At 38.7% G+C, this 144,179-nt stretch overlaps 2 protein-coding genes across 4 annotated transcripts in view; one reads left to right on the forward strand and one right to left on the reverse strand.

The window, feature by feature from the left end:
• Positions 1-18,340: 18,340 nt before the first annotated feature.
• On the forward strand, positions 18,341-111,806 carry ABCD3 (ATP binding cassette subfamily D member 3). 2 transcript variants are annotated; one of them, XM_053591102.1, is made up of 24 exons: positions 18,341-18,624; positions 58,902-58,938; positions 64,541-64,639; positions 69,550-69,638; positions 78,654-78,723; positions 79,665-79,762; positions 80,126-80,249; positions 82,906-82,962; positions 84,840-84,982; positions 86,535-86,604; positions 89,697-89,766; positions 89,857-89,954; positions 90,057-90,148; positions 92,209-92,300; positions 92,374-92,446; positions 93,843-93,906; positions 99,366-99,443; positions 99,549-99,614; positions 99,716-99,805; positions 100,247-100,366; positions 104,501-104,605; positions 105,516-105,520; positions 107,950-108,010; positions 109,788-111,806. In XM_053591102.1, exons 1-24 carry the CDS (start codon positions 18,515-18,517, stop codon positions 109,863-109,865), a joined length of 1,989 nt encoding a protein of 662 aa, XP_053447077.1. In that variant the 5' UTR covers positions 18,341-18,514; the 3' UTR covers positions 109,866-111,806. The 2 variants fall into 2 exon arrangements, with proteins under 2 accessions (XP_053447077.1, XP_053447076.1); XM_053591101.1 differs by lacking the exon at positions 105,516-105,520 and having other exon boundaries at positions 107,950-108,006.
• Positions 111,807-133,080: 21,274 nt separating this feature from the next.
• Positions 133,081-144,179, reverse strand: part of F3 (coagulation factor III, tissue factor) — an 11,748-nt gene continuing 649 nt past the window's right edge. The window contains exons 2-6 of one of the 2 annotated variants that reach the window (XM_053592712.1): positions 143,372-143,483; positions 139,713-139,912; positions 136,843-137,021; positions 135,854-136,013; positions 133,081-134,092 (exon numbers count right to left, since the gene is read on the reverse strand). In XM_053592712.1, coding sequence (XP_053448687.1) covers positions 133,956-134,092; positions 135,854-136,013; positions 136,843-137,021; positions 139,713-139,912; positions 143,372-143,483 — 788 coding nt within the window. In that variant the 3' untranslated portion in view covers positions 133,081-133,955. The remainder of the gene's footprint in view (positions 134,093-135,853; positions 136,014-136,842; positions 137,022-139,712; positions 139,913-143,371; positions 143,484-144,179) is intronic. The other variant, XM_053592713.1, reaches the window with a different exon arrangement.

A 144,179-nucleotide genomic window follows, 5' to 3' on the forward strand; every position in this document is an offset into this window, starting at 1 on the left:
CAACCAAGTTCCCTGCAGACTATATAGTGACCGAGGGTAAGAGTGTAAATGAAGCTCTGGGGTAAAGTAGTGAGTAGCAGAGTTCTGCCATCCTTTCCAAGTAAAAGTAAGCCGCTTTTGCTTGTTCTTGCTGTTGGAGATTCAGACGAAATAAATTCACCAGATCAATTGCAGCACAGTAAGTGCCAAAGGCAGTCTGTTCTCTTTTAGAAAATACCACATCTGACATGTTGGATGTGATTTAACTACCACTTAGTTAAGTTCACCTTCATTACCACCATCCATATAGCTTTTGTAGGTGTCACGGTGATTGGTTAGCGATATAATGGATGTATCAATGCTCCTGCAGCAATGAAAGCCTTTAATTGGTGGTCTCTGAGAAGCCCTCCCCGCCACATGTATTATTACGTTGACATGTTAAGTCGGCTGGGGAGAAGGACAGTGTCAAGTTTTTTCCATGAAGACTCTTACTCCACAGGTTGGGAAAACAATGTGAGGGTTCCACCAGCTAGTCATTATCCATATCCCAACCACAAATTCAGACACCAGAGAGTCGCCAGACATCGCATCTAACCCATCCTCTAAATGCATTGTGAGACATACTTGAGCTCAATCTCCATCTATCACGTGGCTTTTCTATGCCCCTATTCTTACTGGAGGATAATAGAGGTATTTCAGGTCCCTTGTTTCTGTGTTAACACAGAGCTGTGTTTCCCACATTCCAAGTCTGAAGATTTCCTTTCGGCCAGTGCATACTTACTCTGATACTATGTAAACAGCCTTAGGACCTTTCTGGGAATGTTTACTATATTTACTGGTAGTAGCTTTGCGGTGTTCTTCAGAGGACTCATCTTCAATGGGCGGGTTCTAGGTCTGTGAAATGATTACTGTGGCGACTGGGTGAGGGAGTTTCTGTTCACAAGTGAAGATTGGTGAAGGTTCCTCTTCACATGCTCTTGATTTTTTCTTTCTATTATACAAGTAAATAACATTCTGGTTGACTCTCCCTCTGTCTCACCCACCCCTCAGGACACCCTTGTTTGTCAGGCACTGCAGCAGACTCCTCCAGGTCAAGGCACACTGAATCTCACTCCAGCCTTGCTGCTCACTACAGCAGCTGTGGCCCTTGTTCTCTAAGAACTAAGCCTGCCACTTGGCCTCTTCCCTTCCAGAATCCCATCAGCTCCTTGATACTAGGAATCTCAATTCCAGGGCAACATCATCTCCCGCCCAGCCCAGCCTATGAAAAACAGTTATGGCAGAACTTCCTAAATGAGCTGGTGCCCGTTGGCAGTGCATTGCTCATTGGTTTAGTGAAAGAAGTGTCCACTGTGTCCTCATAGGCAGCATTAACTCCCAGCTTCTCTGGTCAAACATAATAAATTCATCCTAATATTTTACCTCCTTGAATCTTTCTTTGGAGCCTTCCTTGGTACCATGCCAGGGCCATCCCAGCATCTCCACCTCATTTGCATGGGGCTCTCCTCACACACAAGCTTCAAAGGGCCATCTCAGCTACATGTTAGGCATGCCTCAGGCGTCCTAGCCTGGACGCTGAGCTCCCAGGCCAATGAACTACACCCCACGGGGCTTTGTGTCCCCTCCCCTCACCACCATCCTCACACAATGTCCTCAGGAGTCTCATGTATATGTTTTCCCCTGATTCAGGAAATACTCATATTAACCAGGTTCTGTGCTTTCTCTGTCATGTAAGTGACTTCCTCCCAGAACAGGAATTACTATTTCCTCCTTGAGGCTACAGTCAAATCTTACCATAGTCATCAGTTTGGCCGTGCAGTAGGAAAGGCAGGTCAGATCTTAAAGAAGATAATCATCATTTCCAGAGGCACCTGCTTCTGGTGTGATCTTTCAAGAGAATCGCTTGAGCCCAAGACTTTGAGGTTGCTGTGAGCTATGACACACTGGCACTCTGCTGAGGGTGACAAAGTGAGACAGAGTCTCTCATAAATAAATAAATAAATACATAAATAAATAAAATGTCTCTTGACAAAGGGAGGTTTTTTTCTCTTTCACAAAGGGCAAACGCTAGTTAACAGAAGGCTGATGCCAGCTACCACCATAGAAAAAGCTGTCTACTACATTTGCTGTAGATCTGTGGGGAGCAGGTTCTGCTCTAATGAGCTGAAATCAGCACGGACACCCTCTTCTCAAAGGTTTTGTACCATATGGGACGTTAACAGAATAAAGTAAATATGTACAATTAAGTTTATTAAGTGTTGCACTAAAAAGAGGATAGTAAATGGACATAACTGAGACACACCTGGGAACAGAATCAACACTCGTTGTTTCTTTTTTTTTTTTGAGACAGAGTCTCACTTTGTTGTCCTCAGTAGAGTGCCGTGGTGTCACAGCTCACAGCAACCTCCAGCTCTTGGGCTTAGGCGATTCTCCTGCCTCAGCCTCCTGAGTAGCTGTGACTACAGGTGCCCGCCACAACGCCCGACTGTTTTTTGTTGCAGTTTGTCCGGAACCGGGTTTGAACCCGCCACCCTCGGTATATGGGGCTAGTGCCCTGTCCACTGAGCCACAGGCGCCACCTGACACTCATGTCTTTTTTTTTTTTTTTTTTTGTGGATTTTGGCCAGGGCTGGGTTTGAACCTGCCACCTCAGACATATGGGACCGGCGCCCTACTCCTTTGAGCCACAGGCACCGCCCGACACTCGTGTCTTATTCAGACGTGGTGTAGCCTGGATAAGAGCAAAAACATTGTGTGTTTTGTTTTAGGTCAGTGTGATTTTGGCGTTATTACTCCTCCAGCACATCCCTAGTCTGTCTTGTCTGAAGTTTTACTTAATTTTTATTATGTTCTACCCATCTCACATTAAAATGATTGCTAGTTTTGTATGTATATGTGTGTGTGTGTTGTTTTGTTTTGTTTTGCTTTTTTGAGAGAGAGTCTTGCTTGTTGCTTGAACTAGAGTCCAGTAGTGTGATCATAGTTCACTGTGACCTCAAACTCCTGGGTTCAAGCAATCCTCCTGCCATAGCCTCACAGATAGCTGGAACTAGAGGCAGGGGTCATTACAACTAGCTAATTTTTCTTTTCTTTTCTTTTCTTTTTTCAAGAGATGGGGTCTCACTATGCTGCTTGAGCTGGTCTTACATACCTGGCCTTAAGCAATTCTCTTACTTCAGCCTCCCAAAGTGCTGGGATGAATTATAGGCATAAGCCATCCCACCCAGCCAATTACTGTTTACGAAGGTAACATGATTCTGACTTCTGACATCCATTTATCACCAGAGGTCATGTGATTGCACCTTCCCTCTAACCCTGTTCCATATACACATATATATCTTTCCCAAAGATGAGTGTTCATTGGAAGAGGATAATCCTCTCAGAAGATGACCATTTTTTAATCAGAGTGCTAAAAATAACTGTGTTCTTTCCTAAAATATTAAAACAAAGCAAATTTGGGATTTTATAGAGACATTTATTTTTTTTTTATTTTTTTGGCCGGGGCTGGGTTTGAACCCACCACCTCCGGCATATGGGACCAGCGTCCTACTCCTTGAGCCACAGGTGCCACCTGCAAATTTGGGATTTTATAAACAGATTTGTGCCCTTTTTTGAGGAAAGATTTTTTTCTAGAAAGGTCATTATAGAGTGTTGTAATAATTTCTTGACCAAAGAACTCAAAAGATAGAATGCTTTACCATAACTCCTGACACATAATAGATATTCAATATACACTTATTTCAGAAAGAGAAAGAGTAAAGTGAAAGGGAAAGAGAAGGAGGAGGAGAAGGTAGACCCACAGAGAGAGGAGGAGGAAATGAAAAGGCAGTTGAAAAAAGAAATATACGATATATATATGTACACACACAAGCAAATTCAGTTGAACAGATGTATACATATCTTAATCATCCAGGAGGCTCTTTATAGCATCTGTGTCTGAGACCTATCTCCAATACCACTGAGTCTATGAAGTCAAGAGGCCCAAGTGGTAGTACTTTTTGCCCTGCAGCCCAAACCTGATCCAGAGCCTTTTCTTGATCAGGACCCCTCAAAACTGGAGGTTTTCACTTGCTTAAAATGTCAGAGAAGTGTGCTCAAATATGGTATAGGTTGCCTCCAAAATCCAAAGAGGCCTTTTCTTTGTAATGGGAGATGCCAGGTACAACAACTTGCTTTTCACTTTTGGTGGGAGTATTTTAATATTCCTCAACCAATGAGCCCATAGAGACTTTGCTGGTGTGTCAGACCTCTGCATTTTCTCAGAATTTATCTTCTATCTTTAGCACACTTGTGTCTTACTAAGGCATTAAGGGTGCTTGCTTCGTCCTGCTTACCAGGTACAATTAGCATAATGCAAACAATAATATGAACCAGTGTGATAAAATGTGAGATACTAAAATCATTTATTTTTCTCTGGATTCTATGATGAGCATGGGAGTGCAGGCTGAGCCCTGAAGTAAGACAGTGATGGTACAGTATGCTCCCTGTCACACAAAGTTAAACTGCTTCTGGTTACTTTTGCTGGTAGAAAACTTGTGTTTTCTTTGCCAGTATCTACCTACCAGGTGCCAGACTGCACATTACACTATCATCTAATTAGGCTTGCAAAATCTCTTATTTATGTTCCAAGACCAGCTTTGCCTTTTGCCACTAGCAAGGTGGACAAGTTAAATGGGAAAGTTTGGCTGTTGGTGGGTTTGCATTCAGGAGGAGTTTGGTTCCTTCAGTGCAGGGGAATGGAAGGCTTCCTGTGTTCTCAGCTTCATCTCTTTCGTTCTTGTGTTCCTACTACATGCCTTAGGCTCCTACTTCTTCCTCTCAATGCCTTAACCTGCCACCAGAGACCTAACGATGCTGTGCATTTCATTGACACTGCCACTCTGCAACCTTTCCAGGCAGGCTCTGTGTTTAATTCTCAATTGCATTGGCCCTGTGCCAATAGCAGCTAAGGGACATCTTCAAACATGTGATAGAGTCTTCGTGATTTTCTACCAACTATCCTCAGTAGAGCACACAATGACTTAAATTCATCCTTTTGTCTATGTTCTCTTGGGTAATGAGACGTGGCCATCCCACGCCAAGCAGTCTCTGTCTTTAACCATGTTGCCATAGCCACTAAATGCCATGGCCATGTTCCAGTGCCTTGCAGTTTAGGGGGTTCAAGTGTCTTTTGTTACATGGATGAATTGTATTATGCCAAAGTCAGTGCTTTTAGTGTACTTGTCACAAAAATAGTATACATTGTACCTGATGGGTAATTTTTTATCCCTCACTCTCACCCCCTCCCTTTTTAGTTTCCAATGTCCATTGCACCATTTATGACCATGTGTACCCAATGGTTAGCTCCCCATTGGAATACTTCACTTACTACTTAGGATTATGGTCTTCATATCCATCCAACTTGTTACAAAAGACATTTCATTCCTTTTCACGGCTGATAGCACTCCATGGTGTGTGTGTGTGTGTGTGTGTGTCGTATTTTCTTTACCTAGTCATCAGTTGATGGGCACACAGATTGATTCCATATCTTTGCAATTGTGAATTGTGCTATGAGAAACATTTGAGCACAGGTGCATTTTTGATATAATGACTTCTTTCCTTTTTTCCACCCAACAGTGAGATTCCCAGATCAAATGGGAGGTCTAATTTTAATTCTTCAAAGAATCTCCTTATTGTTTTCGATACAGGTTGTACTAGTTTACATTCCCACCAACAGTGTATAAGTGTTCTTTTCACCAAATCCACACCATTTGATTTATTAATAATAGCCATTCTGACCGGTGTAAGGTGATTTCTCCTTGTGGTCTTAATTTTCATTTTCCTGATGATAAGTGATGTTGATCATTTTTTCAAGTGTTTGTCGGCCATTTGCATATCTTCTTTTGAAAAAAAAATCTGTTTGTGTCTTTTGTCTTTTTCTTTTTTTTTGAGACAAAGTTTCACTCTGTTGCCCAGGCTAGAGTGCTATGGCATCACAGCTCACAGCAACCTCAAACTCTAGTTCTCAAGTGATCCTCTTGCCTCAGTCTCCAGAGTAACTGGGACTACAGGTGCCCACTCCAACCCAGCTAGTTGTTCTATTTTTAGTAGAGACAGGGTCTCTCTCTTGCTCAGGCTGGTCTTGAACTCCTGAGCACAGGCAAACCAGCTGCCTCAGACTCCCACAGTGCTAGGATTACAGGGATGAGCCACTGTGCCCCAATTTTTGCCCACTTTTTGGTGGGGTTATTTGTTTTTTCTTGCTAAGTTCTTTGTAAATTCCGGATACTTTTAATCCTTCGTTAGCTACACCACGTATATAGTAGTTTGTATTTTCTCCCAATAGGAGAATAGTAGGTTGTCCATTTACTCTGTTGATTATTTCCCATTCCCTTTTTAATTGCTCTATGAATCAGGAGCCTAGTAGGATACAGATGAAACCTTCAAAAGGAGTGAGCAAAGAAAGTTTTATGAAAGTACTATCCACAGACCTAGGACAAGGTACAGGGAATCCCCATGAGAGATGGTGGAGAACCACAGGGCTGGCAACAGCTGGATGGAAAGGCAAGGGGAGGAGAATCACTGAAGCCGGGAGAGCTGTAGCGGCCTTTGGTATAGAAATGCATGGCTAATCAAGGAGGCAGCCTGGGCACACATCCATCAGCCTTTTTCTGTCCTCCTATATTTCAGTCTCTTGCCAATGCTTTCCGTTGGCCAAGCTCACCTGGACACCTGGTTAATACTGTTGATAAAGGTAGGATCCGGGGGCACAGAGCAGAGAGCAAAAAAAGATGGCAAATGGACCTGAAAGAGCAATTAAGATGAAGAAGCCTACTCAACTACCTTTTTCTCCCCATCTGCACCCACTAGTTTTCTTTTTTCCAGAAGAAAAACTCATTTCCCCCAAATGAAAATGAGTTTTTGGCATGTACACAAAACCCTATTGGCTGGTATTGCATTGTTGGGTATTAACAATTCAGTCACCTGAAACCTAAGACTTTAGCCACCACCAACGTTCTTCATGTAAGACTGCAGATATTGAAAAAGAAGAAAAGCCATCAGTCAGTATAAAACATTGTATTGTCTACCATGGACATCACCCACATAGTCTATTCCTCTGACTCTTCAGCATCTGGGTGACTCATAGGTGGTCTGCTCTGGCTATGAAGCAACTGAAGCTGCCAGTGGGAAGTTGTTATCAGGTAGAGATGAGGTCAAAAAGAATTATAGACCGGGGCAGCAGGGACAGAAGGACAACCCAGGAGCTTCTGAGGTTTGTCGTCTTTAATATCAAGATCCAATTTCAGTCTTGATCAGTACAGTCTATACAACTTTTAGAGGAAAGTAGGATCCAGCCCCAGGGAAGGGACCTAGTCAGAACTAGGTGAGGGGGTGGTTAGAACCCAAACTTGCTAGGCTGGGTGCTGATTCTATCTGGAAACAGAAGGTCAAGTAGCTCGTCTCCCAGAGAGGTGGCTAGATCGGGAGCAACCCCATGCTCATATGTGTTCCTGTTAATCAACAAATATTGAGCATTACTATGGGCCAAGTACTGTCCTGGAAACTGGAGATACAAAGTTAAGAAAAGAGAAAGAAAAGAAAAATATCCTTGTCTTTATGGAGCTTAGGGAGAAGTGAAGAAGGCAGAGTTCAGATAAATTAATTCAAATGGCTAATTATTACAATAAGATGTGCTATAGAGGAGAATTATGGGGGATACTGGCGTATACAACAGGGACCCTACTTACCTAGAGTGTCAAAGAAGATGTCCCCAGGAGAGAAACTTACGCAGGATCAGTAGCCAGCAAACCACTCCCTCCCCGGCCCTCTCCCACCGGACTTGCCTCTGCCAAGCACTGGGCCTGGGCAGGACATAGTCAGCCTGAAGCCTGGGGTCCACAGGAGACAGAAACTGCTTCTGAGGGGTATGTCTTTACCCATAGTGGCTCCACTTCCTCTGTAAGTCTGCAGTATCGCTCTATCTAGAAACCAATTCTAGCAGCCACCGAAAGTGGCGCTCAGGTTTTGGAGGCAAAGGCTAAACTCTCTCACGTTGCTTCTGCCTGTCTTTTCTTGGTCCTCTTGTCTGCTCAGCTTTTGATTCTTTTTCGTATTATAGTTAAGCACTCAAACTCCGAGGTCATATTAACTCTAGATTCTAATCCTGGCTTCTTCAATTACAAGCTGTGTGACCTTGGGCGAGTTCCTTAACTACTGTCTCTTAGCTTCAATTTCCTAATTATAAAAGGGGAATAGTAATAGCAATAGGATAAAATGAAGTACACGACTATGATACCCTTAATTATTATTCATTTTTCTGTCTTCTTGGACCTGACAGCAAAATCTCACTACTGAAATTTAACACCATTAACTGTAACACAGACTGTAGTTACTCTCAGCTGTCCCCATTCATGGCTGCTTCCCACACACACTTCACTCACCCGGTTCTCTGGGCGTCCCCTACAAGGATCACCCCCACTCAGTGCCCATGAGGGGTGCAGGCAACTCCTTCTCATCTCCTTTCCTCCATAACTGTTCCCAATGTGAACAGAGGGGTTTCGTGTACAGTTTTTTTTTAATTTATAGAACAATTTTATGTAAATTCTTCTTAATTTTAAAATCACATAAATGTAACGTTACACATTTCTGTCCATGAAAGAAAACTGAAACGGTATAAAGTTGCTTTGTACTAATGCTAATGTTTGTTTATAGTTTTGTGGGCCTGGATGGGGAATGAAATGGTTCTCTAACCTGGAAGTAGATGATCTCTTGAGGTTCATTTGGAGACTGAAAAAGCAAGTGAAATGACAAAATAATTAGTTCTGGCCTCACATGATTTGCAAACAATGTTCCAGGCTTTGTTGATAGGTCTGAGATGTTGTATGGCTGCTATTTCAAGAAAAAGAATACAGTCAGCTAGATCTCTTTATATTGGAACTTTTTTTAGGATTTGTTTATTTATGCTATTTATGCTATTTGATTTCAGGATTTATGCTATTTTCTTATTTGATTTCAGGACCCAAAAATAAAATTCCTAATTAAACATAAATATTTTTATTGTGACACTGAAGGCATTACATCATAATATTTTTCTAAACTTATTTTGAAACAGTGCTAGATTTATAAACAAGATGCGAAGTTAGCAGAGAATTCTTGTATACCTTGCACTCAGCTTCCCCTAATGTTACCACTGTACCCAAGTACAGCACATTTACCAAACCTAAGGAACAAACTTTTTTTCTCTACATTTTCTCATTCAGAGAGAAAGCTCTGTGTTTCATGGCCTTTGTTGGGGTTGGTGGAAGGCTTCATGACTACTAAGTTTCAGCTGAGACTGAGGTTGAGAAGACTAAAAACATCTTTCCAGAAGGGGAAAAGAGAGAGGTTCTTTAGCTGAACAGTGCAGGTGCTCAGCTGAATGCTAGATCCAAAGATCCCAGTCTTATCCAAAATCCCCACACTCCATTTGTGGCATAGAAGGAACCATGCAGGCTGGGACAAGGACACTTCAGTCACAGCTAATGTAAACAGATGACTAACAAAGGAAGGAATCTCCATTATGTCTTCAGGATGAATGAGACCCCAGAACTTTGACACAACCCTCGAAGAAGGAAGGCCTGAGAAGACTGGGTTTATTTGTTTCCTATGTATTAATAAAATTCATTTTAAAATGTAATAGGTTCAACAAATGATCTGAGACAACTGGATATCTACAATGCAAAAAAAGGATGCTGGGCATCTATCTTACACCATATGCAAAAATTAACCCAAAATAGATCAAAGGCCTAAATGAAAGGGGTAAAACTACCAAACTCTAAGAAGAACATCTAGGGAGTAAATCTTTATGACCTTGGATTTGCCAAGGGATTCTTGAGTATGACACCAAAAGCATAAGCAACAAAAGAAAAAATAGATAAATTGGACTCAATCGAAATTTAAAACGTTTACCTATTAAAGGACATTACTAAGAAAGTGAAAAGACAAACTGAAGAATGGGAGGAAATGTTTGAAAATTATATATCAGATAAAGGTTTAGTATCCAGAAGATATAAGAAACTCTTACAATTCAACAACAAATAACTCAGCTTTTAAAAGGGCAAAGGAATTGAATGGATCAAAGTCTACAAATGGCCAAAAAGCGCATGAAAGGATACTCAAAATCATTAATCGTTAGGATAATGCAAATCAAAAGCACAATGAGATACTGCGTTACACCCATTAGGATGGCTATAATAATAATATAGGAAGAACAACAAGTGTTGGCAAGGGTCTGGAGAAATCGGAACCCTTATGACTGACAGGATGTAAAATGGCTCAGCTGCTATGGAAAACAGTTTGGCAGTTACACAAAAAGTTAAAAAAAGTTTAAAAAAATGTTACAAGCTAAACACAGAACTACCATATGACCTCGCAATTCTACTCCTCGTTATATATCCAAAAGCATTGGAGACAAACATTCAAACAAATAACTTGTACGTTCACGTTCATTGAAGCATTAGTCACAACAGCCAAAAGGTGGGAACAACTCAAATGTACATCAGCTGATGAATAGATTTTAAAAAATGGTTTTTCCATAGGATGAAATATTATTTATCATACGAAAGAATGAAGTGTAATACTAATGACTGTTACAACATGGATGAACCTTGCAAACACTATGCTAAGTGAAAGAAGCCGCACACAGAAGGTCCCATATTGTGTGTTTTGATATATGAAAAATATTCAGATGAGGTAAATCCACAGAGACAGAAAGCTGATGGGTGCCAGAGGTTGGAGAGAGGGAGGGGTAAATGGGGAGTGACTGCTTCATGGGTATAGAGTTTTCTTCAGCAATGAATAGTTTTAGAACCACATGGAAGTGGTAGTCGTGTAACATTATAAATGTACTGACATTGCATTTAAAAACATTTTTTTTAAATAGCTACTTTTATATTACCTGAATGCCACCCAATTAAAAAAATTTTTAAATAGAATAGGTGATAGATTCACATTGTTGAAAATCTAAAAGGTACACATTTATTCAGTGAGAAATCTTCCTACCCCTCACACTCACTTCCTTTGTTACTCCCCCTGCAACCAATGTTATCAGCTTCATGACTGTGATCCCAAAGAGGTTTTATTCATCTGGAAGTACACTCCTTTTATGAATGGTGATACACTGCATATTCTCCTGTATTTTTTTTTTCTGCTTAATAGGATATTTGGAAATAATTTTGTATTAGTACATGAAGAATTGCTTCATTATTTTAATAGACTAAAATATTCCATTATATTTTTTATATAGTACTTCATTGATGGACGTTTAGATAAGTTCCCAATGCTTTACTTAATTGTTTACTTTTTTCTTTCCTTTCTTTCTTTGCCTCCCTCCTTCCTCCCTCCCTTCCTTCTGGGTTTTTTTTTTGCAGTTTTTGACCCGCGCTGGGTTTGAACCCGCCACCTCCAGCATATGGGGCCGGCGCCCTACTCCTTTGAGTCACAGGCACCCTTCTGTTTTGTTTTGAGACACCATCTCATTCTGTTGCCTGGGCTAGAATGCAGTGGCATTATCACAGCTCATTGCAACCTTAAACTCCTGGGCTCAAAGGATCATTCTGCTTCAGCCTCCTGAATAGCTGGGACTACAGATGTGCACCCCCAGGACAGGCTAATTTTTTTTCTATTTTTTTGTAGAGATGGAGTCTTATTTTTTCTCAGGCTGGTCTCAAGTCCTGGTCCCAAGCAATCCTCCAGCTTTGGCCTCCCAGAGTGCTACAGTTATAGTTGTGTGCCATCATGCCCAGTCCCAATTATTAATATGCTTTATGCACATGGCATTTCACTTACATGACAATACAGCTTCAGAATCAATTTCTTAAAGTGGAATGACTGGATCAGAGGGTGTGTGTCTGTGGGTGTGGGTGTGCATGAGCCTGCACATGTGTATACACATTTATAACTATTTTTGAGCTATTGCCCAATTATTCTGGAGTTTGTTTCCATTTACCTGCTTCTCAAAAATATTAAAAAAAATTACAGTGTGTTATCAAACTTTGGGATCTTTGCTAATCTGGCAGATAAAAATTGTTAGTATAGTTTTATTCTGTATCTCTTATTTGTGATGAAAATAATCTTTTCATATGTTTAAGAGTCATTTTAATTGTTTATTCTTTGAACTATATCACAGTCTTTGGCCATTTTCCTATTTAGCTTTTGGTCTTTTTCTTACTGATTTGAGGGTACTCAGAACAATTAACCAGTTATCTGTGGAAATTAAGTACAATTTTCCCCTATAGTTTCCTTCTACTTTATTTACAGTTTATTTTATCATGAAGAAATTACTTTTATTATTTTTTTTTCTTCTATGGCTAGAATGTTTTTAATACTTAGAAATGTCTTCCCTATGCCAAGATCATAAGATAATTACTTTATGAAGAATTCTTTTATGTTTTCTTCTAATATTTTATGGTTTCTTTTTTTTCCTTTCATCAGTTCTTTGAGCAATTTAAATTTTTTTTTGAATTCTGTTTTTAGTATGAAGCATGGATCCAATTTTTGTATTTTTCAGATTATGTAGGATTGAAAAAACAATAACACTTGGCTCTTTCCCTCTGCAAAGTTACTGCAATTTAAATAAACACTACAGGTGAGGTGAGGTGACTTGCACCTGTAATGCCAGCACTTTGTGAGGCGAGGAGATCGTGTCCTGCTACTAGAGGTCAAGATCAGCCTGGGCAATGCAGCAGGACTTCCTTTTACACTTTAACCAGGACTGGGAGGGAATATATCTGGTATATCTCCCTGCAAACTCTCTGCATCTTGATTCTGCGATCTGCAGGTCTCTAAGCACATATGTTATCTTTTTAATTGTTCATACTTTCTTCTAGCTCCTTTTCCTTCCTCTATCCTTCTAATGCAGGTGTTTCACGGGATTATATGCCACTTCTCACCTGCCTATTCTTCTTTTTTAAAATCTTATTCGTTTCTAAGAATTCTTTTACTTTGCATATTGAAACCCTTTAAATCTGCATATATTTCTTCTAAATCTCTGTTAAACTATCCATATTTGAAAGTTTATGTTAATTTGATTATTTGATTAATGTCCATTCCCCTTCTAGACTGCTCTGGGCAAGTACTGTTCTATTTTTCTTGCTACTGGCTTTGGTTCATGGCACATGGTGAGTTGTTAATATTTTCATGGGAATAAATGTTTAGCACGAATCTTTTTCCTAAATCCTGAATCTTAATTTTCTGATTACCTTTTGTGTATCCACTGGGCATTTCTCTTAGCATATCAAAATCAATTTATTTAGGTCAGCATATATTGACTGAGTACCTGCTATGTCCCAGTAATGTATCAGGGCCTAGGGATATACCTATTCTAAAGAAGTTAAAGGCTCAGTGTGTGGTATAAGTGTTTTTAATTGTGATATGAGTGCTTCATCAGTCTGGGGCAAAAATCCCATTTATTTATTTTTTCCAATTACTTGCCCAATTGAGCCTTTATTAGGAAATCCTTATTAGGAAAAATTGAGGTTGCCTCTCTTGCTTAATTTACTAAAAACTATTGGAGCAAATCAGCCCAAAGAAGTTAGACTTGTTTCCAGACAAAAGAAGGAACTGAAGCTTCCAAGTAGTCTTCTGACCAGAGTTTGTGTCTAGTAGCGAGTGTGGTCATTGCAAGTTGGCTCCCCTGCCATGATGTCCTGGATGCATGGTTGAAGGGGAGCTGAAAGCATGGACTCTCAAATTTTCCCTATGCTTGGATGTTGTTTTCAAAAAGCATGAGTAGTTCCCAGGCAACCGAATTGGGATGGCCTTCGAGACTCAGCAGGAACCAGCTCTTCCTATGGCTACCAGGCTCTGTTGTTGCAGTCAAGCTTCCCCATTCCTCCTGAAGAATTTGTTTTTAGGACCCTGAACTAGTGAGACAGGACTATTTCTGTCTATCAGAATGTCTCATAATGTTGAATCTCAAAAGGGAAGAGGTCGAGGTCTCAATCTCTTTCCTCCTAGGAAGGTCTCCTGTAGAAACTTCTCCAGTACCAGTTTGGGCTAATTAGGTCTACTTGGAGGACTGGTCTTGTCAGGATATGCTATTACTTACTCGCACTGGTGCAATTGGGTACCTATGCTCTTTCCATTTGCATCAGTAAAAGGGGCTTCTCAAATGACTCCTTTTTAAGCAAAGACGGTCTATTTCTGGTGACTTGCAGTATTTACCTTGCCAGAGAAATGACTGGCAGTTCCTACATAAACTATTGAACTACAATGGCTTATTGTGTTTGGGAAGAAATCTCAATACAAATTCTACATATCTTTTTCAAAAAAAAAAAAAAAAAAAGACTGGGCGGCGCCTGTGGCTCAAGCAGTAGGGTGCCGGTCCCATATGCTGGAGGTGGTGGGTTCAAACCCTGCCCCAGCCAAAAAAAAAAAAAAAAAAAAGACTGGAACTTTCTCCTTAAAAAAAATTTAAGATCTGCCTTCCTAGACATCCCATTACCTGTTCACAGGATTATACATGAAGCAGAAGCAGTACAAAGAAGAAAGTGATTGCCTTGGCAAGGTGATGTGGGGGTTAAGAGGATAGGTCAGAGAAGACTGTCCAGAGTAGGGGAACATACAAGCTTCATTTTAAAGGATGACTTGGAAGTGAGGATATTCAGGTAGGAAGGGATTAGTATTTCGGGTAACAATATCTACAGTATATTCAAGGGAAGGCCACAGAGGGAATAACAATGGGCATGTACTTCCTAGGACAAGGGGAGAATACCATCTGTTGGAGGGAAGGAAGCCAAGCCAGGAGAGGCAGCAGAGCTGACATCATAGCCAGCTTTGTGTGAGATGCTCAGAATCTCACAGTTCATCTTCGTGATGAGAAACTAGAAGGACTTTGCAAATGTGGATCTTAACTTCCCTGACCAGGACGCACAATTCTGTGCCTCTGACTTTCGGCGGATATTATCATTCTATTAGGTACTCAGCTAGGAAATATCAAAGTTAATTTAAAAGATTTTTTTCCTGTTAACAATCTCATCTATTTCCACCCTATTTGAATCAACCAAGGCCTTTTTTTTTTCCTATTTAATCTATGCTGTTCTGATTCAGTTGCTCATTACCTTTTATCTAGATTATTTCAAGTGTTCAAACTGGTCTCTCTGTTTGATGTTTCTTCTTTCAGTCCACCCCACACACTGCCACTAACATAATCTTCCTTAAATAAATGTTGACATCACTACCCTTCCCCCAAACCTGCAATACCTGCTTTTACATATAGAATAAAATCCCACCTGGTTACCTTGTCTTTTTGACCCTCCCCAAGGTGACTTCAATCAAATATTTCAAACCTTTTTCTCATATCACACCCCCCCTTGACCTCCAGCCACACCAGAGTTAATCATCTTCCTTGGCCTGCTTGTCTTTGCCTCTTTGCTGTTCTTATACTTTGTACTAAATCCCCCCTTTTCCATCTGTGTTTCGAGGATTGGCCCAGATCACACCAGCTGCCTATTAAATTACCCCCAAATTTAGAGGGTCAACATAATAAACATTTATTATCTACCTCCCACAGTTTCTGTGAGTCAGGATTTTAGGAGCATCTTGGCTGAGATATCTGGTTTAGGATTGCCCATGAGACTATAGTCATCTGAAGCTTGACTGGGTATACAGGAACTGCTTCTAAGGTGGTTCACTCACATGGCTGGCAAGCTGCTGCTGGCTCTGGAGGGAGCCTGAAATTTCCCTCTAGGGATGTTTGAGTGGCCATTGTCTTTGTGGCAATTGGCTGTCCTAAGAACAAGCAATCCAAGAGCTCAAGGCTGAAGCTACAATGGCTTTTATAATCTAGACTCAAAGTTACATACCATCACCTTTATCACACTCTTTGGTCACACAGGCCAGCTCTGATCTGAGGGAAATTACATAAGGCCATGCATAACAGGGAGCAATGATCACTAGGGACAAACCCGGAGGCTGGCTAGCAACATTTCTTCAAGAGGATTTCTGGATTCCCTAAGTCCTGACCTTCCAGTTCCCAACACCTCAAATTCTTTAAAAACCAGCAGTCATAGAGATCTCCCACTATAATCACATTTTCTTAGTTATTTAATATTATAAACTGTAAGCCTGGGAAATTGCTTTGGTTAACAATTTTCAAAGGAAATTTGTTCTTTAATATCCCAAAGTGTCAGAAACTTTGTTGCTCCAAAATGGTATCAGTGAGAACAGAATGTTCCTTTCTTGCCTGGAGAATTTGAATTATTTGAGTCACTTGACTTAAAGAAGCAGGCTCAATTTATGCTATAGGGGTTCAGATAAGTGGTTTTCAGACAGAATATTCCACATTAACCTTACATGTATGTTTTCAAGGAAATAGAATGTTGAGTCTGCTTTTCAACCCAGTTTTGATGTTACATACGGATCTGATTTGCTTTGAGCTTATCAAGCATTGCTTGATTTAGATTTTACCTACATTCCTCTTTCCCTAAATACTCAGATTCCTTATTTCTTCCTTTTTAAAGCATTTTAAAACATTTTTTGTAGAGACAGGGTCTCACTATGTTGCCCAGGCTGGTCTGGAACTCCTGGCCTCAAATGCTTCTTTCACCTTGGCCTCCCATAATGCTGGGATTATGGGTGTTGTACCACCACACCTGCCCTCCCCCCACCTTGGAGATATGCCCATAATTTGTCTGCTGTATGGTGTCCTTTGTTTCAGAAAATTAATAAACTTAACTTTGTTGGGGTACAGATTTGCTTCTGGTGATCTTTACAGATGGGCTTTGTCAACAGCTAAAATTATTTGCGCTTGAATAATTTCATTTTTTAGAATCTCCCATGCTTCTTGAATAAGGATATCTTTCAGACTGTATTGTAAGTGGGTTATCCCTATCTTTCCTCTGAATGTTTTGAAATGTGTTTCTTAAGTAGACTATACTTCTGTCTAACTTTGCTTGCACTTTCTTTACTGCTACAAACTCCAGGATGATACAGTCACTTTCTCCCAAGGTTCCTAACACTTTTACGTCACCCTCCAATTTATTAGTGAATTAGTAATTTTCCCTCTTGTTCTCCCGAGTGACTTCTTTGGTCCTTTAGAATTCAATTACAAAATCATTTACTTTTTCAAGCCTTAATGAAAAGCTCTAGATAAAACTATTTTCTTGTTTGTGCTCTCATAGTACTTATTGATATCTCCAGTATGATGCTTACATGTTTATAATTTTTTTTCATATTTTTCTTCTCTAAGAGCCTCTGGAGAATAGGGATTATGACCTATTCATCCTTGAATTCTCTGTGCTAGAGATCCCTAATTACCTAATATTACATAAGGTAATCAAAATGTCCACATGCCAAATGGAGAATTTAGAAGCTTCACTTTTGCATAATTTAGAATTAACTATTGAGCACTCCTACAGCACATTACTTCATAACCTGTATTAGGCAACCAGCAACTTACACCTAGGGCACCACTATTTTGTAGGCTACTTTAATACAAATGTGCATGATGTGAGATTTTATAAACTTTTTTTTTTCTGACACGCTTGCCTTTCTCCAGTTTCCTCAACTGAAAACAGCAATTCACTAAGTTACCCTATATATACTAGGCTAAACGCTAGGGATAACAATTCCTGCATCATAGCATCAGACAGAAGAATGCTGTAATCTCTAAAGCCGTTCTGAAACTGGGAGGAAGGCCAGCATTAATACAATGAAGGATTGTTACCTCTGAATGTCCCTTTGCAAAGAACAGCGTTTCTCCAACTTTTTCTTTGATGAGACCTACATAAAGAAATTAATTTTATGTAGCCAGCGGCGATACAACCATACAAAAAAACTGAAATAAACATAAACCACTCCTTTGCCACGTAATGTACTCTTGAGACTTTTCCATTGTGTTTCATTAAAATACTGGGTGGTGGTCCTGACCTGCCCAACTGACTTCACAATGCCCTAGAGATTATAACTCAGGGTTTGAAAATCACTGTCTTGGAAAAGGTATCTGATGTGCAGTCATTCTTCCCCCATCTCCCTACATCTCTTTGGGGTTCCCAACTGTGCCTGCGCGTCTTCCTGTCAGCGCTCTCCGGTGGGGCCGCTGCCCTTCTTCCAGGGCTCCTTTAAGAGGGTGGTAACGGCCCCATCACAGGGGAAGTGGAGAGGCAGGGCCCGCTCTTCCAGTTCTTGTGAAAGCCAGGGTGTGTGTGTGCCCAGGATGGGAGGGTAGGGGTGAGGCAGGGGTAGCAACAAAGCCTCGCACGGGTGAGGGGAGGCAGAAGGAGGCACCACTGGGCACAGCTGCGGCGTTTCCGGAGACCCTGCCGGGGTCTGCGCGTGCGCAGAGCGCGCCCCGGGACCGTTCCGCCCTCCCAAACGCCCGCGCGCGCTCCCGCCGAGCTAAAGTCGAAGGTGGGCTCAGCGCGCGGGCGGCGCGGCGGCGCGCGCCAGGGGGCGGTCCTGTGCGGCCGGCACCGCCCTCCCTCCGCGCGCTCCTCTCCTCCCAGTCTCCCCCGCGCTTCCTGCACTAAGACAGTCCCCGCCGCGTCTTCTTTGCCGGCTCGCTAGCCCTGGCCGAGCCATGGCGGCCTTCAGCAAGTACTTGACGGCGCGAAACTCCTCGCTGGCGGGGGCCGCGTTCCTGCTGCTTTGCCTGCTCCACAAGCGGCGCCGCGCTCTCGGCCTGCACGGGTAAGAAGGACCGCGGTCGCGCCGCCTACCCGGGCCCGAGCGGGCGCTCCCCGCGCGCTCTCCCTCCCCGCCGGCGCCCGGCCGACGGGTCCCTTTGCCCGGCCGAGTCAGGCGAGGGAGGGCCGACCGCGACTGCTGCCAGGCTTCAATGTCAGGGTGTCCGGCAGTCCCCGCGGCGCTGGCGTCCGGGTCCGGCGACCTCCTTTTTTCCCCGATAGTGCGAATCTTTCTCCTGCGCCCTGGAGCAAACCCGCGCCCCTGCCCGAGGCTATCTCCTCCAGTCGAAGGCGGGAGGGGGAAGCCTTGTGCCCCCACCCAACTTTTCCCCATGCCACCTCTTTTCGGTGTCAACTTTGTGGTGTGTTGTAGTTTTGCCATCTCATCCCTAGACCGGGAAGGATTTGTTCTGGGGACGTGGATGTGTGATTTGAGGACGGGGATTGGATTCGCCGGGCTGGATGCTGTTGTCTAAATCACTTGGTTGAGGTTTGTTTGGCTCGATTCCAGAGTAATTGCTGTTAAAAGTCGCGAGGGTGATTCCTATGAACTATCTTTCCTGGGTCCTTTTGGGACGATTGCCTTCTAAAGTGTGACCCCTTGTTAGTTGGTCGGCGAACGCCCTGGCATTTAATAGGGAAAGGTTGAATCGATTCTGTCGTACTTCGTTCTGTAGGTGAAAGGTTAAAGTGTGTTTCAGGTGAGGATCAAGATTCTTTGTAATTACACTCCACTACTTCCATTGGAAGAGAATTTTAATGTTTGGATTTAACTTTGGGAGGTTATGAGATAAGAGAAAGGAAGAGAAAGAATTAACAGTTGTGGAATTACAGGCATAACAATTTTTATGTGTTGGGCTACACTTGCCTTCTGCAAATGAATGAGAAAGGTTATTTCTTATGCATTTGCCAGTCATTAGACTTCTCATATTAAATCTCGGCGTAGTGCTTTCATGCATTTTATTTCAATCATCCCTCTGAGCAAGTACTGCCTCCTGGTTTTGGTTTGCCTAACGTGTCTAATTATTAGTAGAAATTGGGCGGAAACACTGAGAGGTGGACTGTTAGGTCATAGTCCCCTCTCCACGAGGTTCCTTCTAGCCTTCTCCTATCTTTATCTTACTAAAGTCAGAAGCGATGGTTTTTCTTTTCCTTCTTAAATCCACTCTGGCTTACTTTTATGATTAAAAAAAAAAAACAACTTTACATACCTGAGGAAGAATATATGTAAACGTAAAGCTTGGAGAGTTTTTCCAAGTAGAACACATCTGTATAATCAGCATCCAGGTCAAGAAATAGAATATTTTCAGCACTCCGGAAACAATCTTAATATCCCCTTCCAGACACAGTACAATAAATTTGCTAAACCGATTTATAAGATTGTAGATTATTAAGTAAGGGAAATTTTTTAACATAATCTAATGGGAATTAGCAGCAGTAGCAGTGAACTAGTATTACAAGATTTGTCTGATTAAATAATTTTAGCTGCCCATTTGCCATTATAAAATGCTTCAAAAATCTCTTTGAGAAACTTTGTGAACTTTGGGGCTTATTAAATTATTCAGCAGTTAATTTATTGAACAAAAGGTTGTTAGTGTTTTGCATTGCGATGAGTACAGAAAGTCACTATTTCACACATTAAATATTTCGTGGAAGGAGAATAGAGATAATCAGTAGGTAAGCATGAAGTTTACATTGTGAGATTAAACTATAAAGAATGATTTTGGGGGAGGGGGGGTTATAAATCGTTGTAGATGGTATACTTCCAGAATCTTAGGAATATCTTCTAGTCATTAACTGTGGTGTCAGAGTTTGAAGATTAGAAGATTCTAACTTTATAGCTTCCTGGCTTTGTGGATGTCTTTGGTAACAGGACTAATTTTAATAACCTGTTGCTTAATTAAGGAATTGGTGGCTGCTTGATCTTCTTTTGTCTATGTAGTAAACAGATTTGTCTTAGAATGTTATTGCCTACTCCCTTAAAACTGGATAGGTTAATAGAGCTAGTAAAACCATTTTAAAAATTACAGTGTATGGCTTGGAGCCCATAGCACAGTGGTTACCTCACCAGCCACGTACACTGACTGAGGCTGGCGGGTTTGAACCCGGTCTGGACCAGCTAAACAACAATGACAACTGCAACAAAAAATAGCCTGGTGTTGTGGTGGGCGCCTGTAGTCCTAGCTACTTGGGATGCTGAGGCAAGAGAATTACTTAAGCCCAAGAGTTTGAGGTTGCTGTGAGCTGTGACACCATGGCACTCTACCCAACTCTATCTAAAAAAAAAAAAAAAAGTTACAATGTAATGTTATCCCAAACATTAATTAAGAGAATGAGTAATTTAATGTTTTGGGTTATTTTTAATTTTTTTTAATGCAGTTCCCCCCCCTCAATTAAGCCTTGTGTTTATGTGTGTGTGTATGACCTTGTACTATGGAAAATTTAACACATTTACAAAGTAAATAAACTAATATAATGATCCCTGAACACTTTATCCTAGAAGTACCAACAACATCCTGCTATTCTTATTTCTCTGTATCTACCTGCTGCTCACTCCTTATTTTTGTAGGTTTTTGGGTAAAATTTGTATACACTGAAATGTACAAATCTTAATTATACATTTTTTAAACAAATGGATACACTTGTATAACACATCCCTATCACAGATTAAAACATTTTCACCTCGGGAAGTTCCCTTGTATTCAATTCAATAATTTTCCACCACTGCTGTGCTCAATTTTTTTTGCCTTAGTTTTGCTTAATCATACATTTTATTTTTTATTTTTTTTTATTATTTATGGGTAAAAATGGAAACTTTTTACTCATGGATAAGGAGGGCCATTTCTTCATTTCAAACTGTCTGAGTATCTTGTACTACCGTGCTATGTGGTAAGCACGTTTACACCCAAATGTGTATATGTATGTGTGTGTGTGTGTGTGTATATATATATATATAAAACACACATTAAAAAATATTAGACGTCCTTTCTCAGGGAGCATACATTCTTCTTAGGGAGAAGAAACTTAAACACAAAACAGTTAAAGATACAAGGTGAAGGCTTGGCGCCCGTAGCACAGTGGTAGTGGTTATGGCGCCATCCACATGCACCAAGTTTGGCGAGTTTGAATCCACCGGGCCAGCCAGCTAAATAACGATGATAACCTCAACAAAAAAAATAGCCAGATGTTGTGGTGGGTGCCTGTTGTCCCAGCCACAGGGACTGTACTTGGGAGGTTGAGGCAAGAGAATCGCTTAAGCCCAAGAGTTTGAGGTTGCTGTGAGCTGTGATGCTATGGCACTCTACGGAGTGCGACATAATGAGACTCTGTCTCAAAAAAAAAAAAAAAAAAGATATAAGGTAAAGACAGAATGAAGTGTATAGACAGGCATGCCTTAGAAGTTCTGAGAAAAGCAAGATTAAGGTGTTTGGGAAGAATTAGGGAAGGCTTTATGAAAGATGTGACCTAAGCTTAGAAAGGGAGTGACTAATTGGATAAAGCTGGACATTATAGCAGTCTTTATCAGATTTTTTGTTCGATTTATGGTAGGAAGAAACCTGTGGTACTCTTTCAGTCCATCTTCCACTGCCACCAGACCTCTTTTTAAGAAACCCAGATGTGATTCTAATATTCCTTCTTAAAATTTTTAGCTACTCTAAAATACAAACTTCTTGTGTTCGTGGTCTGGTCCTTGCCTTCTTTTCCTACTCATCCAACTATATGGAATAATGATGCAGCTGGTCTCAGTATGACCAGCTCTGCCCAGCTTCTGCAGTCTAATTGTAATCACTGTCATCCCCACTCTCTAATATTTACTTTCCTTCAAGACTCAGTCAACATTTTGTCTTAGGTGTTTTCTGTCCATAAAAGCAGGTGCCTTTTGCTTTTATAGTCTCAGCATTACTTTACTGTAGCAGTTCCACTCTGCATTATGCTAGTTTGTCTTCTTGGCTTCTGCCTACATCAGACTCCTAGTTTGGATTTGTCATGGACACTCAGTAAGTAGATAAATGATATACAATAGTTGGAGAACTTTTAAGGGTAATTGACAGGTAGTTGGAGATGTGGGAATAGTTCAAATACGAACAGAGGTATTATTTCATAAAAAAAGTAATGGTTGTGTGCTTGGGAGTATTATAAGTTGACCTAGGTAGTGGGAAATCAGTGGGCCAATTTTAGAAGGCAAGAAAAGGGACAAGTCTGTATTGCCACAGTATTTTATTATTTTAAAACAAACAGAACAAAGCAGTTTCTTTCCCTTCCCATCAGTGCTTTTTGAATGAAGTTCAGATTTCCATCCTGTATTCCAGAGCCTTGCTCAGTCTGTTCTCACTTTACCTGGCTAACCTTCTGTGCTGTTGACTGCCAGTGGGTACTTCTGTTTCAAATAGGCCAGTTTCTGCATTGTTCTTTGAACAGGCCACCCTCAATCCTGGCTTTGGAGCTTAATTCATATTATTTATTAGCCATACCTGGAGTATCTTTGTATCCTTTGTTCTCTAGCTCTTATCATCCTTAAAGGAAAGGATTACCTATTCCATGAAGTATTTTTAACTACTCTAGATGACCTAAATGATGATCACCCACCTTTTAACCTTCCAAAGCACACATTTAAGTATTACTTGTTTTACCTATTCATTTGACTGGGGGTGATTTAGCTGTGGGTACCAAAGTCCACTAGCTTATGGGGGGGATTCTTCGCCCGTTTTAAAGCTCCGATCTATAAATGTTGAGAACCCAGTCTCCTCCCCCAAATATTTCTGGGGAGTTTCAGCGGGCTTGTGTTTCTCTTAGTCACACTTTAGTTCACTTCTTTGCTTCTGCTCTATTTTAGATCCCACTTACATCTTGTCTGTTGAGCCTGTCTCTGATATCTGCCTTGATTTCTCTAAAGCATCTGTCACAAAGTAGGTATTTGTATTAAAGTGTTCATGAAAGTTTGGGAAGAGTGACAAGGAATATATCCTAGCATAAGCGAACAGTTTAAAATTTTTAGGAGTTCTTTGGTCATTCCCATGATTGGAAGTTTTTTGACTTTTTTCTCTGAGTCTCAACTCTATGACTAGGCCTTTTCTTTACCCATTGGGTGTCCTCTGATCTCTAACTTCCTACTCTCTGCACTCCCTTCCCACCAACGCCTCTATCACTGTTCTACAAACTTTAAATACAGATTTTCATCCTTAGATTTGCTTCTTCTTCATCAGGCTCTACAAGGGGCTAACTTCACTTTTCTAATTTTCACAGACCTACTGCATGTTCTGCAAAGTACAAGCATGAATCACATGAGGAGCTTGTAAAGGAAAATAAAAAATCTTGGGGCCCCAGAACTCTTTACGCCAAAGGGAAAGTTAAGTCTAGAGGCTGAGTCCTGCTACACCATCTTCCTAGTGAGTAGCTCTTACTTTACAACCTTGTGACAAAGCATTATTCTTTAGCCAGGCCCTCACAGAAAGCAAACCAACAGGCAAAAGTTCTTAGGCATCTGCAGATGACTGACTTCCAAAATCATAAGTAAACTCCTTGCTGCATGCCCTCATTTTAGGTTTGCATTCTAAGTCAGGCTCCTAAAACCAAAGTCTGCTTGGTTCCACATTGATCATGTCCATTACAAGTTTATTTTCCCAGGTACAGAGCAAAGATGAGATCAGTCATTCCTCTTATCTGCTGCCTTCCCCTGTTTAAGGAAATGTATAAACATGAAACTTCCTGAAAACCTCTTTGAAAGATGTTCCCCCTAGACGTACCTTAAAGCTCAGGCTTGAGATTCTTGCTTCAGTCACTCATTTGCATTATCAGACTAGAGCTGTATGAAACCCTTGAGATGGTTTGAGACTAGCCTGAGCAAGAGTGAGACCCTGCCTCTACAAAAAATGGAAAAAATAGCTGGGCATAGGACTGTAGTCCCACCTACTTGGGAGGCTGAGGCAGGAGGATTACTTGAATCCAGGAGATTAAGGTTGCAGTGAGCTGTGATGATGCCACTGTACTCTAGCCCAGATGACATTGTGGGATCCTGTATGATAAACAAAAACAAACAAAAAAGATAAAGATGCAAATACTGAGCTTAATATCAGATAAAATACACTTCAAAGTAGAAAGTAGTAGTGGAGAAACAGAAGAACATTCATAATGATAAAAGTTAAATCTATCAAAAGGACATAACAATCATAAGATGTTTATGTACCTAATAATTGAGTTTCAAAATCCAAAGAGCAAAACTTGACAGAATTAAAGGGACAGATAGACAATGCCACAATCATAACTGGAAGTTGTATCACCTCTCTCTTAACTACTGATGGAAAAACTGTACGAAAAATCAGGAAAGTCAAAGATCGTCTGAACATTATCAACCACCCTCACCTAATTGATATGTATAGAATATTACTCATAATCTGGAAAGTAAACATTTTGAAATGGTTAGGATGAAACCATGAGTGGATGTTATAAGGGCTGGCCCCATTTGAATTTTCAGAATAAAAAAGAGTTGCTTAAGCAATCATGGGTGAAAAAAAGCTTTAAAAGATTTGCCAGCAAAAGCAGCTGTCTGCTGAACCCAACTGAAACAGGTCAGCCCCAGAACTGGGAACTGTGGAGCTGTCAGTGTTCTGCTAGGTAACTGGGTGCCCGTTGTTTCATCACACTTCTTGGTTTGGGCACGTTAGCATCCTTGGGCAGGCATTCTATTTCAGGGCTGTTGCACTTGCTGTTTCCCCAAATATTCATGCTGCTTATTTCTCCCTCTTTTAGTCTTCTATCAGGCATCTTCATAGCGAGATCTTCTTTAATATACCATCATTTGTATACACGCTGTCCACCTTCCTGTTTTTACTTTTCTCCTTAGCTCTTGTTACTATAATATGTGCTATTTATTTTATGTATTCATCTTGTTTATTTCTTTGCTGCTGTCATGTAAGTTCTCTGAGCACAAGATTTTTGTCTGTTAACAACTTGGTCATAGGTACAGCTCCTGGCTAGGACTGTGGCTGGCATGTAGTAGGCACTGATACTTGTTGAAGGACTCTACCTCCGAGATGTTCATTTCTTAGGTCTGTGGTTACTGTTGTTTTAAATAACAAATTTTTTTGCTACAAATGTAAATGTTGTCTCTTTAAGTACATCATGAGCTTTCAGTAGCTGGACCATTTATAGCCCCATATGCATGGGTAAAGCACGTCTCAGAAACTTATAAAATGGTATCATTATCATTTTGTAGCCTGCTTTTGACAGTTAACAATAGGGTACACACAGTAAGGACAAATTAAAAGATTTAAAAATCATTCATGGGGCGGCACCTGTGGCTCAGTCGGTAAGGCACCGGCCCCATATACCGAGGGTGGCGGGTTCAAACCCGGCCTCGGCTGAACTGCAACCAAAAAATAGCTGGGCGTGGTGGCAGGCGCCTGTAGTCCCAGCTACTCGGGAGGCTGAGGCAAGAGAATCGCTTAAGCCCAGGAGTTGGAGGTTGCTGTGAGCTGTGTGATGCCACGGCACTCTACCGAGGGCCATAAAGTGAGACTCTGTCTCTACAAAAAAAAAAAAAAAAATCATTCATAACACTGTAACCATAATATACATCGTTCTATTTTTGTATATTCCCTTTTATTCCTTATTTATACACATATATTTTGCATAATTATAATGTACATATTTTGTTATTTTCATTTAAAGTTTCCTATTTTTCTCTATATTTGACCTTTGTAACTATTCTTTTACAGAAATATATACATACTCCTCTGTGTGGCCATATTGTAGTTTATTTTGCTTTTAAATGTTGAGCATCTAGATTGGCTCCAGAATTTTTGTAGGTAATTCTGCATATTTTGCAAGTGAACATTTTCATCTCTGATGAATAGCTTTCTTGGAATAAATTGCCAGAAATAGGATTAATGAATAGAAGTTTGTGAACTTCTCTAGTATTTGTGGCAATGGTGTGAACATTCTGAAAAAATTGACTTGTATTATTTAAGAATTATAATTATGGGGCGGTGCCTGTGGCTCAAGGAGTAGGGCGCTGGTCCCATATGCCGGAGGTGGCGGGTTCAAACCCAGCCCCGGCCAAAAAAAAAAAAAAAAAAAAAAAAGAATTATAATTATGCCAATTCGCAATGCTATGAATGACTGTTAATTGTATACTCATCATTAGGGAGTGTTTGTTTTTTTTTCTATTTACAGATGCAAAGTAATATTGCAAGATTATTTTAATTTGCATGTATTTTATAATTTGTAAGAATGAACATTTTTATATTTAGCAACTTATCTTTTATGGAGGCACTTTGAAGTAGTGTAAAAGCATGCATGCTCCTTGGAGTCAGATAGGGGTTAAAATTTTGTTACCCATTTGCTAGGTCTGTACCCTGCAATTTGCTCAACCTTTGTGAACCTTATTAGAACAGAGATAATAATATTTATTTAAGTCAGCAGTTAAGTGTGAGGGTTAAAGGAGAAAATGTTTTAACCCAACCCTCTCATTAGCTGTTCTTGTGCTTGCTAAAGGAAAACAAAAAGGACATCCAAACATCCCATTGTTCACTTTTCTAAAACTGTTGAGCCTTCCTAAAAATTTCTTCCAATGTGCCCCTGAAAATGTCTCTAACGAAGCCTTTTTCAATTGATAGAATCATTTACATTCAGAGTAGGACAGTGTTTAAGTTAGTTGTTTATTTTGGAGGTAGACTCTCACTATTTTTTGTTGTTGTCGTTATTGCAGTTGTCATTGTTGTTCAGCCGGCCCAGGCTGGGTTTGAACACGCCAGTCTTGGTGTATGTGGCCGGTGCCGTAACTACTGTGCTAAGTCAGTTTTATGTGACGTGGCATCAAGCTGTTGTAGTTTTTCAGTTTTTGCTTCCTAAAGGCGATCCTCTTCATTTCTCCACCTGAGGAGGCGGTCCTAAACAAATTCAGTATTCAAAGTGATTCTCACTGACACAGCATGGAACAGAACTGTGACTTGCCTCTAGATCCTAAGCTTTCATTAAAATTGCATTAAGTTACATTCATTTTTATGACAATTAAATATTCTTCGCTCATATTTGGCTTACGGAATAGTTTGCTCTTCCTCTGCCCTCCTCAATTTGTGTTAATTTTTTAAAAAACGTGAGTTTGGATCTTTACACTTATCTTTGTTTGAGCACGGTTGCTTCTTCCTGCTGAAACTTTTGATCTTTCACATTTAATTTTGTATTCTTTCCATCTATTTTCCCAATAAATAAGTGAAAAAATAATTGGATAGGACTAAGTTTAGAATAGTGTATTTACACCACTAATCTATTAGTCGATAGTTTTGGCTCTCATCTTTAACTTCCTGGTGTTTTTCCGTGCATTTCCTTCTAATAATTGACCTAACATTCTGACAGTATCTGTAACCTGAGCCATACTTGGTGAGTCAGAGTCCTCTTTGAGGGTGTTTCTACTGGAGTGGGTAGGGAGAAGGGTCTTTCTTTTCTGGTTATGGAGCTGTGAAGATGAAACTCTTGAGCTGTATGTGGGATTGGTTTCTTTTACATGGAAAAAGCAGAGAACTTCTGATTTTGTCTAGTATCAAATGCTTTGTAGCATAGTAAAAAAAAAAATTTACTAAATTTTTACGATGCCTTCAGAGAAGAGAGTAAGCTTAGTCTGACATAACTTTTTGGTGTCCTCATGCTTGCTCCTGTGATTCACCACTTCCTTCTAAATACTCACGCCCTCATCCGTGACCTGGTGCATATCATCACCTTTTAATCTGTGGTGCTAGAATATAAACTGAAATCATAAGGAAGAAAGATAGCATCTTCATACGTTTCTTTGGAATGATATATATTCCAAAAATACATGGTATTTCCCTGTTATTTCTTTTGGAAAGATTTTGATGGAATATTAGAGTTGCTTAAAATGGCACTTGTAGTATTTCTACATAAAATTAGGAACCAGGCCCTTGCTTAAGAAGATGGCTTTTGTCATAACATTCTTTTCATGAATAAGTCATTTTTGTTTTCAGGCATCTCGTCAAGAACATGGCCTTTCTGGGGTCGGGGGTAGGGTGGGGGTGGATATTGCCTTCCATAAGCTTAAAGGTAAAATTCTTTGGATAACTGATGGTTATATTCTTCAGTGTGAACTATTATACATACTGTATTAACATGGTTTGAAGCTTCCTAGGAGTGTGCTAAAAGTGTTTTTCAAAAACATGCATTTCTTACTCTTTTGCTGGATTAACACTCCTGAGCGAAGCTGTTAAATTAATAAAGTATAACATTGAAAACAAAGCTCATCAAAGCATAATGAGCTAGTTTGATATCTGTAAATGTAGCATTCTCACTGTTATAATAGTATTATAATAATAGACATAAAAGTGGATTATATGATTTACTGTGTGCTTAAATTATTTTGACTTTATATTTCATACTTGTTGGCATTTGAAATAAATGCTCTGTGTAGAATGAGGCAATTTCTCTAGTCAGTACTTTATGTGGCTATTTAAAAAAATGTTTATCCGTCTTCTTAAACTCATGAAGTAAGCAACGTGAAAACATGGTATCTCCTTAGAAGGATAAATGATTCTGTAAGTTTATCTTAATTTAGTGAGTGGATTAGATCTAAAGAGTTGTTTTAAAGTTAAATACTATTTTAAAGCTTCATGATTTTAAGAATTAAACACTTTTACATTATCAAAGTTAAGTATATACTATAGAAAATTTGAATAATAGAAAAAGGAAGGTAGAAGACACCTGTTATTTCTTATGACTATTATATTGATTCTAACATAGGCATTTTTTAGGAGTTCAAGAGGCTTATTAAAAATTTTTTTCAAAGGCTCTGGGTACACTGGCTTATGCCTGTAATCCTAGCAGTGGGAGGCCAAGGTGGGGAAGATTGTTTCAGGTCAGGAGTTCGAGACCAGCCTGAGAAAGTGTGAGACCCTGACTCTACCAAAATCGAAAAATTAGCTGAGTGTAGTAGTACCTGTAGTCCCAGCTACTCAACAGGCTGAGGCAGTAGGATCACTAAAACCCAGGGGTTTGAGGTTGCAGTGAGCTAGGTGGATGCCATTGCATTCTACCTAGAGTGATAGAGCAAGACTTTGTCTCAAACAAAAAAAATTTAAAAAGGGAGAATAAGATAGGCATTTTTCCCCCCCACATTTCAGCATCCTTTTTCACCTTTTAATTTCCTTGAATTAGGAAATAATTTACAACCGATGTATTTTGCTTTGATTAAAACAATATTAACATACTGTTACATATCTTTTTTACTGTGCATGCTTTTGTTTGTAAAAATAATACATATTACATGGTGGCTCATGCTTGTAATCCTAGCACTCTAGGAGGCTGAGGCAGGTGGGTTGCCTGAGCTCGCAGGTTCAAGAGCAGCCTGAGCCAGAGCAAGTACTCATCGCTAAATCTAGCTAGGTGTTCTGGTGGGCGCCTGTAGTCCCAGCTACTTAGAAGGCTGAGGCAGGAGAATGTTTGAGCCCAAGAGTTTGAGGTTATTAGGCCTAGGCTAAAATAGAAAAATACCAGCTAACTCCTGGCAAATTTCTGCAAGCCCCCAGCAAAATGGAGTAAGTCTGTTTCACTCCCAAGATAGATGGGAAAGTACTCACTAACTTCTTGCTTGACTAACTCCCCTGAGAAACTGGGAAGTACCAACTATCTCTGGACTGACCTCTAAGAAATACCAGGTGGGGAAAATATTAAAACAAAGAGATATGGCGTATGGCTAACAAGTCGCAAAATTCTGCTTCTGTACAATGCTTGCTTGCTACCTACCCAGATGCACCTGGACAGCCTGCGTGCCAGCCAGGATGCAGACCAAGGATTAAAAATCCGACCCCTTAAGCACTCGAGGCTACTCTCAGAAACCCAGTGCTGGGACACCGAGGCAGTCGCTGGCTGGCTCTTTAAAAGGACTCTGCCATAAATTTGGCTTGTTTGTCAGTGTGGTCTTTGTGGAACTCTTGGGCACAACAAGGTTGCTGTGATCTATGACGCCAGGGCACTCTCCCGAGGACAACAAAGTGAGACTCTGTCTCAAAAACAAAACAAAACATACATATACACTACATAACAGCTTGCATCAACTTCCCCTTTCTGGCTCTAAATTCAGCGTTATTGCCATTCTTCAGTGTATCTTGGAGGTTAAGAAAAAATTAAGGTAGAAACAGATTTTTTCCTCATTCTAGAATAAGGGGTAGAGGGAGTAGATTGGTGCTAATGAATGAACTAGTTAAGAAAGGAACCCAAAGATCATGCTGCTAAGTCAGATTTGAGAGCTTGTCGTGTATCAGATGCTGGGTTCTTGGATGTTCAGTGTAGAGATGATTAAGATGTCTTGTCTCAAGAGTTGCGGGTTGTGTTACAAGTCTGCATCTTAATTAATTCAGCCTTTAAGTACTAGCTGTGGAGGACACAGTGGTGAATAAGACAGGTCTTTTTTCTTGATTCTTAGAGTGTGAGAAGACAGAACTTATTTCATGCTAGTTTTGTAGTGGCTATTTGGGAAGGTTAAAAATTAAATTAGACATGATTTTTGCTTATAGACGAGTAGACCATTATAAGAGAGAATCCTATTATCTTAATACCAAGTTTCTAATTCCTTTTTTAAAAAAAACACTAGCAATATTTTATTTAAAATATTGTTTTCTGTTTATCTGTGTATACACTTATGTTGTATCAAGAAATTAGATTTAAGGCTTGGTGCCCATAGCTCAGTGGTTAGGGCGCCTGCCATATACACCAGGGCTGGCTGGTTCAAACCCGACTCGGGCCTGCTAAACAACGGTGACAGCTATAACAAAAAATAGCTGGGTGTTGTGGTGGGTGCCTGTAGTCCCAGCTACTTGGGAAGCTGAGGCAAGAGAATTGCTTACGCCCAAGAGTTTAAGGTTGCTGTGAGCTGTGACAGCACGGTACTCTACTGAGGGCGACACAGTGAGACTCTGTCTCAAAAAAAAAAAAAAGAAATTAGATTTAAGGCATTTTCAACTGTAGGGCTCATGTGTCTCCCGCCCCCCCCCCAATAATGCCCAAGATAATGTTCTTTATTAACAGGGTTTGGCGTGAGAAGCAAGTGTAGCATAGAATACGTGGGATGGTCTCATGTTTTATTTAAGTATCATGTAATTTCTTTTTTTTTGTAGAGACAGAGTCTCACTTTACCGCCTTCGGTAGAGTGCCATGATGTCACAGGACTCACAGCAACTTCCAGCTCTTGGGCTTCCGTGATTCTCCTGCCTCAGCCTCCCAAGCAGCTGGGGCTACAGGCGCCGGCCACAACTAACTTAACTGTTGATAAATGACTACATCTTTGTTTGTATTTTATCAATGGTACAACAAAATAGCCATTTTCTCTCCTCCCTCCACTGGCAAATGCATCAGTGTGGGAGGAAATATAACATTTATCTAGTACATTCTATTGAATGTTTGTTGTATGTTAGGAGGCAAGGCTTTGACATACTAAATAAAACAAATGTTGTTTCTAATCCCAGTCTTCTGGAACTATAAATACATAGAAAATTTGCATAACTGTTTATGATTACACCTGTGCTATAATAGGAATAGCTCTGAGCAGAGTTGGGAAAATTTAATTCTTCTGGTTGGGGTAGGAGGGATTCACCCAAAGTCATTAGGGCTTGACTTTAAGAGACAGATAGTGTTTTGCTTAGGAATAAAATGCACTGGGAAAACAGGTTGAGCAAAGGCAGAGAGTTAGTTAATGGATTATGATTTGAGAAGAAGGAAACGCAAGGACATGAAGCTGGAGATATCACAGCAAACTTTTATTACACTCAGCATATAGACATTGTTGGAAATACTTTACATTTAATCCTCATAACCATCTTTTGAGATAATTATTTTATCTTTGTTTTATAGGTAAGAAATTAGAAAGGTAAAAATGGCACCTGATAATGAGATTCCTTAAGTTCGAATTAGCCATGTGGAAGCTAAAAGACAGAATAACACTTTCTAATCAAAATTTTTCAATGAATTTAGGTTCAAAAGGACAGTTAAGAGGGCGGCACCTGTGGCTCAAGGAGTAGGGTGCTGGCCCCATATATGGGAGGTGGCGGGTTCAAACCCGGCCCTGGCCAAAAAAAAAAACAAAAAAAAGAAAACCAGAAAAAAAGCTGCAAAAGGACAGTCAAGAATCATTTAGGGGCTAAAAGAGTTTTATATTAAATGCAAAATGAAATTAGTTGTTAAAATTTTATTATATATCAAACTACAGTCATGCATTGGTTAATGGCAATGATACGTTCCGAGAAAATGCATTGTTGGATGATTTCATCATCGTGGGGATGTCATAGAGTTACTTAACACAGACCAAGTTGGCATGGCCTGCTGCACACCCACACTGTGTGGTAGAGTCAGTTGCTCCTAGGCTACAAATCTTCACATGTACAGCATATTACTGTACTAAAGACTGAAGGCAGTTGTAACATAATAGTAAGCCTTTGTGTATCTAAACATATCTGGATACAGAAAAAGTATAATAGAAATATATTGTAAAAGATGAAAAATGCTACAACTGTATGGGGCACTTACCATGAATGGAGCTTACAGAACTGGAAGTTGCTCTGAGTGAGGCAGTAAGTGGGTGATGAGTGAATGTGAAGGCGTAGGACATTGCTATACACTACTGTGGACTTTGTAAATACTGTACACTTAGGTTACATCACAATTATCAATTTTTTGCATTTCAGGTTAGGGCCTTTGGCTCAAAGGAGTAGGGCACCAGCCCCATAGGCCAGAGGTGGCGGGTACAAGCCCAGCCCCAGCCAAAAACTGCAAAAAAAAAAAAAAATTTTTTTGCATTTCAATAATATCAGTATCTTCCTTCTCCACAATAATGTACGTGGAGCTGCCATCATCTGTGATAGCAATGCCTTCTTCTGGAATACCTCCTGAGGTCACCTGCCTGTATCTGTTTTACAGTTGGCTTTTCTAAATAAGTAGGAGTACGCTCTAAAATAACATTTTCAAAATATAGTATAGTAAATACATAAACTAGTAACATATTTATTAACCATTATCAAGCATTTGTACTATGTGAGTTATTACACACAATTGTTTTGTAAGGCTGGCAGTGCAGTAGGTCCATTTACATTGGCATCATGTTTGAGTATGCATTGTACTACAGCGCTATGTGAGCTGGGAAGTCAGTAGGTGATAGGAATTTTTCATCCCCATCATAATCATGCAGGACAACTGTCAGATGTACAATCCATTATTGACTAGAATATTATTACATAGCACATGACTATATTATAATCATGGTGAAATACTCTTAAGAGTTTTCTAAAACCCCTTTCATTGTAGATTATGCCACAGAGACAGCACAAATATAACTTAATGACTTCTTTTTATGAAACAAAACACCTTTGTAAGCACTGCCCATGTCCAGAGATAGATCTTTGCCAGCTACTGCAGAAGTCTTCCACATGCCTTTTCCCAATCACAGCCCCTTTTCTCTCACCTAAAAGTAACTGCTGTCCTGACTTCTGTAGTAATTGCATTTTTGCATTTCCTTAGAATTTTATCACTCAAATGTGCGTTCCCTGAACACTGTATTCTGACTGTTCAGTTGACCTTTCCTTCCTCTGTATCTCTCCCTTTCCTTGAGCCTCCCTGTTCCCTAGGAAGCAAATACTGAAATTCAGCCAATTAATAATCCTACAATGTCCTCTAAGGCTCAAATGAAAGGGAAAGTTGTATATCTCTCACTTTATATCAAAAGCTAGAGATGATTAAACTGAGTAGGGAAGGTATGTGGAAAGCAAAGATAGTCCAAAAGCCTGTGCTGGTTAGTCAAGTTGAGAATGAAAAGGAAAAGTTCTTAAAGGAAATTGAAAGTGCTACTCTAGTAAACACTCAGATGATAAAAGTGCACAACAGCTTTATTGCTGACACGGAGAAAGTTTTAGTGCTTTGGGTAATTCCCTTAAGCTAACGTCTACTCCAGAGCAAGGACCTAACACTTAATTCTGTAACGTTTGAGAAAAGTGAGAACAAAAGTTTGAAGGTAGCAGAGATTGGTTTATGAGGTGTAAGGAAAGAAGCTGTCTCTATAACATAAAAGTGCAGGGTGAAGCAGGCAGTTATTGGGAAGATGTAGCTAAGGTAATTGACAAAGATGGCTAAACTAAACAACAGATTTTCAGTGTAGACACAACAGCTTTCTATTGGAAGAAGGTGCCATCCAGGACTTTCATAGTTAGGGGGAGGAAGTCAATCCCTTGCTTCAGAGGTTCAAGACATAAGCAGATTCTTTGGTTAGGGGCTAATGTTGCTGATGACTTCAAAGTTTCATTTACCATCCAGAATATCCTAGGACTCTTAAGAATTATGCTAATAGATAATTAGCATAATTATCTTCTGCTGTAGAAATATAATAACAAAGTCTAGCTAACAACACATCTGTTTACAGCATGGCATATTGAATATTTTAAACCCACTGTTGAGACCTACTGCTCAGAAAAAAAATTCCTTTTAATATACAGTAGAATCTCCATAGTTGACCACCTCCTTAAGTTGACCTAATTTTCATAGACTGGCATGCACCACATGTACGTATCTGTACAGAAGGCCTAGTTCCTTATGTTGACCACCTATGTCCATATGTTGACCAGTTTGTTACAGTCCTTGGGTGACTGGGGTGGGTCAACTTACGGAAATTCTTCTGTATTACTGCTCATTGACCATGTACCCAGTTACCCTGGTGCTGTGATGGAGACATAAAAATTAATATTGTTTTCATGCCTGCTATCACAACATCCATTCTGAAGCACATGTATCAAGGAGTAATTGAAACTTTCAAGTCCTTTCCTTTAAAAAATATAATTTTTAAGGCTGTAGCTGCCATAAATGGTGATTCCTCATAGATCTGGGCAAAGTAAATTGAAAACCTTCTGGAAAAGATTCAGTTCTCTAGACACTGTTAAGAACATTTGCGATTCATAGAAGGTCAGAATATCAACATGAAGAGGACTTATAACCCTCTTGGATAGCTCTGAGGAGTTCAAGACTTTAATGGATGAAGTACCTGCAGATGTGTTGGAAATACAAAGAGTGGATCCTGAAGATGTGACTGAATTGCTGCAGTTTCTAATCTCATGATAAAACTAGAATGGATAGGCTGGGTGCGGTGGCTCACACCTGTAATCCTAGGACTCTGGGAGGCAGAGGTGGGTGGATTGTTTCTAAAGATAGCCAAGGATTGTGGTGGGTACCTGTAGTCCCAGCTACTTGGTAGGCTGAGGCAAGAGGATCAGTTGAACCAAGGAGTTTGAGGTTGCTGTGAGCTATGACACTATGGCAACAAAGTGAGACTCTGTCTCAAAAACAAAAGAAAACAAAAAACTAGAATGGATGAGGAGTTGATACTTATGAATGAGGAAAGAAAGTGGTTTCTTAGATGGAATCTGTTCCTGGTGAAGGTGGTGTAACCATTGTTAAATGATAACAGATTTGTTAGAGAATATTACGTAAACTTAGTTGATAAAGCCATAGCAGTTTGAGAGAAGTGACTCCAACTTGAAAATTCTGCTGAGGTTAAAATGCTATGGAACAGCATTGCATGCTATAGGGAAAATCTTTCATAAAAGGAATAGTCAATTGTTGGAGCAAACTTCACTGTTGTATTATTTAATAAATTGGGAGTACAACAGAGTGAGACACTGTCTCAAAAAAAAAAAAAAAAAGAAATTGCCACAGCCACTTCAGCCTTTAGCAGCCATTACTCTGAGCAATCAGTAGCCATCAATGTTGAGGTAAGACCCTGCATTACCATTTTTATTAGCAATAAAGTATTTTTTTAATTAAGGCTTATATTGGCCTTTTTAGACATCTTGGTGTTGCATATTTAATAGACTATAGGATAGTGTAAACAGTTTTATATACACTGGAGAACCAAAGTATTATGCCTTGCTTTATTGCAGTGGTCTGGGCCTGAGTACACTGGGTCTGTGAGGTGTGCTGTGTTAATGTACTCTTAGCGTCAGTCTGACAGGTGAGTATTTAACGCTTATGATCTCTCCTTACATCAGTGGCTCTAAGTTTTTCTTCTTGTCCAAAGCTTGTACTCTATCTAGTAAATTCTTTAGGAAGGATTCAAGGACAAAATTTCCTGTTGCAAAAAATTAGTCTATGGCCTTTATACTTGAAATTATAGCAAGATAGAAAATCTGTTTACATTTTTTCTTCTTGAATATTTTAAATACTTTTACTCTATTGTTTTCTAACATTAACTGCTGCTGACAAAGTCTGGTGATAATCTCATTGCTTTTCCCTTTTAAATGATGTGGGTTTTTTGAGTACTTAAAGGATTTTTTTCACATTAAAAAATTTTCAATAATTAATTATTAATCTGTATTTATTTTAATAATAAAATACATCATATTTGTTTCTGTGTTGATTTTCTGGGTACTAGTATTCTCTCTCTGTGGTTGAAACATGAAGTTTTTATTTTTGTAGAACAAAGGTGGCCAAATATTGGAATTTTTATATGGTTCACTCTGATGGTTTTGAATTTTTTTTGAGAGACCTTCTTTCAATTTTAGTTTTTAGTATTTGTCCTGTTTCCATATTTTGGGAGAAACATTAATAAATAAGTTGAGCTTTATCATTTTTCTCAAATTTTTCTTTTGTTTGAATATATAAAATTATATATAATTTGTATATTTATTTTCAGGTTTATATTTTGTGTTTACTTGCTCTTATATTCCTTATAGTTTTGCATTCAATTTTGAAATGATTTTTCTTTTTAAATTTGGAATTCTTTTATCACTACATTTGTTAAGTTTAAAAATTCTACTTTATAAATTGTTTGTTAGGCTAGCATTGTTTTGCTCTTCCTCCTCCCCCTCTTCCCTCCCTCCCCTCCTCCTCTCTGCCTCCTCCTTTCTCCTCCCTCTGCCTTCCTTCCTTCTTACCTTCTCTTCCCTCTCTTCCTTTTCCTTTTCTTTTTGCTCTTCTTTCTTTTCTCATCTCCTTCCTCTTTCCTTCCTCTTCCTCTTCCTCTCTTTTTCCTTTTCCCTTCCTTCTTCCTGCCCCCTCCTCCTTTCCTCCTCTTTGCTCCTCTTCCTCCCTCCATTTCCCCCCTGCTCTTCCATCTCCTCCTCCTCTTTCTCCTGATGGGGGTCTTGCTGTGTTGCCCAGGCTGGGGTGCAGTGGCATTCACAGCAGTGATCAAAGTGCACTGTGACTCTGAACTCTCAGCCTCAAGCCATCCTCTTGCTTCAGTCTCCTGAGTGTCTGCGGCTGTCAACACATGCCACTGCCCCTAGCTAGCATTGCTCCTTAATTTTTTGTACTTATTTTGAAATCATAGGTTATAATTTTTTTTTTGTATCTTGTAGGAATGTCTTTTTGGCCTGCTTTCATTGTCTGTGGGGATGTTATTTATTTCTCTCTGTAAAGACAGCCACAAAAGCTAGGAGGGATGTCATATTTATTCGTGTATTTTTTCTTACAATTTTGTAAAAGATTTATCTTTGATCCTATTTCATTGCTTGTTTTTCTTTTTTATGTGAAATTAATTTTTTCAGCTTTTTTTTGAGATGGGGTCTCGTTCTACTGCCTGGGCTAGAGTGGGTGTTATCCTCAGTTCACGTCGACTTCAAACTTTTGGCCTCAAGGAATCCTTCTGCTTCAGCCTCCTGATAGGTGGGAGTACAAGTGCGCGCCATCATGCACCATCATGTGGATGGTTCCCCAGGATGTCAGTCTCCTGGTCTCAAGCAGCCTCCCAAAGTGCTAGGATTGTAGGTGTGAGCCAGCATGCCTGGCTTTTTCAGCTTTTATAAAGGAGGCTTGATTTAGGATAACTTTTGTAATTTATCCTCTTAAATACCCCCTTTTGTTGTTTTCATGTAGTGTTTAAAAATATGATATTTTACTATCTTAGCTCTCCGGTTGTTTCTTTCCTTCACTGTGAGCCTGTGCTGCTTATGTTGGATTTTCTTCCTTGTAGTTTCTCCTCAAAGTAAAGCTTTGTTTTGGAAGAGAGCTTTAGTTGGTTTATTTTGGGTATTTAGGGGTTCAGGCTGTTCTATTTCCATTAGACCTTACCTTGAACTCCTCGCACCTACATGCTGTTTATTTGACTGTGCTAAACATCTTCCATTTTCAGCTGCTGTTCTCGAATTGGCCCTTAAACTTCCCAATGAGTTCTTTTAGTGATTTTGGAATTTCTCCCAGGTACATGAGATACCCTATTAATTTCTTTCTGCTTTGTTGCACAGATGATGCTGCCATTCAGGTCTTGTAGCTATTGGTAGGCTGTTATCACCAGCTACATATTTTGGGGTTGGTATAAATACTTTGTTGTTAATTTTTCTAGTTTGTTGTATATGTTGTCCTTGAGTTTGTGGTTTTGTAATCCTTGTTGTTTAATCTGTGTTGTTTTTGGCGGGCTGGGGGATGGATTCAAGGAGATTCAGAATTATTCCTTTTGTCTCATATAACTGGCATAAAGATAGACTTTTAAATTAATGTTGGTAGGATACTTGGATAGCCAATAGAAATATGATAAAATGAGATCTGTACCTCATACCATATTTAAGAATAAATCCATTAAGGGATGGATTTCCCTGGATCTAGGGAGAACCTATGTGAACATGACTCAAAAATCACACTGCAATGGCTCAGCACCCGCAGCTCGGTGGTAAGGGCACAGGCCACATACACTCAGGCAGGTGGGTTTGAACCCATCTGCTAAACACTGACAACGACAACAAAAAAAATAGCCGGGCATTGTGACAGGCACCTGTAGTCCCAGCTACTTGGGAGGTTGAGGCAAGAGAATTGAATAAGCCTAAGAGTTTGAGGTTGCTATGAGCTGTGATGCCATGGCACTCTACCAAGGGCAACATAGTGAGACTCTGTCTCAAAAAAAAAAAAGAATCCCACTGCAATAAAAGAAAATATTGATGAATTTGATAATATAAAATTAAAAAGCTTGTTTATGTAAAAAACTCATCATAATGTTAAAAGAAAAATGACAAACTTGGAGAATATGTTTGTAATGTATGTTTATCACATAGGGCTCACATGTATAAGTGATCATTAAACGCGTATGTTAACCTTACTAAAATATGAGAAATGCAAATTGAATCTATACTAAGACACTCTTTTGCATATTATATTGGCAAAAATTTTAAAATGTACCAGTATACTTTATTGGTGAAGCTGCGGAGAAGCTGGCATTCTCTTACACTGCTGTAGAGTCAAAGCCTTTTTTTTTTTTTTTGAGACAGAGTCTCACTCTGCTGACTACGGTGTAGTGCTGTTGCATTTGCCCAGCTGACAGCAATCTCAAACTCCTGGGCTAAAGCAATCCTCCTGCCTCAGCCTCTCAAAAAGCTAGGACTACTAATTTTAGTAGAGATGGAGTCTCTCTTGCTCAGATTGGTTTTGAACTCCTGAGCTCAAGAGCTCCTCCTACCTTGGCCTCCCAGAGTTCTAGGATTACAGGTGTGAGCTGTTACACTTGACCAAGTTATAACTTTGTTGAGAGAAATGTGACTATAGTTAAGCAAAACTACGTATGTTTTCACCTGTTGACTCAGCCTTCCCTCTGTGGATACAGCACCAGTAGTCTGCAAATATATATGTGTAAGGTTATTCATTAGAGCATTGCTTGTTATTGCAAACTATTAGAACAACCTAAATGTTCACACATAGAAAGGTGATTAAATAAGCTATGGTACTTACATATAATGTAAAGCTGTTAAAAAGAATGAGGTGCTTTCTATGGACTTCTAGCAAGTGATTTCTAGGGAACAGCAGAACCTTGTAAGTTGACCACCAAAAGGGCTGTAACAAACTGGTCAACATATGGAGGTAGTCAACATAAGGAACTAGGCCTACGTACATGTGGTGCATGTTCAGTCTATGAAAATTAGGTCAACTTGAGGAGGTACTCAATGTAGGTAGGTGGCCAACTATGGAAGTTTTACTGTATTATTAAGTGAAAAAGCAAAATGCAGAAAACTATAGTATGCTACCTTTTTTGTAAGAAAAAAGGGAAAATCAAATATATACGTATTTGCTCATTTTGTACAAAAAGAAACATAGGATGGATAAAATTAGAAAATGATGAAGTTGGTTACCTAAAGGGCATGAGTGAGTATAGGGTGGAAAGGAAGAGGGCGGGGGAACAGGGCAAGAAGATATTATTGGGATACTTTGAGAAATTTGAATAAAGTTCCATTGGTTGAAGTATTATATCAATGTTAATTTCCTTTTTTTTTTTTTGATAATTGTACTGTAGTTATGTAAGAGAAAGTTCTTGTTTTTAGAAAATGAACGCAAGTATTTAGGGGTAGCTTAAGCTCAGATGGTTCAGAAAAAACTGTGTGTGTTTGTGTGTGGAGAGAGAGTGAAAAGAATAGTAAAGCAAATACGGTAAAATGCAGTTGGATATCTTGTTGAAACGTGTATGAGAATCCTGTGTACTATTTAGCAGTTTTCCACTAAGTTTGCAGTCATATAAAATTTAAGTTTCTTTTTTTAAAAACTACACAATTTCTGTAAGCCATTTGCTCAGAATCCCCTTTGTAAGGTGTTTCCTGTGGGTTATCTGCCTCTATTCTAAGGCACTTGGATATTTTGGTAAACATTATTTTGTATATATTGTGGAAGATTCCTATTTTATGAATGCAGTGACTCTTCAGTTATGAACTGTGCCTGGTTTATCAACTCTTGCTTTGGGATTCCTTGTATGTATTATAGAATCAGCATGTTGGGATTTGGGTGGGGATTGCTTCTGATTCATATAGATGAGTTCTAATACTGATTATTTTGCTGTCTTTTTTTATTTTGATCAATCTTGCCCTGAGTTTATGAAATATGTGAAGTTTTTTAAAATCTGACTTATGGTTTTACTTTATCTCTTTTTTTTATTTCATTATCTTTTGCTTTTGTCTGTATCCTTTTATTTTTTTCTACTTTAATTTTGTTTTTCTAATACTCTGAGATAGATTAGACATTTCTAGCCTTTTAAAATTTATACATTTAAGGCTGTAAAATTCTTTTTAAGCACTGCTTTAGTTGGAGCCTGCAGGTTTTTGCTATATAAATTTTTTTATAAACATACTATTTTCATATATTTAATTCATTTAATAATATTTTCTGATTTCTTTGACCCATGACTTTTTTTTTTTTGTACAGACAGAGTCTCACTTTATGGCCCTCTGTAGAGTGCTGTGGTCTCACACAGCTCACAGCAACCTCCAACTCCTGGGCTTAAGCGATTCTCTTGCCTGACCCTCCTGAGCAGCTGGGACTACAGGCGCCCGCCACAACGCCTGGCTATTTTTTGGTTGCAGTTTGGCCGGGGCTGGGTTTGAACCCGCCACCCTCGGTGTATGGGGCCTGCTCCTTACCGACTGAGCCACAGGCACCGCCCGATCCATGACTTTTCATAAGCATATCTATTTATTTAGTCCAGTTACCCATTGCTATATAAACCACCCCCAAATTTGGTGGTTTTAAACCGTTATTTTTTACTCTCAAGTTTGTGAGTGTCTGAGCAGTTATGATTTTGTCTAGATTAACTTGGGAGGATGTTGATCTTTTTTTTCCCTCCATTATTTCATTTTTTTCCCTTTTAGAAATTTGGAAGTTATTCTCTTTTTTTCTTTTACTGGTTACCCTAGAATTTTTTTTTTTTTTTTTTAGAGACAGAGTCTCACTTCATTGCCCTCAGTAGAGTGCGTGGTGTCACAGCTCACAGCAACCTCTTAACTCCTGGGCTTACGTGATTCTCTGGCCTTATCCTCCCGAGTAGCTGGGACTACAGGCACCCGCCACAACGCCCGGCTATTTTTTGTTGCAGTTTGGCCAGTGCTAGGTTCGAACCCGCCACCCTTGGTATATGGGGCCGGCGCCCTACCCACTGAGCCACAGGCGCCACCCTACCCTAGAAATCTTAATATGCATTTCACTTTTCAGATCTAAACGTAATATTTTATCACCGTCCTGGATAGTAAAAGTACTTGAAAGACTGTCTGTCTCCATCTACTTTCTTCCTGATTTATATGCATTTATTGTGGTATAATTTTTTTCAGCTGTGTGAAATCTGTTAAACCTATTGATTATGTATTTAATTTCAGTTATATTTTTAGAAATTTCCATTTAGTTCTCTCAGAGCAGTGTTACTTTTTACAACTTTCTCCTGGTAGGTAGAAAATAGATTTTTTAAAAAATAGATTTAAAAAATCTATTTTTAAAAATATGGTCAATATTATTTTACAGGGTGTTTCTGAAAATGCCAACATCTGAATCTTTTTGAGTTTGTTTCTGTTTTCTGTAATTTGTACTGGTCCTTGGTTATGGAGTCTGCTTTCCTTTGTGCTTAGTTATTTGGTCTGAACATTTTATTTAAAGTTAGTTGTCAGAATAATTTTGAGGTGCACATATAAACATACTTTCCTTTTAAGAGCAAAATTTGCTTCTTTTGGTGCTTAGCAGTATGTCAGGGAACAACTTCAACCAAATTCTTTAAGAGCACATCTAAATTTTTTAATACATTTAGTCTAAATGTTTTTTTTTTTTTTTTTTGCAGTTTTTGGCCGGGGCTGGGTTTGAACCCACCACCTCCGACATATGGGGCCGGTGCCCTACTCCGTTGAGCCACAGGCGCCGCCTAGTCTAAATGTTTTAATAAACAGAAGCAAGACTCACCTTTCAGATTTTATGTTTTTATTTCCTGAAGGACTTACATCATTGTCATGCCTTCCAAATGTCATGGCATCATGTCAATGCCTTCCAAATCAACATCTCTACTCATGGACTTTTTATGTTGTCTTCTGGACAGTCCCATATATTAACAGTTATCTTACTGGGATGTGAAATTAACATGTTTGCAATCGAGTCTAATTACTGTTTCTGTGTATGCTTCTTTTACATTTATTCTTTGCTGTGGTCAATGAAACAAACCACTGTCCTTAAGTCACACAGTGTACAAACCAACCATGAGACTTGGGGAAAAATACTTTGCCTTTCAGAGTGTCAGTTGGAGCTCATACTTCCTCTGTCTTTACACAGTTCTCTAAGTTTCTGTCTTCTTTCCCTCTCCTTTCTGCATTCATTTAGTTTTTTAACTCTATCTGTTCTCTCACCCTGTCATTTCTATAATACCCTGTTTCCCCAAAAATAAGACGGTGTCTTATTTTAAGGTGTGCTCCCAAAGACGCACTAGGTCTTATTTTCAGGGGACGTCTTATCTTTCCTGTAAGTAGGTCTTATTTTCGGGGGAACAGGGTAGTAGTTCTCCTGCTTCTTTCTTCCCATTCCCCTACCCTTTGCCTTTGTTCAGGTGTTTTATTATCTCTGACCTGTGGATAATCACTTGGGTGCCTAACATATTCTGGTCACTGAAGGCAGAGATCATCTCAGGTAAATGTTCTCCCGTTCTTACAGATGAGGTCGGTCAGTTTTCTCCTCAGTCATTCAGTGAGGGAGCAGTGTGATTTTGATTCTTTAATACATGTCGAGCTCTATTGTATTACCACTTTACATGTTCTAGCTAGAGACGTTGTTATTCTGCTTTGTAAGTGAGAAAACTAAGGAACAGACAGATTATGTAATATGTCAAAAGTCACACAGCTAGCACATAGCAGAATTTGAATTCTAATCTAGGAAACCTCTCTCCAGAGGCATACTTTAAATTATTGGTCTACTATCATAACTAGTACTTGAACAGATTTAGTCTGACTCTAAAATGTTTATATTCTTTATTGATCATACCAGAAAGGACTGTTTTCCTTCCTTCTCCTGTATATACTCTGCCCTCTTTAGAAGTCAGTCCTTTAGCTCTTGATGTTCCCTTGATGTAGAAAATCCTATCATTCTTTTTATTGCCCCACCCTAAATCCTGTTCCTTTTTAAAGCCTAAATTTAGATTTCACAACCTTTCTAGAGTAGTTTTTACTTTTTCCCCCTGGGGTTGGTATCAGTTGTTCTAGCCTTTCCTAGCACCTTGCTTAGATCTTAATACTTTACTTTGATATTATAGTTGCTTATCTGGATTTTTCTCTAGCTAGGTTGTGAAGTCTTTAAGGGCAAGTATGATACCTGTTAATCTCTGACTACCTTTGATATACCTGGGGAGCCTATGATATATAGTAAAAGTTGTAGAATGATAGAAGTTTGTAGAATTTTCTATTTTCCTATTTATTTCACACTATTTACTTAATTACACTAAATAAGTGATGTTTTCGTTTAAAAGTAAGTGAAGTAGAAGGCATTAACTTTCTTTATATCAGGTAATGTGATGTACAGGCCCTATATAATTTATTCTGGTCTACGTTCACCCCTTTCTAAACTTTTCTTATCCTTACTCTGTACCCAATGTATTTGTTGGCTTCCTTCTCTTTCCTTCTTTTCACCATGATGGTGCTTCTGTGATAGTTTATAACTCCAGTGGATCAGACACCTTTCTGTGTGACATAGTCACTCTGTGACATGGCTTTAACGTCTTTTTTTTTTTTTGAGACAGAGCCTCAAGCTGTCACCCTGGGTAGAGTGCTATGGCATCACAGCTCACGGCAACCTCCAACTCCTGGGCTCAAGCGATTCTCCTGCCTCTGCCTCCCAAGTAGCTGGGACTACAGGCGCCCGCCACAACGCCCGGCTATTTTTTGATTGCAGCCGTCGTTGTTTGGTGGGCCCAGGCTGGATTCGAACCCTCCAGCTCAGGTGTATGTGGCTGGCGCCTTAGCCACTTGAGTTTGGCTCGGCTTTAACGTCTTTTAAACAGTTTCGGAAATGAAGTCTTAATCCCTAAATGCTGAATAGTTGTTACCATCAAGTGTATCTAGAAAAATGAGATTTAGTCTATGAAAGAATTCTCTGAGGAAAAAAAAGTTTTAGACTAGTATTCTTAGTTGTCATAAATGGCTTTGCAAGTGACTGCTTACTGACTTAAATTTTCATGTGTAATGTTTGCTGTAAGTATACATTGTTAGAAAACCTGCATCAGTGTTACTAAATGTGGATATTATCATTAGGATTTGGCTTTTAAGATGTTTCCACTCTTGGTCTGGGTTGTCTGCTTCTAGATCTTCATAATGATTTAAAAAATGGTAACTATGCTAATTGGGAAAATCTCAAGTTTTTTTAATTTTTTACTTTGTGTGCAAGTGTGTGTGTGTGTGTGTGTGTGTGTATTTATCTGACCTTACTGAGTCAACAAGAGGTGCATCTTTTAAGCACTGCAGCTGTCAGTGTCAGCTGTCAGTAAGGGTCTTTTAGTATAGAATTCTGTTTACATTCAAATTAAATACAACATTCAGGTTATTTAGAAAAATTGTAGAAGGAGGAATGCAGGTATGACAATTACCTTTTTTAAAAAAGTAGATTCAAATGTAACTGAACTTCTGAGCATTTATTTTGAAATGATTCCTTTAAAACATTGTCTTTCGTGTATTTCATGAAAAACGTGCCCTTGTCCTCCTCAGATCACTTCTTATAGGAACCTGCTTGATTTATTGCCTTAGCTTTGGCAGGGTTCCCAGGTTCCTATCTGGTCACTTAGATCTTTCTGTTTGTTGACAAACTCCTAACTCCCTTTTTAATTTTTTTTTTTTTCTTTTTTTTTTTATTGTTGGGGATTCATTGAGGGTACAATAAGCCAGTTACACTGATTGCAATTGTTAGGTAAAGTCCCTCTTGCAATCATGTCTTGCCCCCATAAAGTGTGACACACACTAAGGCCTTTAATTTTTTTTTTTTAAAGGAAACTTACTAATATACTCAGTGAAACACAGTTTAGAAGGCAAAGAAGGTAAAAGTCTCAGTACCTGCTATGAGTCAGGCGTAGTCTTAGGTGTTGGTAGAGATGCCCCGTGCTGTCAGGAAGCTGGTGAGGGGACAGACTGCTGAGGGAACACAGGAGAGGGAATACACAAAGGGGGAGAGAACGGAGGGAAGAGGCTTCTAAAACAGGTTCCCCATGTAATTTATTATCCCAACCAGCACAGTTTTGAGATTAGGGCAACACCTATAAACAAGGACCATTCTGGGCAGACAGATAGAGATGATCACTTTGTTCCAAGAAGATACATGCTGAGTTTTAAAAACAAGTAGGATTTAAACAGGTTGATTGTTTTAAGCAGAGGGAACTAGTATGTAAAGAAATGTGAGGTGAGAGAAAGCATAGTATTAGGTTAAAGCAGGTGCAGTTGAGAAATAATCCAATAATTGCAATTTCACAGTTGAATCTGATATATTAAGGTAACTTGAGCCCAGAGGATTTGTACTTAGGCAGAGGGGTACCTGGAAAAGAGAGCAGGATCCAGATCATGTAGTTCTTTGTGTACCACACTATTGAATTTGGATTTTATTCTGAAAGTGATTATACAGATGTTTATTCGAATTTTTTAATTATAAAGTGTTTATTTAATTTTGAACAGTCTGAATCCCACTACTAGATATTTGCCCAAAGAGGGGGGACCATTTTATCAAAAAGACACTTGCACTACAATGTTGATAGCAGTACAGTTCACAGTCGCAAAGACGTGGGAACAGCCCAGTTAATAAAATGCAGTGTATGTGTACCACAGAGTGCTACTCAGCCATTTAAAAAAAGTGGTGGTAGTCCTAGTATCTTTAAGTAATAACCTGGATGGAACTGGAAACCATCGGTCTAAGGGAAGTATGGCAGGAGTGCACAAACCCCATGTGTACTCAGGGCTAACTTGGGACTAGTTGATCAGTATTTCTGTGCACATAGGGAAGTGAGACTCAAGGGGAAGCAAGTCAGTGGGAGGAGGTTAGTAAATTCACACCTCACTGGTACAATGCACACATTCTGGGTGAAGGGCACACTTACAGCTTTGACTGTACAGAAGCAAATTATGTAACCAAAATGTGTGTACCCCCATAGTATTCTGTAATAATAATACAAAAGCCGTTTGGTATAAGTGAGAATGGTCTGCAGTTTTTCTTGTGTGTGCAGTTTTTGTTAGCTTTTGGTGCCAATGTTTTATTTGTAGCAAAGGTGATGTAGAAAGCTTTCTTCTTTTATCTATGCCCTGGAACAGTTTAAAGCATTAAAATTATCTTTTCACTGAGGGTTTTGTAGAATTCCCCAGTAAATCTTCTGGTTTGGTGTTTTTTCTTAGGCAGTAGAGTGGGTGAGAAATGTTTCTCAGACCATTTTCTCAGTTTCTCAGTTTTCAGTCTATTTGTCTTTTTTTTCTTTCTGCCTGGGAGCCAAGTTTGGAAGGCTTTGTTTTTCTCAAAAATTATCCATTTCATCCAGGTTTCCAAATTTCTTTATGTGGAGCTGAGACAAGAAGTCTTCTGTGTTTTTTAAAAAATTTCATCTGTTTTTGTGCACATATCTTTTTCATCTTATTATTTTTAGTACTTCTTTTAAAATTAGATTATTTTAAATAATCTATTTTTTTAAGTATTCTTTAGTGCTTCTTTTAGTACTAATTTTTTTTTTTTTAGTATTTCTTTTAAAATGAGATTATTTCCCAAAGAGCCAACTCTTGGCTTTTTATTGATTAAAGTCTACTGTTTTTCTACTTTCAAATCGTTAGATTTTGCTTTGGTTGTTTTAAATTTCTTCTGCTTTCCCTTATATTTATTGTTCCTATTAACTTTTTGGTTGGATGCTTAGATTATTAATCTTTTTTTCCTTTTGTCTCAACATAATTAAGGTTCTGGGCATTACTGAGGTTGAATTCAACAGGATATATATTTTATGTACATCTGTGTGGTCTGTGCAGTCTGTGCAGGTGTTTGCGTGTGTGCATATTACATGTATGCACAGTATGTGTGTATATACATGTACATGTACCACATTTAGTATGGCTGTGGAAATGAATTTGAAGGGAATAGAGACTAATAATAAGAAACTATTACAATAGAGACATAAAAATATTTCAGATATGTGAAAAAATACTCAACATCCCTAATAATTTAGGGAAATGTGAATCAAAACTGCAGTGAGATATTACCCTATACCTCTTAGTGTGGCTATTATCAAAAAGACAAAAAATAAGGGTTGGCAAAGATGTGGAGAAAAGGAAAGTCTTGTACACTGCTGGTGAGAATGTAAATTCATGTGGCCATTATGGGAAACTGTATGGAGATTCCTCAAAAAAGTTAAAAACGAGACTACCATACAATCCAGCAGTCCCACATCTGGGTATCCATCCAAAGGAAATGAAATCAGTATCTCAAAGATGGATCAGCACTCTCGTGTTCATTGCAGTATTATTCACAATAGTCAGAACATGCAATCAACCTAAGGACAGAAGAATGGATAAAGATATCATGGGGTATATTCAGCTTTTAGAAAGAAGCAAAAACTATCATTTGCAGGAACATGGATGAAACTGGAGGATGTCATGCTAAGTTAAATAAGCAAGACCCAGAAAGACAGATACTGTGTGATTTCAAATGTGGAATCCATAAAAGGCAAACTTAGAGAAGCAGAAAAGCTGGGGACTGGGGAAAACGAGACGTGTTGGTCAAATGGTACTAAGTTTCAGTGATGCAAGATGAATAAATTGTGAAGATGTCATGTACAGGAGGGTGACTAGAGTTTGCTAGTGGTAATTATTTCATAATGTGTGTTTGTATGTATATATATCCAAACAAATTTCTAAAAATTAAAATACTCAATAAAAATGCCATAACACTGTTAATAAACATTACAAATTGGTAAATAGAGAGAAATAGGGATCCATACAGTGCAACTGCTCACGAAAATAAAGTTTTTTAAGTTTGGTACATTTATATGTATACATATAGTACACACACACACACACACACACCTACACTCGCACCCATCCATGGACCATATGGTCAGTCAGCTTTCCCATCACTTTTCTGTCTTCAAGTTTCCTTGAAACACCTTGTTCACAGCCCACCATGACATCTATAAGGCCCTCACTTGGCCTGAACACAGAATCTACATACAAGGCCTGTTTTCTTTGATCAGTGTGTAGCAGTGTACTCTGTTTCTTTGTCATTTTCTTTTTTTTTTTTTTTTTTTTATTGTTGGGGATTCATTGAGGGTACAATAAGCCAGGTTACACTGATTGCAATTGTTAGGTAAAGTCCCTCTTGCAATCATGTCTTGCCCCCATAAAGTGTGACACACACCAAGGCCCCACCCACCTCCCTCCGTCCCTCTTTCTGTTTCCCCCCCCATAACCATAATTGTCATTAATTGTCCTCATATCAAAATTGAGTACATAGGATTCATGCTTCTCCATTCTTGTGATGCTTTACTAAGAATAATATCTTCCACGTCCATCCAGGTTAATACGAAGGATGTAAAGTCTCCATTTTTTTTAATGGCTGAATAGTATTCCATGGTATACATATACCACAGCTTGTTAATCCATTCCTGGGTTGGTGGGCATTTAGGCTGTTTCCACATTTTGGCGACAGTAAATTGAGCTGCAATAAACAGTCTAGTACAAGTGTCCTTATGATAAAAGGATTTCTTTCCTTCTGGGTAGATGCCCAGTAATGGGATTGCAGGATCAAATGGGAGGTCTAGCTTGAGTGCTTTGAGGATTCTCCATACTTCCTTCCAGAAAGGTTGTACTAGTTTGCAGTCCCACCAGCAGTGTAAAAGTGTTCCCTTCTCTCCACATCCACGCCAGCATCTGCAGTTTTGAGATTTTGTGATGTGGGCCATTCTCACTGGGGTTAGATGATATCTCAGGGATGTTTTGATTTGCATTTCTCTAATATATAGAGATGATGAACATTTTTTCATGTGTTTGTTAGCCATTCGTCTGTCGTCTTTAGAGAAAGTTCTATTCATGTCTCTTGCCCATTGATATAAGGGATTGTTGGCTTTTTTCATGTGGATTAATTTGAGTTCTCTATAGATCCTAGTTATCAAGCTTTTGTCTGATTGAAAATATGCAAATATCCTTTCCCATTGTGTAGGTTGTCTCTTTGCTTTGGTTATTGTCTCCTTAGCTGTACAGAAGCTTTTCAGTTTAATGAAGTCCCATTTGTTTATTTTTGTTGTTGTTGCAATTGCCATGGCAGTCTTCTTCATGAAGTCTTTCCCCAGGCCAATATCTTCCAGTGTTTTTCCTGTGCTTTCTTGGAGGGTTTTTATTGTTTCATGCCTTAAGTTTAAGTCCTTTATCCATCTTGAATCAATTTTTGTGAGTGGGGAAAGGTGTGGGTCCAGTTTCAGTCTTTTACATGTAGACATCCAGTTCTCCCAACACCATTTATTGAATAGGGAGTCTTTCCCCCAGGGTATGTTCTTGTTTGGTTTATCAAAGATTAGGTGGTTGTAAGATGTTAGTTTCATTTCTTGGTTCTCCATTCGATTCCAAGTGTCTATGTCTCTGTTTTTGTGCCAGTACCATGCTGTCTTGAGCACTATGGCTTTGTAGTACAGACTAAAATCTGGTATGCTGATGCCCCCAGCTTTATTTTTATTACAGAGAACTGCCTTAGCTATACGGGGTTTTTTCCAGTTCCATACAAAACGCAGAATCATTTTTTCCAAATCTTGAAAGTATGATGTTGGTATTTTGATAGGAATGGCATTGAATAGGTAGATTGCTTTGGGAAGTATGGACATTTTAACAATGTTGCTTCTTCCCATCCATGAGCATGGTATGTTCTTCCATTTGTTAATATCCTCTGCTATTTCCTTTCTGAGGATTTCATAGTTTTCTTTATAGAGGTCCTTCACCTCCTTCGTTAGGTATATTCCTAGGTATTTGATTTTCTTTGAGACTATGGTGAAGGGAGTTGTGTCCTTAATTAGCTTCTCATCTTGACTGTTATTGGTGTACACAAAGGCTACTGACTTGTGGACATTGATTTTATATCCTGAAACATTACTGTATTTTTTGATGACTTCTAGGAGTCTTGTGGTTGAGTCTTTGGGGTTCTCTAAGTATAAGATCATGTCGTCAGCAAAGAGGGAGAGTTTGACCTCCTCTGCTCCCATTTGGATTCCCTTTATTTCCTTGTCTTGCCTAATTGTATTGGCTAGAACTTCCAGCACTATGTTGAATAGTAAAGGTGACAGAGGACAACCTTGTCTGGTTCCAGTTCTAAGAGGAAAAGCTTTCAGTTTTACTCCATTCAGTAAAATATTGGCTGTGGGTTTGTCATAGATAGCTTCAATCAGTTTTAGAAATGTGCCACCTATGCCTATACTCTTCAGAGTTCTAATTAGAAAAGGATGCTGGATTTTATCAAATGCTTTTTCTGCATCTATTGAGAGGATCATGTGATCTTTATTTTTGCCTCTGTTAATATGGTGGATAATGTTTATAGACTTGCGTATGTTAAACCAGCCTTGCATCCCTGGGATGAAGCCTACTTGATCATGATGAATGACTTTTTTGATGATAAGCTGTAATCTATTGGCTAGGATTTTGTTGAGAATTTTTGCGTCTATGTTCATGAGTGAGATTGGTCTGAAATTCTCCTTTTTGTTTGGGTCTTTTCCTGGTTTTGGTATCAGGGTGATGTTTGCTTCATAGAATGTGTTGGGGAAGATTCCTTCTTCCTCAATTTTTTGGAATAATTTCTGCAGTACAGGAATAAGCTCTTCCTTGAAGGTTTGATAGAATTCTGGAGTGAAGCCATCTGGACCAGGGCATTTTTTGGTTGGAAGCTTTTTTATTGTTTCTTTGATCTCAGTGCTTGAAATTGGTCTGTTCAGGAGCTCTATTTCTTCCTGGCTGAGTCTAGGGAGAGGGTGTGATTCCAAATATTGATCCATTTCTTTCACATTGTCAAATTTCTGGGCATAGAGTTTCTGGTAGTATTCAGAGATGATCTCTTGTATCTCTGTGGGATCAGTTGTTATTTCCCCTTTATCATTTCTGATTGAGGTTACTAGAGATTTTACTTTTCTATTCCTTGTTAGTCTGGCCAATGGTTTATCTATTTTATTTATTTTTTCAAAAAACCAACTCCTTGTTTCATTAATTTTCTGAATGATTCTTTTGTTTTCAATTTCATTGATCTCTGATTTGATTTTGGATATTTCTTTTCTTCTACTGAGTTTAGGCTTAGATTGTTCTTCTTTTTCCAATTCCATAAGATCTCTTGTGAGATTGTTGATGTGCTCTCTTTCAGTTTTTCGAATGTAGGCATCTAAAGCGATGAATTTTCCTCTCAAAACTGCTTTTGCAGTATCCCACAGGTTTTGGTAGCTTGTGTCTTCATTGTTGTTATGCTCAAGGAAGTTAATGATTTCCTGTTTTATTTCTTCCTGCACCCATCTGTTATTCAACAGAAGATTGTTTAATTTCCATGCCTTTGGGTGGGGTCGAGCATTTTTGTTAGAGTTGAGTTCCACCTTTAGTGCCTTATGGTCTGAAAAGATACAAGGTAAAATTTCAATTCTTTTGATTCTGTTGATATTTGTTTTGTGTCCCAGGATATGATCAATTTTGGAGAATGTTCCATGGGGTGATGAGAAGAATGTATATTCTTTATCTTTGGGGTGGAGTGTTCTATATGCGTCTATCAAGCACAGTTGTTCTAGGGTCTCATTTAAGTCTTTTATATCCTTGTTTAATTTCTGTTTAGAGGATCTGTCCAGCTCTGTAAGAGGAGTGTTAAAGTCCCCTGTTATGATGGTATTATCAGATATCATATTGCTCAGACTGAGTAAGGTCTGCTTCAAGAATCTGGGAGCATTTAAATTGGTTGCATAAATATTTAGAATTGAAATGTCTTCTTGTTGTATTTTTCCCTTGACCAATATAAAGTGACCATCTTTGTCTTTTTTGACTTTAGTTACTTTAAATCCACATGTGTCTGAAAATAAGATTGCAACTCCTCTTTTCTTCTGAATTCCATTTGCCTGAAAAATTGTCTTCCAACCCTTGACTCGGAGCTTTAATTTGTCTTTTGAAGGCAAGTGTGTTTCTTGCAGACAGCAAATGGATGGCTTGTGTTTTTTAATCCAGTCAGCCAATCTATGTCTCTTCAGTGGGGAATTCAAGCCATTAACATTTATTGAGATAATTGACAAGTGTGGTAGTATTCTATTCATCTTATTTTGTGAGAGTCCATTGCTTAGTTTTATCTTTTGCATCAGTGTGGAGGTTAGGTTCTGTCCTTTAATTTCTGAGTTCTTACTTTGCTGCTGATCCATTGTGGTGGTCAGTGTGCAGAACAGGTTGAAGTATTTCCTGTAGAGCTGGTCTTGTTGTGGCGAATTTCCTCAATGTTTGTATATCCGTAAATGATTTGATTTCTCCGTCAATTTTGAAGCTTAGCTTAGCAGGGTACAGAATTCTGGGCTGAAAATTGTTCTGTTTAAGTAGATTAAAGGTAGATGACCATTGTCTTCTTGCTTGGAGAGTTTCATTAGAGAAGTCTGCGGTCACTCTGATGGATTTGCCCCTGTAGGTCAACTGGCGCTTACTCCTGGCAGCTTGCAGAATCTTTTCTTTTGTCTTGACTTTGGACAGGTTCATCACAATGTGTCTTGGAGAAGCTCGGTTAGAGTTGAGGCGACCTGGGGTCCGATATCCCTCTGAAAGCAGTGTGTCAGAATCTTTGGTGATATTTGGGAAATTTTCTTTTATAATATTCTCTAGTATGGCTTCCATTCCTCTGGGGCATTCTTCTTCCCCTTCTGGAATTCCTATAACTCGTATGTTGGAACGCTTCATAAAGTCCCATAATTCTGACAGTGAACGTTCTGCTTTCTCTCTCTTCTTTTCTGCCTCTTTTACTATCTGAGTTATCTCAAAAACTTTGTCTTCTACCTCTGAAATTCTTTCTTCTGCATGGTCTAACCTGTTGCTGATACTTTCCATTGCATCTTTAAGTTCCCTGATTGACTGTTTCATTTCCTTCAGCTCTGCTATATCCTTTTTATATTCTTCATATCGTTCATCTCTGATTTGATTCTGTTTTTGGATTTCCTTTTGGTTATTTTCCACTTTATTAACAGTTTCCTTCATTGTTTCCATCATTTCCTTCATTGTTTTCAACATGTGTATTCTAAATTCCCTTTCTGTCATTCCTAACATTTCTGTATAGGTGGAATCCTCTGCAGTAGCTACCTCATGGTCCCTTGGCGGGGTAGTTCTGGACTGGTTCTTCATGTTGCCTGGAGTTTTCTGCTGATTCTTCCTCATGGGTGATTTCTTTTATCTGTTTACTTGCCCTAATTTTCCTTTCAATTCCTCTTGCTCTTTAAGTTCTTGTGCCTGTGGACTAAGGGTTACAGGACCAGAAGGGTGAGAAGGTTTAAGAGCAAAAAAGCGATGAAAGAAATGAGGACCGAGTGATAAGAAAAGAAAAAAAAAAAGAAATGAAAAAAAAAGAAAAATAGAGAAAGGAGAGTGGTTGGGTGAAAGGAATATTGACAAAAAGAAGAGAGGCACAGAAAGAGGAAGACAGGGCAATATAGGTGTACAGTAGGGTACTTTGATACAACCTTAAAAAAAAAAAAAACACCTTCTGGGGGTGCCAAGTGGGGTGGTTCCCTTGAGGTCAGCAGCTCTTTGCTAACCTGATCAGACACAGTACCCCACCTCCACCAAGTAGAGAGGAAAGACAAAAATGCTATAAATCAAACCAAAACAAGGAAACAGTAAACTTTACGGGATAAAATTGGCTGGAAAAACCAAATAATGGTGGTAGAAACACTAACAAAAATGAAGTTCTGATTATTGAAATAGGCAGCAATGGGAAATTATAATTAAACTAGAAAAATTGAGAAAGAAAAAGTATCTGTATGGAAAAGGTTGAACTTAAAAAACAAAACAACAATCTAGAACGTCAAAATAAACAAAAAAAACAACCAAACCAAAAAAAAAACCAAACAAACAAACAAACAAAAAAAAACACACACGCAACCAAAAACAAAGCAGTATGTATATGGAATTGAATATTGTCTGGGCAACACGTGGTCTTCTGGGGTATGAGATGTTAATCACAGTTCTGGTATGACTGGAGGCTGCTAGTTTCTCGAACCCCAGCAGGTAGACACCCTAAATCTCTCTTCAGCCCACTTAAAAGGCACTTTGAACTTGTTCACTTACTGAGCAGAAGCTTTCTCAGGAAAGTGCTTGTTGCTGGAATCACTGCTGAAGTGGCTATCCACTTACCCTGTGTGTCAAAACTGGTCTCCCTCTGCCCCCGAGGGTTAGGGCTGCAAGGCGGCTCAGACCCCGCCCTTAGGCTACTTGGTCGCCGGGTTACCAGCTCCCACCCAATTCCAGCTCTGCGACCCTGAGGGCGGAGCTTGCCAGGGCAGATCGCTCACAATGTCTGCCTGTGACCCAGAGCCAAACTCTATTAGCTCCGTCTGGCTCAGCGGCTCAGACTGGGGCCCTAGACAAAGGCCAAAGTTCTCCGCACTCCCGCTCAGGCTCTCCCCTAGGCAATTCAGCTGAGTGCCAAGTCCAAAGACACCAAAACAGTTCACAGGTAAGGCCTTTCTGGTTTGCAGTCTCGCTGCTACTGAACTTACAGTTGCGGGCGGGTTTAGGCGGATTGAACACACGCGACCACTTGCCGGTTTTCCACTGTTTTAGTCCTCCTCTTGGTGTCCAGAAGTCTCTCGCTGACTCCCTGTATCCTCTCAGGGGTGATGATAGGCAGATCCCACCAGCCAGAGATGCCTGGAGTCCTATATCCCCAGACTCACGGTGCCCAGATGCAAGGAAGCTGTTACTCGGCTGCCATCTTGCTCCACCCTCTTCTTTGTCATTTTCATCATTTCAAACCAAAGTTTCTTTAAAAAATTTGTTTCTCAGAAATTCTGTAACAACACCTTTCATCTATAATTATCACTATAAAAAACTTCTAATGGCAAAATAATTCATTATAAAAGTCGAGGTAGATAATTTTCTTAATTTTGCAAGTTCTAATGCAGCAGAGTTTACCATATACGTCCTCTCTAGATGATCAATATCATCAAAATGAAGACACAAAGAAACTTCTCACAGAACTTCAGGAAGGTAAAGAATGTGTCTTCACATCCACTCTCTAGATCTTAGAGGTACTGTTCTTAGGACACTTCATTCAAAACCTTCTCTAGCTCCCTCCTCTTTCCTGAGCTCTTAACTTGAACATATGATTTACCTGTACCTGGATTTAATGAAAACATTTTAAACTTGGCTACATCTGAACTTACTTCTCCATCCCAAACCTGTTCTTCATTTCCCCATACTGAGCTTCAGCCCTCGGTCAGTGAATGCACCTTCTTCATCTGTCAGCTACCCAAAACAAACACCTGAGATACTCTCCTTTTCTCATACCCTTCGTTTCCAGTATCTCTCTGGGCTTTTCTTTCTTAATGGTAAAATTTCAATGCAGGCCATCAACATTTCTCAAGTGAAAAATCCACAGGTTGTTTTCCATAACGAACATACTAATTTACATTTTCTTCCACATTCTTGCCAACACTTACTCTTTTGTAATCGCCATCCTAACAGGTGTGAGGTAGTATCTCATTACAATTTTGATTTGCATTTCCCTGGTTATTAGAGACGGTCAGTGTTTTTTCATATACCTGTTGGCCATTTGTATGTTTTCTCTTGAGATGTACCTATTCAGATTGTTTCTCATTTTTAATTGAATTCTTTGTTTTCTTGCTAGTGAGGTGTTTGAGTTCCTTACATATTTTGGATATCAGCCCTGTATCAGATCTGTGGTTGCATGTATTTTCTCCCATTCCATTGTTTCTTCACTTGGTTGATTCTTAACCTTTGCTGTGCTAAAATGCATTTTCTGAAACAGTTTCACAATTCATAAACTATTTTTTACAACATATAAACAATTCTGTAATGCAATTGAAATTAGTAAAGCTTACAAATCTAAGCACTTTTAAAAATAAGAGCAAGTACTGAATTGTAGTTGACTTTGTATCCTTGTTTAGTGACCTGGTATCTTACTATTTGAAAGTGTTTATTCTGTACATTGTTGTAGTTCAACTAGATGTTTACTATAGAGGATAAGTAATGCATGAACCCTTTTGTAGACACAGAGATATGCCAGCCAGATTCTCCAGGAAAGAATGGCTTTATACCCAGCTGTGCGAAATGTGGAATTCAGGTAGCCCCTATGCCCCATGCCTTAGGGTTGGCCTGAGCTGTTGAGAGCCCCCCTCACAAACTCTCCAGGGTAGCATGCTTTTGCAGACAGAACAAAACAGAGGTATAAAGACCCATCCATTTCAGCCCATCACAGAGCACTCTGATTGGACAGTAGAAGAGCTTTCTGTTTGGTTGGCTGAAATTTTGTTCGGACTGCATCATAGTTTAAGTTCTACACAGATTTGCTTTTGCTGCCCTCCATCCATAGGTGTTGATCCATAATAAATATTTTACACACCAAATACCATGTCACCTGAACTTTGGAGAACCAATCTGCAGTAGTTTCTGACCTCAAAAAACTAGTTTACTGGAAGAAAATACACATGAATCAATGCATTAAAAATGTAGTCAATCTGGCCGGGCGTGGTGGCTCACGCCTGTAGTCCCAGCTCTGTGGGAGGCCGAGGCGGGTGGATTGTCTGAGCTCAGAGGTTCAAGACCAGTATGAGCAGCAGTGAGCCAGAGTAAGACCCCGTCTCTACTAACAACATCAAAAACAGCCAGCACCGCCGGAGGAAGAAGAAAATCAACAAAAAAGGAGTCCTTCAAACAAAGAAGAATGAACAAGCAAACTGAAATTAAAAAAAAAAATTAAAAAGAAAGTCAATCTAATGTAAAAACCAAAGGTGCCATGGTAGTATGTTATAAAATGGATCTAAGTCTGGTTAATTATATTGTTTACAGAAGTAGCCTAGATCAGTAGTAGAGTATGAACCTTGGGCATGCTACTTTTTTTCCAGGCCAGTTTCCTCATTTGTAATACAGGAATGACACATATTCTCTCATCCTTCAGGAGAGTAACCTGGGATTGCCATTAGTAAGAGAAAGGGTCCAATGTACAAACATTTTTTTAAGCCTCTGTTTACATTAGTTTGCTAACATCTCATTGGCCAAAGCAGTTCACATGGCAAAGCTTTGATTCAAGGATGGAGAAGTAGACTTGCACTTAGGTGTGTGCATTTATCCACATATATATGTAAAAATTACCAAACACAGCCTGTTACATAACGGTAGTAACATTTATCGAGCACTTTCTGTAAACAATGCTTAGTAAGAGGCAGCTGGACTGTTACTATTTAACATGTTCTCTCTCATAATATGAATAAGACAAAACTCATTTGAAGGATTTGGTATATATTTTTTGACATCTCAAAATAATAATAATAATAATGCTTTGCAAATAAAGTAAAGCTCTTTCTCTTTTTTCCTTCTGCAGTAAGAAAAGTGGAAAACCACCATTACAGAACAATGAGGTAAAATTTTAAGTCATCTACTCTTTGTGATTTTATGCATTTTATTTTATTTACTTTGCTGTATAATTTTAAATGAGGATAAAATTATAGAATTTTATAATTCAAAGAAAACTTAAAAATATCATCTATAATCTGTTGTATCTTATAGGAATTCTTTCTGAAATGGGAATCCTGACAGGGGTCTTCTAGTATTTGCTGTTTGTGTGATGGAAAGTTCTCCATCATCAGTCATACATCAAGTTTACAGTCACTGGATTAGCTCTAGCTGATGAGACTGATTTCCCCCCACCTCTAGCTTTTTGGTTATTGACTCCATTATCCCTTTTGTAGCAACACAGGACAAATTTGTCTTCTCTAGTGGACCCTAATATGTTTGAAGGTAGCCGTATCTTTTCTTTGCTAAGCCAACTTCATTTCTTCACATGTTTCTCATATGACTTGGTTTCTCATCCTTTTTCAATTCTGTATACATTCTTGGGACCTACCCTAGTTTTCTGTAGACACTGCTTAGAATAAAATACAGTTGTACAGATGTAGTCTGACTAGCATGGAAAATACCAGCATTATTATATTCCTTGATATGAAGACCATATTGCTAAAATTCAGCCTAAGATTGCTTTTACTTCTTTAGCCATAACTATTATTTACATTAAGTGGAGTTTATGGTAAATTATAATTTTTAGATGTCTTTCTGATGAATAGGTTTGTTGACAGATCCTTACATCTTATATTGATCAGTTAATCTATTTCTTTTTTAATAATAGCTTTATTAAGATAAAATTCACATACATAAAATTTGTTATTTTAAATGTTATAATCAGTGGTTATTATATGCACAGCCCATAACTAATTTTAGAAAATCGTCATCACTCCCTCCTCCTCCTATCTCATACCCATTAGTAGTCACTCTTCTTCCAACCCTGGCAACTACTGGTTTAATTTCTGTCTCTCTTGATTTGCCTGTTATGGACATTTCATATTAATGGAATCATGCAATATGTGGGCTTTTATGCCTTGATTCTTTTGCTTGGCACAATGTTTTTAAAGTCATGTTGTTGCTGTATCAATATTCCATTGGTCATTATTGCCGAGAAGTATCCGGTTGGATAGATACACCACATCTGTGGTCACATATTTTTATTTCTCTTCATATATATATACAATATGTGTATATGTATGTATGTGTGTGCGTGTATGTATGTATGTGTGTGTATATGTATGTGTATATATATATCTACCCACCTAGGAGCAGAATTTCTGGGTCATATAGCAATTCTGTCAATGTCTTTTAAATAAACATTAATTTATCCCTATTAATGTTAACTTAATGGGTTTAATCCACTATCTGTACTATTAGTGTAATTTTGGATACAATTCAAATCTAGTATTTTAAATAGGAAGTGTTATATACAAATTTAATTACCTTCTCTTTCTTTTCAAAATTGCTAATAGTATTGAGTAGGTAAGGACCAAAGAGATTACTCTGTGGTATCTCTTAATCTTTTGTTTTTAGTTATTATCTATTCATCTGTGACTGCATCCAGCTATAGCAAAATCTGGTTCTTATTTCTCCATTTAAGGCCACAATAATTTTCAAGAAACATCAAATTTCTTGATTCATTTAATAAATCAGTCTTTTAACAGGTATTTATTGAGCTCCTCACATGTGCCCAGCATTGTTCTTGTCTCTAGGTATATGACAGTTACACAAGTAAGTCCCTACACTTAGGGAACTTACATTCTACATGTGAGCTGTTACACTGATGTAGTATCCTTAACAAAGAAGAAAATTAGAATAGTTTAACATGATTTATTTTCAGTAAACTCATGCTGGCTTCTAGTGATGAGCATCTCTTAAATCTTTCCAAGCCTTCCACATTAGTGGACATTGACATCAAAACGGTCTTTGAAAAATGGGATCAGCTTATGTCCAGTTTTCTAGCATAATTCCATCTCTAGGATGATTCATACCTAAGTTTTATCTGAATAATAAAACCTTATTTATCTTAGTTATATGTACTATCTGCAAGTTCTAAGATAGGTGGATTCATTTCATTCTTTTTTTATTGTTCCTTCCTATTTTTCTGTACCATTCTGTTTTAGTATATGCTTACTTGCTAGCTGGGTAGTGTAAGCAAGATGAATTTAGGTTAGATTATATGATTGGCAATAGAAGTTATAAAAGATGCATGCTGATACCACATTTGTAAAATTTACACAGGTACACATATACACATCTATATGCTAAAATGAAATATAGCGATGTCCCCAGATTGGTAGGTTTAGTTTTCTTATTTTTGCTCATTAGAATTTTCTAGTTTTTGTACATTGAATATATTAATTGTGAGAGAAATTATAAAAGGAACTTTTTTATTGAAAACTTTTATAGTAATCTTTGTGATGGAGGTGAGATGAGACAGTTTTCTTAAAACACAAAATTGAAGGAGAAGAGAATAATTTAGAGAGAAAATAGTAGAATAAAATAGTTGATTTTAAAATACTTAATTTTGAAGTAATACACATGGTATAAGATTCAAAATGTACAAAGGTAAACACTGGGCTAGGTTTTTAACGTCCTTCTGTTGCCCTGGCTAGAGTGCAGTGGCATCATCAAAGCTCACTGTAACCTCAGACTCTTGGGCTCAAGCAGTCCTCCTGCCTGAGCTGCTCGAGTGACTGGGACTACAGGTGCACACCACCATGACTGCACTCTTGCTCAGGCTCGTCTGGAACTCCTGCGCTCAAGCGACCCTCCCATTCCCAGAGTACTAGGATTACAGGTGTGAAGCACTGCTTCCAGCCTATATTTTTACGTTTTTGAGAGGTTGTTTGTATGTGTCTGTAAATAATATAGGTAGAATTATTTTACATATTCAAAAGTTTTATAAATCTACTTATAAAATGAATCGCATGTGTCATTATTTTTTACTGGCAGTTTTTTTTACCCATGCTGATAGCTATAGAGCTAGTCAGTCTAACTACTATATTGTCATAGTCTGAATGTGAGCTGCTTCCTTTTTCACAATTGTATAGAATTTTTATTGGGTAATTTTTGCTGTGATTTATGTAGTAACATGTACTTTTAGGTTGTTTTGAATTTCATGCTGTTATAAACAGAGTGCAATGCTTTTTCATTTATGTGACTAAACATATGTGCAGGTGTAAGGATAAGTTCCTAAAAGTAAATTTGCTGGGTTATTTTATATTTTACTTTCAGTATATGTTTTACATTTTGATAGCTGATACATAATAGTTGTAGCATCTACACTTTTCCCAGCCCCGTCAGCACCACATGACCTTTTATTTTACCTGCTATTTCTATTCCAAACATCCGTCTTTTTCAGTCAGTTATGGTTCACCTTGCCTAAGTTGATTCACGTTATCAGTAGGAATTTCTTACTATACTTTGACTTTGTTACCTTCTGAATTTGGAGTACATTTCTTTCCTGGTTTCATTACTTCTTAAATGATCTTTAATAATTTGTTTGCTGCTTCTGTAATTTTCTTGTTATACTTAAATTACCACAATATTTTTGTATTTTTTTAAACTGGGAAGTGTAGAGGTGATGAAAGTCAATTGTGAATTTAAAATGGATTCTTAGTAACATCATGAAATGTACTGTCTCTGCAGATATTCTTGTTGAGATTGGTTTCAGGTATGAATTTTATTATGTGTCAGAAGTAGTAGAGCATCTTAACATCACCTCTCTGAATCCAGCCTTTCTCAGCCAGCCCTTCAATCCAGGTGGTTCTTTGCAGAAAACACTGTGATAATTTTTAGAAGTATATGGTTGCCTTCATGAATTGAAAAGTAACGAAAATCCAGTCAGCTCTTAGACAGCTTCACAATAGGAACAGTACCAACAGAAACAGAAGAAGAAGAAGAGGAAATATATGCCAGTTAGCTGCTCAGCTACTTACTGATTTTTTTTTTTTTTGGAATAGTGCATTGGATCAAATAAATTTTGAATTCATGAATGCATGCGTATGTGAATGAAGTGGACTTACTGGGCCTGTAGTACAGCAGGATGAGGGTTGCAACTTTCTCTGAAGACCTGAGATCCAACAGTTACAGTGTAGGGGGATTCTTACCTAGTTTTATCGTAGTCTTTTACTGTAACCCCATAAACACAGTGTCTTCGGATGTCCTTTCTTGAGCTATAATACTGTACTATATTCAGTGCTTATTTATTACAATTCTCTGTAAAGCACTTAGCACAATGTCTGACACAAAGATGGCATTATTATTCTAATTCAGTACTCAAATTATTCATTTAATGTCCAAGTTAGATATTAATTTAATTAAAGCATGCTTATAGTCTATCTATTGAGTTACTATGCTGTCGGTTTTTGTTTGTCAAGAGCATAGTAGTAAAGCAGAGAAGTGGGCTGTGATTGTGGGAGTTGGGAGAAAGGGTTTATTAGAGACAGAGCTTTTCCAGAGTTTCTTGCCTTTTTCAAGGAATTTCTTCGCCTGTTCTCCCCAACTGTCCAAGGATAGTAAAGTAAATAGCCCTTGCTATAGGCTGTTCATTTCACTTCCTAATCTTTGCAAAGGTATTGCACTTGAATTTTCATGGATCCAGTGAAAGTGAAAAAAAATCTCTGTGGGAGGTAAGACTGTTTTAAATCCCTCTACACCAGTGTTTTTCAACCCTTTTTTTTTTTTTTTTATCTCATAGCACACTTGAACCCATAGTTAAACTTCTGGAGCACCCTTAAATTGTGTTGATCAAAAAAAAAAAAGTAAAAAAAAGAATATACTTATTGTGTTTTGAATGTCTTTCAAATATAATTTAATGATTTAGGGGCAACCTAAGATCCTCTCCTGGCACACCGGTGTTGAAAATCACTGCTTGATGCTAACAGACTCTTAATTCTTACTACGGCCTCAAAGTCTACACAGGCCATGCCTACCTTTTCAGCTTCTCTCATTCTTGTTCCCTTTACTCTAGCAATTACTGTCATCTTGCTGTGAAGTTTATACACCAGTTTTATTTCCAACACTGAAATTTTGTTTTTGTGCTTTTTGTTACTTGTGCTTACTCCCCTGTCCGCCACCCCACCCCTCAGGCCCATAAGCATCTTGTCATTCACTTTATTTATATCCTAGCTTAAGTGTCAGGAAACCTTTCTGGCTATCCCATCTGAACCCTTCTTTTTGTTCCTCATGGCCCTGCCTAATTTATTGGTATACTTTTGTGTTTCTCCTGCTAGAATGTGAGAAGTCCCTAATCATTTCTTAGCTGACCTTGTCTGTTCCTGTCCCCTGTTCACAGCTCCAGCGAATTGGCCGTTTTGTGTTCCTCTAGCACACTGAACGTGGTTTTCACCTTGGTATTTTGCAGTTACTGTTTCTTCTGCTTGCCCTGTTCTTCTAGATTGTCATGTGGCTCTAGAACTTCTCACTTCCTTATTCGGTTTTTAGGTAGCATAGTTTTTTTGGAAGCATATTCGAATATGAGGGGCAGCACAAATCTCTCTAAATTGTCCTCCTAGGTGTTTGTATTGACTTAGATGAAACATGATTCTTAAATTTTATTATACAGTTGTTGCAGCATTTTTAGTGAGCTTTTTTTTTTTTTTTTCTTTTTTAATGTAGAAAGAAAGGAAAAGAGAAAGAGCTGTGGTGGACAAAGTGTTTTTATCAAGGCTCACACAGATTCTGAAAATCATGGTTCCTAGGACATTTTGTAAAGAGGTAAGTCTTACGAAATTACAATGTTATATTAAGTGTTAAACTTTCAGGGTTATGTGAGATCAGTGCAGATGTTCTGTGTAGGTAAAGAAAACTACAAGTGCTTGTTTAGTGCTGATTTTTTAAATAGTTTCTTTTGACTACGAAGTATTATTTCATTTTCTTTTATGTGGAAATTAGAATACTATGGTGTAGTTACCCAAGATTGTATCTCTCTATTATAGTTAAATATGGTCAGTAACAACAAGATTAAATTTAAAAAGACATGATACTTGAGATGTTAACAAAATCACTCTTTTGTGGAATAGGTTTGAAGGCTGCTGCTTGATATTTGATTAAATGTTTTTAATATACCCAAAATGATATCTGAATTTGCAGGTTGTCAGGAGGTGAGCTGGTTATACGAATAGTATCTTATCCTTTCTTTTGCCATTTTATCTAGATATTGTTTATTACTGTTTCTGATCAACATGTTTAATGATTGTTACAATACTGCTGCGCTCTCCACCCCTGATCTCCTTAGCCTTCTCCTGTTCTATAACTGGTGGTGTCATCGGTGGGCTGCTCCACCTCCTGCCTCACCATTTAGTCTCTGGGCGCTGCTGATTTTTTCTATTCTTACCTGGATATTTAGTATCTATTAAGTAGTCTTACTTCCAGAATCTCTTTTTAAAATATTTTTTGCCAAATTTATCTTCTTAAGACATAATGTTTCCCGTTGTTCAGATTTTTAAAAGCATTAGTCTTGTAATGTAGTAGTGGCAAGAATAGATAAGATGTTCCAGAAGAGAACTTCCACTGGCCCCCTCGCTGGACTCGCTCTCTGTCCTCACCTTGGCATCATGTCTTACCGATTCTGCCCTTAAGAAACTCTAAAACAATAATTTTTTTCATCATCAGGGAGAGGTAACATGTTTCTTGGAAAATGCAGCTAGGTTGGGGAAAGGGAGGGGGGAGGAGGTAGGTGGAGGGAGGGGGATTAATGGGATTACACCTGCCGTGCATCTTACAAGGGTATATGTGAATCTTAGTAAATGTGGAATGTAAAGGTCTTAGCAAAATAACTAAGAAAATGCCAGGAAAGCTATGTTAACTAGTGCGATGAAAATGTGTCAAACGGTCTATGAACCAAGTGTATGGTGCCCCATGATCATACTAATGTACACAGCTATGATTTAATAAAAACAACAACAACAACAACAACAACAAAAAAGAAATAAAATCACTCCCAAGATCAAATCCAAAAAGTATTTCAGGAAGAAAAAAAAAAAAGAAAATGCAGCTATTTTTTTTTTTTTTTTTTTTTTTGGTACCTATCAGTCTTTTACTCATTTTGGTGCGTAATTTTCTTGTATGTGAGCATATATTGGGGTAAAATTTGGATCACACTCACTTTTAAGATCTCATTTGTTTGTATTTTAAATGTTCTAATTATCCTTGGGTTTCTCATAAGTTAGTTTCTCCTTTTAAATTCTTGCTGTTCTCATTGTATTTCACCTGGATTATCATATTGTGATATCTTAATAATCTTTTTGCTACTTCTCCTTTTCCAACTAGTCTTCTTTCTAAAATCCTGATGAAAATATTTGGCTTCCTTTCTCTTATCAACCAGATTTTGATCTTTATTTTATTTTATTTATTTTTTGAGACAGTCTCTCACTTAGTTGCCCTCAGTAGAGTACTGTGGCATCATAGCTCACAGTAACCTCACACTCTTGGGCTTGACCAATCCTCTTGCCTCAGCTGCCCGAGTAACTGAGACTACAGGCATCTGCCACAGTGCTCAGCTATTTTTGGGGACAGGGAGGGTCTCACTCTTGCTCAGACTGGTCCCTTAACTCCTGAGCCTTCCAGAATGCTAAGATGACAGGCTTGAGCCACCACACCTTACCAGACCTTTTAATATCATCTGTGTAGAAGATTCTTTACTGTTTTACGATCAAGCCCTATGCTTTCATCCGTTGACATTGTGTCTGTGAAATCTTGTCCCTCTCCCCAACAAAAACAAATGTTTTCTTTAAAAATAGCTTAATTTAAAAAAAAAAGCTTAATTCTCATGTTCTTTGTAAAGCTTTTTTCTGTAACTCTGTAGGTATAATTAATTATTATTTCATTTGTACAACCTACTTGGTGTTGAAGAATCCTTTTTTTTTAATTCTTTTTAACCCCCTTCTGAACCCAGAGGCCCCGGCTTGCCCTGCAGCCGGTCTGCGCTCCCTGGCCCCACGCTGCCGCCATGGAGAGGCCAGCCCAGAGGCTGGAGGCCAGGCAAGGGCTGCTGCAGGATCCCACAGCAACCGGTCGCCATGGAGACCTGGCACAGACCCTCCGGGGCTCTGCGGCTCTTGAAGAATCCTTTTTTTAAAATACAAGCATCTCTGGAAAGATTCATGTATTACCCCCTAATCGGTTAATGGCTTAATGCTCATTTTAACAGTTACCAGGGTTCAATGTAAAATGGATGCTATCTAAAATTGGATAGGTCTTAGGGAGTCAGAAAAGGCTTACTTGGCCCCCAGGTTAGCTGTGCCTCTGAATCATTTTATGAACCATCCTCGAGGGATATTCAAGTTTAGGCTTGGCGCCTGTAGCACAGTGGTTACGGCACTAGCCATACACACCAAGGCTGGCAGGTTCAAACTCCAACTGGCCAGTTAAACAACACTGACAACTACAGCAAAAAATAGGCAGGCATTGTGGCGGGCGCCTGTGGTCCCAGCTACTTGGGAGGCTGAGGCAAGAGAATTGCTTAAGCCCAAGAGTTTGAGGTTGCTGTGAGCCGTGGTACAACTGCACTCTACGGAGGGTGACATAGTGAGACTCTGTCCACCCCCCACCCCCCCAAAAAAAATTCAAATTTAACCCCAGTTGAAGAAAATGAAAAGTTCCCATAGAAATCACAGAAGATGGTAGAGAGAAAGTGATTAGTTGATGTATGAAAGAAAGAAATGAAAATAAAGCATATAAATATGTGAAAGTTTATATATAAGGTGAGGAGCTGCCTAAATCACTGCAAATCTTCATTCTGACTATTGCATCAACACATTAATAACGGGGATAGTGGTGATTCGAAGGACATTCTTTTATAAGGGCATTTCAGAACTGCCAATAATTAAAGTTTGCCAGATTTGCTGAAGTAAAACAAACTTGGTATTTTTAAAGAAAAATTAAGCCAAGAATGTAATATGAGGGGAAAGAATAATCCTCTACTGTTAACTTTTAAACCTCAATGATTAAATTAGGATTGAGATTATATTAAGGTCTGGATTAAAAGTTAGCATTACATTTGAAGTGGCGTCTACAGATAACATTTATTGAAGTCAGTAGGTTCTTGTGTTGTCAACTGGGGTAGGGTAGGAAGGTGGTGTCTTCCCTGGTAGCCAACTCTGACAAATATTGGAGTACTAAATGTCATAGCTCAATTACAGACCTTTTTGACATGGTTTTCTTATGGCTTCATTTATTACTTCTTTTTTTTTTTTTTTTTCGTGGTTTTGGGCTGGGGCTTGAACCCGCCACCTCCGGCATATGGGACCGGCGCCCTACTCCTTGAGCCACAGGCGCCGCCCTATTACTTCTATGCTTATGATTCACTGCCTTCTTTCATATAAAGGGCTATATGTCTAGTATCTTCAACTTTTAAAAAGCTGTTTTTTTGGGAAAAAAAAAGTTTCACAAAAATTGCATAATAGATGCTGCAGTCCTCCCTTCAGTTACTCTGAAACTAAACACATTATCCAACAAATGTCCACCCCCTTCCCCACCCCCGCAGGCCTTCTTCCCTGGCTTTAGCTTCTATGTGACTGTCTTGTTCTTCCAGTTTAAAAAGTTTAAGGTCAGCTTTGAATATGTGTGTGGGGATCAGGGATGGTAGGATTCTCACCACACTGAGAGATAACTGACTTCTAGCCAGTCACCCAGCCTCTCAACTCTCCCCTGCTTCATAATCCATCTTCCACACAGCATTGCTTAAGCATTGCTCTACTTAGAAGCTTGTGATAATTTTACATTGGGTAAACTCTGCTGTACATGCAATACCATATTTTGTATGTTTTAATCCGATTTTTTCCATTAAATCTTTTATGTTGCTTCCCTTGTAATCCTTATTCTCACCTTTGTTTTACTTGGTCTTTTTAATATATTTCTAATGCCATAACCATCTTTTGCTACTCCAAACTTTGTCTTCTTACCACTGGATCACACAAAGGGATACAAATATGCTTGTCTGAATTTATCTCTTTATTTGTCTTTTGTTTTTTTTTTAACATATAAATCTTGCCTTCATAACTAAACTAAAAGCCCTATGAAGGTTGGGTTCTAGTAGAGATTTTTTTTCTGACAAATTTAACCAATTTATTCCACTTAGGCAAAATTATAGAGTTCAATATTTGTTAGTTGTTTAACAGTACATTGGCAATGACTATCATTTTTGTTTGTTAAAGTTGTATATTAAAAATATAAGGGTGTGGTGCCTGTGGCTCAAAGGAGTAGAGCGCTGGCCCCATATACCAGAGGCGGCAGGTTCAAACCTGGCCCCTGCCAAAAACTGCAAAAAAATAAAAAATAATAATAAATAAGGAAATCACAATACACTGTGATCCAAGTGAGCTAAGTTACATTGCTAGCCTCTGTCCTGAGCTAGTTATAGGAAAGCAAGGCATTTTACCTGCCTAGGATTCACTTCTCAATTCGGGATGAGAGAAGTTAAATGACCTATAAGACTCTTTCCATTTCTATAATACTTTTAAGTTCCTTTTAAACTATTTTTAAAAATTGAGCATAGAGAAAATGTCAGTCAACTATACTTAAGCTAGATAAGCTTTGACTTTGGAAACCAAAATTCTTTACTAAGGGAGTTTCTTTTAACTTATTAAAATGCATTTATTTAATTTATCATACCTGGTTTATTTTAGACAGGTTACTTGATACTTATTGCTGTCATGCTGGTATCTCGAACGTATTGTGATGTTTGGATGATTCAAAATGGGACACTCATTGAAAGGTACTTTTCCATTCACCTTCCTCCTATATGTTATGAAATACTAATTTGTCTCGTGTTTAAGCATTATCTTTATTAACAAGAAATCGATTCTAAATTAGGTAAAAGATGCTTAAATCACATGTTTGTTCATTTGTTGTTTCCCATGTGCAAGGCAGTGTGCTGCAGTGTAAGAGGAATTTATAAAACTCTGAACAGGAAAAACTGTACGAAGCCTCGCTGCACTGACAGTTTATAGAAGGGTAGAGACAAGTAGACAGAAATTGAAATGCAGTATAATAAGTACTTTAATGGTGGGTTTTAAAAAAAAGCCACCAAGTTCAAAGCATTTCTTTTCTTTTTTTTGAGACAGAATCTCTCATTCTGTTGCCCCTGGCTTGAGTGCGGGTAGCAATAGCCTACTTCACAGCAGCCTCAAACTCCTGGGTTCAAGTAGCTGGGACTGCAGGGGCCTGCCACAACACCTGCCCGGCTAATATTTCTATTTTTAGTAGAGATGGGGTCTCCCTGTTGCTCAGGCTAGTCTCCAACTCCTGAGCTCAAGGAATCCTCCTGCCGCAGCCTGCCAGAGTACTAAAATTAGGCATGAGCCACTGTGCCTTGCCCCAAAGCATTTTAGAGAATCACATGGAGCATGTTTATTACAAGGGGAAAACATACTTAGACATTTCTTTTTGTGTCAGAAGTTAGGCTTTTTATATTTTTTCATTATAGTCTTTCTATAAATATTAATGCAGTTGATAATTTTGAATGTACAAACTTCAGAAATGACAGTTGGGATATGTTAAATCATGTCCATTTATCATTTTTCTGTTAATAAAGAATTTATTTATAATAAAGAATGTCAAGGTTAAAAAGGTGGTTTTTTAAATACTGGCATGAAGTATTTTGTCAGAAAATTTCTTTAAAATGTAATGTAACTTTTTTAATGACAGTAGTGAAAATTTTTAAATGCCCCAGAATTTTGAAATAATTTTTTTCTTAGATCCTTGGTTGGCTTGTTAGAGGACTTGCAGAAAGAAAGAATGCGTATGTCCATGTTTTCTGACTCATTTCTCTAGGACAGTAAAGAAGTTTATCTACAAGGCTGAAAGCCCTTAAACACATACCTCTGCCAGTGGGTAAATGCTGTAGGCTCTGATTCAGCACAAGGCTCCCTGAAACATCAGTCCATGCCTTTTTATTTTAATCAGAGTAATACATGCACATAGTTTTAAAAGTAGTATGTGAATGAAGCTTAAAGTCAAATATTCCCACAGGACTTGGCGCCAGTCCTTTTTTCCTTTTCCTGTTGGGTCTCTTACTTTATGCCCGCATTTCCATGCAGCACGCATGCTTGTGTTACTGCTTGGAGACGTTTTTCAGTTTCAGAGTGTCTGTGTTCATTTCCCACTTTGGAAGGGGAGAATTAGCTCTTTAATACTCTTACTCATTCCATGCGCATCTTCTCATAGAGCCATTTTTTGTTAAATCAAAATTTACTGTTTATATGGTTTTTGACTGTTGTTTGCAGCTGAGCCATGTGTATAATTTGGTAGTTCCTTTTTTATATAACTTTTTATTTTTCCTGACAAACATAAATTGCAAGTTCAGATTTTTTTTTAATCTATTTCTCTTTATCAGCTTGAACTTCTTTGTTTTTTTTTTTTTGAGACAGAGTCTCACTATGTTGCCCTTGGTAGAGTGCCGTGGCGTCACAGCTCGTGGCAACCTCCAACTCTTGGGCTTAAGTGATTCTCTTGCCTCAGCCTCCCAAGTAGCTGGGACTACAGGCACCCGCCACAACGCCCAGCTACTTTTTGGTTGTAGTTGTCTTTGTTGTGTGGCAGGCCCAGCCAGGTTCGAATCCGCCAGCCCCAGTGCATGTCGCAGGCTCCCTAGCAGCTGATTTATAGGCGTATCAGCTTGAACTTTTGACAGTAACGTAAAAGCTTCTCAGGGTTGTTATATGGTCAGACACACCAAGTAGTCTGGCCACTTTGTCCATCCCTTTCTCCATCCCCACTCTGTCTTTCTTGTTTATGCTTTCCTGTCTTCCTGCTTTTCTCAGGAGTGGTAAAAGCCCACTGAATAGCAGACACGTTTGAACTTGTTATTTTGGAAATTGTTTTCATCCTTCTCTCCTGAATAAACACCTGTTTTCTGGATCCTTTGTTTTCCTCTTCTTCAGCTTACTTTCTCATTTTGGCAGATGTAGTTTTTCTCTGAGAAAGGAGTCGAAGGAGATAATTTCTGAGACCCTGTAAATCTGAAAGTGTCCTTCTTTTTCTCTTATACTTGATTGATAGCTATGCTTATGCCTTCAGAGTTGGAAATCACTCCTTCAGAATTTTGAGAGTATCACTGTGTTGGTCTTCTAGCTTTCCACCTTGGTTACAGAATGATGGGAATCATCTGGAGAATTTTAAGAGCCCTTAAAGCCTGGGCCCCGGCCCTAGAGATTCTGATTCAGTTAGTTATCACTCTATTTTTGTTTTTATTTTATTTTTATTTTTGAGACATCTTGCTCTATTGCCTGGGCTAGAGTGCAGGGCATAATCATAGCTTACTGTAGCCTCAAGTTCCTTGGGTTCAAGTGATCCTCCTGCCTCATTTTTCTGAGTAGCTGGGACTACGTGTGCCACCACCATGCCCAGCTAAGTTTTCTGTGGGATCTCAGGCTAGTCTTGCACTCCTGGTTTCAAGCGATCCTCCCAGAGTGCTGGGATTACAGGTGTGAGCCCACCCAGTCATCACTTTTTGAAACGTGTCAGGTGATTCTAATGGCAGTAAGGATTAAAAACCACTCATCTAGGTCCGGGTTGGGTGTTAAGGCCTACTGTGTGCCATCTGATTGCACTTCTTAGTTGGGGATTTCTTCCTTCCTTCTTCTCACCCCCCAACTTATTTTTTTTTAATTGTTGATATATTACTGGTGCTTGAAAATTTCATGGAATGTTGGTATGAATTTTTTTTTTTTCAGAGATAGTCTCATTTTGTCGCCCTCAGTAGAGTGCTATGGCATCACAGCTCACAACAACTTCCAGCTCTTGGGCTTAGGCAGTTCTCTTGCCTCAGTCTCCCTAGAGCTGGGACTACAGACGCCCACCACAACGCCCGGCTATTTTTTGTTGCAGTTTGGCTGGGGCTGGGTTCAAATCCGCCACCCTTAGTATATGGGTCTGGTGCCCTATTCACTGAGCCACAGATGCTGCCCAGTATGAATTATTTTTATTCATTTTGAAGGGCACTAAGTGGGCTCTTTGCAGTCTAGAAACTCATTCTTCATTCTGGGAAATTTTCTTGTGTTTTTAAAAAATTCTTCCTTCAGTTTTCAAAGAATTATTATTAACCGAGTTCTGGAGCCCCCCAAATTGATTATCTTATAATTTCTCTTCTTTATTATTATTATTATTATTTTTTGAGATGGAGTCTCACTTTGCTGCCCTCAGTAGAGTGCCGTGGCGTTATAGCTCACAGCAACCTCAAACTCTTGGGCTCCAGCAAATTTCTTGCCTTAGCCTCCCAAGTAGCTGGGACTACAGGCACCTGCCACAATGCTGGGCTGTTTCTTTGTTGTTGCCATTGTTGTTTTAGCTATCCCAGCCTGTTTCCAACCCAACAGCCTCCGTGTATGTGGCTGGTGCTCTACCCACTGAGCTACAGGTGCCACCAGCCAGTGAATTTTTGTTATAATTTTGTTTTTGAGATCCATCTTTTATATTGATATTAATTTTATTGCAATCATTCTTTAAAGTATGTGAAATTTATCATCTCTGAAGCTATTAATTCATTTTTTAAAGCATTTCTTTTAGCTCCTTGCATCATTTCTATTTTCTTCAAGGTCTTTTGTTTATTATTCTGGTCTTTGTCATTCACATAAGAGGTTTACTCAAGCAGTTTATGACTTCTGACAGTGAATTCATATTTAAAAGTAGGCCTTGAAAACTTGCTACAAGCTGGAGTTAGGGGCTTATTGATTGTTGGGACTCTCGTGAAGGATGTTCCGTTCATAAGGGGGAGCCTGGATGTGTGTGTGCAAGCAGGCCAGATCTGTTGATAAAAATGCCATCTTCCCAATTATAATATTGTTAACTGCTTTGTGGCAGAAGTACACAGGTTACATCCATTATGAACAGCATCGTATAGATATCAGCATAGAATCACTCACATTTTACATATAAAGAACTGTGTGTAATAACAATACAGAAGAGAAAATTAGTATTTTTTAAGTTTTTTCCATTCAGTTTTTATGATTTGATACTTTGTAATCCAAAAGAAAAATATTAACTCTTCTAATTAAATAGATGCTATTTTTAATTTTCCCCAAGACTTAATAACCTGGAAAAAATGTATTGTCAAATGTAGGTGATATGTTAATTGGTAATGATATAAATGCTAAGGGGAAACTTCTTTGCCCTTTTTTTTTCCTTTTTCTTTTTTGAGACAAAGTCTTACTATGTCACCTTCAGTAGAGTGCTGTGGTGTCACAGCTCACAGCACCTTCAAACTCTTGGGTTCAAGTGATTCTCTTGCCTCAACCTCCCTAAAACCTGGGACTACAGGTGCTCACCACAATGCCTACCTATTTTTTCTTTGTTTTTTCATTTGTTTAGCAGGCCCAGGCCAGGTTCAAACCCACCAGCCCTGGTGCAGGTGGCCAGTGCTCTAACTGCTGAGCTATGGGCACCGAGCCATTCCCCTTTGCCTTTTGAAGGTTTGTTGAAAATCAACTGACAGAAGGCAGATTAATTAATAGAAAAAGCATACAAAGTTTTATTAATGTGCCCAGATTAATTGAGTCCCTCTGTGATTTTATACCCCAACTCAGTGGCGTATAAATACCCTTTTAGGTGAAAGACAGGGAAGTGTGGAAGATTTTAGGAGAGTAGTAAATGATTTTTAGGGGGAGTCAGTGGCTTTGGAGAACATACAGTCCTGGGACAAAGTCTATGGTTTGTGACAAAAGTCTGTTCTTGTGTGTGGACAGACTTTTAGTCTTTCTGTGATTTGAGTTCAGTAAATTAACACTCCAGGAATGGACTAGAGGTAATTGTTGTTCTCTTTGGTAAGCCTGGAGTTGAGGCAGATAAGGGAATCTTTTTTTTTGAGAGACAGAGTCTCATTTTATTGCCCTCAGTAAAGTGCTGTGGTGTTACATAGCTCACAGCAACCTCCAACTCCTGGGCTTAGGCGATTCTCTTCCCTCAGCCTCCCGAATAGCTGGGACCACAGGCACCCGCCACAACGCCCAGCTATTTTTTGTTACAGTTTGGCCAGGGCCAGGTTTGTACCCGCAACCCTCGGTATATGGGGCCAGCGTACTACCCACTGAGCCACAGGCGCCGCCCCAGATAAGGGAATTCTAAGAGCTTCATCCTTCTATGTCGGGAGAGACAGAAGGTTGAGAGCTGGGAGGATGGAGAAGGTCTGAGAGAGCTTGAGGCTTCTTCAGTTTAGCATGTCAGAGCATCATGTTTGGGGGTCTTGGTTTCTGAGCTCCAACAAGGGGCTAGAGCAGAGCATTGGTCCCCGGGTACCTCTGGGGGTTGGTTTTATGTAGGACAATTTTTATCAGGACTGAGGAGGGAGGACACATTGTTTGGGGATGATTCAAGATCATTACCTCTCTACCTCAGACTTCCGGCATTAGATTGTCATAAGGAGTATGTATTCCGGATCCCTCACATGCTCCGTTTACAGTAGGCTCCTATGAGAACTTGTCACTACCCAGCTGGCTTCATCTGCCCGCTACCTAAGAGGAAGCCAATACCCAGAGACTGTAGGTCTTACAGCAGGGGAGTTTATTCTGCTCAGTGCTAAGCGGGGAAATAGAAGGAATTTTTCAAATCTGCCTCTCCTAGAATTGAGGAGACAGTGTTTTTAAAGACAGTTTGGTGGGTAGCAGATTAGGCAATGAGGGTCTGCTAATTGGCTGGGTTCTGGGTGGAGCCATCAGACCCTTGATAATCCCTTAGTTAATCCACGGAAATGTAGTTCTTTGAGTGGGGGGTGTCTAAGACCAGTTGAGTCAGTTCCTTGATCTGAGTGGGTCAGTCAGTCTGCTGGAAAGCTGTACTTGGAAGCTGTCTCAGAAACTACTCCTAGGTTCCAAACAGGTGGTGGTATCTTCAGAGAAAAGTTAAGAATCTTTACAAATACCAACTATGTCCTCCTGAGTAGCAATCAAGGGGACAGTGACTATTATGAAGCAAATAAGGGGACAGTGGCTGATGATTATCGTTGTTTCCAGCTAAGCCTGCTCCTTCACAGAGTATTGGGGCCCTTACTCTAGTTCTCGCCTTGCACTGCTTCACCAGTTTGTAAGGGCGGCTCAAATGTAATGCAAGGCTGTCTGACAGGAGGCGGACCTTAGGTGGCTGTGAGTACAGGGAGTCCTTGCTTACCTGATTCTCACCTCCTGCTTTAACAATGCTGGTCCTGGGCCTGGGAGCACTAGAGGAAAGCTATGATGTAGCACGAGCCAGCTTACAATTCTACTAGGGGGACTAGTTAGTCTACTGGGTACTCAGTTTTCAAATTTAATTATGAGATTTTTAAAGAAATTGTTTTTCATCTTTTCTATGAATTTCTAAAAGTTTCTTGGAAAGCATTCTTTTGACATGCCCTAAACTTACACCAGAGTTATAAGACTAGCACAGGGAACTTCCTTATCCTCTTACCCACATGCATCGATTGTAAAATATTTAAAAGTTAGTTGTTAACTTTCTCTTTAATGAATATTTTTGAGTCTCTGCTTATATATGAGATCTTTAATAGTTGGGCAGTTGTCAATGTTTAATATTTGGTCAAGTTAAAAGTTTTAAAATATTGTGCATTCATAATATGAGGCAATTTTATTTGAAAAATTAACAATTTTCTATCTCAGTATGAAAGCTATATTTTTAATTGATTTATGTGTCTTTTCCTTTGTGCCTTTTCCAAAGTCTGTCTGGATGCATGTGTTTCTGCTAATAAAAGACTCAGAGAGACCTGTTATGGTCCTTAATGTACTTACTTTATTTTAGTATCCTTTTATGTTTTATTTGTTAGTAGTGGGTAATGACTTTGGGAGTATGGATACATCTTAAATAGGACAAGACACCTTCAAGGTAGAAATTTGTCATTCTATGATATGAAGGAAAATCCCTCATACTCTGTTGCTGGTTTACTAATCATAAAGATATACTTTGTTTTTATTCACCATTTTGCTACCAGCAACATTGTAAAATTACCACACTTTTTTATAAAAGTCTGTATACTTTTCAGAATAATGATTAGGGCTGCTACAAAATTACTTTTTCTTAATCATTTTTCTTTTGCAGTGGAATAATAAGCAGAAATAAGCCTCTATTCAAGGAACCATTTTTTAAATTTATAGCTGCTACTCCAATGGTAAACCACTGCTGAATTTATGGCATGTTCTTTACCAACATGTTATAATTTTGTGTGTTTCACAGCTTGGGCAGCACTAAAGCACTTTAGTTTTATGTTAAGTTTGGTTCAAACAATTTTAACATAAACCTCTAAACTTTTTGTACTGTCTCAATTTATGTCTCTAATATTCTTATTGCGATAAACAACATTTCTGTTTTTTCTTATTGTTTAACTGTTTTTTTTAACATTTTTGCTTTTTAGGGATTATCTCAAAATTAGACTTTCCCAAAGTATGTTCTGTGGAATCTTAGCTAATGCTACATGCTATAAACCCCTCTCAGAGAGTTACAGTGCACGTGTTATACTTTAAACGCTTCGAGAAAGTCTTTGATAAAAAGACATTTGTTAGTTTTGTTTAACCCAGGTTTTTCCAAATGTATTTATCTAATCCCTCATAAAAAGGAAAATTTTTCTCTATCATATGTCAGTCATTTTTTTTGTGAGCAGCTAGGTTTAAACCGTTTAATCCAGTGTTTCTCAGGTATATTTTATACATTTTATATAAACACGTTTTAGAGAATATTAGTGTTATTTGAAAAAAGAGTTCTATGATTAAATAAACTGTCTTTTTAGTAGATCATAGACATATACTCAAAGATCCTTATATGATAGAATAATGGTTTCCAACCTTTAAAGTAATGAAATCTTTACTTAAAATTTTAATGTATATTTTAAAAACAGATAAATATGTAAAACAAATTAAAAACAGATAAAAGAGGAATTGGTCTAGTTGAAGTGTGTTGAGGTACCTGAAATTTTTACAGAACCATCCTGAGGCTCCAAGGACCCCTGCTGATCTATTCTGATCTGTCATTTATCCCCAGCAATGGCACTGCCTGCCATCTGTTCTGGTAAAATTTTACCAGAATGTAGCCTCTGTTCGTCTTGGCTGCTTTTGCCCTGCAGTGCAAGAATTGAAGTAGTTATAACATAGACATTATGGTCCAGAAAGCCTAAAATGTTTACTCCTGGCTGAATGCTGTGGCTCACACCTGTAATCCTAGAGCTTTGGGAGGCTGCGGCAGGAAAATTACTTGAGCCCAGGAGTCTAGGCTGCAGTGAACTGTGATTGCGCCACTGCACTCCAGCCTAGGCAACAGAATGAGGACCTTGTCTCAAAAATTACCCTTGACCTTTTATAATACAGAGTTTGCTGATCCTTTATTAGTGTGTCTCCCTGCCATTAGTTCATATTATACAAATGAAAATGAGATGTTAAAATATTTTAAAACAAATAAATGCTACATTTTTCTTATAATAACCCATTCCTGGGGCTATAAAGTAGATAATTATCTTGCCATCTAAACTCCTTTTGTGGCAGTGTAAGCTTTTTAGAAAAATTGCCGTCTCTACCAAGGAAAGAGCTAGTTTTTCTGTTTAATTTTATCATTTACAAGGTAAAGTTCAAGCAAGTTTAAAATGATTACATTTCAAAAGTTGTTAACATGTTTTTACAGTAAAGTGGTTTTGGCCTCTTTCCTTCTTACTGATTCTTTTGATTCAATAGATGTTTCCTAGAGTAATTTCAGAGCTTTACAGAAGTTTTCTTACTGTTAGATTTTGCTTCTTTGCAACTAACACATTGCATGTGGTGGTTTGCAGTGGTATCATTGGTCGTAACAGAAAAGATTTCAAGAGGTACTTACTCAACTTCATCGCTGCCATGCCTCTCGTAAGTTTACGCCTTAAAAATCTTATTTACGTGGGATAAATTTGCATCTTGTTAAAATCTTTGAGGATTTTTACTTATTATATTCTTTAAAGGTTTATTATGTTAAGGTTCCCTTTCAAGTTTAGTTCTGAAATTCTATCATAATTTTTCCATGTAAAGCTTTAAATAGGAAAATTAGAAGGAATTACGTTTGGTTTAATTTCATTTATAGAATGTGTATATGTGGGTGATTTTTTTTTTTTAAACCTTCAGGCCAGGTTTTCTTCAGTATTCAGCAACATTCTATGAAATGGCAGTAGCATTCCTGTTCCAGTTGTGACAACTAAAAATATTTACAGACATTGCCAGTTTTGTGCAGGAGGGTATGCGTCGGGGAGAGCACCGTGGTTGTTTGGGCCATAAACCATTATACTAGTAACTTGAACTACTCGTGTAGTTTAAGTTCAATTGGAATATATTAAAAATAGTTTAATCTAAAACATAAGTGATTTTCTTAGCTTGGTTATTTCATTAGCACTGTAAGAATTTTAGTTCTAAATCTTGGGATAAAAAGGAGAAGCTTGGTTGTAAAATCCAATTTGATCGAACATATGTCAGAAATTCTAGTTTAATAAAGCTCAAGGATGGACATACATAGTTTTTAGACCTCTTAAAATAAAAAATTGAGATACGCAGCATGGATATCAAAGATTGAGATTTGAAGACCAGTGTTTCACAATGTTCTGAGTAAAGTTTGACATATGGTAATTCAAGCCAGTTACGTTTTCTTTAGCTAAAAAGTGCAGGAAAGTAAAACAATTAAAAAAAGTAAAACAATCTATAAATTTGGACTATAAGTTATAAAAATTATAGGTTTGAGACACAGCAAATGATAGAGAACTAAAATTATAACTTAGTAAGTAGAAAGCAAAACCAATAATATATTTGTTTGTTTGTTTTAGATCTCTCTGGTTAATAACTTCTTGAAGTATGGGTTAAATGAGCTTAAATTGTGCTTCCGAGTAAGGCTCACTAAATACCTCTTTGAGGAGTATCTTCAGTAAGTGATAACCTGTTTTTTTGCTTAGTATTCTTCATAATAGTAAACTACTTTGTGTTAAAATATTTAAATTGAACAGTAGTATTTATGAAACTGAGATACAGAAGTTCTTGTTATTTATATGTTTTTCAAGAAGCATATTAGAAATGATCTCTCAGTTATTTGGAACCTAGTTCTGGCTCTTCCATAAATTGGCAAGTCACCATTGTCTGGACCTCTTTCCTTATCTCTAAAATAAGTTAGGGCAACTTTAAGGTCTCTTCTGGCTCCAGACTTTTCTGTTTCTTTGTATTTGCACAAGGCAGTATAAGGTTAATTTTTTTTATAATTTGTTTTAAAATTATTTTCTTATTGTAATTTTAGAGCTTTCACATATTATAAGATGGGAAATCTGGACAACAGAATAGCTAATCCAGACCAGCTGCTTACACAAGATGTAGAAAAATTTTGTAACAGTGTAGTTGATCTATATTCAAATCTTAGTAAGGTAAGTTTCTCTTTTTAAAAATCATTTGTTTAATTTGTTGATTTTGATTCTAAGCAAATGTATATAGAATTGATTTGATGAACAGAAGAGTAACATATATTTAGTGTTTTTATAAGAAAATTAAAGTTACAGTTTTAATTATTTAATTTCTTATATTATTTTTGTGAAATGGCGTTAGCGTCACATAAGCATTTTTGTAAGAATGTACAGGCTGGTAACAGTGAAACTATAGAAATTTGAACTGTCATCTCTTGACCTGTGTACTTGCAGTTGTTGTTAGAATGGACTGGCAGTTTATGTTCCTCATTCCACATTTACAACACTAGATAGAAGAGGACTTCCTTTCTGCCCATTTCTCTGCTTCAGTATCTCTAATTTTAATAGATCATTAAGTAGTAGTCCAAAAAGATGTTACAAGATGGAAGTTTATTTCAGACTTCTAATCACTGTTTTTCCCCTTCTCAGAATATTGTCAGAGCTCTTGATTCTGCTAGGCCTTAACCGGTTTTCTTTTTTCTTTTGTCACTCTTGGTAGAGTACTATGGCGTCAGAGCTCACAGCAACCTCACACTCTTGAGCTTGACCCAGCCTTTTGCCTTAGCCTCCCCAGTAGTTGAGACTGCAGGCACCCACCACAATGCTCGGCTATTTTTTTTTTAAAGAAACCGGGTTTTGCTCTTGCTCAGGCTGGTCTGGAGCTCCTGATCTTAGGCAGTCTACCCACCTCGGTCTCCCAGAGTGCTAGGCTTACAGGTGTGAGCCACCGTGCCCGGCCCAGTTTTCTTTTTTACTGCAATTTCTTTCATTCCTACTTGTATTACTCGCCTTATCTCACTGTCAGTATTACAGCTTTTGCTATGGCCTTCTTATTAAGCTATCTTCTTTGTCTATACCAATGGTTCTCAACCTTATGCCGTGGCCCTTTAATACAGTTCCTGTGGGTCGCAACCTACGGGTTGAGAACCGCTGGTCTACATCTTCTGCCTTGACTAGGACATGTAGTGGGCACCTGTCATGTTGTCCACCCAGCGTCCTCCCCTCCCTCTTCATCTGAGATACTCTGATTCCTGCTCTAATTCACATTACTGCCTTTGGTCTGGGGTAGGAGCTTTTTTCAAACTGGGCTGATTATATCATCTTTGCCCCTGGTTACACGAATTGGCCCATATATCCAGTCTTAGGACAAAAATTTATATAGAAGGGACAGGGTTACATTGTAAGAATAGGAATGCTCCTGCTTCAGCCATGTGGCTGGAAGGAGGATACATGATGCTTAGAAAAGAGATATGTAGCCACAAGAGCATCATTCCTGATGCACAGGCCCACTACTAAGATAACTTTCCACTCACGCCTTACTTAGTGTTTTATTTAGCTCTCCAGAAGCCTTTGCTAACTGATCCCAAACACTAGGAAGTCTAACAATTACATACAGTTTAGTAATCCAGCTTTCTTTTCTGCTCCCATTACCACACTTAAAAGTTTGTTTTTTTTGTGTGTGCAAGCTTATGGGGTCAGGGTGGGGTTATATATAATACTTTTCATGTAATTTTGTAGATATTATGTATTCATTACATCTTAGTGCTTAAGCAAATCTGTAACTTAGGTCTTGACATATCTGTAGCAGAGAGGAATATCAAATGAATTAGTTACAGTGGTGTTTACTGTTTGAAACATCTGTTTGATCTCTGACATGAATTGAGTCATTACTTTCGTTAATAACATTTAACTATACTTGAATTTTATAAGTACCTCTAGCTTCTTGATCTTACGAGGCCAAAAAAAAAAAAAAGAACACCAGAAAAAAAGTTAATGATAGTTAAAGTCAATTAATAAGCCAAGCCGTCTATCCCAGTAATAATGTAGATATTAGGAAGAGGTGTCTATAGTCTTAAAGTGAAAGAGCACAATTTGAGTTTCTTGAAAAACATTTCAGAACATAAGCAGCTGATGGTGGATTAGTTGAGTTGTCTGTATGAGGAAGAGTACATTGATGTATTATTTTAATTCTAAAAGTTAGAGTTTTATATCACAAAATTAGATTCAGAGACTTACTTAATTTAATATATAGATGAGGTGATAAACTAACAGAATCAAACCGTATTAGAGCAGGAAGAAGCTTTTCCCTTTAAAGTGGAGGTACACAGTATAGAAACCAGAAAGGTGGGTGGTGCCTGTGGCTCAAGGAGTAGGGCGCCAGTCCCACATGCCGGAGGTGGTGGGTTCAAACCCAGCCCTGGCCAAAAAAAAACCACAAAAAAAAAAAAAAAAAAAAAGAAACCAGAAAGGTTAGTGGGAGTTTTGGGGTTTTACCTTAGGTCATTTTATTTGGTGTCTTTATATTACATTGAGAAAGTACTAATTTACTAATGGTTAATTATCATAGTAGAGCTATCTTACTCAATGGAAAGTGATAATTATTTTTCCCACTTTATAGTCAGTAGACATTATTCAGGCTGTCTCCATTTTACGTTTCTTGAGATAAAGTGTTATCTTTTATGTTTTCACTGATTGATAGCCTGTTACAGGTCATTATACATGGTCGTACCTCTGCATGTTGATAACTAGATACTAAATATTTTTATATTTAAGACTTTGTACTAGATATCATTCTACGTCTTGTATTTTAATTCTGTGCATTCTAATATTTATTTTACAGCCATTTTTAGACATAGTTTTGTATATCTTTAAGTTAACAAGTGCAATTGGAGCTCAGGTGAGTCTACTTTTATTTTACATTTAAATTGTTATAATAGTCTGTTATGCATAACTTAAAGGTCTGTGTAAATTTTTGTTTATCCCAAAGAATGTGTTTTCACATTGTGTACCTAACAAAGTCTGGTTATAAAATAATACTTTAGAGATTTAAAAAGGACGAGGCTTTTTTATTTTCCTTAAGATAAATAGTTAGAAATACTTTGTAGTATTAAAAACCAGCTGTACTTAAACATTGAACATACATGTGCTTATTGTTGCTGAGTAATGTCCAAAAAGATTTGAATGTTAAAACAGTTTAGAATGAGTATAAAAGTTTCAAGAATATTTTATAACAAGTAAATGGTTGGCTGTTTCATAAGCCTTATCACCCAGTCTCTGATATTTGTGATGGCAAGAAATCACCTTTAAATTTTCTTTGAGTATTCTCATTGAAATCTAACATTAGTCATTTAATGTGTAGTGTTATTGTTATTTGTTTGTAACACAATCATAAAATACTGTGGTGGTTGTATGTGTGTGTATATATATATAGGAGTGTGTGTATGCATTTGGTAGTTAATGAATAAATTACATAGTGATTTTTGTTGCTTTCTGAAACACCAGGGAAAGCAGGTTTTATTTTAATTTTTTTGGTCCATCTTCCTAACTTTTTGCTATCTTGTGATCCAAATTTAATCATTCTTACATCTTATTTTTCTGTTAGCAACTGAATAGGCCCAATCCTTCTTGTTCTATGCTGTAATATTTTTATGTTACTTACTACATTTTTATAATACTTAAATGTGTTTCTATGTCTTCCTGTTAATCTGATCCTGCATTTCTTGAAAGCAGAAACTGTGTTAGTTATCTCTTTGGTCCATATTTGTAGAAGTCGTTGAAATGAATTCAGTTGATCAGATTTAACTTTTTAAAAATCTTGAATACCTAACTATATTCCACAGACATTGTACTAGATTATAGGAATAAAAAATTAAGTGAGACTTAATTCTTGCTAAAGAGGAATTACAATATAGTAAAAGGGGTAGATATTCAAGCAATTATAATGCAGCATAGTAAGTCTAGTAATACGAGTTTCAATAAAGTATTTAGTGCCGGGAAGAATTGGAGTTGATATTTCAGATACTTTGGGGAGCTACCTGGATGTTCATTAGTTATGTCAGGCTTGCCAAACATAAGAACAGCCTCACTGAATAGCATGTTTGGGTAACATTGATTTTAGTATGACAGAGCCCAGGATGTATATGGGAATTAGGGAAGAGACCTGTGAGGAGCTTGGAAAGGTAAGCTTGAATCTTCTCTACCAGGGGATGAGGAGGTCACTTACAAAGTCAGAAGGAACAGCATCTAAAGAAAGATGAACAAGCAAGGAAAGGCAGAGCTTATCTGGTGGAATTGAACTTGCATCTAAACAGTAGTAAGGTAAAGATGTTTGGTACTCGGAAATACTATTTTAGGTTCACAGGAGTGATAGGACTAGACATATAAATTTGGAGTAAGAAGAGAGCTAAGGAAGGAACATTAGCCTTCAAAGAGAAGATCAAAAAGAAGTCTGAGAATTATTGTGATATCCTAAGAGATCATCATAAAGAGAACCAACAGAAAAGTGTTAGATGCTGTAGAAAATAAGAACTGTAGTTGGGAGTACAGAAGAGCTGAGAGGTGAGCTCAGTGGTTGGAGAAGTATATAAACAGTAAAAGTGTAGAGGCTAGTGCATATTTTTATTTTTTCAGAAAAGAAATAAGGGGGAAAAATTCACCAAAGCATCAATTTCTTTCAGTCATTGAGGTTAACTGGAAACAGTGCATGTTCACATCCAATGAACTTATTGTGATATCCTAGAACTTTGTCTTATCTTTCTCTCCCAATAATAATAGGGCCCAGCAAGCATGATGGCCTACTTGGTTGTTTCTGGGCTATTCCTAACGCGACTTAGAAGACCCATTGGAAAGATGACCATAACTGAACAAAAGTATGAAGGAGAATATAGATACGTTAATTCCAGGCTCATCACAAATAGGTAAGGAGAAATGTATTAATACTAAAAAATCCATTTTTATGGATATTGTTGTCATTTATTTGACTCCAGAAAGTCTAGTAACGGTGTTATTGAAATAGTGTGGGTATATGCTTGCTTTGAAAATAATGCATTATAAGGCTCTTAGTTTTTTTTACAAAGTAGCAATCCTCCGTATTTTGAACCATTTTTTGTTAGCCATGGAGTACCCTCTTTGACCTTTCCTTTACCTTCTGTTGACTAATTTTCTGTCAATTCCTACTTAAAACATAGTTAAGATACAATTCAAATTTGCTTACAATACTTGTTCAAGGAAAATTTTATCTTAGTTTATCCGCAAGTTTTTTTTTTTTTTTTTTTTTTTTTTTAATTTGGCCGGGGCTGGGTTTGAACCCGCCACCTCCGGCATATGGGACCGGCGCCCTACCCGCTGAGCCACAGGCGCCGCCCATATCCGCAAGTTTTTAAGACTGTTGGTAATACTCAGCAGAATTACTATTTCAGTGCATGTTTCTCTACCTATTTTCCAAATAGTTTAAAATCTAAAATGGGGAGTGGAATAGCAAAACTGAGAAATTTGGAGCTAGCCATACAACAGGGTATCCCAAAAGGCACCATACATACAGAAAATGGGAAATTGTGTTGCTAAATATACCTTTATTAATAAAATATCCTTAAGGATATCTTTAAAAACAGGTATAAGGAATTTTTTTATTATATTTTCAGTAAAAATGAGATTGAAACCTATTGTATCAATGTATAAACTGCTTATTTATAAAATCCATTACAAAATCTTATAAAATATATACAGAATATTTTGTTGATATATAAATATAAAAAATATAAAATATGAGCTTATAATTTTTCCTATGTATGGGAACCTCTGGTATACCTTGAATAAACTTCAGGGTTGGATATGAGTTAGAATTTCAGCTCCTTGACTTGCTGGCTATGTGACTTTCACAAATTTGCTTAACTATCATGCACTGAACTTTCCTTCATCCATAAAATGCCTTTTTTTCTTTTCTCTTTTAAGCATAAAGTACAAGACAAAATGCCTTTTTTTTTTTTTTGTTAATATACATGTGGGCCTTGTGTGCTCATTTAGGCCAGCTCAAGAAAGGGGGAATTGTTGTGAGGATGTGATGGGATTGTAGGGTTCTCCCTAGGACTGACACTGTGAAGCCATCAGGGCTTGGCCTGTTTTTTTTGTTGTTGTTGTTTGTTTTTTACAGAGGCCATACGTTAAGGCATCACTATCATCTTTTTGAAGTTTCTAAGAATTAGCCCAGCATATCTTTCCCAGCCAGGCTGCAGGTGTCTGATCTGCAGGGGTTGCAGTCTGGTGTATGGGCAGTCTGGTGTGTATTCTGTGCCCACATCAGCTGAGTAAGGAGCAGGATCTCAAGTGCAGGCCATAGCTTGAGATAAATCAGATAAGCTCTTAGTCACAGAATGCCCATTTAAATATAAAAGTTCAGTCATTAAGTACCTTATTTCAGTTATTGTCAGGCATAGGTAACTTTAAAATTAATTGAATTATTTTCTTTAATAGTGAAGAAATTGCCTTTTACAATGGAAATCAAAGAGAAAAGCAGACAATCTACTCAGTCTTCCGAAAATTGGTAAGAAAGCATACTTGAAGCTCACATGTTTATAGAAAGAAATTTTTTTTTTGCCTATGCCAGGAGATATATATTTAAATCAACATATATATGCATATATTATTATATATGCATACCTTAAGGATATCTTTAAAAACAGGTATAAGGAATTTTTCTATTATATTTTCAATAAAAATGAGATTGAAAACTATTGTATCAATGTACAAATTGCTTATTTATAAAAATGGATAGATTTATTAAGATAATCTTCAGCGTATTTTTACAGTGCTTGCTTAGAGATCTTATTTAATGTTTCCCACACAAAGAATTTGTCCCTGTAGCCTTCATGAACATACAGTGAAGATTATTATTTAGAGCAGGGATTAGCAAACTTTTCTTTCTGTAAAGGGCAAGATAGTCTTCAGATCAACCGTCTCTGTTGGAGCTCTTCAGCACTGCTACTCAAAAGTAGCCCTACATAAACGAATGGATGTGGCTATGGTCTAATAAAACTTAATGTACAAAAACAAGTAGCAGGCTGGATTTGGCCTGTGGATCATAGTTTACTGAACTTTTTTTCTTTTTACAGAAGGGAAAGTTGCTGACCCTTGCTGTTAGAACATAAACATTGCTTATGAAAGCTATACTTCATTGTTTTATTTACTTACCACTTAAGAAATTTGAATCCAAGTAATTTTACTCATTCATTCAGAGGATACTGAGTGCTATCTAGGCACTGTGCTTGTTCCAGGTGCTGAAGATAACGGTGATGAACTTGTTCAGGGGTCCTCAAACTGCGGCCTGCGGGCCACACGAGGCGGTGTGATTGTATTTGTTCTTGTTTTGTTTTTTTACTTCAAAATAAGATATGTACAGTGTGCATAGGAATTTATTCATAGTTTTTTTTTTTTTTTAAACTATAGTCCGGCCCTCCAACCATCTGAGGGACAGTGAACTGGCCCCCTGTTTAAAAAGTTTGAAGTTTGTGAAATTAAATACATATATGTTTTAGATGATTTAGAAAGGTTAAAGAGATTGTCGTTTTAAATGATTTCTGAAATCAGACTTTTACCTTACCAATATTGACACTACTGAACTTTAAGAGTACTCACTGATAGAAGGCATTAAGGCAGTTTTCCAGGCTGCCGTTCATCAGCTTTTTTTTCATATGGCTTTCTTATCCTCATATCCCATTAGATTTGCAGCCCAGGTGTTAACACCTTGTTGAGGCTTTGCCTTCTCTGATTAGCTTATTAAAATGGTCTCCAACAGTTTGTTTCACTCATCTGTTTCCTTGAAGGCGTATATAATCAGCCTTCCATATCTGTGGGTACTGCATTCATGGATTCAACCATTCACAGATTGAAAATACTTGGGAACGGCTCGGTGCCCATAGCACAGTGGTTACAGTGCCAGCACATAACCAAGGGTGGCGGGTTCAAACCCAGTCTGGGCCAGCTAAACAACTGCAACAAAAAAAAAAATAGTTAGGCTTTGTGGCGGGTGCCTGTAGTCCCAGCTACCTGGGAGGCTGAGGCAAGAGAATCACTTAAGCCCAAGAGTTGGAGGTTGCTGTGAGCTGTGACGCTACGACACTCTACCGAGGGCAACATAGTGAGACTTTGTCTCAAAAAAGAAAAAGAAAATAGTTGGGAAAAAAATTGTGTCTGTACTTAACATGTACAGACTTTGTTCTTGTCATTTTTCCCTAAATAATGCAACTATTAGTATAACAACTTATGTAGCATTTACATTGTGTTAGGTATTATAAGTAATCTAGACATGACTTAAAGTGTAGAGATGTATATAGGTTATATGCAAATATTACACAATTGTATATGAGAGACTTTATACCAGCATCTGTACATTTTGGTGTGAGGGACATCCTGGAACCAGTTCTCCTTGGATAGGGAGGAACTACTGTATTGCCTTCTGTAATTATCTTGTATGTTTACTATTTATCTCTTTCATTAGAATGTAAATTCTAACAATTAGCTCAGGGACCTTCGTGTTACAGTCCTTGTTAGATCCTCAGCTTGAGCACAGTATGATGCATGATAGGCATGGAGCAAATGTTCCAGACATGGGTCTAGGTTGTAAGGTTGTAAGCTACTTTGTACTCTGGAAGCCACATTTTAGTAGAGGAGAGAGTAAATATGTACACAACTGGATGTTCTATATAATTACATGTAGTAATAAATTCTGTGACCAAAAATGAAGCAGAATAAAGGGATAGAAATGATGTCGTTACCTTGTTGTTTTATCCAGAATGGCTAAGAAGGTCTTAAGGAGGTGACATTTAGTCCATTAGTTAGAAACCCACATGAAGTAAAGGAGCTAGTTGCAAAATGTAAATATCTAGGAAGAAAGTATGCCTGGCAGAGGAAACAGCAAGAGGAAAGACAGGAGGAAAGACCAATGCCTGAATGAGAAACCATTATTTCTGGAGCTCAGTAAGAAGGGGCGAAATAGAAGAAGATGAACTTGAAAATAGAGCCTGATGCCGATCTTACAGGACCTTGAATAATCTGCTAGATGGACAATTTGAGAACACTAAAACTCCAGAATAAAAAAACATTTTGGGGCTTATGATTTTGAGATAATGTGTGCTCATGGAGTTGGGCTGTGTGGCATTGATCTACATTAGCAGTTGGTTCAGATTGGGTGTAGTGTAATTTTTATAGAAGTGTCTCCACCAAAAGCAAAACATTGAATGTCAGTCTGGATGGCTAGTGTTTTTTGCCCAAATTGGCTTGTCCCTGATTCATTTGCTTTGGTTGCTGATCCGTTTGGGGACACATGTACCTGAGAGTACTGTGAACACAATAGCATTGTATTCTGTTACACACAAGAGAAACAACCTTGTTAAAGTTGTTTATGTAATTTACATTGTGTTTGCATAAAAATTGTTTTCTTGAAGTCTTTGTTTGGCATCTGCTCTGCAGTTAGCTTTTGTGCTCAGTGAGGTATGATATACAATATAATCAGAAATCTTAGGCACTCAGTAAATATTTATTGAATAAATGAATTATATAGTTTGTTTTATCCTCCTGGTAGATTGATTTTCTTGAAAAAGAAAAACATTAATACATTTTGCTTTTCTTTGCTGCCAGGTTGAACACCTACATAATTTCATTTTGTTCCGGTTCTCTATGGGGTTCATTGATAGTATAATTGCCAAATGTAAGTATGATTTAAAAAATACCATGCCATAAAATTTGTGGGAAAAGTGAAGTATTATTAATATTTTAAATCTTGACTGTTTTGTTTTAGACCTTGCCACTGTAGTTGGTTACCTAGTTGTCAGTCGTCCTTTCTTAGATTTATCTCACCCTCGACATCTCAAGAGTTCACATTCAGAACTTCTGGAGGTAAAGTACTAATAATACAATGAAAATTTAAAAATAAACATAAAGCTTAGTTTGTAATTTTACAAGTGTAAGTGAAAACTAACATTTATTTCTTTTTTTAAGGATTACTATCAAAGTGGAAGAATGCTTTTGCGTATGTCTCAAGCTCTGGGTCGAATAGTTTTGGCTGGGCGTGAAATGACTAGATTGGCTGGGTAAGATTGGTAATAACGAGCAGTTCCAGAAAATAATTTAAAATATGTTATCCTTAATGATTGTGCTCATCTGGTTTTGATAGAAGATTAAGGAAGATTTTTCTCCGACTGTGAACCTTTCATATTTCCCGAAGCTAGCTGTTTTAAAACATCTTACACTAGGCTAGAGATTCTCAAGCTGTTTGCTCTGTGGATATGGGTATTTGATATGTGGGAAATGTTGAATCATGGCAGTCTTTTCTTACTTAATTCATGGAAAATTAATGAATAGAATTTCCTCACTTGAACTTTTTTGTCTACTACCATACTTTTTTTTTTTTTTTTTTTGAAGATGTTTTGATACTAGCAACCTAGCAAAACAGATGAGCAGAGATGAACTTGATTTTAATGGAGAAGGATGAAAGACGTTAACTTACGGTTAACTGTAGATTCAGGTGTAAATATGGTCATATTGTCGAGGAGAAAAATTATTCTTAGACCATATAGTGGAATTAAATATTTCAGTATTTCAAATCTTAGTAGAAAGGGTACAGTGTGGTTTAAAGAACAAGGTAATGTAAAAAGTACCATCACTTTTAAGTTACTTGAAGAAATTTGGGGACTTAAGATCTTTCCTAGGGCTACGATCCATCTTCATATTTCTTTCTCTTTTTCTTTTTCTTTCCCCTTTCCTCCTGTGGCAGTTAAGGTCTTCATGGCAAGATACAAGTTCTTAACTACCATGAGTATCTTTCTCTTGAATGCTAACGTTTTTCCTACTTGTTGATAAACTTTTCTTGTGCCTTTATAGTTCAAGGTATATAAGGTACTTCTGTTCCTTTCAGAGGTTGGTTGGTGGGTTCTTTGGTTGATCGGTTGCATTTTTCATTCTTTCTTTAAACCCCTTTATTGATAGCCGGGCGTTGTGGCGGGCGCCTGTAGTCCCAGCTACTCGGGAGGCTGAGGCAAGAGAATCGCGTAAGCCCAGGAGTTGGAGGTTGCTGTGAGCTGTGTGAGGCCACGGCACTCTACCGAGGGCCATAAAGTGAGACTCTGTCTCTACAAAAAAAAAAAAAAAAAAAAACCCTTTATTGAGGTATGATTGACATATCAAGAGCTGTACACATTCAATGTATACAGTTGGGTGAATATGGGTATAAGCTGTGCACCTATGAAACAATCCAAACCGTAAACAAATCCATCATCTCCCAAAGTTTTTTTAAAAAGGTTTATGCTTATTATTCACAGAAAAAATCCTGTTTTGTTCTTTGATACAGAATACTTTACTCTTTTAACTGCCTAGTGTCTTATCATCAGTTTTGATTTCTCTCTATTGACACAGTGATTCCCATCTATTAAGAACTCTTCCAGCCTGAGCAAGAGCAAGACCCTGTGTCTACTAAAAATAGAAAAGTTAGCTGGGCTTCATGGTGCTCACCTGTAGTCTCGGCTACTCGGGAGGCTGAGGCTGGAGAATCATTTGAGCCCAAGAATTTGAGGTTTCAGTGAGCTACTATGATACTGTTGCACTACCTGGGGTGACAAATTGAGACTCTGTCTCCAAAAAGGAAAAAAAAAAAAGAACTCTTCATCTTTTTTCCTTTTCAGAAAGAGGGAATCTTCCGAATTCTTCCCAGTTTGCAGGAAGGCAGCATACATTTGACATACATATAATAAATGCCTTCCTCACATAGAAAGGTCACCTTTATGTGACGTTTTGTAAGTCTCTCCAGCAAGAACTCAGGGTCTTGGGTCTAAGGAATGTACAAGTGGTAGTCATTTTGTAGTACCCTTAAGAAACTTCATAAAAGTTGAGTAGCAGACAACTGCCTTGACTTGTTTATTGATGGAGTATCTGTTGTGTTGGGATCCTATGAAACCTCTTCCCTTATCCCCACAAAACAAAACATGCGTACTGTCATTAAAACCTTATGTTGATGAGACTTCTTTTAGGTTGTTTGATTTATACTAAATTGTATAAATTTGATTTACACTAATTTTAAGAACTTCAGTTAAGTTTGTATAAAAGATATAATATTCTGGAATTTTGATTATGGTTTCTTTTTTTAAAACAATTTTAGCTTTACTGCTCGGATTACAGAATTAACACAAGTACTAAAGGATTTAAATCATGGCAAATATGAACGCACAATGGTCTCGCAACAAGAAAGGGGTAAATATGAATGTCACAGTTTTAAGTGTTTCCTGATATAATGTGATGCTTTAATACTTATTTTCTATTTAAGGTATTGAAGGAGTACAAGTCATTCCCTTGATACCTGGTGCTGGAGAAATCATTAATGCAGATAACATTATAAAGTACGTACAGGAGAAGGTTCTTTAGTACTGTAAACCTTTGTCAGATTTCATAATAGCTTTTCTCTTTCAGCTTACAATTGCGTAGTGTTTAAGATTTCCTTTCCCTTTTTAAAAACAATTTTGAGGTATCCTTGACATAAAAGTTATGTATATTTAAAATGTACAACGTGACATTTTGATACACGTATACATTGTGAAATGATTATTGCATTTCAGCTAATTAACTTATCTGTCACCCCTGCATGGTTACTGTGTGTGTATGTGTGATGAGAGTTTAATTTTATTCTATCTTAGCAGTTTTGAAGTATACAGTATGGTATTTTTAACTGCTGTCCCTATACTGTACATTAGATCTTCAGAGCTTGTTCATCTTATATCAGCAAAACTTTCTGCCCTTTGAACATCATCATCCCTACTACCATCCTACTCTCTGCTTCTGTGAGCTTGATTATTTTAGAGTTCACATACAAGTACAATCATACAGAGTTTCTCTTTTTGTCTTGCTTATTTTGCTAGCATAATGTCTTCCAGCCCCATCTATATTTAAAATAGCAGAATTCCCTTCTTTGTGAAGACTAAGTAATAACCTAGAAAGGATATGTGTGTGTGTGTGTGTGATGAATTTCTATCATGCAGCCTGTCTTCTCAGTTCCAGATAGCATTTCTCTAGAACAGCACTGTCCGATAGAACTTTCTGTGATACTGGACATGTTCTGTTATCTGTGCTATCCAGAACAATAACCACATGTGGATGTTGAATGCTTAAAATATGACTAGTACAGCTAAGGAACTGAGTTATATTTAATTTTGATTAATATAATTTTAAATAACTGCAAGTGACTAGTGGCTACTGTATACACACATACCCACACCCATTGTGTTTTTTTTATCCTTTCATTACTCAGAGGACATTTAGTTTCCATATTTTGTCTGTTGCAGATAGTGCTGTAGTGAACGTGGGAGTACATCTTTGAGATACTGATTTTATTTCCTTTGCTAGATACCCAGAGTGAGATTCCTAGATCATGATATTTCTGATTTTTTGAGGAACTTCCAAACTGTTTTCAATAATGGCTGTACCTTCCACCAACAATGTACAGGCATTCCCTTTTCTCCACATCTTAGCCAATACTTATCTGTTGTCTTTGCATCTGTGATAAACTTTAATGTTTGGCACCTTGACAGGCCTGAAGTGTTCATTGTAGTTTTGATCAGCAGCTGCCTAACATGTTGGGCACCATTTTTATATGCCTATTGACCAGCTGAGTCCCCTTCTAAGAAGTGTTTATTTAGGTCATTTGCCCATTTTTTAATGAGTTATTTGAATTTCTGGTATTGAATTATATGAATTCTTTATACATTTTAAAAGTATCCTTTTTATTAATTTCCTCAATAGGTTTGATCATGTTCCTTTAGCAACACCAAATGGAGATGTCTTGATCCGAGACCTTAATTTTGAGGTAAGTTTTTAAATACATAAAAGCTTGAATGGTTGTCAAAAGATGAACTGAAAAACTGTTGTCTGAATATTTAAATTAATTTTAAGGCTTGACTTTGTCTCTGAATCCACAGAATTGCTATAAAATTAAGTCTTTGAAACACTTAGAAATCTATTTTTCTTAACTGACAGGGCTTTAAAATTTCAACTACTACTATCAAAAACCTTTTTTCAAGTAAAGGCCATATCAAGAGAGCCGTAGAAGATGTAGTTAATTGAAATCTCCAGTATAGACTGAATATTGAAACATGCAAATATATTTTTAGTTTCCTTAAATTAAAAAAAAAACAACTTATGGTTTGGTTGGTATTGTTTTGACTGTGCAAGAGGGTTTACACCTATAAAAACAAAATACAGACTTTTTTTATTACAGATGAAAATAGTGGAAGAGCAGCACAGTAGTGCTGCAGTAGTGACCCACGCCAAGTGAATATTGACGCTGATTCAGTGTATTCTTTTAATGAAATGGGATGTGGCAGGCAGACTAAACAGAGTTTCTGTATGATTTGTTAGACTCACAAATCTGAAGGTTAGTATTAGGTCATGTGTATGTTGTGACTTTATGAATAGTTCAGATGTGGAATCTTTCCATCACATACGCCCTCCCACTTCAGATGGCTTTCCTCTAGAGCAGCACTGTCCCATAGGACTTCCTATGATGGTGGAAATGTTCTGTACGCGCTGTCCAGGCCAATAACCACGTGTGGATCTTGAGCACTTGACATGTGACTAGTACAGCTGAGTAACTGAATTTTACATTATATTTAATTTTGATTAATGTAATTTTGAATTAAATAGCCGCATGTGACTAGTGGCTACTGTATTGGACAGCACAACTCTAGAATTCCTCTTTGCATGCTTATGTATGTGGCCTTCTGTAATTTGTGTTTGATGTGATCCCTCCCGCCCCAGTGGCTTTCACTGAAGGCATGTAGTCTGATAGTTTATAAAACGAGTATAATTATTGGATTTGTTTTTAGATTGTTGCAGTCTTAGGTAAATCTTCAATTTTTCTGCTCTTAGTAATTTATGTTTGTTAAGTACATCTTACTTCTCAAGGAACCGTAACAATGGAACATGTTAGTTGTGGGGGTACCTTGAACTTATTTAATAACGCATATCATATCATTATCATGTTTATTTTAAAGCCAGGAAACACAAGAGGAAGTACAGAACATGTAAATACAGTTGGTAAATACTGAATGACTTCAAGTGTGACAGAAGTGTTTTTTCACTTAGCTTTTGGTACTCCGTTTACTTGAGTGCTCCCCTTGTCAAGTAGGTACCCAGGCTTGAGTGCCAGCAGCCCTTTTCTTCCCACCACACAGAGGTAAAAAGGGACTTGAGAGTTTTTTACGGAAGAAGCCAGTAGCCTTTAGCCCTTTCTCATCACTTCTGTCTTTGTGTGCAAACAAAATACACCAACAATAGAGGCGTAGGTGCAGCTTACGCCTGGCGGAAGGCATTGGGATCTGTACAGGCAGACACACGGAGTGTGGTCCATAATGCTATTTTGTTACAAAATTACCACGCTAAAGCTGTCACTTTCCTTTTAGTCCAAAGCCTTTTCTTTTAGTCCAGAATTTGGACTTAAGAATTCCAATTAATTAAATGTTTGAATTTAAATACTTCTGGCCAGTTCTTGCATCTTCACTTTATACAGTCTTAAAAAGATCTTTAACATTTTGCCCCTCTTTTTGGTTTCATTTGGGAAGTCTTGGGTCCTCAGTTACGCCCATACTCGTTCAGGGTTTCTCTTGTAACTGTGTTCCTTCTGACCTGGTGTCTAGCCTGTCATTGTTTTCTCCTCCACTGGGAGGTGATTGTTTAATTTCTGTCCTTTTGGCCCACTGTTATGAACTCCTATTTCTTTCTGACTTAAGGTATTCTAAATTGACTTGGCTTTTTCACATTCATTCTGTTTTCCCCATCACAGGCTTTATAGAGTCAACAAATATCCTTCAGTTTCTTGTAAACCTCCAGTTACTTTTCTATCTATCTGGTTCACTTAAAAATACAGATTTCCTACACTTTCAAAAAGGAGTAGGAAACCATTTAATTAATAACTCCCTGAACCTCAGGACCTTCCTAGGGCATTGCTGTTGTAGTTGGAGTACAGATATTATTTATAATAACCTTGCTTTATCAGGAATATTCAGTACATTAGATTTTCTAGGACAAGGAAATATATAATGGTTTAGAAAGAAGTCCACCAAAATGATTTTTTTATTTTTACATATACATGTGTGGTTAGGTTTTTATTTTCTTTTTGCCTTCACAAAATTAAAAAGGTTTAAAATTTAATAACAATAATAATGTTTAAGATAAGTATTAGAAACAAAAACCTTGTAAAAAATGAACAAACATAAATACATTCAGAAAAGGAATCAGACATTTGCTATATTGAAATATTAAGCAATAACAATAATAATGCAAAGAAAGTAACATTCACATTGTCAAATAAGAGTATGTCTAATTATAGAATGCTTTGACTCTGAGATTCAGTATGGAGTCATCAGTTAACTTATTTTTTTTAAGTATCAAAAAATAGACAACTAATATTTATAAATAAAGTAAAAGATAATTTGAAAAAACAGATCATGATAAATCGTATAGACAATAGAAAAAGAAGAAATACATCAATACCATTCTACTTGATCTGGGTACACCTGATATTAAAGTTGGAGAAAATGTATTATTATAAAGGAGAAATTACAAACATATGTCACTTATAAATGAGGATACAATATCCTAAACAACATATTAACATGTTGGGTTAAAAATTAATGTTTAAGTAATATACTTTGGTCAAAATTAAAACCAATTTATGTGAAAATTTGTCACTATTTTCTTTTCTTGTTTTTTTTTTTTCTTCTTTTCCTTTCCCTCAGCCCTTCCCTCCTTCTCTCTCTGAATCCTATGTACTCAATTTTGATTTGAAGACAATTAATGACATGGTGGGGCATGAGGGAAGGGGAGAGTACCAAAATGATTTTTTAAAAATAATTTCTTAGAAAAAGTTCATTCACCTGGAAAAGCGATTTAGCATAGCTCATGTTTTAACAGTGATACGCATAAGTTATATTATTATAGATCGACTGTTAGGCTAATTCATTTTAATATTTAAAAATTGTGATAAAAGTATAACATAAAAATTTGCCTCTTAAACCATTTTAAAATACAAATCAGTGGCATTAAGTATATTTACAATGTTATGCAACCATCACCACTGTCCATTTCCAGAATTTTTTCATTTTCTCAAATAAAAATGCTGTACCTGTTAAATAATGCCATTCCCTCAATTCCTTCCTCTCCCTATCCCCAGAGAGCCTCTTAATTCTTTCTCTGAATTTGACTATTCCAGGTACCTCATATAAGTGGAATCATACATTTGCCCTTTTGAGTCTGGTTTATTTCACTTAGCAATAATGTTTTCAAGGTTCATCTATGTTGTAGCGTGTATCAGAATTTCTTTCCTTTTTCCGGTTGTATGTGTTTATCATCTTTTGCTTATCCATTTGTCCTCCTGTGTTGCTTCTATCTTTCGGTTCTTTTGAATAATGCTGACAGCTCTCCGTTTCATTGCAGTAAAAGCCAGAGTTCTTGGCGGCCCCTGTGGCTCAAAGGAGTAGGGCGCTGGCCCCATATGCCAGGGGTGGCAGGTTCAAACCCCCCCCATCCCCACCCCTGGCCAAAAAAACTGCAAAAAAAAGGCCAGAGTTCTTGCAATGGCTCACAATACCTTGCAGTAATTGCCTGCCACCCCCAGCCCATCTGTGACCTCCCTGCTTCCTTTCCCTTCTGTACTTCATTCCTCATTCTTTTCTGGCCAAATCAGCTGCCTTTCTGTTTTTTGAATGGGACAGGTTCATTCTTGCTTCAGGGCTTTTGTACCAGGCTTTGTGGGTAAAGCTGGGGCTGGGACACTCAGTCTTCTTACAAATAAATCCCGATTTACTTCTTTTTAAGTTTCGCCCTGGTGTCATTTTCTTCTTTCTTTTCTTTTCTTTTTTTTTTTTTCTGAGGCAGAGCCTCAAGCTGTCACCCTGGGTGGAGTGCTATGGCATCACAGCTCACAGCAACCTCTAACTCCTGGGCTGAAGCAATTCTCCTGTCTCAGTCTCCCAAGTAACTGGGACTACAGGTGCCAGCCACAATGCCCGGCTATTTTTAGGTTGTAGTTGTCATTGTTGTTTGGCGGGCCCAGGCTGGATCCAAACCCACCAGCTCTGGTGTATGTGGCTGGCACCTTCTGGCACCTTAGCTGCTTGAGCTACGAGTGCCAAGCCGGGTGTCATTTTCAATGAGGTCTGCTCTGACTACTTTAAAAATGCAACTTCCCCCACTCCTACGCCTCCTGATCCTGATTCATTGTTTTTCTTCATGGCATTTATTTTCTAACATTTAATTTGCTTACCTATTATGTGTATTCTTTATTATATGTTTCTCCTCACTAGAATGTAACCAATAAGGGCAGGGCTTTTTTTTTTTTTTTTTATTCTTTTACTAATGTAGTCCCATTGCCTAGAACAGAATCTGACATAGAATATTCAGAAAGTATAACATTTATTGAATGAACCTAAGGCTTACCAGTTTAGGGAATTTGTTGGAGGTATGTTACATAGCTACTGAAATAACCCATATCTCTGTAATGTCTTCTTTCCTATTGTGCTACATTGGTGTTTAATGTTATACTCTAGAATTATAACAGATTTTCTGATCCTTTATAGAGTTAATTATGGTCTTATAAGACCACAAGCCTAGAACTTAACCACTCTTTACATGTTCCATATATGTTGTTGCAGAATAATTTAGTGGCACTTGTAAATGTTTATCACGTATGTAATACTTTGATCCAACACTTCTAATTCCTAATAATCTACTCCAGAGAAACATTCTCATTAGTGGTTCGGTTTCTTGCTAACTCAGATGCTCATTGGAGTATTATCTAAAGGAGCAAAACAATAGGTAGACAATAGGTAGAGTTATCCTACTATGGAAGGTGCCATGGAAAATCTGAATATATACTGACCCAGAAGACTGTCTGATATATTGTTAAATAGTAACAGCAAGTTGTAGAACAGTCTACATAGTACCATTATGGTTTTTTTAAAAGAACCTGTGTCTTCTCATATATTTAAATTGTTTTTAAGCATTTTAAAAATTTTTAAGCTTTGGCATTTTGTAACTTAAGTTGATTGTATCAGCCAGTAATGATTTTTGAATGAAAAAAATGCAACAGTAAAAAATGAAAGTGATCAAAAGTAAAACATTCCTTCACCATACCTCTTCACTGTTTTCCTAGCATCACATTTATAGACAAATCGCTGATAATTACAAAGAGTTATTTGACTCTAAAGAAATATTCATTGAGTATGTATTTGTTTGATCTAATTAATTTATTGACTAATTTTCTTTCAGGTTCGATCTGGGGCCAATGTTCTAATTTGTGGTCCAAATGGCTGTGGAAAGAGTTCACTTTTCCGTGTTCTTGGTGAAGTAGGTATAAGTTGGCCTCAATATTTTGCATTCTTATTTTGTCATATTGTCTTCCACATTGGGAATTTTGTAATTGTTCCTCCCTTCTCTCCTTTCTTTTTAAAGTTATGGCCTCTTTTTGGAGGACGTCTAACTAAACCTGAGAGAGGAAAGTTATTTTATGTTCCTCAGGTAAGACCTAGTTTGGGTTAATTTGTAACCTTTGATTTAAAGATATGTTTATTTATTTAGAAAAAATAAACTTTTGATGACTTTTGCTCTGCCACTATCAGAGACCTTATATGACCCTTGGAACACTTCGAGACCAAGTGATATATCCAGACGAAAGAGAAGATCAGAAAAAGAAGGGAATATCTGACCTAGTAAGGGAATATTTATGTCCTAGATCTACTGAAAATACTCCATTAATCAGTTAAGTATTTTAAATGCCATGTAATTTACCCTAATTCATAAAACCTTCCAAAGCCATTACTTACAGCTTTCCAAGTTGAGGTAAGATATAAATAACTACTTTGCTTAAATATGAATCCTTGAGTATTTACCTGTATCCTGACACTATTATTTGTTTTCTCACCGCCTTTATCCTTCGCTTATGTACAGCAGTGTTACTGTCTAAGCTGCCAGGCATGTTTTCTCAAGGTTAGGGTAGATAGGAACAGGAAGGTTCAGGGCTACCTTGTGCCACATTCTTTCTGAAGTGGTATTGTCAATGGAATTCTAGTGTGTCCAGTTTAAAAAATAAAGCATTTGAAAATGTTTGTTTATATTAAGCTTGGTTTCATCTTTAATCATTTTGCTGAAAGGTACTGAAGGAATACTTAGACAATGTCCAGTTGGGTCATATCCTTGAACGTGAAGGAGGCTGGGACAGTGTTCAGGACTGGATGGATGTACTTAGTGGTGGAGAAAAGCAAAGAATGGCGGTAAGTATACTCTGAAGATGTTGCCCCCAAATGGAGTTTGGAGTCCAGCATTTTGATTACTGAAGACACAAAGTTTTATCTTTTATCTTTTTATGCACAGTTGTTATTCTGTCCTTGCCATTTCCCTCCACTATCATTGAATCTTTGTTTCTTCGTATCGTTGTTGCAAGACTTAGTACCTACTACTCCTAAAGTTATTTAGAATTCCTGAATTTGCCTAATATAAAGAAGTATTTGAAAGGAAGTGTTTTAATTTCTACGATGACTAAAGTGATCTCAAACCAAAATTATACTAAACACTACATATGAAGAGTGTATTTTGGGTACTCTCTCTCGTCCCTCAAGTGACCTCCCCTTATTTCCATTGCACTCATTTGGGCCCAGCCATCACCGGCCAGGATTCCTCCAGCTAATGGCATCAGTTGGGATATCTTAACTTCTCTGACCAAAAGTTCCCTTTTCCACTCCGTTATTCTTGCTTTTCCAATTCAGTAATGAGTTTTCTTTCTTTGAATCATGAAAAAAGTATATATGATAGAAAAGTTGGAATATTTATAAAAGCATGAAGAAACCCCTTTACTAGATGTACCAGTGTTAGAAAATTTTTATTGTTTTTTAAAAAAAATCTGTTCTTATAAATTTCTACCTTAAATTGACATCTGTGGCCCTTCTTCACACTCTCTGATATCTCTAGAATATTTATTCTTCCCTCTTCTTAAAATCACTCCCCTCCTGCCTCTGCCTGGTATAGACAGTATAATGCAGGGCCTGGCTCACAGGAGAGGACTCAGGATGTGCTTCTTAAAGGATAAACAAATGATCCCTTCTTCTCCACTCCCTTATCCACTTGCTGTTTCAACCCAAGAGCAATTGTTTACCTTGGTATTTCTCTACCAGACTTCATAGCACAGCTGAAATAAGATCAGACAGTGGTTCATGTGTGGATGAGTGCCACACACCTTCACAGTTTCCCCTCTTAGAGGGGCTCACCGTGTGTCTTCACAGTCATTTTCTTATTTTTACCCTGCCTCTCATTTTTCATGATAATCATTTAAAAACTATCAAATTTAGGTTCTGTACCTCATTATATACTCTATCACGCTTGATAGAATAACCTACCTTCTACTTTTTAAAGAAGAAAGGGTATTTTAGCTAAATGGCAGGTGACTTTTATTGGGTATTTAATAGATGGCAGAAAACATGCCCAGCACTTGACACAGGTTATTTCATTTAGTCCTCACAACAGTACCGTGTTGTAAGAACTTTGGACCATTTTGCAGAGGAAATTGAACTTAAATTCAATTAACTAGGTTGCCAAGCAGAGACAAGGAGTTAAAGCTGGGGGGGTGGGGGGAGGTTGTCAAGCATAGGAAACCTGTAGGACTCTGGTGTTCACATGCCTATTCACGGTACACCTTTCTTGTATTGTGGCATCAAGTAGCTGACAGCAAAGTGAGAGAGACATATGATGAGAAAATGCCCACACCACGTGGCAAGTGTGGCAGTGGAGGCAGGCTGAGTCCCATGGGAGCGCAGAGGTGTAGTGTGTGCGGAATGCCTTCACGTAACCTTCCTCTTCATTCACCTGGCACTGGTCTGTCCTGATCTCCTTGTTCCCATATCCCACTGTCTGGGGGGGGATATGCCACCCTTCCTCTGGGAAGGCTGACGTGTCCACCTGTGTTTGATGGACCCTCCTTCTCTGACTTAATCACATCCTTTCCTTCAGGTATGCGCCTTCTCCCAGGCCTCACCTGTATTTTATCTCTTCTAGTCCTTCTCTTTCAGAAAGATATTTTCAGGCCTCTGTGATCTAAAAAGCAAACGCTGCCTCACCCAAACGTCCCCTGTGGTCTATACCTTTCATTTTCTGCACATTTGAACTTATTGGTGGTCTGTACTTCCTGCTTCCCCTTCCTCATCTCAGACAAGTTAGAAGCCTCAAGAAAGCTGTTCTAGTCATTCATTCGTCAGATATTTGCACATTAGCTATATATGTGTTGAGTATACAGCAGTGATTAAAACAGAGTCTCTGCTTTTATGTATCTTACAGTCTAGGGAGACAAAGACAGACAAACACTCAATTCACAATATGTGAAGTGCTGCAGAGATGTTAAGGAAGGACCTGCCTGGGTTGGGGTTGGAGATCAGGGTAGGTTTGTTTGAGAAGGTGACAGAAGGCAGAAGTTGGAAAGATGAAAGAAGCAGAGTAAGCCTGTGAGATATAAGGAAGGAATGACATGAACTAGGCCACTGAGGCCCAAGGCACCTGTTCCTAGCAGTTGAGTGGCGGTGACGTGGGCTGGAATGTTGGGGTTCGAGAGTAGGTAGCAGGAAGGCAGTGCCAGGCCTTTGTAGGCCACAGTGAGGGGGTTGAATTTTATTCTAAGTGAAATGGGAAGTCGTTGAGGGGTTTTAAGCCAAAAAGTGTAGCTTGAAGTTCTCTGACAGACGTTTCTGAGACATTCTCCCTCATTACGTCGAGAGTGGAGTGGAGAGGAGCAGAAGAGGAGGTCAGAGGCTACATGTAGTCATTTGGACAGGAGATGAGCAAGCTCTGGGCTAAGGGCGTGCTGGTGAAGATGAGGGAAAGTGAGTGGACTTCTCATCCATTGTAAAAGTGGAGGCAGAGGGTGGAAGGGAAGAGAAGAAGTGGGGGAGCAGGAGGACTCCTGGCTTACCAGCTTGAGTAAGTAATGAATTTATTTAAAGGCATCGTTTTCTGAAGTGTCCAAGATTACAGGAGGAATGGGCCTTAGTAGGAGAAATCTAGAAAATACACTTGAGTTTTAGACTTTTAATGTCTGCAAATCTTGTGAGAGTTCCAAGTTATAAGTTGAATAGGAATTTTTATGTATCAACCTAGAGATTAGAAAATTATGCATAAGGGATACATTTTGGGAATTTGTAAAATGTAAATACTCCATAGCATTTGAAATAGTAAGATTGTATGAGATAACTCACAAAGGTAGAATATAGGGAAAAAGAAGGGGACCTAAGAGTTAGCCCTGAAGAGCCCCCACAATCAGAGATCAAGGAGAAGAGAAAGAGTGGAAAAGAAACTGAGAACGCATCCTAAGAAGTGGCAGGAAACCTAGGAGCGTGGTTTCACTGTCGCTCTCTCAGGAAGGAAGTGATGACCGTGGCCGGGGGCGGTGACTCACGCCTGTAATCTTAAAAGTCTGAGGGGCCAAGGCAGGTGGATCTCTTCAGTAGTTCAAGACCAGCCTGAGCAAGATCAAGACCCCTGTCTCTACTTCGAATAGAAAAGCTAGCCGGGTGTTGTGGTGGTATAGTCCCAGCTACTCAGGAGGCTGAGGCAAGAGGATCACTGACGCCTAAGAGTTAGAGCTGTGAGCTATACCATGGCATTCTACCCAGGGTGACAGAGTGAGACTGTCTCAAAAAAAGGGGTGGGGGGAGTAGGAAATAATCATCTGAGTAGACTGTTGCAGAGAAGATAAGGAGAGAAAAGTAGTCTCCTTGGTCTTACAAGGTGCAGATCCTCGTTGGGGGCAGATGGCAAATCAATATTTGTTAGACACAGGATCAGAATAAACAATCCATGGAAAATAAATAATGGGAAAATGTTCATTATAGAAATGTAAGCTATAGTAATCGATGTTAATTTTATTTATAAAATTAGCAAAGGCTTTAACTATAAATGAACACGCCCAGAACTGAAAACAAGGGTATAAAACAAGTAAAATAAGAAATTATTGGTGGGAATATTAATTGGTACCATTACTGAAGCAACAAAATGTTTAAAATGAAGGCCTTTTGGCACCTAAGCCATTTATAGCCTGAATTCAAAAATTGGGTTAAAATGTTTACCCTCTAATCTTGTTTGTTTAGTGAATTTTCTTTAATAGTACTTTGAAATTCCCATCTCTTATCAGTCTTAATGTTTTTGTTTTACTCTGAACAGTACATATTTCCCCTCTGTTCAAGATGACAATAAAAGCAATTTTGTTTGTTTATATTGTTTCTGTTTCTGGGAAGTAGGGTTTTTTTTATTTAGAATAATTCTTATACTTTTTGCTTGGTAAGACTGCAAATACATATTTAAAGGCTTATTAATTTTAGGTCTGCATTTCATGTGTTTTATACAGAATAATTCTTTTTATATTTCAGATGGCAAGATTATTTTATCACAAACCCCAGTTTGCCATTTTGGATGAATGCACAAGTGCCGTTAGCGTGGATGTGGAAGGCTACATTTACAGTCACTGTCGGAAGGTGAGTGGCAGGGCCTCAGCATGGGCGCTGCACTCCCTGCCCACCCTGTATCCAGTCAAATAGCTGTCCAAAGACAAGATCGCAGGTTATTAAGTAACAGAATTTCTATCAAAAGATTTTTTCTTTAATAAAGATTTTTAAACTGGTAATTGTTAAGTAGGACTATAAGAAAAAGAATTATTCAGTATGAAACTATTATTTTAATATATGGCCCTTTGGCTCGGCACCTGTAGTTCAAGAGGCTAAGGCACCAGCCACATACACCAGACCTGGCGGGTTCGAATCCAGCCTGGGCCTGCCAAACAAAAATGACAACTATAACCAAAAAATAGCCGGGGATTGTGGTGGGCGCCTGTAGTCTCAGCTACTTGGGAGACAGAGGCAAGAGAATCACTTAAGCCCAGGAGTTGGAGGTTGTTGTGAGCTGTGATGCCATGGCACTCTACCCAGGGTGACAGCTTGAGGCTCTGTCTCAAAAAAAAAAAAATGGCTTTTTACCTCATTAATTACACTCTGAATTAATAAACTTGTCTGTTCTTAATCTCTTCTATTTCCTCAACATCATTTGCTTTTTATCAAGAGAACTCAATAGTAATTATTGGGTAATTTTTAATTTATTTATTCTTTGACCTGAGCAATATTTTACCAAAGCTACTTTTAAAAGCCATGTCTGAGGCTGTCTCTGTTCATTCCATTCTTTAATTAATTGAAAGTCTCAGATATTTTTCTTTTCTTTGAGAAATTGTTACCACTATCTATATACTTGTTAGATTTTGAGAAAATGAATAATATATCCTGTTTTATAGTTTGTGTGTAAAAAATGAGTATAGAAGTATTTTAAGGTTTTATACCTGTTCTTTTGGAGTTTAAAATAAATATAGGTCTGTACTGTAGAACCTTACCACCCAAGGGATGGTAACAAACTGGTCAACATGACGGGGTGGGCGACAGAAGGAAGTTCCACTGAGTGGTACGTGGTACATGTCCAGTCTACAAAAATTGAGTCCATTTAAGGAGGTGGTCACTGTAGGGAGGTGGTCAGCTGGGGAGGTTCTATGTTATTATAGTGTGAATTCCTACGATTCAAAGTACGTCATGGATCAGCAGTGTTAGTCACCTGGGAGTTGGTGAGAAATGCAGAATTTCCAGCTTTACTAAATCAGAATCTGCATTGTAACAGAATTCCCAGATGATTTGAATGTACATTAAAGTTTGAGGAGCCCTGTTATAATGATAAAAGAATAATAATGATAGAATAAATTTGCTACATTCATTTTTGTAGGAAGAGTTTACTGATTTTATCTCCTTAATGGTTTATTTATTTCCTATTTTTACAGCAGTTTTGGTAATACATAATTTTTTATTCATTTGTCCATGTTGGTTTTCAGATTTACAGGTATTAGAGATCTCTGTTTGTGGTATTCTCATATATATAAAACCATACAGTCTGTATATGATCAGTGATTTAGCGGCTCTTCACTGGTATTTTGACCATGAGATTTCCTCTTAGGTTCCACCTATGGGATATAAGTCCCTTCTTAAGGTTATGTAAATTCTATAAAACACAGATTCATTTAAAAAAAAGTTCATTGGGCGGCACCTGTGCCTCAAAGGAGTAGGGCGCCAGCCCCATATGCCGGAGGTGGGGGGTTCAAACCTAGCCCCAGCCAAAAACTGCAAAAAAAAAAAAAAAAAGTTCATTAAAAAAGAAACTTCAAAAGTTCAAATAGAGCCCCAGTGATAATTTAAATTACTATGATAAATTTTAAACATGTGTAAACCTAAAATGAGTTATGAACTCCTTAAGCTTAGAGCTCTTTTAAAGCTACAAAACTAACAATTTTACAAATTAAATACAGGAGAAATTTAAACACAATTTCAAATTTGCAGCAGTAAAGAGACCTGTGATACTATTGTACTGAAACTAAATGGATTGGAATTTTATTATGAAAAGATGGAATCTGAGCTGCTCATCTTCTATTTTGCATTCTGTTTTTGAATTTGAACTTCAGTAATTCTAATATAAAGAATGCCTACCATCTAATCTGATTGTTGTAGAATCATGAACAGACAAATGATATTTGAAATGAACTTTTAAAAATCAGAAAAGCGTTGTAGAGTTGAAAGGTATGTTTCATTAATATTGACACTATACTTATTTTATTCCTAATGAATTTAAGAACCTTTTCATGAAGAATGCAAACTCAAGACACATTAAGCTTTATCACTTTTGTGCAAGCAGAAGTGTAAACACAAGTGTGGGCACTTAAATGTCATGGTAAAAATGATCTAGATGCCAGTTTTTAAAAATTATCATCAAAATGAAAATAATTAAGAAATTGTGAAGGAAATTTCTTGGATACCCTAAGCATGTATGTGTCAGCCTTCAGACATATCCTTGGTGAGAACAGAAGACTCTGAAGACCAAAATATTTTAATAATTTTGTAGCAAGCTCACTGGGTAACAAAACCTGGCCTGAACTAACAAAAGAATATAAATGCCTTGTCTCAATGTTGGTATCCATTATGTATGGCTACAGAAACTTTCATGTGTTTGATTACAGAATTCTGCCTCAGAACCATGAGGATGTTAAGTAATACATTTCCAAATCTGAATTCCTAGACACATTCTGAAACAAGAATTTCCAGTAGGGGATTATGACCCTGTATTTGAAAAGCAAGTTGACTATTGACAGTGCTGTACTGTTAATTTTTCTTGATTTTAACCTTTGCTATTTTTTATCATCTTCATGTTCTTTTCATATGTTTTTCACAATAAAATAGGGAACATGCTAGGAGATATTTTTTTGCTCTAAACAAAATCATGCTTAATGACACTATCTGTTCATTTTATCATGTGGTTGATGTCCTACGTATTTCTTTAGTATAAGCATTTGGCATCAGTTGTAAGTTTTTCTCTTTGACATTGATTTTTACTTTCATTTTCATTTTTATTTTTTTGAGACAGAGTCTCAAGCTGTCGCCCTGGATAGAGTGCTATGGTGTCACAGCTCACAGCAACCTCAAACTCCTGGGCTTAAGTGATTCTTTTGCCTCAGCCTCCCAAGTAGCTGGGACTACAGGTACCTGCCACCTCACCCAGCTATTTTTTTTTTTTTTTTTTTTTACAGTTGTCATTGTTTTAGGTGGCCTGGGCCAGGTTTGAACCCACCAGCCTCGGTGTATGTGGCTGGCACCCTACCCACTGAGCCACCGGTACCGCCTGACATTGATTTTTAATGATAGCCCCTGAAGACAGGCATCTTGACAGCTTAAAATATGCAGGCTAGTTTAATTTGTGACTCCCTGTTAGTGATACAATCTGATCATTTTCTCTGTGTTAGGTCGGCATCACCCTCTTCACTGTGTCACATAGAAAATCTCTTTGGAAACACCATGAGGTTTGTATTTCTTCTTTGAATGATACAGTGTAAGTTTATTATATTTAAATTTATGAATTCAGGTGAATATGATTTTAGATTTCATGGTATGTATTCCCTTATAAACATACACCTTAAGGGAAAAAAATGATTTCATTGGTTTTACAGTGATAAAATAGAATTTTTTAAAATACCATAGTTCGTATTGAAAACTACACTGTCTATAAACAATGTATGAGAGATATTAGAAAACCAATTAATGGTTCTTCAGTTTCATGACTGTTGTATAGTAACTGACTGAAATTTGCATATTCTTATAACACAAATAGATAAGTAAACTTTCTCTTATCCAGTATTGGCAGAGAGGGGAAAGTCTTAAGAAGAATTAGATGGGAAAAAATTTAGGGGCATTTTTAGTAGAGTCTAGGACTGCAAAGGGAGATGGAGTAATGTCAGCTGTGTTTGTCCTGCACTGTAAGTTTTAAACAGGACTTCTTAGGGAGGCACTGTGACTCACAGAGCTCCTGGGGAGGTGCAGGCTGGTGCAGGTGTGTTACCTACTCTGCCGTCCCAGCAGCGCCCTGGCACCTCTCACCATGGCACCTCCTTTCAGCTCTTAGTGTCAAGTACTCAAAACCTGAAAGCAAACCTAGTTTTAGTTCCTTTATTTTCTTTCTTTTCCCTTCCCTCTTTCCTTTCTTCTTTGCTTCTTTTTCTTCCTAAATGATACAAAAACTTTAGGTAAAATAAGGGCTTTAAGAGAAATTGGAGCAATGGTAAGGGTATCTTGCCCCCAAATACATACTGATTAAGCACCTTTGTTGCTTAACGAATAGGTACTGGGGTAAGCATCATGACAGATGCAGATCCCAACTTTTACTCTTGAGAACCTTGGGGTTTAGATTATCACCTGATAGTCTACAGGTGACAAAATGAAGAGCATGGGATTTAAAATAAAAAAACCTGGATTCAGGCATCATTATTCGTAGTCTCAGTTGCTTCCTTTGTATAATAAAGTTGTTGACCCTTGCCCACCCATCTCTTAGATTGCCCTAAGGACCAAAGAGGTAGCCTTAGTGTACTTAATAAAATCTAATATAATTCTGTATAGATGTGTGATTTTTAAAAACAGCTTTTATTATTTTATAGCACATATATAATTTATCCATTTTCATGACTTAAACGGGAAATTGAATAACTAGAAATTGAAGCAGCAGCTTAAAATATAAACAAGCCTTTATGTTTTCCTAGAAGTGCATAAACACTACACGCATAGGACTTTGAGAGGACTTGGGTTTCACCCTTCCTCTCCTTTCTGAGGTATAGATAGACATGTAGGAAAACAATCATCCTGCCAGTGATCATGTGAAGGAACAGTATGGGCCAGAATTGCCTATATTGCTAAGAAACAGCAATATAGAAAATGGAAAAATAAAAAAATCTTTCTATAAGTAAAAACAGAAGGTTTCGTAACTGCTGCCCTAAGTGTCTTCAGAGGATAGGTTATAGAGGCTTTCTGTGTAACTTTTTTTCTCTCTGCTAACTTAAAAAAATAAGCCTTAGTCCTAGCTTACCAGGAAATGAGGCGGAAGAAAGCAGTAAAGACTGCCCTGTTTGAACAGTCTTGCATTTAGCACCGTTTGTATCTCAGATTCTTGGTGGTGGAGTTGCAGAAGCATTCTGATTTGTGGCGTGTTTATACATTTGATTCTCTTAACATAATGAGGAAATCTATGTTTTAGTTTCGTAAGGAGCTCATATGTCCATTATAGTTACTGATTTTTCCCCCTTCTTTCCTGTAGTACTACCTGCATATGGATGGCAGAGGCAATTATGAATTCAAACAGATAACAGAAGATACAGTTGAGTTTGGCTCTTAGAGAAATCCGGAGAACTGTACCTACTTCAATGAAATAATTATGGAATATACTTAGAAATACAAAGTACATTGTAAAATAAAGTTGAGCTTGTTTTTTTAAAAAACAAAGCAACAAATTGACTACATATAGAATAATCAAGAACAAGTTGTTAAAACATTTAATATTATATAGGATATTGCTAATTGTGTATATGTTGGTTTAATTATTAATATGTACTAAGAATGTCCTTATTCTTGTGGTTAAAAACCTGCCTGAATTAAATTGGGCTTAAATCAGTGTAACCTGATTCATCCTGGGATGTAAACCATTTGAAGTCAGCTAATTTGACTTTTATGGCTCTACCTTTTCCTTCAATGAAGAACCCTATTTAAAACTGGGGTCATCACTTGTCCTGTTCTAACAAGATAGTTTTGGGTTTCATTTTCTTGTGCTCCATCGTAGTGGGAAACAAACAAATCATAATGTGTTAGTAGACTGTGTAACATCATTGCACAGTGGCAGATTTCTTTAGCTGCCACAATTATATTCATTCCTTAGATACGTCTCAGAGTGCATTTGACTCCAGGAAAGCCATTTGGATTTTCTTTAGTTAAATGGTAAATATGCGCCTCTCTGTCTGCAGTGTTGAGTTGTTTGAGGTGGTGTAAAAAACGTGCACTGCACGCACAGTCTTGCTTATGAGGGTTGTTACTATGTGTCACACCTCATCTGCCCAGCGTTTGGGATATTAAAACACAAAGTCCGTACAAGTCAAGCTCAATGTCTTATAAGATTTAAATTTTTTTTAAGAATGGACAGATTTGTGTGTGTTGGAAACCCATTCACTGGAAGTGTGGTGGTTATGTGGTGTTAAACTCCAGATGAGCCGTAGGAACGCACTACGTGGAGTAAAGCACTGAGTATGAAATGCTGTCACTGTCTTTGACCATGACTTTATGTCTAAAAATATGTTATAGAATTATTATGTCCGTGGGTGAATTATGTTTTCCCAGGCACTGGTTTATCTCTGTGAATCTTGAGTAACTTTTTAATATTTGGATTATGATGTTGAACTCTCCTAAGAGAAGATGATTGTAGCTCAGCAAACCACCATTAATGACTACATGTGTACTATTTTGCACAAGGAGAACCCAAACCAAGTATAATCAATAAGCTAGATATGAATTCTGTTTTGTTAAACTGGGGTTCAGAAAGGGGCATTTTATATTCTTATTTCTGCATAACCCATTTTGTTTTTTTGCAGAATTAACTATAAAAATCATCGGCTACTGAAGTAAATTTGATATACTGATTCTATAATACATAACATTCGATTTTTTACCACTTCTCTTTAGCAAACTTGTATACTTATTTTCTGTTCAGATTAAAAAAAGTCAGATATACAACCTTTGCTTGTTATTTTTTAATTCTGATATCAGAATACTGAGAAGTTCATATATAGTTAAGTCTTGACTTGAAAACATACATAATTTTTAGTCTTGACTTGAAAAACAAAAATAAATTCATAAAACACTTTTAGTACCAGTGTCAAATGCGGCTTTTAATTGAAAGCATTTCTCTTTTAGAAAAGTTCAATGTTATCTTCAGTGTACCTGACAAATGCTGCCAAACAGCTGGGAGACCCTAAAAGATATTATCAATCCGGGGAAAGATTTTTAAGTTGTGGGGAAGTCTCAGATTTTCAGGTTTCTGGGTTACCTTAAACCTACCAGTAGAAGTATTGTCCTACCTGATACCTGATTGCCTTTGTAATGTGTTCTTGCCATCAAAAACCCAATTTGGGCTTAAAAAATTTTTCTCCCTTCCTTTTTGATTTAACAAATATTGAACTGCTTTACCAGTTGAGGCATAGAGGAAGATCCCTCTGGAGATTCACAATTACATTAGCATAATGATGGTTCTAAGAAGGCCTGCAATAAAGAAATCCAGCATTTCCAAACATGATTGACCATAGAACATGTTTTTCTACATACTCCTGTTAACATCTTCCACTAGTTACATTGAGAAATGGCAATTAATCTGAAGAATAAACCAATGAGTAAGAACTTTCATTCATGACCGACACTGCATCCCAGGTGTATCGCTCCGTGTTTTAATACCAAGTTTCTCCCTGGGGACAACCTTGGTAGCTTGCTGTGCAGTAAATGAATAAAATATGGTGAGGTTTTGCCTCTCCCTTCCTGTCTTAATGATTAGTATTTGTTTAACAATTAACCTTGTTAAACTGGTGATGGCTTAAAACTGGTGATATTACAGCATCTATAATTTTCTCATACAATTTTTTAACTCTTAAATCTGGTTTTCATCCTCATAATTGGTGCCTAGAGGCAGAGTGAATTTTATTTTCCTATCGTATGGACATTAGTGTTATTACCAATAGGAAGCTGTTTACTTTTTAAAAAATAATTTAGTAAGACATTTCCTTTGTGAGAAATTGGAATGTTGTGATCTTTTCTATAAACATATGCATGTCACTTAAAAATATCTATACCAGAAACCTGGAAACCAGTCCCTTCCAAACATCTAAGGGCAACTGTTACGAAGTCTTCTAACTAGAGTAGTTGTACCTTAATATTTAACCAGTATACCTACATAGCTGTTTCTTAATTTATCAGTTTTAGACCGTCCCTACAACCAGTGTTCACACCACATCCTCCCTAGATAATTTTAAGTATTTTAAAAAATTGTAAGCACTTTATTGTAGTACATGTATATGTACAAAAAAGTTCACCAATTTAAGCTCAGTGAATTTATAAGAAAGTATACATGCTCATAACCAGCCTCCAAATGAATGGAGTGTTGTCACGCCTCAAAAGCCTCCTCCATGTCTGACTAGCTCCCAACCACTATCATGTAGGCTAGTTCTGCCTGTTTTTAAGAGTTTATATTAGATAATATGGCCTCTTTCAATATGTGAGCCTGATCCATTGTAAGCTTGACAATAGTTCCTTGATCTTTATTGCTGTGTAGTATAACTATAGGCCATCCTTGACTTACAGTGGTTCAAGTTGAGTTTCTGGCTTTACGGTGGGTTTTTCAGGGTATTAAGTGCATTTTTTTGACTTATATATTTTCAACTTAGGCTGGGCTTATTGGGACACAGTCCCATTGTAAGTTGAGGAACATACACACACTTTTTTTTTTTGGCCAGGGCTGGGTTTGAACCCGCCACCTCCGGCATATGGGACTGGCGCCCTACTCCTTGAGCCACAGGCGCTGCCCCATACACACACTTTTAAGAAAGAAAAAAAACTATATTAAAATTGGAATACTCAGTATATACTACTCAATATATACTACTCAATAATACTCAATATATACTAATAAAAGATGAATACATGTCAAGTTGAGCACCTCATAATTGCAGAAGTCAAACATGACTTGAATATCACAAATTTAATTCAGTTTTTCCTTTGTTAAAATGCATATACCTTTTTTTTGACACTCTTTATATATCAGTAGGCCGTACTTTATTCATTTAACCATTAATAGGCATTGTTGTTTTAGGAATAGTTCTTAGCAATATTCTCATTTATGTCTTTTGGTGCACACAGGTGTGCATTTTTAGGATGGAATGAGTCAGCTTTGTTAAGCACTGCCAAGGATGTGCCATTTTTATATTCCCAGCATAAGTGTAGAAGAACTCCATTTTTTTCTACTTTTTGCCAATACTTGGTATTGTCAGGTTTTGTTTGTTTTTACTTAATGTGTCTTAGCCATCAACAGCACATTGTAATGGCTTCGTTTTGCACTTCCCTGAAGACTAGGGAAGTTGAGCTCACTGAATGTTTATTGTCTATTTAGATATACTCTTTTTTGAACTGCTCCGTTTTGAAAAATGTCCTGTTGAAATTTCAGAGTTTTTTGTTTTTTTTTTTTTTACATACTCTGGATTTGGATCTTTTAGTAGATATAAATGTTCTAATCCTTCCTTCTTTCCTTTTCTTTTTTCTTGTCCTTTGCTTTCCCTTCCCTTTTCCTTTCTTTTCTCTCTCTCTCTTTTTTTTTCTTTTTTTGAGACAAAGTCTCACTCTGTAGCCCTGGGTAGAGTGCTGTGGAATCACAGCTTACAACAACCTCCAACTCTTGGGCTCAAGTGATCCTCTTGCCTCAGCCTCCCAAGTAGCTGGAACTACAGGTGCCTGCCACAATGTCCTGGCTATTTAATTTTTAGAGATGGGGTTTCACTATTGCTTAGGCTGGTCTGGAACTGAGCTCAGGTAATCTACCCTCTTTGGCCTCCCAGAACGCTGCAATTACAGGCATGAACCACCATGCCTGGCCTAGATATAAATGTTCTAAATCAAGCAAAGTAGACTTTGAACATTTCTAGAAATAAAGACAATTCTTAATGATAAATGAGTTAACTTTTTGAGTATACGGCTTTTTGAATTAATACATAACAATTCATTTGTATGTACCTAATAATGTAGACTAAAAACACATTAAAACTGACAGAAAAATAGCCGGATGTTGTGGCGGGTACCTGTAGTCCCAGCTACTGGGGAGGCCAAGTCAAGAAAATTGCTTAAGCCCAAGAGATGGAGGTTGCTGTGAGCTGTGACACTACGGCATCTCAAGGTGACAAAGTGAGACTTTGTCTCAAAAAAGAAAACAACTGACAGAACTAAGAAAAAAATAGATCCACACTTTTTTTAGAGGGAAACTAACATACCTTAGATAGAACATACCACAGAAAAAATTCAAAAAACACCACATGTAAATATTTGAACACTAACAACTTGACCTAATCGCCATGTGCATCTGGCACATGCAGAATTCTCTCCATCTCTGAAAATGGTAAGTCCTTCCATTTATTTAAGACTGCGTTCATTTCTGCCCGTAATGTTTTACAGTTTTCTGTATAGATGTCTTACACATCTTTTAATAGCTTTATTCTTAGGTGTTTGATGTTTGTTGATTCTAAGTGTTCTTGATTCTAAGAACACTTCATGTTCTAACTGTTGGTACAGCATAAAGATGGAGTTGATTTGTGGATACTGATGATTTTTGTGGCAGATTGTCTTTTCCAAAGATGGTCCCAGGAACATATATGTCATCCCACCTGGTCTTTATTTTTACAGTGTGGTGTCAACATCCTCCGTGGAGAGGTAGGTCTGCATTCCCTCCCTTGAGCCTGCAAACCTTTGTCACTTTTCTTTCTTTCTTTTTTAATTTCAGAAAGATAAGAGGATACAAATGTTTAGGTTATATTGTTTTCATTTCTAAGGTGAAATTCGAATTGTGGTTGAGCCCTTCACTCAGGGGCGTGCTGAACACTCACCTTGTGCACATTAGGTGAGGTCCCGCCAATCACCCTCCCTTCCTCTGCCCCTCTCCTGTTTTTCTCCTCCCCCTTGCTAGACTACTGTGTTTTTCTTTCATATGGGCTTGTAGTTGTTTGTATATTGGTTTCATATTAATATCGAGTACATTGGTACATTTTTTTCCATTCTTGAGATATTTTACTAAGAAGAGTGTGTTTCAACTCACCCAAGTAAACATAAAAGATGAAAGTCTCCATCTTTTCTTATGACTGAGTAGTACTCCACGTTATACATTATACCACAGTTTGTTAATCCGTTCATGGGTTGATGGGCACTTGGATTGTGAATTGAGCTGCAATAAACATTATGGTGCAAATTTTCTTGTGGTAAAATGATTTTTTTTTTCTTCTGGGTAGATACCTAGTAATGGGATTGCAGCGTTAAATGAGAGGTCCACTTTTAGTTAAGAATTCTTCATACTTCTTTCCATAAAGGTCGTATTAGTTTGCAATCCCACCACTAGTGCAAGTGTTCCCTTCTCTCCACATCCACACCAGCATCTACAGATTCGGTATTTTGTGATGTGGACTAATATCACTGGTGTTAGGTGATATCTCAGAGTGATTTGTATTTCTCTGATGATTAAAACCTTTGTAACTTCTTGTGGTAAGTTGGGGGATTTAGGGATTGGTCAAGGAAGTGACAAGATCACAAGAGGCAGTGACACACAAGCTTTATTTGGACAGGGTTGCATGATTGGGGAAGTGTCTCCCAAAAAGATTCTTCCTAGAGAGAGCACCATGGGACCTCTGCTCAGAAGGGCAGTGGTATGAGGGAGCTTGCAGGAGGAAAGGGAAAGTCAGAGGAGCTCTCGGTGTCTAGGTGATGTTGCTCACCAGTAAGGCACAGAGTACCCGGGTCTCAAAGTGCTGCTAAGGGCAGTTTGGGGCCCTTTATAATTACAGGCTTTGTCTCATTTTTGGTTAGCAGATTTCAAACTTGGTTTTGTGGGTATGTAGTAGGTAGGCTCTAATTGGCTAAAAATGCCTTTTTGAACCATATTTAAATCATTTGGAGGTGCGAGAATTTGAGTTTGGCATCAGCAGGCTTTGGGGTAATGGCCGTAGCCCGTTGAAGTGAACAGCATGGTAGCCATCTCCAGCTAATTTGTAGACTACTTCTGCAACCAACAGCATGAAGCAGCAGTTCTAGTTAAATAGTTGAATAGTCTATTTACCTTCTGATGAGTATGTAATATTGTCTGCTGCAGAGCCAAGTAGAGAACTGTGTTCCTTTCTTACTGTCTTTCCTCTAGGGCAGCGGTTCTCACCCTGTGGGTCGCAGCCCCTTTTTAACAATGAAAATATATTGCGGCATCAGGAAGGTTGAGAACCACTGCTCTAGGGTCTCTGATCATCATCTTTTTAAAAAAACCTTGCCCTATTTGCTATAATTAGTTACTAGATGATAATACTTGATTATTTCCAGTTGTGGCGTCCTACCAATGTTGTATTAGTTTCTAGGGATGTTCTGGCTTTTCTGCCCTCCGTCACTCTGGACTGGTGCTCCTTTAGGCTGGCTGAGCTGTGAGCCTGACCCTGAGTGGTCTTGTGTTGGGTCCCCTGTCTTCCTCTGGTTTGGGTTTACTCCCCTTGTGGAACATGTTGTATAGTAGTGTTCTGGAAAGGTGTGCATGGGACGAAAATCCTTTCAAGTTTCGTGTGTCTGGAAATACCCTTATTCTGTTACACATGGTGGAAAGTTCAGCTAGTATGAATTTAAACTGAAGATCATTTTCCCTTACATTTTTTTCAGTGCATGGTCCTCTTCTATTTATTTATTCCTGTTAATTTTGCTGCTGAGTATCCTGATTATTTCTTTGCACATAATGATGACCACTGTGTTTTCTCCTTCCTGTGTCTCTCAGTGCCTCTCCCTACCCCCACCTCTCAAGGGTGACCTCTGCTGTATCTGGCAAGTCCTGGAGTCCCTTTGAGAGCTCCAAGAAGGCAAAGTAGTTTCTTCCCCTTTTTTATTCCTCTTGCACACAGAGGATATGGATTCTTATCCTCACTCTTTGTTTCTATAGATTTAAACTTTTTAAAGTTTGCTTAGTCCTATGGCGGGGTACTGGAAAGGAGAGGAGGAACACGCGTTCTGTGTTTAACTGGAAGTCCATAGAGACTTTGAAGTCCCTGTGTTTATTGTTTTTCACAAAAGATTGCTAATTTTAGTACTAAAGAGAGTGGTATATTTAAGAATAATCAAAATGAACAGTTGGGTCATAATTCCAGAATGTTCTTTAGACCATAATGTCTCACAGTGATAATGTAGAGCAAACTCAAGATGTTTAATTTCTTTGAACTTTCTGTTGATTCATGGGAAGCTCCTTCTGCTAGTTCTTAGAATGGAAGAGCCAGCTCTGTGATCTCATGTTTCTCTGAATATGCTTTTTTAGAAGTCAACAATCATCCTAAATAAAAATTGCTATAGCCAAAACTATGAAAGTTGTCTTTAAAAAAAAAAAAAAATGATACTTAGTTCAACTCTATTTAGCCAAAGTCATTTTGCCAAATGACACTGAGTAGAATGGTTGAGGCAACACAAAACTCCAAACTTTTTCAAACACATTTATTTTTGGCCTTACCGATGAGACATTTTAATGGTGCGGACATTCTCTTTTCCTGCTACAGTTCGCACACTTTTCCCCCTTTGCCTGGTTAAGCCTAAGTCTTAGCTCATATTTTAGATAAACCCTTCCAAGTCAAGTTAGATGGTTCCTCATGAGTTTCCCCAAGCACCCTCCTTTTCCTATCATAACATTTGTGTTCTATTGTAATTGTTTGACACTTTACAAATATGTAAACTCCACAAAAGCTGAGATTATAACTATCATATTTTAATCAAGTCCCTAATATCTGGCACATAGTAGGTACTTAGTACTAAAACAAGTAAATGAATTCAAATATATAAACATGGTTCTTGCCAAGGAATTACAATTCAGAAAAGGGACTACAATAAGTGAACAACTATTTTGTGTAGTATTAATAGTTTTAAGAGTCGGGCGGTAACCTGTGGCTCAAAGGAGTAGGGCACTGGCCCCATATGCTGGAGGTGGCAGGTTCAAACCCAGGCCTGGCCAAAAACTGCAAAAAAAAAAAAAAAAGAGTTGTAAGAGTAGCAAGGAAGTAGGAAGGGTGCAGCGGGAATCCAGAAGAAAGTGGAGACCGGGGGGATCTAAGTCGCATGAGCCGTTTTAAAGAACGGGTAGCTAGTCAGGCAGTGGGATTGAGGCTGGGAGCCTTTGGTCTTCAGAAAACTGTGGATTAAGGCAAATTCCTCAAAGGATAGTCTTTGGAAAACATAGTATTTTTAATGTGATGATGACTCGGCTTTTACTTTTGGCTTGGCTTTAAACAAATTGCATCTTGTCTTCAAGACGGAGCAATTCTATGCAGTGGCGAGGTGCCTGTCTCCCTTCTCTAACCCCAGTCAGGAGCAGCGGTGATGAAGTGGGAGGCACTCAGAGCAGAATTCCTCAGACTTCAGTGTGCATACAAATCAACTACGAAATGCAGATTCGGATTCCATAGGTCTTGGGGAGAGCCCAAGAATTTCCATTTCTAACTAGTTTTCAAATGATGCTGAAGCTACTGTCCCAGAACAAACTGCGTGGCGGGAGCTCTAGCTATGGCCTATGAAGATCATCGCAGGAGGTGTTGCAGAAACCTGGAGACACATTTCTTCATTTTATTTATTTATTTATTTATTTATTTCATTTTTTTTGGCTGGGGCTGGATTTTTTTTTTATTGTTGGGGATTCATTGAGAGTACAACAAGCCAGGTTACACTGATTGCAATTGTTAGGTAAAGTCCCTCTTGCAATCATGTCTTGCCCCCATAAAGTGTAACACACACCAAGGCCCCACCCACCTCCCTCCTTCCCTCTTTCTGTTCCCCCCCCATAGCCATAATTGTCATTAATTGTCCTCATATCAAAATTGAGTACATAGGATTCATGCTTCTCCATTCTTGTGATGCTTTACTAAGAATAATGTCTTCCACGTCCATCCAGGTTAATACGAAGGATGTAAAGTCTCCATTTTTTTTAATGGCTGAATAGTATTCCATGGTATACATATACCACAGCTTGTTAATCCATTCCTGGGTTGGTGGGCATTTAGGCTGTTTCCACATTTTGGCGATTGTAAATTGAGCTGCAATAAACAGTCTAGTACAAGTGACCTTATGATAAAAGGATTTCTTTCCTTCTGGGTAGATGCCCAGTAATGGGATTGCAGGATCAAATGGGAGGTCTAGCTTGAGTGCTTTGAGGATTCTCCATACTTCCTTCCAGAAAGGTTGTACTAGTTTGCAGTCCCACCAGCAGTGTAAAAGTGTTCCCTTCTCTCCACATCCACGCCAGCATGTACAGTTTTGAGATTTTGTGATGTGGGCCATTCTCACTGGGGTTAGATGATATCTCAGGGTTGTTTTGATTTGCATTTCTCTAATATATAGAGATGATGAACATTTTTTCATGTGTTTGTTAGCCATTCGTCTGTCGTCTTTGGAGAAAGTTCTATTCATGTCTCTTGCCCATTGATATAAGGGATTGTTGGCTTTTTTCATGTGGATTAATTTGAGTTCTCTATAAATCCTAGTTATCAAGCTTTTGTCTGATTGAAAATATGCAAATATCCTTTCCCATTGTGTAGGTTGTCTCTTTGCTTTGGTTATTGTGTCCTTAGCTGTACAGAAGCTTTTCAGTTTAATGAAGTCCCATTTGTTTATTTTTGTTGTTGTTGCAATTGCCATGGCAGTCTTCTTCATGAAGTCTTTCCCAAGGCCAATATCTTCCAGTGTTTTTCCTATGCTTTCTTGGAGGATTTTTATTGTTTCATGCCTTACGTTTAAGTCCTTTATCCATCTTGAATCAATTTTTGTGAGTGGGGAAAGGTGTGGGTCCAGTTTCAGTCTTTTACATGTAGACATCCAGTTCTCCCAACACCATTTATTGAATAGGGAATCTTTCTCCCAAGGTATGTTCTTGTTTGGTTTATCAAAGATTAGGTGGTTGTAAAATGCTAGTTTCATTTCTTGGTGTTTAATTTGATTCCAAGTGTCTATGTCTCTGTTTTTGTGCCAGTACCATGCTGTCTTGAGCACTATGGCTTTGTAGTACAGACTAAAATCTGGTATGCTGATGCCCCCAGCTTTATTTTTGTTAACAGAGAACTGCCTTAGCTATACGGGGTTTTTTCCGGTTCCATACAAAACGCAGAATCATTTTTTCCAAATCTTGAAAGTACGATGTTGGTATTTTGATAGGAATGGCATTGAATAGGTAGATTGCTTTGGGAAGTATAGACATTTTAACAATGTTGATTCTTCCCATCCATGAGCATGGTATGTTCTTCCATTTGTTAATATCCTCTGCTATTTCCTTTCTGAGGATTTCATAGTTTTCTTTATAGAGGTCCTTCACCTCCTTCGTTAGGTATATTCCTAGGTATTTCATTTTCTTTGAGACTATTGTGAAGGGAGTTGTGTCCTTAATTAGCTTCTCATCTTGACTGTTATTGGTGTACACAAAGGCTACTGACTTGTGGACATTGATTTTATATCCTGAAACATTACTGTATTTTTTGATGACTTCTAGGAGTCTTGTGGTTGAGTCTTTGGGGTTCTCTAAGTATAAGATCATGTCATCAGCAAAGAGGGAGAGTTTGACCTCCTCTGCTCCCATTTGGATTCCCTTTATTTCCTTGTCTTGCCTAATTGTATTGGCTAGAACTTCCAGCACTACATTGAATAGTAAAGGTGACAGAAGACAACCTTGTCTGGTTCCAGTTCTAAGAGGAAAAGCTTTCAGTTTTACTCCATTCAGTAAAATATTGGCTGTGGGTTTGTCATAGATAGCTTCAATCAGTTTTAGAAATGTGCCACCTATGCCTATACTCTTCAGTGTTCTAATTAGAAAAGGATGCTGAATTTTATCAAATGCTTTTTCTGCATCTATTGAGAGGATCATGTGATCTTTATTTTTGCCTCTGTTAATATGGTGGATAATGTTTATGGACTTGCGTATGTTAAACCAGCCTTGCATCCCTGGGATGAAGCCTGCTTGATCGTGATGAATGACTTTTTTGATGATAAGCTGTAATCTATTGGCTAGGATTTTGTTGAGAATTTTTGCGTCTATGTTCATGAGTGAGATTGGTCTGAAATTCTCCTTTTTGTTTGGGTCTTTTCCTGGTTTTGGTATCAGGGTGATGTTTGCTTCATAGAATGTGTTGGGGAAGATTCCTTCTTCCTCAATTTTTTGGAATAATTTCTGCAGTACAGGAATAAGCTCTTCCTTGAAGGTTTGATAGAATTCTGGAGTGAAGCCATCTGGATCAGGGCATTTTTTGGTTGGAAGCTTTTTTATTGTTTCTTTGATCTCAGTGCTTGAAATTGGTCTGTTCAGGAGCTCTATTTCTTCCTGGCTGAGTCTAGGGAGAGGGTGTGATTCCAGATATTGATCCATTTCCTTCACATTGTCAAATTTCTGGGCATAGAGTTTCTGGTAGTATTCAGAGATGATCTCTTGTATCTCTATGGGATCAGTTGTTATTTCCCCTTTATCATTTCTGATTGAAGTTACTAGAGATTTTAATTTTCTATTCCTCGTTAGTCTGGCCAATGGTTTATCTTTTATTTATTTTTTCAAAAAACCAACTCCTTGTTTCATTAATTTTTCTGAATGATTCTTTTGTTTTGAATTTCCTTGATCTCTGCTTTGATTTTGGATATTTCTTTTCTTCTACTGAGTTTAGGCTTAGATTGTTCTTCTTTTTCCAATTCCATAAGATCTCTTGTGAGATTGTTGATGTGCTCTCTTTCTGTTTTTCGAATGTAGGCATCTAAAGCGATGAATTTTCCTCTCAAAACTGCTTTTGCAGTATCCCACAGGTTTTGGTAGCTTGTGTCTTCATTGTTGTTATGCTCAAGGAAGTTAATGATTTCCTGTTTTATTTCTTCGTTCACCCATCTGTTATTCAACAGAAGATTGTTTAGTTTCCATGCCTTTGGGTGGGGTCGAGCATTTTTGTTAGAGTTGAGTTCCACCTTTAGTGCCTTATGGTCTGAGAAGATACAAGGTAAAATTTCAATTCTTTTGATTCTGTTGATATTTGTTTTGTGTCCCAGGATATGATCAATTTTGGAGAATGTTCCATGGGGTGATGAGAAGAATGTATATTCTTTATCTTTGGGATGGAGTGTTCTATATGCGTCTATCAAGCACAGTTGTTCTAGGGTCTCATTTAAGTCTCTTATATCCTTGTTTAATTTCTGTTTAGAGGATCTGTCCAGCTCTGTAAGAGGAGTGTTAAGGTCCCCTGTTATTATGGTATTATCAGATATCATATTGCTCAGACTGAGTAAGGTCTGTTTCAAGAATCTGGGAGCATTTAAATTGGGTGCATAGATATTTAGAATTGAAATGTCTTCTTGTTGTATTTTTCCCTTGACCAATATAAAGTGACCTTCTTTGTCTTTTTTGACTTTAGTTGCTTTAAATCCACATGTATCTGAAAATAAGATTGCAACTCCTCTTTTCTTCTGAATTCCATTTGCCTGAAAAATTGTCTTCCAACCCTTGACTCGGAGCTTTAATTTGTCTTTTGAAGCCAGGTGTGTTTCCTGCAGACAGCAAATGGATGGCTTGTGTTTTTTAATCCAGTCAACCAATCTATGTCTCTTCAGTGGGGAATTCAAGCCATTAACATTTATTGAGATAATTGATAAGTGTGGTAGTATTCTATTCGTCTTATTTGGTGAGAGTCCATTGCTTAGTTTTATCTTTTGCATCAGTGTGGAGGTTTGGTTCTGTCCTTTAATTTCTGAGTTCTTACTTTGCTGCTGATCCATTGTGGTGGTCAGTGTGCAGAACAGGTTGAAGTATTTCCTGTAGAGCTGGTCTTGTGGCGAATTTCCTCCATGTTTGTATATCCGTAAATGATTTGATTTCTCCATCAATTTTGAAGCTTAGCTTAGCAGGGTACAGAATTCTGGGCTGAAAATTGTTCTGTTTAAGTAGATTAAAGGTAGATGACTATTGTCTTCTTGCTTGGAAAGTTTCATTAGAGAAGTCTGCGGTCACTCTGATGGATTTGCCCCTGTAGGTCAACTGGCGCTTACTCCTGGCAGCTTGCAGAATCTTTTCTTTTGTCTTGACTTTGGACAGGTTCATCACAATGTGTCTTGGAGAAGCTCGGTTAGAGTTGAGGCGACCTGGGGTCCGATAGCCCTCTGAAAGCAGTGTGTCAGAATCTTTGGTGATGTTTGGGAAATTTTCTTTTATAATATTCTCTAGTATGGCTTCCATTCCTCTGGGGCATTCTTCTTCCCCTTCTGGAATTCCTATAACTCGTATGTTGGAACGCTTCATAAAGTCCCATAATTCTGACAGTGAACGTTCTGCTTTCTGTCTCTTCTTTTCTGCCTCTTTTACTATCTGAGTTATCTCAAGAACTTTGTCTTCTACCTCTGAAATTCTTTCTTCTGCATGGTCTAACCTGTTGCTGATACTTTCCATTGCATCTTTAAGTTCCCTGATTGACTGTTTCATTTCCTTCAGCTCTGCTATATCCTTTTTATATTCTTCATATCGTTCATCTCTGATTTGATTCTGTTTTTGGATTTCCTTTTGGTTAATTTCCACTTTATTAGCAGTTTCCTTCATTGTTTCCATCATTTCTTTCATTGTTTTCAACATGTGTATTCTAAATTCCCTTTCTTTCATTCCTAACATTTCTGTATAGGTGGAATTCTCTGCAATAGCTACCTCATGGTCCCTTGGCGGGGTTGTTCTGGACTGGTTCTTCATGTTGCCTGGAGTTTTCTGCTGATTCTTCCTCATGGGTGATTTCTTTTATCTGTTTCCTTGCCCTAATTTTCCTTGCACTTCCTCTTGCTCTGTAAGTTCTCGTGCCTGTGGACTAAGGGTTACAGGACCAGAAGGGTGAGAAGGTTTAAGAGCAAAAAAGGGATGAATGAAAGGAGGACCGAATGATAAGGAAAAAAAAAAGAAAAATAGAGAAAGGAGAGGGGGTGGGTAAAAGGAATATGGACAAAAAGAAGAGAGGCACAGAAAGAGGGAGACACAGCAATATAGGTGTACAGTAGGGTACTTTGATACAACCTTAAAAAAAAAAAAACACCTTCTGGGGGTGCCCAGTTGGGTGGTTCCCTTGAGGTCAGTAGCTCTTTGCTAACCTGATCAGACACAGTACCCCACCTCTACCAAGTAGAGAGGAAAGACAAAAATGCTATAAATCAAACCAAAACAAGCAAACAGAAAACTTTACGGGATAAAATTGGCTGGAAAAACCAAATAATAGCGGTAGAAACACTAACAACAATGAACTTCTAATTATTGAAATAGGCAGCAATGGGAAATTATAATTAAACTAGAGAAATTGAGAAAGAAAAAGGATCTGTATGGAAAAAGTTGAATTTAAAAAACAAAACAACAATCCACAACATCAAAATAAAAAAAACCCAAGGAAACCAAAAAAAAAAAAAAAAAAAAAAACACAACCAAAACCAAAGCAGTATGTATATGTTATTGAATATTGTCTGGGCAACACGTGGTCTTCTGGGGTATGGGATGTTAATCACAGTTCTGATATGACTGGAGGCTGCTAGTTTCTCAAACCCCAGCGGGTAGACACCCTAAATCTCTCTTCAGCCCACTTAAAAGGCACTTTGAACTTGTTCACTTACTGAGCAGAAGCTTTCTCAGGGAAGTGCTTGTCGCTGGAATCACTGCTGAAGTGGCTATCCACTTACCCTGTGTGTCAAAACTGGTCTCCCTCTGCCCCGGAGGGTTAGGGCTGCAAGGCGGCTCAGACCCTGCCCTGAGGCTACTTGGTTGCTGGGTTACCAGCTCCCACCCAATTCCAGCTCTGCGACCCTGAGGGCGGAGCTTGCCGGAGCAGATCACTCACAATTTCTGCCTGTGACCCAGAGCCAAACACTATTAGCTCCTTCTGGCTCAGCGGCTCAGACTGGGCCCCTAGACAAAGGCCAAAGTTCTCCGCACTCCCGCTCAGGCTCTCCCCAAGGCAGTTCGGCTGAGTGCCAAGTCCAAAGACACCAAAACAGTTCACAGGTAAGGCCTTTCTGGTTTGCAGTCTCGCTGCTACTGAACTTACAGTTGCGGGCGGGTTTAGACGGATTGAACACACGCGACCACTTGCCGGTTTTCCACTGTTTTAGTCCTCCTCTTGGGGTCCAGAAGTCTCTCGCTGACTCCCTGTAATCTCTCAGGGATGATGATAGGCAGATCCCACCAGCCAGAGATGCCTGGAGTCCTATATCCCCAGACTCACGGTGCCCAGATGCAAGGAAGCTGTTACTCGGCTGCCATCTTGCTCCGCCTCTCCATTTCTTCATTCTTAATCACTGTACACATATTTTGGTTTCTATGTACCTTTCCTTTAGTTCCTCCATGATTCAGTCTGAACGTGCTGGTCAAGTTGGCCATCCTCCTCAGAACCTCAAGAGGGCGCCTCCGTGCTGGTCATAAAGGGCACTCAGCAGAGTCCCAAATGCTGTCAATATATGCAAAGGAAAAGTCATTTCCTGGCCCTTTGAGTGTTACATCTCATATTCTGTGGCCTGAAATATGCTCAGAGAAGGCAAGTTACTTTGCAGATGGAGCATAGCTTTTTGTTGACTTTTGGAAATCAGGCTGTATAAAGATTGTCCTGTCAAGAACTTTTTTCTTAAAGCTTTTTGAGATTCCTATTTTAAATGTTTATTTTGTATGTTCAAGATAAACTGCAATTCTCTGTTTCAAAACACCTGGAAATTTTTTTTTTTTTTTTTTAGCATTTTCATTTTACCTACAGAAAGTGATTTTTATTTAACATTAATTATTGATGGTGTAATAATGTATAATCATAGAATTTAAGCTAAAAGGGGCTAAAGGTCTGTAGACCAGTTAGCTCACGTGTAGGCTGCCTTCTGACATCTCCAAGATCTGGGGAATGCCCCATTTGGGTCTGTAGCTACTTCCAGACTCTCTTTACTGTAAATAGTAAACACATGTTGCTGATTGTGGTCATATAGATCAAACTATAGTTATTCATAAACTTTAGTGGGTATTAGATCACTTGAAGAGCTTCTTGTTAAAACAGATTCAGGCCTGGCGGGGTGGCTCACACCTGTAAGACTTGCACTCTGGGAGGCTGAGGCAGGTGGATTGCTTGAGCTTAGGAATTGGAGACCAGCCTGAGCAAGAGTGAGACCTGGTCTCTGCAAAAAATTAGCAGAGTGTGGTGGCATATGCCTGTAGTCCCAGCTGCTTAAAAGGCTGAGGCAGGAGGGTTGTGTGAGCCCAGGAGTCTGAAGTTGTTGTGAGCTATGATGATGCTACTGTATCCTACCCACGGTGACAGAGTGAGACCCTGTCTCAAGACAAGATTTATATTAAAAAGAAACATGTTCAGTGTGTCCAAAGATAAGAATTGTACTACCTGGTTCTCAAGTGACAGTAATGCTGCTGTTTGGGGGATTATACTTTGAGAACTATTGGATTAAACCAACATTGGAACAAGGCAATGGTTTGGCACATCTAGGAAAATGAACAAAACTTCAGGGAATCATATACGCACACATTTAACCATTGCCACCATGCAAATCACTTTTCTTTAAAAAGGAATAGCCTGGCTTAGCTGTTCATAGGGAAAAGGGCACCCAGGTATGGCAGGATGAACGGGGTCATCAGGAAGGCACAGGGTGGCAAACCCCTCCCCTTACACAGCTGCCGAGTGAAACACCACCATTGCTCTCATTTTTTTTCATGTTAAGAGTATGACTTGGTAAAATATTATTATGAGTCATTGACAATTTAATGTGAATCATTTAAAATTTTTCTCCAGTTGGAATGGTGGGATGATGTCCTCTGTGCCATCTGCACTTTTTCCCAGGTCTGTCCTTTACCCTTGACCCTTCTATTAAGTCAGCTCCACAGTTCTGTGGTGTCATCTCAGAAAGGGACCCGGCTGAAAGTAGAGAAAAGTAGTCTCCTCTGGTTCAGGACAGGTGCGGACAACAGATTTAAAAGAGAACAAGGGAACAAGCAGGAAGGAGGCTTCCTCACCGCAACCCACCACCCTCAGACTGGAAAGGATTTTCCAAGCTGGAGGGCAAGATTAGAGGGGAAATGGAGGGGTTAGAGGGCAGTGATAGTGGTGGGGCAGTGGACTTGAACACAACTTCAGGGAAGAAAGCGGATGTCCCATCGGAGTCACCACATGAGCTGGGGTGGTTTCTACCATCTGGTGGGAAGGAAGCCAAAGTTAAAATTGAATGTTAGAGAAATGAAGACAATTACAATTACTGTGCACACGGGCTCTGTGCCCCTGTTCGTACCCCTGCGGAGGCCTTGTGTGGGCAAGTCCTGAACACTCACGGCGCTGGACCAAGGAGCGAGGGGCAGGGGTGAAGGGCTGGGCAGCAGGCTCCTGGTGCGAGGGCCAGCCTGCGCTGAGCCGCTTTGTGAGTTCACCCTGCCGCTGAGGAATTGTGCTCTGCTCTGAAGCCAGGAAGGATCACATCCACTGCCTCCTCGAAGCCTCTGTGGATCCCCACAGAAGAAAGTGGCTGTTCGCTCCTCGACTCCCAGAGAGAGCTGGTGAAGGAGAACTGGTGGAAAATTGTTCCTTTACATCCAGTACAGGGCTGGGTGGGTTGCTGTCATCAGCAGGGTTGGAAGTCTGGCAGGAAAGCTGGTCAGAGTAAGGGACAGCAGGGGCAAGGTGGAATCTGCCAGTGCCTCTCTTTCCCCACATGTAGCCCAGTTGACCTCCTAACAGCTGTCTAAATCTTGTGGAGATTTCTCTTCTGGTTAATCATAATCTAGAACCACACAAGTGAGAGGATTCTGGGAAGTGCGGTTCCAGAGTAGCCAAACTGACACTATAAAACCCAACGTGGACCCCTTTTGCAGAGTTGAGAATAAAGCCCATAAAAACAAAATTGACATTTTTAAAAGGATTGCCTTGATTGCTATGAGGAAAATAGACTGTAGAGGACTCACTGTGGATGTGGAGGCCAGCTGGGAGGCTACTGCGGTTGCCATGGGAGCACAGAGAAGGCAGTGACCTGTGGAACCAGGATGTGTTCTAAAGGCCGAGCTGGCGGCGGGCTCTGCTTGTGTGGGTTGAGTGTCGCATGGAGAAGAAAGGAGGAGTCGATGACACCGCAGGTTTTGGCTGGAACCAGTGGTAGTGCTATTAGTCATGAGAAGATCAAGGGAGAAATTACAAATTCTCTTTGTAATGGACGTATTGAGAGTGCGACTCCTTTTAGTGATATGGTGTAAGCAGCTGTACAGTGTCGCTGGAGTTTAGGAAAGTGGTCAGGGGCCGTTACATAGGTCTGGAAGTCATCACCCTATACATGCTGTAGGTGAGCTGGGCTTGGGCATGTTACCTAGAAAGTGATTATTGGTAGAGAACGGGTTTGAGTGCTAAGGTAATCCAACAATAACGTTGAAAAGAAGAGGACGGTGTCCAAGAAGGGGTAAGAAGTGAGGAGCTAAGGAGGCCACTCAGGCATGGTGGCTCACACCTATAATCCTAGCACCCTGGGAGGCTGAGGCTGGTGGACTACTTGAGCTCAGGAGTTCAGGATCAGCCTGAGCAAGAGTGAGCCCGTTTTCTACTAAAAATAGAAAAATTAGCTGGATGTTATGGCAGGTGCCTGTAGTCTCAGCTATTTGGGAGATGGAGGTGGGAGGATCACTGAAGCCCAGGAGTTTGAGGTTGCTGTGTGCTATAATGTCATGGCACTCCAGCCTGGAGCAACAGTTAGACTCAGTCTCAAGAAAACAAATAAATAGAGTAAAAATAAATAAGTAAATTCCTATAAGAATTAGATTTAAAAAAATAAGGAAGTCAGCTGAGTAGCCTACAGAATGGGAGAAAATATCTGCAAACTATATGTCTGATAAAGGGCTAATATCGAAAATCTACAAAGAACTCAAATGAGTCAGCAATCCAACCCCCTTAAAAAGTGGGCAACAGACATGAACAGAAGTTATTCAAAAGGAGGTAGATAAATGGCCAACAAACACGCTCAACATCAATCGTCAGGGAAATGCAAATTGAAACTGAAGCGAGATACCCCTTTGCCTGTCAGAACGGCCACTTTTAAGAACTAAAGAAACAATAAATGTTTTAGGATGCAGAGAGAAAGGTTGCTTATACACTATTGATGGGACTGCAAATTACTACAACCTCTATGTTTACGGTATGGAGATTTCACAAAGAAATAAATATAGACTTATCATTTGATCCAGCAATCCCACTACTGGCTATCTATTCAAAGGAAAAGAAGTCATTCTGTGAAAAAGACACCTGCACTCAAATGTTTATCACATCACAACTCGCAATTGCAAAGATGTGGAATCAATCTAAATGCCCGTCAATGGATAAGTGGATAAAGATGTTATATTACATCCCAAGGAGTACTACTCAGGTATAAAAAGAAATGAAATAATGTTTGTGGCAATATGGATGAAACTGGAGACCACTAACCTGAGTGAAGTATCTCAGGAGTAGAAAACCACCACACACACTCACAAGTAACTGGGTACCAAATGATGGGCACACACAGACATGAAGAGATGTAAAGACCACTGGAAACCAAGATGGGGGAGGGATAAAAACTCTCGGGAGGAGGGAGTGAGGGATAGAAACTACCTGTTGGGTACAAAGATCTCTTTACTGGTGGCAGGCATGCCGAAAGCTCCAGCTTAAGCATGATACAAGATATCTATGTAACAAAAACATTTGTACTCCCTTAATATTTTGAAATTGATTTTTTTTAATTTTTCAAAAAGGAATTATGTATTCTGATAGGAACTATCAAATAGGGAGGACCTTGTAGCAATGGAAAGGGATAATTTCAGGGTCAAAGTAAGTCGTTGGGAAGGCGTGAAAATGGAATGTTGTTTTACATTCTAAGTTTGCATTACAGGCATCTTCTTTTCTGTTTATACTCATGGTTAGTGCTTATACCACGTCAGTCAGGGTATGTGTGACTGCAGATACAGAAACCCTGACTCAGCTTGCTTGAACAGTTAGTTGGATTATGTCCAGTGAAAAGCCCCTGGGTACGGGCTGTGGCCAAGTCTTGGTCTAGCAGCTTGATGACTTCACGAAAGACTTAGCTTCTGTCCATCACTCTGCACTACTCAATAAAATGGCGGCTCTATTTAAAGCAGGCTCCCTTTGTGGTCTCAAGATGACTGCCAGCCGCTCTGGGGACTATACAGGGTGGCCATAAAGTTCTTGTGCATTTAAAATAGTGTGCAATTAAAAATTGCGTGCAAACTTAATGGCCACGCTATATGTCTCTTCATTATGTTCATCAAGAAAGACAGCATTCCACCATCCCCACAAAAGACTGAGATTCACTCTTACACTTGGCTAGGCCAGTGCCTGCCCTTAAATCAGTCTCTGCAGTCAAGAGCAAGGAATGTGCCAGATGGGACGCCAGAATGCCCTGGACTCCAACTGAAAAGCAAGGGCTGCAGGAAAGGAGAATTGGCACCCTCTATACGCATCCGATGGAAGTCACACTAAGTTACAACAGCAATAAACCCTCTCGGGTAAGTGTTGGAGGGAAATGGCGCATGTTAAACACACATGTCCTGGAATGGGCAAAAAGAGCATTTGGGAATGAGTTTACTTACTATTTGATGGGTAAGAAATTATTTCCTTGTTTTTTTAAGAGGCAGGTTAATATAGGCCATCAGCTGTAACTAAGCTATAATGTCTTTAGATAGCGTGAGTTTTTGTTTCTCATATGTAAGCCAAGTTGAGTTGACAATTTAAGATGATAAAAACATACCTTCAAACCATGAAAATTAGGTTTACTAAGTTTTATGGGGTACAAGTAATGCAGTCTAATTTGGCCCACTGGAGGGCAGTAGTTTCTGGACACCAGCCTACAATTTACAGCATGCTTTCAGGGTGACAGCGCTGGCTTCAGCAGTGGCTGCGAAGCCTCTGTGATAACGAAGGACATCATTAACATTTGCAGCATTGAAGCTTTCCGATCAATTGTTGGGGTTCAACCTTGTTCAGGTCTTAGTGAACCCCTCCCCCATGAACAGCCAGGGAATTCATGAGTACACAGACCTGCTTTTAGTCTGCCAGTATTTTCTTTAGTGGGATAATTCAAATTCCTTAGATTATGAGGCCATGGAATTATATAATGCTATAATTACTCCTGGCAAGAAATATCTGGACAGGCACCCTCTCCTGTAGCCTGTTCTGCCCCCTCTTGTAGTTCACTGAGCTACATGTGAGCCCCATGTGAGCAGGGATTCAAGATAAGAGTAAAGCACACTTCCTTGAGGACACACCCCCACGCCAACCTCTCTTGTTGAGACTCTGCTGCAGTCTGCTCTGATACAACAAAACACTACACCAGAGCAAGATCCAGCCTCCCCAGTACCGACAGAGTGACAGACACCAACCAAATAAACCACTGGTCTGCTTCCTGCAATTTGTCCAAAATGGCAGCCTTGTTGAGAGAGACATCAAGGTTTGTCTCACTCATCCGACCTTGGGATGTGGTGTTACAGCAGACATGTCCTGTTTGGAGTCTTACTGACAATGCTTAGAGTTCTTTGTGCAAAGGAACGGAATGGATTAGCAGCTGGAGGGTGAACTGAGTCTTCGCTCATTTGACCACTAGCTTAGCGGCTCTGTGGGACCACTGCTGGGGAGGTGGTGCCATCTGCATGTTTTCCCCAGGTGGCAACAGATCAGCGTTCCATGGTAGGAACCTGTTGAGTGCCAAAAACCTCATTTCCTTTTTTTTTTTTTTTTTATTAGAGACAGGGTCTCGTCTGTTGCCCAGGCTGGAGTACAGTAGTGAGATCTTACCTCACTTCTAACCTCAACCTTTGGCTGGGCTCAAGCAATTCACCTGCCTCAGCCTCCCATAGTGCTGGGACTACAGGTGTGAGGCACCATGCCTAGCCCAAGAATCTCATTTTCCTCTCCGGTTAGAAGTTTCTTTTCATGCTATTGACAGGGAAGACTGTTCTGTTGCATTTGAATGGGGGTGATAAAGTCAACTCAGTTATGACTGGCCGAGTCCAGCATGCACTGTCACCCTAAAGGTGCTATTAAGCTGCAAGCTAGATGCAGATGCAGTCTTGTCTGTGAAGAACTCACAGTCTACTTTGCTTTTAATTAACTCTAGAGACCTCATTCAACCTACATCTCTCCCTATCTTATATTGTCTTTTTATCTAATTTTCTTTCAATACAATAACCCAAATAGTTTTTTCTTTTTTCACCTCCAATCATCTCTCCCTATCTTATATTGTCTTTTTATCTGATTTTCTTTCAATACAATAACCCAAATAGTTTTTTCTTTTTTCACCTCCAATCATCATCCACAACTCAAACTGGTGCCCATGGGAAGAAATCTCTCCAGGTTGGTAACTGTATTATTTTTTCCCTTCTTGTAAGAAGATCACATCCCTCCCACTGCCATGTGACTTAAGAGTGTCTCCCCATAGGCAGAGTGTTGTCAGGCTTGCTCACTTGGCTGGGGCAGTGGCCTGGGAACAGAAGTGACAAAGGGCCAGTGTGGAGCACAGGTTTCCAGGTAGCTTAACGCTTTCTACCAGTTTCTGGCATTTTCCTCTGCCCTGAACCAAATATGGATTTCTCTGTGGATTTGGGTCCAAGAATGATAAGATATTGAGAAGACTTGTAGCCAACCTGTAGTCACCAAAATGTAATATAAACGAAAAGTAAAGAGATATTGTTATGGACCACTGAGATTCTTCGGATCATTTGTTACTGCAGCAGATCTGACTAATACAAATACCAAATCATAGTAAAATCAAATACCAATAATAAAAGCAAGATATAATAAATATAACAGCAACAATTCCCAGTCACCTTTATTCATATAAAAGTATATTAAATAAATATTTCAATATATACAAATAGAACAATATTATCTATATAAATAGAAAATCCCCATAAAAATCCCCTTTAAAAAACTATATAAATATATATAATGCTGACCATAGAAGCTTTAAGTACCTTAAAATCATAAACTCTGTGTAGTTTGTTAGCGTAGTAGTCCTATAAAAATATAGTTAGATCTCAAATGTTTAATCATCACTGCTTAAAGTCAAAGTGCTAAATTCTAAAATATATTAGAAAGGTACCCAAAATAGAAGTCTCCTGTATTTAATACATTAAGTTTGCCAATGGTTTTAAACCCTCAAATGTACCCCTAAAAAAAAACAAACAAAAAACCCTAAACACCATATTATAGACATACGTTACAAAGTCCTGGCAAAGTCCACTCAATTTCCATTTTACTTTCCCACACAGTTTGAAGTCAGCCTCTTGAAAGCTCTTCAGAAAGTCCACCCAGGACTTTTGAAGGCATTTGTTCATTTGTTTTTGCTTGGGTGACCTGGTTTCTCCTTGAGTGCAGACTATATCTAAAGCATGATAATGTGCAAAGGTGCCATAGTGTTATAAAGGAAAACAATGTGGAATTGGTCGTACCGTTCATTACATTTCAAAGTGACTAATGCTGATGTCAAAACAAGAATGTTAATTGTAAAGAGATTGATGAACAGCTTTTTTTGAACCTAGTAGTCTTCCTGCGCCAAACTACTCAATCACTCATCTGTGTTTCCACATGTTCTCTTTAGAGTTCTCGGTCACAGTGCAATTCAGCACTTGCAGGAGTTGGCAGCTCCAACCGTGCTTCCTTTACGCAACGTTCAGTGGAGAGGTCTCCTTCCCACTCCTCCCTGCTCTTGCCTTTCTGCACTTGTGTAGAGACAGAAACAGGATGATGGTAAGGATGATGACCACGAACACCACTGCTCCAATGATGAAGAACATTTCTGAAAAATAAAAGGCACCAAGTCAGCTTGGCAAGCTCAAATCCCATTCCCCAGGGGGCAGCGTTGAGGGCATAACCCCAAATTTCACCATCCTGCTTTTGCACAATTTGAAATTGCTTTCTTCCACTCTTCCCACCACATTTAGATTAGGAAAGATTTGTCAAGCCCTTGACGTTTTAGGGCAATTGACAATGGCTAAAAGCATTTAATAGGCATTTAATAAACTGAATAATGTTCACAGAAAAAATTCACATAGTTGAAAGTAAGAACAGGAATGTTCTATAAAACCAGTGTATGGTGCCCCATGATCACATTAATGTACACAGCTATGATTTAATAATAAAAATAAATAAAATATTATATAAAAAAAGTAAGAACAGGTATTGGAAGGAAATAGGTGGCTGAAAAAGTGATGCTGAGTTTGGTAGCAATGATGACAGTAGAGAGGAACCGTATGTGGTTGCAAAGAGGGCCACCAGACGCCAGGTGAAGAAGACACGATGACGGGTTGGTACAGCGAGAAGGCTTCATGGTGGAGGTGGCCTTTGAAATGTCTCTCTAAGGGCACATTTCAGCAGACAGAGAAGGGTCAGAAGCAGATGTGGCCGTGCACAAGGGCAGAATTAGAGCTGGGCTCTGGGACGACACACCTGGGGGCTGTGGGTAGCATGGGCCAGAGGAATGTAGGACAGAAAAAGAACCCGCTCCTGTCAAGGGCAATAAAGAGGAGGGGATGGTTTAGTTAAAAGTATTTTAAAAGGCCAGGTGCAGTGGCTTATAACTGTAATCCTAGTACTCTTGAGAGGTCGAGGCAGGACCATTGCTTGAGATCAGGAGTTCTTGAGACCAGCCTGAGCAAGAGCAAAACCCTGTCTCTACCCAAAATAGAAAAACCAACCAAAAAAAAAAAAAAAACCACTCATGGTGGTCCATGCCTGTAGTCCCAGCTTGGGAGGCTGGCGCAGAAGAATTGCTTGAGCCCAGGAGTTTGAGGTTGCTGTGAGCTATGATGATGATGCCACTGCACTCTACCCTAGGTGACAGAGCAAGACTCTTGTCTCCCCCCCAAAACAAAAAAGGTGTTTTAAAAGTTTTAAAATCTCACCTCAGCAAGAAGCTAAATCTCATCTTAGCAAGGAGCTAGGTCATCATTACTTTCCTCAGACTCTTTTGTTCCCCAGAAGTACTCAAAGCACTTTCTCTATAAAGCCTGCAGGGAGACTCACAGGCTTTCAGCCTCATGCTCCCATCCAAACGCCCACAGGACTTGGGCTTAGCAATCATTCCTTACCCTGATGTGTACACAAGGGTGTACACACACATCAGCCATAGGCACACGCATGCATGTTGGTATATTTGATATACCCGATCCTTTCCCTGGATGGGTTATGGCCCAGTCACAAACATCTATCAAGGGCTGTTGCAGCTGGTCCAGAACCACCCTCTCCCACCAACATGGATCCAAATTTAAGAATGAAAAATGCCCAGAGAAATCTGTGACTTGATGCTAAATCCTAAACTGTTTAGGATTGTGTATCCAGCACTCAACAGAGAGTTTGGCACATGGTCATATGGGGAACAATAATTAGAAATATTTCTAGATGCTTAAAATCTTAAAAGTACCAAAAGCAAAACCAAAAAAACCCAAGGCAGTTTATCCTTGAATAGCTAACAAAACAAATCTGTCCCGGCCCTGCGGGTGAAGCTGGTCCTCTGAAGGCACCCAGGCCTCCCAGACAAGCGACAGGCCGAGCCACTCACCTCTGGATTCCCCTTTCCCTTGGCTGGTGCACTCAATGGGGCTCTCTGGACTCTTCTGGTTAGCTCTTCGGGATGGAATCACAGCCTGAACATTGAAACAGTAGTTCTCTCCTTTATCCACATCAACCAAGAACTCATTAGTGTTTGTCTTGGCTGTTTTCTGTGAAAAGATAAAGAGTTCATAATTCATCTGGGCTCAGAGTGAATTCTTTCCCCTTTAGTAAGTCACTGTGGCAGTAAAAACTTAGTCTGTAAGCAAAGCCTACAGAGACACCCGTGACATGTGAGGATTAGAAGTGACTTGGCTGATCAGTTCTGATCACTGCTAAAAATGCCTTTTCCAAGACTGTAAATATTCCAGTTAGCAGTGATGAACAAGGAAGTATTAATCACTGAATAGAAAACAAATTTTGTGGGGCAGTGGGTATGGCTCAGTGGGTAGGGCGCAGGCCCCATATACTGAGAAACCGAGGGTGGCGGGTTCGAACCCAACCCTGGCCAAACTGCAACAACAACAAAAAAATAGCTGGATGGTGGTGGGCACCTATAGTCCCAGCTACTCTGGAGGCTGAGGCAAGAGAATTGCCTAAGCTGGAGGTTGTGAGCTGTGACACCACAGCACTCTACCAAGGGCGACAAAGTGAGACTGTCTCTAAAAAAAAAGAAAATAAATTTTGTGTCTGAGATCCTCTACAGAGGAGAATGTGAGACCTGATGGGAGATGATATGGCCCAGCCCCTTGACTGAGGACCCTGGGCCTCTGAGAGGGTCCTACCCAAAGTCACAAAGCAGCTCGGGGTCACAGGTGGAACCAGAACCTGCCGTCTGCCCCTCTGCCCCCAAGCAGGCTACCCCTCCCACTCCACCACACCACCACACCACCCTCTCCACAAGCCTCGTTCTAGTTTGAACTGGGGAAGAAGTGGGCTGCGAAACCAAGCAACCATCATCATTTAAAACAAGTCATGAGAACATGAAAGAATTCTCACCTTTCCTGTACTTGACGCTTTCCAATAGTAAAGTGTGTAATTTAAGTCCTTGCCAAAAACATCCCGGAGGCTCAGGAATGTGCCGTTCCTTCTGACTAAGGTCCGCGCGTCTTGTACTGTCACGTTCAGTTTTGTCCCTACTTGTTCGTAACTCTGAATTGCTGGTTGTCCAATGTTGGCTGAAACAAAGGAAATAACCTTGGTGGAACCAAAGAAATGTTCACGAAGTAAAACCCTACTTAATTATCACAGTTAACAACTTATCTCTCCTAAAACACCTGCATTGAGTCAAATCCCTGACAGTAGGAGGCTCCAGAGCTAAATCTCAGACCCTAAGGTTCTATGGCATCTCGTCCCATGTCCAGTGGAAACACAGTAGGAGCCACAGACCTAATTTTAAAGTTCCTTGTAGTTACATTAGAAAAACCAAAAAGGAACAGATGGAATTAATTTTAATGGTGTACTTTATTTAACCAAGAACAGTTGAGCCTTGAACGCCAGGGATTTAAGCTGCACAGGTCCACTTAGACACAGATACCTTTCAATAACATTTACACCAAGTGTGCCTGCCTCTCCTGCCACCGGTGACAGCAAAACTAACCCCTCCGTTCCCCTCCTCTTCCTCGGCCCACTCAGCACGAAAATGATGAGGACCTTTATGGCGATCCACTTCCTCTTAACGAATAGTAAATATATCGAATAGAAAACAAATTTTGTGTCTGAGATCCTCTACCGAGGGAGGATCTGTTTTCTCTTGCTTATGATTTTCTTTTTATTTATTTAGACAAAGGTATTTTTTAAATATGGAGAATGTGCTTACACGTAATTTTGTTCAGTTGCTTGAGGGAACATGTGGTTGGTTCAGAGTCAGAGATTAGCGACTATCCTAAAACACTGTAACAGGTAGAACAGCTAAGAATGACATTTTTTTTTTTATTGTTAGGTAATCGTTGAGGGTACAATGAACCAGGTTACACTGCTTGCAATTGTAAGGTAAAGTCCCTCTTATAATTGTATACTTAAGATTTTCTTTTCTCTAGCCTCCTTTGTTGGAAGGATATGTTATATAACATATATATACACACATATATACATATTAACATATGAAGTATCTGTTAATTGACTATTATCAGTAAGTTTCAACAGTAGGCTATGAGTAGTCAAATTTGGGGGGAGTCAAAAGTTGTACTTCAAGAGGTTGTCACCCCTAATCCCAGCTGTACATATCTGGAATATTATCATTTTAACATGTAATCTGTATCTTTCAAGACCTAGTATGTATTTCGGCATTAGCACCGTGTTGACTGCTCAGTAGCCACCTGTGGGTTGTGGCTACTGTAGTGAGCGGAGCAGGAGTGCACATTCTAGGTATTTAGAGCTGTGGGCAAGTCCAGGAAATGTCCTTGGGACCACAAGGAACTGGTTTTAACCGCTGGGTCTCTGTAATATTAGGCTCATTATTTCGTGTGCTTTAGTTGAATGACAGTAAAACAAACACCAGTTCTGTAAGTTACAGGGCAAAACGTGTGTGTGTACAAACAACATAAATACACAAAATATTTTCTACCTTGCACCAACAATGGATGTGAGTGGCTTATAAAAAACTCAAGAAAGAAAATCACAAGGATGTCATCAACTGGGAGAAGAACGAACGTCAGTGACCCTGCAAAGTCACTAGAGGTGACGGTCAATGCTTCCATTCTCCAGGCCTGTGCCTGGAGTCACACAGGTAGGTGCACCAGAGGGGAATGCCTGTGTGAAGGCAGCGGCTCGCCTGGAGAGGCCCCCATGTCAGCCCTCAAAGCGGGTACTGGAGGAGAATGGCCCCTCCTCACCCCCCAACCTCAAGAAATTGCTCTCCCCACCGGGCTGTCGGAGGGGTTAACATAGAAACTCCAGTAGCACAACACTCATTCTAACCAGCCCGCCTTACACCACGAGCTCAGTTCACTCTTCCCACTGTTGCTACATGTTTTTATGTAAAATACTTAGCTCAGAACTGCAGTTGTGACAAATGAATTTAAATCTCCTAACAGACGCGAATTCCCTGCATTCCCTCATCAGATCCCAGGGTGACCTTACGGGGGCAAAGGCGCAGGAGGAACATATTCCACGTTTCCAAGAGCAACATGAGGGAGGCAGGCTGAGAGCTGGGCAGGTGCTGATCCATCATGAGACTCAAATCTCAGTCAAGTGACTGGAAAAGATCAGGGAGCCTAATTATGAGCTCAGAGGAAAACCGGGTTTTCCCCAGGGCTGTGTGACTGTGAAAAATCCTAAAGTGTAGCTGAGCGCCGTAGCTTAATGGTTAGATCTCTGCCCTTGCCAACCAGGCACTGAGTTTGACCCTTGCCTGGGCCTGATTTAAAAAAAAAAAAAAAAAAAAAAAATCTTAAAATAGGATTTTTGGTCTGATGATAGGACAAAAATTTAGCATCTATTGTATACTAGGGCTGTCCAGAAAGTATCCAGCCGTGCATGTCTCTACTTTTCACATTGCATGGCTGGATGCTTTCTGGACAGCCCTTGTACATACGGGGAAAGGCTAAAATCCCAGCCTGGATGGAATTCCTATCCCTACAACCAGCATCCCATGTACACATTCAGCTGGTTACTGGTGGCATCTGTGACAGACTGTGGGGAAAGTTACCTGATGACACGGTTATCAACTCTATAGTTCAGATGCTATGACCTCCTCGCACATTTAGACTGTGTGACGAGGGCTGTGATACTCACCAGTGTCTGAGAAAAAAGATGTGTTCATGGATAAACACTTTTTAGCTAATGGCCTCTACGGGTCACAAAGTCACAAGAATCTTCATAAGTTTATCATTACAGGAAGAAAAGGTATCACAGAGCAAGCTACTTACTCTCCAGGTAAGGTGTAAACTCCGGGGCGTTTTGAAACGGAGGTTCCCCAGTAGAGCCCACGGCATCCACATCCCCTTCCGGATAGGAAAGGACCCGCGCCAAGTACGTCTGCTTCACGTTCTGAGCAATCTCATCCGTCAGGTCACATTCTGTATCTGTTGTGTGGAAGCATTTGTTTTTCCAATCTCCTAATTTAGTGCTAAAGAGAGGGAAAAAAGGAGAAAAAGAAATGGAACATTATGATTTGCCCCCAACAGGACAGATGGGTTTCTGGCTGTGGTCTGTGCTGACAGCCGGTCCTGCCGAGAGCACTCGAGATGAATTTTGAGGCCTCACAGCACCTGCAGGTGGGGGCTCTGTCATGACCCCTGTTTAACAAATAAGGCAACTGGGACAAAGTGAAATTGGGAAACTAGCTCAAAATCACACGTCTGGACTTGGAGCCAGACAGCAGTTTGACTAAGGGGTCTGTGCTGTGAACCACGTTGTTAAATATCTTTCTTATGTCACGGTTACATGGAGGAAAGAACGACTTTCTATCCAGATCCAACTGTTCATTATGGTCTACTTATTATATCATAGTACATTCTGTTTATTACATCACATTCTATATTCTAGCTAGAATAGGTAGTAACAAAGTCTGAATAACAGATTATATATCCATGTAATGGTCTATCGTGACCATTATTAGTGTGGTTATATCAATCATATTGACTCTACTCTATGCCAGGTCCTGCCCTGGACCTTGACACATGTCACCTCATTGATGTAATCATGAGAAGTGATGTAATCATGAGAAGTACCTAAGAAGGTACTGTATCTTTTTTTTTTTTTTACACAATCAGAAATACTAATTAACTTGAACAAGGAAATGTGGTAATGTACTTCTATTAAAAACAAAATTCCTAAAAAAAAAAAAAAAAAAAAAAACAAAAACAAAAACAAAATTCCTCTAAGGAACCAAAACAATTTGTAGGTCAACAGTCACTGCAACTGGACCATGAACTTCTACTGCCTGAAAAGCGATGGTTATGCTGCTCTTCCCTGCTCCATCGTTGACCACCACAGCACACTCCCACCTGCTTTAGGAATCTCTGGATCTCCTCACTGCGTGTTCGTGTCTCCCTTCCCTGTCCCCAGCCACAAGTACCCCCGTAACACACTTAATTCAGTCTGCTTGGTATCAGGGGCCACACTCTGTGCTCCCCACCAAGCGGCAGGGTACAAGTTGCATTAGTTTGCATTTACAGGTTGAATTAACACATCATCAGGGGTTAACAAGTCACCAGAGGAATTCAATTCTCTAAATCCATACGTAACAGCCAATAATATGTATTATTTATAATTTGGAACGAAATAACAAGGCTGATTTAAGTAAGCACATTCTTCATTCTAAAATACACAAATTAAGATGGATATTGAAATATATTGGCTTCTTATACTTTAGTTTTTAATTCTAATGAAAGTAGAGAGGCTGTTTTGGCCCCAAATGACCAAAATACATCACATCATTTCTATGTCAAAAAGCAAAGGAGAACAGGATGATTCTTTTCCATCACTGTGACAAATAGCTGTTCAGACACCAGGAGGACTCCATGGGCCTCTGCAGCTGCAGACCACCTGAGAGTTACAGGATTTGATTCCTCCCACCTCACAAGTGGGGCAATGTACTCCGTGATGAAATTTAGCACAGGGGTCTATAATGAAGGGGCAATTCTTTAGTAAAATCTTCAGAAGGCCAGAAGCATTATCACTTTTAAAGCCTTTGAGGTTCTTCCAGGCATTGCAAAGCCCCCTGATTTGGAAATAAAGTCCCCTCAAGTTACTAAAAAATTCCAATAGAATACAGATTGTCATTAATTTGTTTAGTTGTAGGTTGTATACTAGAAGCTTTGTAGATTCAGCTTTAGAATTTAGCTTTAGAATTCAGAACATTCCCAGGGAATCAGTATTACAGATGATGTTTCTTAACCACTACCAAAACATTTTTGCAAAGGGAAAAAAATGCAGCCAGAGCTTCAGGTGGGGGCTTCAGCACGGCAATGATGTCCCTATGGTTACAGCCAGAGTTCAGCAGTGAGGGCAGTGGCTGGAGAGGAGGGCAGGGGTGTCAGAAGCTCCCTCTAGGGAAGGAAAACCAGCAGGGAAGGAGGCCCACGGAGGAGATCCAGTCGGCAAGGCTTGCCTTCCTCTCCTGGCTTGGGGCCTCCCATTAGACCAAGAGAGAGCCACCTGAGGAGGTGATAGTGTGGGGTACAATGGGGATCTTAGTTCCAAATCTAGCATGGGCACTCAGTATCAGCGTAGTCATGAATAAATCCCTTACTTCCTAGGGCAAGTTTCCTAGTCTTAAAAAGACTGCTTTAGTTCTTTTAATCTCATTTACCCCGGGGACAGGCAACAGAAGAGTGCAAGTCTGATGGACCTGCTCCCAAGACTGCAGCAGAGCAGCAGGAATGTGGGCAGACCGCCCTGTCGGCATCTGCAGCACCCTAAGCTGTAGCCCAGTGAGTCTGATGTTTGCAGATTAGGGCTCATGTTCTTATTAAATAATGGCAGCCTTATACTGTCCAAGAATTCAGTGTTAATAGTGGCTTATGTTTAAAAATCATTTAAATCATAACTATAGTCCCACGTGTCCCTCAAACATAAGATGGAATATATTTAGGACGTAAGCATTACTCCCAGATTTAATTTTCATTATCTAGGAGGACAGTGTTTACTAAGGTAAACTTCAGGTCTGTTTCAGAGAAATTACTTACTAATTCTCGGTCAATGGCATCTGAATTGACAAGTATGACCATAATCGTAGTAATTATCTCAGGTTATGAAATTTGTCTCTCTCTATATATATATCATACATATACTGATGCATGCACTTGAATTTTCCTCCTTGTTGGTTTGGCAAGAGTCATCATGTTTGAAAACAAGAACATCCAACTACAAGACTCATCTAATACCTAGAACGTTTCAGAAACCAAAAGTTTGCCAAGCATATGGTGAAAGCCATCAAGGAAGACATAACCTTTAGATTGTATGTGCTGATTCTGGCTCCTAACGAGAACTGTGGATCAGAGGTGGACCCCAGTGAGCACAGCAGTTCCAGACAGCACGGGGTGCAGACTGCCAGGTATATCTGCGCAGCTCAGTGACTCACGAATTTGGCCTCCTCCACGGAGATCATGTGTGCTACCAAATTTTGATTCAGAGTCCAAAGATTAATGAATCAAACACTGCTTAAGGGCAATGTATACATCGGAATTCCTCCCCACCTTTTCCCTAACTTGTTAGACACGGCTCATAGTCTAGACGGGAAAGGAAGATGACATTTATACCTAGATGAGATTAAACTATCACTGATCCAGTAACAGGTTTCAGGGCCTACTTAAGAAGGTTCACCTCTCCACCACTTACACTAAGCTTATGAATTTTCCCATCCTTTCCAAAACCAATTAAAACATTCTATCAGCTTAAGATCCAGAAATGTTGTAGGCTTGATAAAGCACAACACTGGCCTAGTATATTACCACAAAAGCCCTCTTTTTTGTCTTCTGTTAAATAGTCTCATGGAAAAAATCAGTTTTTAAGACATTTGTTTTCAGCATAGGAGAGCGGAAACATCAAAAACCTTAATTTTCTTTGTCTGTACCTAGCTTACCTTATCTGAACAGTGTAGACATGATTGATGGGTTTGGGTTCCCACTCCAAAATTGTCTTGAAATTAGTTGATTTCCAAGTTAAATTATATGCTACCACTGTCTCTGTAGTGCCTTTAAACAACAGAGAAACATCTATTATTATGTGCACTTCTCAGCATATGATTTTGAGTTGGTAGTATAAAACCTTCCCACCCTCCCTTCACCATAAACTTCAGATTTGTTTTTAACCACAAAAGCTTCATTACTCAATTATCGAGAGAAAAATTTTTTGATTTTTTTCTAGAACCAAATTTCCTCATGGCAAGATCCACCTTATCATAATCCATAGAACCAGGCAAGGATACTTTGAAATCCACCTTTGAAAGTATTTATGGGGAAAGTCCTGTCTTAACTTGACCAAGAAACATGGCCCAGAGCCAGCAAGGTGTTCAGGCCCCCTCGGGAGTCCAAGACTCCGGTTCAACCCACGAGGAAGGCCAGGTAGAAGGGTTTTCAATAAATTATGGAAGTTAGGATTTCATACAAATGAGCCAAATCCGACTTTTCCCATTTTTATCTGAAATGCCGCTACACTGAAACTTTTATAGACACCCAGCTGGATGTGGGGCCAGTCTCGCCATCTGAGCCACCATCAGCGCGCTTTGTCATCCAGGCGTGCTTTTGTCAGCAGGTAGCAGGCACCAGTCTCTGCGCGGCCCCAAACACTGAGCGCCAGGCACAAGCACAGCGCGTACCCGCGCCTACCCAAGCCAGGGTTCCCTGCGCCCAAGGCTAAAACAAAGACCACCAGGCCCGAGGCCGCTCTTT

The sequence above is a fragment of the Nycticebus coucang genome, chromosome 5 (genome assembly GCF_027406575.1).
Source record: "Nycticebus coucang isolate mNycCou1 chromosome 5, mNycCou1.pri, whole genome shotgun sequence".
NCBI lineage: Eukaryota > Metazoa > Chordata > Mammalia > Primates > Lorisidae > Nycticebus > Nycticebus coucang.

What these genes read in the sequence shown, in the direction of transcription:
- ABCD3 (XM_053591102.1), top strand. Translation starts at nt 18,515, where the DNA reads ATGGCGGCCTTCAGCAAGTACTTGACGGCGCGAAACTCCTCGCTGGCG. An exon ending in TTTTCCGTGTTCTTGGTGAA is followed by an intron (nt 99,444 to 99,548) that starts GTAGGTATAAGT and finishes TTCTTTTTAAAG; the next exon opens with TTATGGCCTCTTTTTGGAGG. An exon ending in TTGGAAACACCATGAGGTTT is followed by an intron (nt 108,011 to 109,787) that starts GTATTTCTTCTT and finishes TCTTTCCTGTAG; the next exon opens with TACTACCTGCATATGGATGG.